This window comes from Myxine glutinosa, chromosome 4 (genome assembly GCF_964187855.1).
Source record: "Myxine glutinosa chromosome 4, kmMyxGlut1.1, whole genome shotgun sequence".
Lineage (NCBI taxonomy): Eukaryota > Metazoa > Chordata > Myxini > Myxiniformes > Myxinidae > Myxine > Myxine glutinosa.
The window spans coordinates 51,400,203-51,544,381 of NC_136264.1; the positions used below are offsets into that span (position 1 = coordinate 51,400,203).

A 144,179-nucleotide genomic window follows, 5' to 3' on the forward strand; every position below is an offset into this window, starting at 1 on the left:
TAACGCCGCGCTTTGCTTTAATATCACCTTTATCTATCAATATTGTTGAAATGAAGATCAAATAGCTGTATGTAGAAATATGTTGAAAAAGTCAAAACTTTACATGGGGTGTACTTACTTACACCAAGTATGTAAGCCCCCCCCCCCCCCCCCCCGTTCTCTATGCAATATCAGTTTTCAGCGGCATCGTCGGGCGCCAGAGGTGCCGTGTCAGCATTTCAAAAATATATTTTCTCGGCAACCGTTGGTCAGATTGACATGAAATTTTCACCATAGGAGGGCCTCCTCCTCTATAATATTTTCGTGAATATTATGACATCACAGGTATTGATGACATCACATCACAAGTATTCTTGAGGTCAACATAGGCCAAAAGGTCAACATAGGCTAAATTACTAAAATCCTCCATTTTCATCTGATTAACTTGAAATTTGAAGAGGACTTGCATATCGGGTCACTGAATTCAACCACCAAGTATTTTTGAGGTCAACATAGGCCAAATTTGAAAAATCCTCAATTTTCATCCGATTAACTTGAAATTTGAAGAGGACTTGCATATCGGGTCACTGAATTCAACCACCAAGTATTTTTGAGGTCAACATAGGCCACATTTCTAAAATCCTCAATTTTCATCCGATTAACTTGAAATTTGAAGAGGACTTGCATATCGGGTCACTGAATTCAACCACCAAGTATTTTTGAGGTCAACATAGGCTAAATTACTAAAATCCTCAATTTTCATCTGATTAACTTGAAATTTGAAGAGGACTTGCAACTTGCATATCTGGTCACTGAATTCAACCACCAAGTATGTTTGAGGTCAACATAGGCCAAATTTGAAAAATCCTCAATTTTCATCCGATTGAATTGAAAATTGAACAGCATTTGCACATTGAGTCACTAAATAGGGAAACTACTATTTTTGAGGTCAAAAGGTCAAAGGTCAACTCAAGGCCAACCTTCCAAAATCATCATTTTTCATCTGAAAAATCGTCACTTTTCTTCCTATTGGCCCGAGCTTTGATCAAGATTGTCAATTTTAATCTCGATGAAATGGACAATTTGCTGTATCAATGGAATTGTGGGGGGCGGATAGTGGGGGGTGGATTTTGCAAGTATCCTCCGCATGACGTCTTCTTGTTTATTAATTTGGCATGGGGGTGGTGTAACTTGAGTGTACTTATGCTTCTTTTTATTTTTACCTGTACTTGACCTATTTCGTTAGCCCCCCCCCCCCCCCCCCGTTCTCTATGCAATATCAGTTTTCAGCGGCATCGTCGGGCGCCAGAGGTGCACGGCCATGCCGCCCTGGAAGTTGTTTATCACACCTGGAGGTTTGGTGCTTTCGACGTCACACCTTAAACCGTTATCTGTGTGAGCAGAAAGATCGGGAACTGCAGCTGGACACTATTCCAGCAAGTCTGACTGAACATGATGTGAAGCTGCCAGATGTAAACAACCATGCTGATGACATTAATGAAGAGAAGAGAAAGTCCGCGCTTCGCAAAGAGTAAGCGTGCATCTTTCGCTACCAAGAAATTCGACAATCCTTCCTTACACCAAACAGCATTGTTCAAATTGGGACAAAATTTTCTTCAATTTTGCAAGAAAGTTTGATAAGAGATTGTAATGTTGTTTCTCAGACTTTTTTTGCATTTCAGGTTCATCATGGCAGAGCTGCTGCAGACAGAGAAAACATACGTTCACAATTTGAATGAATGCCTGGAAGTAAGAGAACCACACTGGCACGTGCCCTTTGGCCAACTAAAGTGAAGAATGTTTATCGTTTATTATTTTCACGTTTTTGCACCAAGCATGAAACCTCAAGTGAAGGATCAAAGCTCGTGTGGTGGACATTTTAAATGCAGAACATGTAAAAATCAATAGCCGCTGGTGGGCTGACGGTCATCTCTTGAGGTTGTTGTTCAGACCTCTGCTGATTTGGGGGAACTCCTCGTGGGAGCTCCCTGATCCGAAATCGAAAAATTTAAGACCGTGTGATCCTGTGGACCATCCAGTGCAATGGCTGCATTGGGTTTCAGAGCAATCGGTTGGGAAATAATGGACGAGTAGGGATCCAAAGTTTCAGGGGGTAACCCCGACTGGGAGCCTCCATTATCCAAAACCAAAAATGGAAGCCTGAGCGATTGTGTGGGCCATCGATTTGAGGGGCTGTATCGGGTTTCAGAGCAATCGGTTGGTCAATAATGGACGAGCATGGATCCAAAGTTTGGGGGTTAACCCCTCTGGGAGCCCCAATGATCCAAAATCGAAAAGCCCAAAAACGAAAAATCTAAGACCGAGTGACTCTGCAGGACCATCGAGTAGAAGGACTGTATCGGGTTTCAAAGCAACCGGTTGATAAGTAAGGGACAAGTAGGGATTCGAAGTTTCAGAGGGTAGCGCCCCCACCCCGTAGCCAAGAGCCTCCATGATCCCAAGTCCAAAAATCGAAGCCCGAACGAATGTGTGGAATATTGTTTTGTATTCATGTGTCAAGTTTATGGGAGCGAGACATGGGTAATGAACGTAGAGCAGCAACGAAGGCTGGAAAGGGTGGAAATGCGAATGGTTCGGTGGATGTGCGGAGTATCGTTGAGAGAGAGGAAGACAAATGATGAATTGCGAAAGATGATGGGAATAGAGCCTGTGATTGATGCTGTGAAGAGGAACAGGTTGAGATGGTTTGGTCATGTGTTGAGGAAGGATGGAAGTGAGTGGTTGAGAAGAGTGATGGAAATGAATGTAGAAGGAAGTAGAGGACGGGGAAGACCAAGAAAGACTTGGCTAAAGGTGGTGGAAGTAGAAATGCGGGCAAGGGGGTTAACAAGGGGAGATGCAGAAAATAGGGCAAAATGGAGAAGATTGTCATGGGGACCGCAAGGCTAACCCCCGCTCTAGCAGGGAAAATGGCCTTAAAATGCCTGTTGTTGTTGTGTTGTGTATTAATGTGTCAAGTTTCAGAATAATCAGCCAGGTAACAATGGAGGAGTAGCAAAAATAGCAAAAGGTTAACGGACGGACGGATGGATGGATGACCTGATGGACAGACATTCGGACATAACAACCCAATTCATAAATTAATCTCTTTGAGAATCGAGATGAGATGACCTCATAATATTTCGGTGCTGAAATATTGTGCAATGACATTGTGTACTCTGTGCATTCACAAAGACCTCTGACTATATTCACTCAAGCAAACGTTGTGTTGAATGGCTAATTTGAGAGAATTGTCGGATTGACTGTCATTGCAGAAGAAATTGATGTCATTGTTGGAAATGTGTAAACAATCATTCATTGTCCTTTCAATTTGAAGAAGGCAATAATGCAAAATGGTTACCAAAGGATCTCACATTTGAGCAAATGGCAACTGACGTAGCCATTACAAAATAGCTCCCGGAACGCTACCAGAGGGAAGGAGATGATTTATTGAAGAAGATTCTGACAGGCGAAGACAGCTGGATCTATCTTTTCACATCAAAGTTAAAAAGAGCCTGCAGAACGAGCGAAAGCAATTTTTATCTGTTTGTTTGTTTGTGAACAAGATATCCCAAACGTTGTGGATGGATTCGAACAAAATTTGGTGAAGACGTTGGGTGTGTGACACGGATGAAATGATTCGATTTTGGTGAAGATCCGGATCCGAGAATTTTTAAAAGTCATTCGTTACCATTTAGTGTTCGGGCTAAAATCAGCAATTTGTGATTTGTTCAGTTCGCTGGCGATAGTTCACATACTCTTCGCTTCGCTGGAATCTTTAACGTGCGCCAACTAATGTCGGCAGACAGGGCGCCGTGTAACGTCCATCCAAGAGAGGGCACACACATTGATTATTCACCCAGACTGTGAAACTCCAGGATGACAGTTTATAGCTGGGTCGGGATTTAAACCCAGGTGAGGCAGCTTTGAGGCGAGTGTGCTTACCTCTCGGCCATCCTGCCATCCCCAGGAGAGAACACACCTTTTATTCTTATTGGCATCCCAAAACATCACCTCATCATGTCCCAGAGTTAATTTTTTGTTTCGGAAAGAACAGAAGGTGACCCTTCTTCCGCATATTTAGCAATTGGGAATTTACGTTAATTTTGAGCATGTAATCAAGCCCATCCATGAGAAGGATATTTATTAATTTTTTTGTTTGTTTGTTTTTGTATACTGAATCGAGGCTCGTGAAAGAGCTGACAACCACGAGGGAAAGACAGCACAGGGGGACCACGAGGGAAAGACAGCACAGGGGGACCACGAGGGAAAGACAGCACAGGGGGACCACGAGGGAAAGACAGCACAGGGGGACCACGACGGAAAGACAGCACAGGGGGACCACGAGGGAAAGACAGCACAGGGGGACCACGAGGGAAAGACAGCACAGGGGGACCGCGAGGGAAAGACAGCACAGGGGGACCGCGAGGGAAAGACAGCACAGGGGGACCGCGAGGGAAAGACAGCACAGGGGGGCCGCGAGGGAAAGACAGCACAGGGGGACCGCGAGGGAAAGACAGCACAGGGGGACCGCGAGGGAAAGACAGCACAGGGGGACCGCGAGGGAAAGACAGCACAGGGGGGCCGCGAGGGAAAGACAGCACAGGGGGGCCACGAGGGAAAGACAGCACAGGGGGACCACGAGGGAAAGACAGCACAGGGGGGCCATGAGGGAAAGACAGCACAGGGGGGCCGCGAAGTAAAGACAGCACAGGGGGACCACGAGGGAAAGACAGCACAGGGGGGCCGTGAGGGAAAGACAGCACAGGGGGACCACGAGGGAAAGACAGCACAGGGGGACCGCGAGGGAAAGACAGCACAGGGGGGCCGCGAGGGAAAGACAGCACAGGGGGGCCACGAGGGAAAGACTGCACAGGGGGACCGCGAGGAAAAGACAGCACATGGGGGCCGCGAGGGAAACACAGTACAGGGGGACCATGAGGGAAAGACAGTACAGGGGGACCATGAGGGAAAGACAGCACAGGGGGACCGCGAGGGAAAGACAGCACAGGGGGACCACGAGGGAAAGACAGCACAGGGGGGCCGCGAGGGAAAGACAGCACAGGGGAACCACAAGGGAAAGACAGTGCAGTGGGACCGCGAGGGAAAGACAGCACAGGGGGACCGCGAGGGAAAGACAGTACAGGGGGACCGCGAGGGAGACAGCACAGGGGGACCACGAGGGAAAGACAGCACAGGGGGACCGCGAGGGAAAGACAGCACAGGGGGACCGTGAGGGAAAGACAGCACAGGGGGACCATGAGGGAAAGACAGCACAGGGGGACCACGACGGAAAGACAGTACAGGGGGACCACGACGGAAAGACAGTACAGGGGGACCACGATGGAAAGACAGCACAGGGGGACACGAGGGAAAGACAGCACAGGGGGACCACGACGGAAAGACAGTACAGGGGGACCACAACGGAAAGACAGCACAGGGGGACCACGAGGGAAAGACAGCACAGGGGGACCACGAGGGAAAGAGAGCACAGGGGGACCATGAGGGAAAGACAGCACAGGGGGACCACGAGGGAAAGACAGCACAAGGGGACCACGAGGGAAAGACAGCACAGGGGGACCACGAGGGAAAGACAGCACAGGGGGACCACGACGGAAAGACAGCACAGGGGGACCACGAGGGAAAGACAGCACAGGGGGACCACGACGGAAAGACAGCACAGGGGGACCACGAGGGAAAGACAGTACAGGGGGACCGCGAGGGAAAGACAGTACAGGGGGACCACGAGGGAAAGACAGGACAGGGGGACCGCAAGGGAAAGACAGTACAGGGGGACCGCGAGGGAAAGACAGCACAGGGGGACCGCGAGGGAAAGACAGTACGGGGGACCGCGAGGGAAAGACAGTACAGGGGGACCGCGAGGGAAAGACAGCACAGGGGGACCACGAGGAAAAGACAGTACAGGGGGACCGTGAGGGAAAGACAGCATAGGGGGACCGCGAGGGAAAGACAGTACAGGGGGACCGCGAGGGAAAGACAGCACAGGGGGGCCGCAAGGGAAAGACAGTACAGGGGGACCGCGAGGGAAAGACAGTACAGGGGGACCGCGAGGGAAAGACAGTACAGGGGGACCGCGAGGTAAAGACAGTACAGGGGGACCGCGAGGGAAAGACAGTACAGGGGGACCGCGAGGGAAAGACAGCACAGGGGGGCCGCAAGGGAAAGACAGTACAGGGGGACCGCGAGGGAAAGACAGTACAGGGGGACCGCGAGGGAAAGACAGTACAGGGGGACCGCGAGGTAAAGACAGTACAGGGGGACCGCGAGGGAAAGACAGTACAGGGGGACCGCGAGGGAAAGACAGCCTAGATGTGTATCTAGGGACACAAATGTTCGGCTATTTGTGATTAATATTGATTTGCGTGTGGGTGTTTCGAATTGAAGATGATACGTTCAGGTGCATACTCGTATTTAGAAGATTTAAAAAAAAATTCACATCTTTTTTGTCCCAACACGAGCGACTCATTTGATGACGTGGATGTGTCTCTGTGGCGAAACCTCTTTGCAGATTTATTTATGGGAAATGTCAAGCGGCGTTGAGGAAATTCCGCCTGGTATTTTCAAAAAGGAAGAAATTGTGTTTGGCAACATGAAGGAGCTGCACGAGTTCCACAACAAGTACGTGGTGAATCCGCTCTACCCGGGATTGCATTGCACGTTCTCCGTGAACCGCAGCACTCGAGCCTTTGGGAATGGTTGAGGAGAATTGATGAATCGGATTGTTGTGTTTTTAGCCACAATCTTACTCTGATGAGCACATTTGATATCCGTGTTTGATCCATGCGCAGGATCTTCTTGAAAGAGCTGGAGAAGTACGAGCATCTGCCTGAGGATGTTGGACATTGCTTTGTGACCTGGGTGAGTGCGGTCTTTGGGTTAGTCAGTGCGGCTGTGGCATTGGTTACCATTGTGGTACACTTGTTTACTTCACATAAGACAAATGATGATCTTCATTTGAGTTACCATGGTAACATGAGCAGACTACAAACAAATCAGGATAAAATTTGGGATTTCAGCTTGGAATCTCGGTATCCAAAGGAATCGACCAGATAGATGTGCCTAACGGTACAACTATTGTAAAATCTAGTCCCATCCTTCATTTCATATAAAATCTGTATCTGCAAACATTTTATATTATTTTATGGCTGAAGATCTCTTCCTTATTAACCCGTTTCCTCTACCGACCCCCCGCCCTGTCCCCCTTATCCCCCCACAACGTTTTGCAGGCTCACAAGTTTCAGATGTACGTTTCTTACTGCACGAACATGCCGGACTCTTTGCAGCTCTTCATGGATCACGGTCGGACCTTCTTTGAAGTGAGAGAATAAAACCACCTTTAGAGGCCATTTTTCCCCGCAAAGCGGGGGTTGGCCTTTTTCGGGAACCATGGTTGTTGTTGTTTTTTGGGCCCCTTTTTGAAGCAATGTTTTACGGCCGGATGCCCTTCCTGACGCCAACCCTTTTTGCCGCCTTTAACGACAAACAGGGAATTACCAGTTTGAAGTGAGAGAATGTTGTTCCAAAATGGCCAATCTGTGTGCTATATTGTATCTCTGTTTATGATGCTCAACTTCAGCTCTTCTATCACCCAAACCTCCTCCCTCAAACTTCTGCTCCACCTCGTGTGAGCTTTTTTGAGCCCACTTCGTTTCCATTTCCTTTATACCTCCACAGCCGAAGGCTCCGGCACCGTTGTGTTTTCACGTCGTCCGTCCTTCACTTCGTGCGTGTCGTATTTTTCTTACCGTGATAACTTGTGAACCACTCAAGGGATTCCAACCAAACTTGGGAAAAGTATGAACTGTAACACAAAGACGAACTGATTGGATTTTGGGTTCAACAGGTCAAAGGTCATGTGACCTTTGAACACCATTTTCTAGATCATAACCCAAGTTAGAAGCATCTAATGTCTCTCTCCTACTTATCTCTCTTTTCTCTCTCACACTGTTTCTAATGTGACCTTCGATTTTTTTCATGCGACCTTTAATTGATATCAAACGTAACGGTGGCGTTGGCATGTAACGCGGGCAGAGGCATATCTAGTGACGCGTTCACGTCAAATTACATGTTCTAGTCGGAATGCTTCAACATGGCGGCGAGGTTTGCGGAGCGGCCGCATAATGGCGTTAATTTGCAGGTGGTCAAGTTGTTCAGGGAATCTTTTAACCATAAGTTTTTCTGTTCCTCCCAGGAGACCCGGCTGAGGCACGGCTTGCGTCACTGCATTTCATCCTACCTCATTACACCTCTACAGAGGCTCACAAAGTACCAGCTTCTTCTCAAGGTATCCGTGACTGTCCCCTTTTGAGTCCATTTTTGCATTGCTTGGTTTCCTCAACGAATGCAAGAACCACAAATATAACTCACACAATGTTGTTTTTTAAACACCAAAGGCTTCAATTTCTCAGATTTTTGTTGTGGTGGAAACATTTTTCCAAGGCTATATGGACAGAATGATCCCTTTCTGCATCTGTATTTTCTAATAAAATAAAAAAAACACCTTTAGAGGCCATTTTTCCCCGCAAAGCGGGGGTTGGCCTTTTTCGGGCACCGTGGTTGTTGTTGTTTTTTGGTCCCCTTTTTGAAGCAATGTTTTACGGCCGGATGCCCTTCCTGCCACCAACCCTGTTTGTCGCCTTTTTACGACACACAGGGAATTACCAGTGAACTGGTACTCAATTAGCCGACCTCAGAAGGATGACAGGCTGAGTCAACCCCCCTGGCGTTAATTCAGCGATCGACCGGGATTCGAACCCAGGATCCTAGGATCCTAAGCTGGCACCCTAGCCGCGAGCCCAACACCAGGCTTGTATTTTCTAATAGCAATGTCTTTTCTTTTTTTTGTTAATACTGTTCATGTGGTTATTATCCCCGCACTTTTTGAAAAAATAAAAATACAAAAAAAACGGGGGCATATTGTAACCAGCTCCGTCCGTCCGTCTCTGTCCGTCCATCCGTCACGCTGTCTCTTCCTGAACGGTTAAACAGACCTTCACCAAACTTGGTGGTTATGATCATCACATGGTGCAAGTAGGTGAAAGAGCAGTGTAATATTTGGCCCCGCCCTTTTTTTTTTTGGTATACAAGATCGAGGCTCGTGTAAGAGCTAACATCAATCACAAAAAAACAAACGGACACACAAAACATACAATAAAGGGAGCGGGAGACAAGATGGGGAGAGAGAGGGAAGCACACAAGTACAACAGCAGTGAACAAGGACAACAGAAAATCTGTGGAAGGGAGAGGGCTTGGGGGGGGGGGGGTGGGACAGGTATAAAACGCATGGGCACTGTAAATTTTTAAATGAAACTTTGTATATGATCCACCACACGGTAACCCGGGTTGACCCGTGATTTTTAATCATTTTACATAATTAATTAATCTATTTTAGGGGGAGTGTAACCCGGGTTCGTGTGATCGGAAAATCCTTTGTGTCCCATACGATAGTCTGTACGACAGACCAAAATATGGAGTAATACCATAACAGGGATTTCCTTGATGTTTTGTGCCTAATTGTCTTTACCCGGTAGGATCTTCTGACCTGCTGTCAAGACGGCACTGGGGAGTTGAAGGAGGCTCTTGCGGTGATGCTGAGTGCCCAAAAGAGAGTCAATGATGCGATGCATCTCAGCGTGCTGGACGGTAGGCCACAGTTTCTGATTAATTTCAACAAAAACGTTTTCTCTCTGCTACAACACATTATCATGCTGATAAATTCTGATTTACTGAGGTTCATTAACTTGATAGCAGCGTGCGCGTCTTCGCGAATACACTTGGAAATTACTTGTCGTCTGTGTTGATTTTTTTTACATTGCAGTATTGTTAAAATCGAGTAAAATACTTCACAGTGAAGTTTATTTTGCAAGGCAAAGTGATCCTGATTCCCGATAAAGTGATCCTTGTTCAGTGTAATATCCAGTTGATTGTTTTCTGGGTGTTTTTTTTTCTGGCCCTCACTGAGTTTCCAAGAAACCAAATGTTATCCTTCTCACCAGGCCATAAAAAAGTGTCCATTTGGGCTAGATACTTGGTGCGCATGGAGGAAGAGAGAATGGCAAAAGAGAGTGGATATGTTGTGGGAGTGAAGGAGGAAAAGAGGTCGACCGCAGCTGAGAAAGGAAGATTGTGTGAGGAGGGCCGTCAACATGGTGGGGCTGGTTTGGAGAGTGGAGAAATATCATGGTCAAGGCAGGATAGAAAATCGGTACCATTGGACCTCGCCCCTCAAGAGAAGAAGAAGAAGCTTTCCTTATAAGGATAGCCCTGGTGTGTGTGTGTGTTTTCTTCAAAAGAAAGATTGACAAGGACGACGTCATAACTGTATATTAAATGCACGTCTGTTTGTGGTGAGACCCTTAATCTTCTCATGTTATTTATCATAAGTGTGTGGATTAACTTATTCAGGGGAATGCATGCGTATTGGAGCAGGATGCAGTTATGAATGCAGTCTGCTTGTTGCATCATTTCTGTGGCATGGTGGTGCCACTGACGCAATGCTGCTGCGTATTTGGGAAGCAGTTGGGCCAGGGTATCGACATACAATGGCGTACCTTTTCATTACGGACTGTGGGATCTTTCACGTCCACCAGCGAATGCTAGCACACAGCACACCCAGATGAACGTCCCTCCAGATGACGGTACACTCATTGACGCAACAACCTGCCTCGAGTTACCACCAGGAAGACCGTTCATCGTCGCATCGAGGATCAAATCCAGACCCGACAGGTCAAACACAAGTACGCTTCACCCAGGTCATCCCTTGAACTTACTTTTACTTTATCATTACCGACGGATACCTTTTCCTCCTTAGACTTTCAGTGTTTGTGTATTGGGTATTGTGGACTTTATTTTGCAAATTCACAAGTTTGATGCAAAATTTGCAAGTTCAAAAGAAAACCACAAACCGTAGTGGATTTACTTAGTCGTCTGTTCAACAGGATTTGACGAGAACTTGGATGCCCAGGGCGAGCTCATCCTGCGAGAGTCATTCCAAGTGTGGGACCCCAAGACTCTCATTCGAAAAGGGCGAAAACGGCGCTTGTTCCTCTTCGAAATGTCCCTCATTTTCAGCAAAGAGATTGAAGACTCCTCTGGCAACAGCAAATACCTGTACAAGAACAAGCTATTGGTGAGGCAAATAGTCACTACACCTTCATGTACACCTTATTATTACGGTTCAGAAGAGAGGCATTAAGTTTAGTATGGTGCTTGTGATATCCCGCTTTTAGAAAAAAAAACTTTCTCAAAAATAAATCTTTTTCTTTTTTCTTTGAAGAATTCAAATATTTCTTATTTTAATTGTATTTTTTTATTTAAATTCTTTTGTTACCAACTATTTATCATTTTACTTTTTTCTTTTTCAAATATTTAATTTTTAAAATATATTTTATTTATTTTTTCTTTTTTTTTAAATTTTCAATTTTTTCATTTTCCAATTACGTATTTCATTTTCAGTTTTCAATTATTTACAAACTTGTAACTGATTAGAGAAAGCTAACTACTTTTGAGGATTGTTTTGCAGCTGTACTGTAATATTGGTATTGTGAGTTGGTTTCTGGCTTTGATTTTGTTCTTTGGAGATCGGTATGTTTTCAGGATCAGCCTCGTTCTATGTAGGTATTCTCTGGTAATTGTTTTGCACATTTGTTGATGACATATTTGGTGGCTCTCTTTTACTCCGAGGTGCTTGTACGATGCTTCGTTTTCTAGACTTCTCTTCCTCCAATAAATCGTTATTATGACAACCAGAGTTTGCCACGACCATCATAGGTTGTCGCACTACCAAATCCAAAGACATCCAAGTATCCTGAGGGCCTTTGTCGAGAAGGGGGGGGGGGGGGTGGGAGGGTTGGAGATAGAAAAAAGCGTTCAGAGTTAAAATGTTGGAGTTTTCTTTCTTTCACATTCTTCACATCATGGACCACAATGTCTCCCTTCTGACAGACCTCAGAACTGAGTGTATCAGACCACGTGGAAGGTGACCCTTGCAAGTTCACTCTGTGGGTGGGACGCACACCAACATCTGATAATAAGCTTGTGCTTAAGGTGGGCCTATGTGTTTGTGAACTCTCTGGGAATCCATGTTGTATGTTGTTGTTGCGTGTTGACTGTTGAAGACAGACAAAATGATGTAGCATGATACAAAACTTCCGCTACTTCAATATATAGAAGATATATTTTATATAGAAGATATATTTTAACCTCTAGTAACTTTGCAGTCAGTACGAAGGGATTCGTGTTGCGATTACATTTATTATAATACTAGCAGAATACCCGGTGTTGCCGGGCGGGGGAGGGGACGGGAGGAGGTGGGCGGGGAGGCGAGGGGGTGGAGGGGGGAGGGAGGAGAGAAAGGGGCAGGGAGAGGGGGAAGGGGGGGCACGGGGGGAAGGGGAGGGGAGGGGTGGAAGGTTAAGTGTGTTGCCGATCAGGAAGAAGAAGCCGTACTACCAACTTCGTACACTTCCGGAATTGTTTCATTTATTTGTATTCAAATGTTTGGTGATTGTTTTGTATTTATTTATGCGAATGTGTACTTTTGTATAACTGTCATTAATTTAAAAAGGCTTCGGCACTATCGAGCCTTTTTTTTTTTTTTTTTTTTTTTTACTCCAAAAAAACGAACTTTTTTTTTCAATTTTTTTTTGTTTTGCCTAAAACACTCCCAGGCACTCACTGACGAACCTCTGAAAGTTTGATGAAGATCCGTTCAGCCATCTCTGAATAAAACGCGGACAAACACACACATCTCCCCTTCCTGTTCAAGCTGGAGTTCCTCGAGGCAGTGTTCTGGGCCCTGTGCTTTTTCTGGTCTTCATCAATGATCTCTCTGACTCTCTTGAAAATCCTCTCTATCTCTTGGCTGATGACTCCACACTCTGCCGCTCCATTCCTCATATCTCAGATCGGCAGTCTGTAGCCTCCTCACTCTCTGCAGACCTGAACAAAATCACAGACTGGTCAAACAAGTGCAACATGTCTTTCAATCCTGACAAATCTCACACTCTTACTATGTCTCTCAGAAAAGACCGACTGGACAACCCTCCCATCTACTTTCTGAACAATCCTCTCCAATAAGTTCTGTCACTCAATCTTTTAAGTCTCACTATTTGCCATGATCTTTCTTGGGAAAACCACATTTCCAATCTGGCCTCCAAAGCCAGTCGCCGACTGGGCATCTTCCACCTTGCAAGGTCCTTCCTTTCTACACCTGAGCTCCTCACCATAAACAAGGCTTTCATCCACAGCTCAATGGAATACTGTTCTCCCCTCTGAGCTGGTGCTCCTGCCTCACACCTTGCTCGGCTTCACGCTGTTGAAACCAAAGCTTTCAGAACCATTGGAATCTCCCGCGATGAAGCTAACTCTGAGGGCCTTTCACTACTCACCACAGGCGGGTAGGTGGTCTTTCTGTCTTCTACCGACTCCTATCCGGCCTAGATCGCCCAGCTCTATCTGTGCTCTGTCCCCCAAATATTCTTACAGGTTGCACAAGATCTGCCAGTGACCCTCTCCTGGTGAAATTGCAAAAAATCAAGACTCTCTGCTCACCTTCATTCCTCTTTACTCCTGCCTCTGTAACAAACTCCCTCACTCTCTTCAATCCCACTCCTCCCTCCAGGTCTTTTAAACGGCTGTTAGCACCATGTCTTATCTTCCCCCATCCAAAACCTTGATCTCCTCTTCTCCCGTTAATTCACCCCAAATCCATCTTTTTTTGAAATACCGACTTTTTTCTTTCCTGGAAGTTCCAGCAGTGTCCATGTGTTTTATACATTCCCCCCCCACCCACCTTCCCATGCCTCCTCCCCCCAAGCCCTCTCCCTCCCACGGATCTTCCGTTGTCCCGGTTCTCTACTGTTGTACTTGTGTGCTTCCCGCTCCCTTTTTTGTGTTTTGTGTGTCCATTCGTTGTTGTTTTTTGTGATTGATGCTAGCTCTTACACGAGCCTCGATCTTGTGTACAAAAAAAAAAAAAGAAGAAAAAAAAAGACAACTCGCGTTTATCTATCTATAATTCCATTAATCTCTGTGTGTATGTGTGTATGTGTGTATGTGTGTATGTGTGTTTGTATGTTTGTCTGTGACCGCTGTTTCTCGACAACCACGGGTCCGATATACTTGCAACTTGCCAGGTATATTGCTGGGGACCCGAGGATGTGCCTTTTCAAGGTTTGAAATTAATCGGACAAGTACTTACCGAGCTATGGCGATTTAGCCGTTCGCCGTTCGCTTTGGCGTTGCGAATGGACCAAACCATTGCATGTAAATAGAGGGGGGGGGTTCTGTGGTCGTTGCGAATGGACCAAACCATTCATGTAAATAGAGGGGGGGGGGTTCTGTGGTCGTTACTGCCACGTGGTTTCAAAGTTTTTTTTTGTTGTTGTTGTTTGCACGCATGTTTTTTTGCACCCACGTACGGGCACGCCCTAGGATGTTTACACACACACACCCCTACACAAATTTTTTTTTTTTTTTTTTTTTTGGCAAGGAACGGGCACCCACGTACGGGCACGTCCTAGCTTATATATAGTACGGGCATGCCCTAGTCTATCTATAATTCCAGTAATCTCTGTATGTGTGTTTGTTTGTTTGTCTGTGACCGCTGTTTCTCGACAACCACGGGTCCGATATACTTTAAACTTGCCAGGTATATTGCTGGGGACCCGAGGATGTGCCTTTTCAAGGTTTCATATTAATCGGACAAGTACTTACCGAGCTATGTCCAAAAAATGATTCAACCAATCAGAGAGCAGCGAGCTATCGCGTGTGCCGAACGTGGCGAACACACTCTGCCTCGGACGGCACATTTGAGAGCGTATTCATTTATTTCACGTTGGCAAACTATGTTGCCGCTATGTTGGCGTTAAACTATGTTTTAAAACTAATTAAAACCATTTCATGTAAATAGAGGGGGGGGATTGTCACTGTACTCGCAAGCCGTTCGCCGTTCGCTTTGGCGTTGCGAATGGACCAAAACATTTCATGGACCAAACCATTTCATGTAAAGCGTTCGCCGTTCGCTTTGGCGTTGCGAATGGACCAAAACATTTCATGGACCAAACCATTTCATGTAAATAGAGGGGGGGGATTGTCACCGTACTCGCACCCACGTACCCACGTACCCACGTACGGGCATTGCACCCACGTACGGGCATGCCCTAGTTTATATAAATTAACGTTACATTATCATTATTACGAAAATGATATTACTATAAAAAAAAACCGAGGCTTATTCCTTACTTCCTAATTCCTTACTTCAGGGGGTATTGTCATCGGCTCCCTCTCTGTCTGTCTGTCCATCCGTCACGCTATCTCTTCCTAAACGGTTTGGCAGAACTTCACCAATCTCAGTAGTTATGATCACCAAATGGCAAGGAGGTGCGGTAGCAGCATCACTTTTGGTCCTGCTCACTGTGGTGGGATTAAAAGGTCAAACACCAAAAAATGCAATTACAGGTACATTTTTCAACATTTTAAATGAGACTTGTCTACTTAGTGTATCACAACCAAAGTGTCCACTTAGTATATTGCAATCTTACTGAGACCAATTATTCTGCTTGACAGGCCTCCAGCATTCAAACCAAACAGGACTGGATCAAGCACATCCGTGAGGTGATCCAGGAGCGGACGATTCATCTGAAGGGCGCATTGAAGGAACCCATCCATTTGCCCAAACCCACGGGTGTCAAACAGAAAGGATCTTCCAAACGGTGAGGAATGCATGTGTACACACACCCACGGTCTGTGCAGCTGTACCTTCTGGTGTGTTATAATAAGCTAATATCGCTTTCATAAACATGTACACATATTGAATGTAATCTTTCGCAATCTCTACTGTGTCATGTCTACCCTTATTTGGGCTTCATTACATAACGATCTTCCTGAAGAACAAAACAGATTTGCACCATTTTGTTATTAGTCCCCTACCGGTGTACACTGGAGGAGACTATAGGTTTGCACGCCGTCCCTCCGTCCGTCAGTCCGTCAGTCCGTCAGTCCGTCACGCAAAGAACAGTTTTCTGGACTTTTTTCCTAAACGCTTAATGCTAATGATTTCAAACTTGGCAGATGGTTTCCTCATGATACGTTACAGATCAAGTTCGAACTTCACGACGTTTCGATCATTTTTGACAAAGTTATGGCACTTTGAACTTTGGGAATTCTGATAATTGTGATGCTCCTTAACTCAGTGCCATTTTAAGTTTTAATTTCCTTTAAAAACCTATTTCTCTGCAATAATAGGACCGATTGAGATCAAATTTTCACCATAGGAGGGACTCGGTCTGTAGAATATTTTAATGGTAATTATGACGTCACAGGTCACGTTACCACCCTATTTGTTTTTCGTGAAAACACGAAAACCCCTTTTTCTCTGCAACGGCTGAACAGATCGAGGCCAAACTTTGCAGGCAGAATCGCATACCTATGACGAACAAAAAAGTCAGTGAGCATGACGTCATGCGTCACATGGTTTCAGAGTTATGATGTATTTAAGCATGAACCTTTAAAACCGAGCTCCTCATTCATTTTTGATCCAATCGAGGGGAAACTTCACAGATCTGTTCGGCATGTCAATCTACTAAAATGACCTTTTGGAATTTGCGATAGGGCACGTGGTTTGGCAGATATCGTTAAATAAATGAAAATAAAAAAATTTAAAAAAGGATATCTCTTGTTTATTCTAGAGTTCTCCTCAAGCCGCACCGCACGCCCTCGGCCTCGTCTGCGAACGTCAACAGCGCGACAGAGAGGGGCGGAGCCAAGCCGAGCAACATATATATATACACATCGATCATTGATCGTGAACCGGAAAATATAATAAATTACTGATATTTAGCGACTCGAAAGGTTCTTTATCAACAACTTATTTTCTGGTGCTTCTGCTGACCTGTCTGCAAGGTGTATAAATCGAAGTCCCGAGTGCGAATCACAGGTGACCCTGTCCTGAGGTAATTAGCGATTGGGAACGATTCAGAACCTGTGGATAAATAACCCTTGGTAATTTCCCCAACAGTTTTCCGGACGACAGACTGCCGGTAGTGGACATGTGTTGCAGCGCAATATTCAGAATGCTTGTTCTCACTATTTTATTACTTCATTTTGGGAGAGAGAGGGGTGTATTCAAATATAAATCCTACATTGGTGTGTGTGTGTGTGTGTGTGTGTGTGTGTGTGTGTGTGTGTGTGTGTGTGTGTGTGTGTGTTGATTGTTGTTGTATAGCCCGAGACAGTTCTCTTGAATAAGCTCGTGGCACAGAGATAGCTGATTGATCTCCCAGGAGAAATCCAGAGATCCCCCACATCTAGGATGGTGTACCTTCCCCTCCGCCCCTCCTCCCCCCACGACAGAGTTAGAGGCCGAGAGAGAGGAGAGAGAGACAAGAGGGAAAGGGCCGGTCCATGGTGACTGATCAGCACTCTGACCGTGACCGCACTGCCTTGACGAATCCGGGCAGCAGGGAAGAATGGGGAAATTTGCGTCCCCGACTTGTGTTTTGTGTTGCGGGAAGGGGGGGGGGGGGGGGGGAGGTGTAACCACTGTGAAGAGGCATACCCGATAGTTGCTGTCGTTGGTTGTCTTCTCCATATGCATGTTTCAGAGGGTGGAACGGGGGCTCTCCTAGGTCTCTTAGCGGTTAGGGTGCCGGCTTGGGATCCTCGGATCCTGGGTTCGAATCTTGGCGGTTAGGGTGCCGGCTTGGGATCCTAGGATCCTGAGTTTGAATGCTGGTCGATCACTGAATTAACGCCAGGGGGGGGTTGACTCAGTCTGTCATCATTCCGAGGTCGGCAAATTGAGCACCAGCTCACTGGTAATTCCCTGTGTGTCGCAAGAGGCGACCAACAGGGTTGACGACCAACAGGTTTGGCGGCAGGAAGGGCATCCGGCCATAAAACATTGCTTCAAAAAAGGGGACCACGGTGCCCAAAAAAGGCCAACCCCTGCTCTGCGGGGGAAAATGGCCTCTAAATGTGGTTCTCAAGTAAGTAAGTAAATAACTTAGTAATTTCAGTTATTTTTGTGAATTGTGAGAGAAAGGACTCATTATTTTGACTCAATTGTGAGACTCATTATTATGATGTCTATTTTTTTCTCTTAGATATCATATTCCGTATTGTTGTTTCAACATAGTTTGTACATGACATATTCATGACATTGCCAATTAGGTTTAGACTATTAAATTTAGATTTACCATTTAGTGGCTAAATATACATGTTTGAGACTGACTGAGCTGTCCTGCAATAGGGACAGTGGCGGTGAGGACGGAGACAGCCAGGGTGATGGCAGCATTCAGCTGGACACAATTTCCATAACGTTACGAACCTCACAGAATACGTTGGACAGTGACAAGGTAAGGCGTGCCATGCATTCCAGTTAAAAACTGAATATCTGGGATCACAAAGCGATTGCCTCGGGTAAGCAAACCCCAGCGCACACCAGCCAATGATGGGCATATGATTGTCTGACCACCATGTGACCTTGATCTTCAACATTTAGTAATGGAGTGTAAGTTAAGAAAATGTGTCCCCATCTACAACCCATCCAGAACACCTAACATCATGAAAACCAGAAGAAGATTATTCAAGTCATGATCAAAAAGGTGTTTTTTGTTAATTAGGTCAATTCGAAAAAGTAGGTCAAGGACCCAAATCATATATCAGGTGAACAACGTCGGTGCAGGAACACTATTATTTTGCAAGAACATCTTAGAAGGCCAAGTGGTCTTTGAGATTCCGCACTAGCAAAATTGGGTGATGACAAAAAACGTCGTGTTTTTAAGCGGTGAAGCCACTTCAATATGTCACCGTACGTCCGTCAAAAATGAAGAAGAAGATCCTTTATAACCCACTGAAGCGCGGTGCTATGCACGCTACTTGCTTACCAAGGAGGAAGCGGACAACGCGGTGAATTAAAAGAGTCTTTTTGAAAGAGCCCTACTGTAGCACTGCCGTGCTCGGGGCTGTATGCCCCGTGTATATCCCGAGGCCACGTCTACCCCTCGGGCGTGACCGCCGCCCACTTGGTGCGCGGAATGATGCCATCACACCAGTGAGCTTTCGTGTCCGCCACACGCGCCCCCCCAGAATTCCCGCGCACCTGGAGGGTCAGTTTGCCGGGCAAACGGATGACCCGGCCGAAGCGCCCTCTGGCGACTGGCGGCGTCCGGGGTGCAGCGATGCCCGCTGGAATGCCTCCGGCTGCACCCGGGATGGGTGCGGGGCCGGGGGGCGGCGTGCCGGCGGGGCCGAGCCACCGGCGGTGGGTGGTCCACGTCGAGGTGGGCCGGCTTGAGGCGGTCCACGGAGACGCGGTCGGGAGTACCGCCGATGTCCAAGGTGAAATGTTTCACCCCGGTCTCCAGCACGCGGAAAGGCCTGTCGTACGGGGGCCGCAGTGGTGCCCAGTGGGCGTCGTGCCGGACGAAGACGTACTCCGCGGTGCGATGCTCCGGGGCGACGTGCATAGGTGGGTGCCCGTGGTGCGTCGTCGGCACCGGGGCGAACCTCCGGGCGGTCTCCTGCAGCGCGGAGCGCTCCTGCGCCGCGGACCATGGTGCCGCGGGGTCGGGGAGGAACTCGCCCGGCACCCGCAGCGGTTGTCCGAAGACCAACTCCGCCGCGGATGCGCGCAGGTCATCCTTGGGTGCCGTCCGGAGGCCCAGCAGGACCCAGTGGAGCCTGTCGACCCAGCCGTCGTCGCGGAGTGTGGCCCGGAGCGCGGTCTTCAACGAGCGGTGGAACCGCTCGCACAGGCCGTTGGCCTGGGGGTGGTAGGCCGTGATTCGGTGCAGCTGGACCCCGAGCCCCCGCGCGACCGCCCCCCAGAGCTCCGAGGTGAACTGGGGGCCGCGGTCGGACGAGATGTCCGAGGGGGCGCCGAACCGGGCGACCCAGGTGGCGATGAACGCCTGCGCGACGTCCGCCGCCGTCGTCGCCACCAAAGGCACGGCCTCCTGCCACCGGGTGGTGCGGTCCACCGTTGTGAGGACATGGGTGAAACCCCGCGAGGGGGGCAGAGGTCCCACCAGGTCCACGTGAACGTGGTCGAACCTACGTTCCGGCACCGTAAACGGGGCCAATGGGGCCCGGGTGTGTCGGTGCACCTTCGCGCGCTGGCATGCGAGGCACGTCCTGGTCCAACCGCGGACGGCCTTCCGGAGGCCATGCCAGACAAACTTGTCGGCGACCAACCTCTGGGAGGCCTTCGTGCCCGGGTGGGACAGGCCGTGGATGGCGTCAAAAACCTGGCGCTCCCAGCCCGCGGGCACGATGGGGCGAGGCCGCCCGAGGGAGACGTCGCACAAGAGGGCCGTGCCCGCGCCGTCGAACGGCATCTCGGCGACGCGGAGGCCCGTGACGGCGGTCCGCAAGGCTTGGACGCTGGGGTCGGCGGCCTGGTCCGCCGCCATCCGGGCATAGTTGATGCCGAGGTGGACTGCGTGGGCGACGGACCGGGAAAGGCAATCCGCCACCGGGTTGTCCTTCCCCGCGACGTGCCGGATGTCCGTCGTATATTCAGACACGGCCGAGAGGTGACGCTGCTGCCGAGCCGACCACGGCTCGGTGACCTTGCCCATCGCGAAGACCAGTGGCTTGTGGTCGACGAAGACCGTGAACGCACGGCCCTCGAGCAGATGGCGGAAGTGCCTGACCGCCAGGTGAAGCCCGAGCAACTCGCGGTCGAAGGTACTATAACGGCGTTCAGGCGGGCGAAGCTGCCGGCTGAAGAACGCCAGCGGTTGCCAGGCACCACGCACCCATTGCTCGTGCACCGCGCCCACCGCGTAGTCCGAGGCGTCGGTGGTGAGGGCGATCGGTGCATTGGGCGCCGGGTGCGTGAGCATGGTGGCGTTAGCCAAGGCGAGCTTCGCGCCCGCGAACGCCGCGTCCATCTGCTCGGTCCAGGTAACGTCACCTTTGCCCGGCTTCCCTCGGAGGGCCTCGTGCAGGGGGCGCAGGAGCTGGGCGATGCGGGGCAGGAACCGATGGTAAAAGTTTACCATGCCCAGGAACTCCTGGAGCCCCTTGATCGTGCGGGGGCGCAGAACCCCTTCACCGCCTCCACCTTGGCCGGCAGGGGGATGGCCCCGTGCCTGGTGACGCGGTGCCCCAAAAAGTCGATGTCGGCGACGCCGAACCGGCACTTGGCGGGGTTCACGATGAGGCCATGCTGGCCCAGGCTTTCGAAGAGCGTGCGGAGATGGTGGAGGTGCTCTTCGCGGGACGCGCTGGCGACGAGGATGTCGTCCAGGTAGACGTACACAAAATCCAAGTCGTGCAAGACGCTGTCCATTAGTCGCTGGAACGCCTGAGCCGCATTTTTCAACCCGAAGGGCATCCGAAGAAATTCGAAAAGTCCGAATGGCGTGATGACGGCCTTCTTCGGGATGTCCTCCGGCCTGACGGGGACCTGATGGTAGCCACGTATGAGGTCCACTTTTGAAAAGAAGGACATGCCCGCCAACCGGACATGCCCAACAGTCTGCTTCTGCTGTCCTAACAATGGATGGAGGTCCTCAATGCCAAACAGGAAATCAGAGCTGTCTCCCTTGACATATCACGTGCCTTCGATACAGTCTGGCACCCCGCTCTGCCCACCAAACTCTCCTCATGGTATCCATGGAAATCTCCACGCATGGCTTGCAGACTTCCTCTCTGGTCGTAGTCAAAGTGTGACCTTGAATGGATTTCTCTCATCTCCCCTTCATGTTCAGGTAGTGTTCTGGAGTTTCCCAAGGTAGTGTTCTGGGCCTTGTGCTTTTTCTGGTCTTCATCAATGATCTCTCCGACTCTCTGGAAAATCCTCTCTGTCCCTTTCCTGATGACTCCACTCTCTGCCGCTCCATTCCTCATCCCTTCATATTGGCAGTCTGCAGCCTCCTCACTCTCTGCAGACCTGTACAAAATCACAGACTGGTCAAACAAGTGGAACATGTCTTTCAATCCGGACAAATCTCACACTCTTACGATGTCTCTCCGAAAAGACCGACTCGACAACCCTCCCATCTACTTTCTCAACAATCCTCTCCAAGAAGTTATGTTGCTCAGGCTTTTGGGTCTCACTATCTGCCATGATCTCTCACTATCTGCACACCTGAGCTCCTCACGACATACAAGGCTTTCATCCGCAGCTCAATGGAATACTGCTCTCCCCTCTGGGCTGGTGCTCCTGCCTCACACCTAGCTCGTCTTCACGCTGTTGAAACCAAAGCGTTCAGAATTATTGGAATCTCCCGCGATGAAGCGAACTCCGAGGGCCTTTCACTCACTCGCCGCAGGCAGGTTGGTGGTCTTTCCGTCTTCTACCGACTCCTCTCCGGCCTTGCCCCCCCCAGCTCTCTCTGGGCTCTGTCCCCCAAATATTCCTACAGGTCGCACAAAATCTGCCAGCAACCCTCTTATGGTTAAACTGCCAAAATCAAGACTCTCTGCTCACCTTCACTCCTTCATTCCTCTTTTCTCCCACCTCTGGAACAAACTCCCTCACTCCCTTCAATCCCACTCCTCCCTCCAGGTCTTTAAAACAGCTGTTCACCACCATCTCTTATCTTCCCCGATCCAAAACCTTGATCTTTTCTACCCCCGCTAATTTCACCCCAAATCCACTTTTTTGAAATACCAACCTCTGCCCTGGAAGCCCCTTGGTGTCCTTGTGTTTTATACTTCTCCCACCCCCCCCCCCCCACCTCCCCACCCCCAAGCCCTCTCCCTTCCACACATCTCCCGATGTCCCTGCTCTCAAATGTTTGTGTGCTTCCCCATCTTGTCTACCGCTCCCTCTTTTTATATATTTTGTTTGTGTGATAAATGTTAGCTCTTTCACGAGCCTTGATTCTGTATACATAAAAATAAAAATAAAAAGTGACTGGGATGGAAATGAAAATGATGAAAAGACTGCAGGAAAAGAGGAAAAACAATATTGCCAGAAGTGATGGATTCGAGAGCTTTGCTTACATTTTTGTGGGAGATGCAAGCACACCTGTCTGTATGTCAGATGATTTGTTTTTGCACCCTTCTTCTGGATAGCAGTGATATTTGCTGACTATCGTGGAGAGGAGAGGTGTAAAAAGGAGAAAGACAGATTGAACATGGGCACGGATGCCATCTTGTCTGCTGTCAAGGCTGGACATAGTTTTCTCAAATTTCTCGGATGAGGACACTTCCAAGAGTCCAGTAGACAGAGGGTACAGTGTCGTCGAATGGGGACAGAGCTGGTGAGATTGGATGCATGAGATTTGGAGGCAAATACTGAGCACCGAGTGGAGTCATTCTGCATTAGCTTCAGCAGAATCTCTGGTGATGTATTTTGAGGTGAGGTGGAGGAGAGTTTAAGGTGGCGCCATCACGACTTTGAGAAAGTAGACTGCTTGTTGAGTTCAGCCGTGAGATTTTACATTTACGTTTTCTGGCTTGCCGAAGGATCAACACAGTCTTACAGAATGATCTAACATTCCTCTCAGTCTGATTTGCCTTCTATGTTGAGAAACCGAGTTGTGTCCCCACAATCTTTCCCTCACGCAGGCTGCAGTAACATCCCTCTCTGACGATATTTATAAAACAAGTACATTGTCACCTGTCTGTGAACATTCATCTTGAGGCAGGAATGGCATAACTGTCACCTCGTGCTGCTGTAATGTTGAGCTGTCAAGCCCCAAATTTATTTCTGTGGCCATCCAATCAGAGATGTTGTCTCTGGAGCTCCTGGGTCTCACCGTCAGTTATGAGTGGTGTTGGGAAGATCATATCTCAAAGCACACCTCCAAAGTCACCATCTGCCTCTGAAATCTCGACAGGTTCAATTCCTCTTCCGACTGTCTTTATAGCTTATCATGATGTTTAATTCCTTCACCTGAATACTGCCTCATCTCCCTCTCACGACTCCCCCACTCTCTCACCATCTCGCTCTTGCCTCTCTCCCTCTCTCTGCCCCGCCTCTCCCCCTCTCTCTGCCCCGCCTCTCCCCCTCTCTCTGCCCCGCCTCTCCCCTCTCTCTGCCCCGCCTCTCCCCCTCTCTCTGCCCCGCCTCTCCCCCTCTCACTGCCCCGCCTCTCCCCCTCTCTCTGCCCCGCCTATCCCCCTCTCTCTGCCCCGCCTCTCCCCCTCTCCCCTCTTTCTGCCCCGCCTCTCCCCCTCTCTCTGCCCCGCCTCCCCTCCTCTCTCTGCCCCGCCTCCCCTCCTCTCTCTGCCCCGCCTCCCCCTCTCTCTGCCCCGCCTCTCCCCCTCTCTCTGCCCTGCCTCTCCCTGCCCCGCCTCTCCCCCTCTCTCTGCCCCGCCTCTGCCCCGCCTCTCCCCCTCTCCCCTCTCTCTGCCCCCCCTCTCCCCTCTCTCTGCCACGCCTCTCCCCCTCTCTCTGCCCCGCCTCTCCCCTCTCTCTGCCCCGCCTCTCCCCTCTCTCTGCCCCGCCTCTCCCCCTCTCTCTGCCCCACCTCTCCCCCTCTCTCTGCCCCGCCTCTCCCCCTCTCTCTGCCCCGCCTCTCCCCCTCTCTCTGCCCCGCCTCTCCCCCTCTCTCTGCCCCGCCTCTCCCCCTCTCTCTGCCCCGCCTCTCTCTCTCTGCCCCGCCTCTTCCCCTCTCTCAGCCCCGCCTCTTCCCCTCTCTCAGCCCCTCTTCCCCTCTCTCAGCCCCGCCTCTTCCCCTCTCTCAGCCCCGCCTCTCTCCCTCTCTCTGCCCCGCCTCTTTCCCTCTCTCCCTCTATCTGCCCCACCTCCCAATTATCTGAAGCCACCTGTCTGCATCATGGCTGCTTTTGGACACGTAGGTCCTTAATTTGGCCCCGCCTATCTCTTTTTTTTCTTTTTTTTTTTTTTTTTGTTGTATACAAGATCGAGGCTCGTGAAAGAGCGAACATTAATCACACAGAAAGACAAACAGACACACAAAACAAATAACATCGGGAGCGGTAGACAAGATGGGGAGAGAGAGGGGGAAGGACACAAACACAACATTTGAGAGCAGGGACCGAGAGACATGGAGACATCGAGAGAACTGTGGGAGGGAGAGGGCTTTGGGGGGGAGGCATGGGAAGGGTGGGGGGGGGGGTGGGAGAGGTATAAAACATATGGACACTGCCAAGACCTCCAGGAAAGAAGTTGGAATTTCAAACAAGGTGGATCTGGGGTGAATTAGTGGGGGTAGAAAAGATCAAGGTTTTGGATGGGGGAAGATAAGAGATGGTGGTGAACAGCTGTTTTGAAGACCTGGAGGGAGGAGTGTGATTGAAGTGAGTGTGGGAGTTTGTTCCAGAGGCGGGAGAAAAGAGGAATGAAAGAGTGAAGGTGAGCAGAGAGCCGAGATTTCGGCAGTTTAACCATCAGAGGGTGGCTGGCAGATCTTGTGCGACCTGTAGGAATATTTGGGGGGACAGAGCACAGAGAGAGCTGGGGGAGCAAGGCCGGAGAGGAGTCGGTAGAAGACAGAAAGACCACCTACCTGCCTGCGGTGAGTGAGTGAAAGGCCCTCAGAGATAGCTTCATCGCGGGAGATTCCAATGATTCTGAAAGCTTTGGATTCAACAGCGTGAAGCCGAGCCAGGTGAGAGGCAGGAGCACCAGCCCATAGGGGAGAACAGTATTCCATTGAGCTGCGGATGAAAGCCTTGTATGTGGTGAGGAGCTCAGGTGTGCCTAGGAAGGACTTCGCACGACGGAGGATGCCCAGTCGGCGACTGGCTTTGGAGGCCAGCTTGGAAATGTGGTTTTCCCAAGAAAGATCATGGCAGATGGTGAGACCCAAAAGCTTGAGCGACAGAACTTCTTGGAGAGGATTGTTGAGAAAGTAGATGGGAGGGTTGTCCAGTCGATCTTTTCGGAGAGACATAGTAAGAGTGTGAGATTTGTCAGGATTGAAAGACATGTTCCACATGTTTGACCAGTCTGTGATTTTGTCCAGGTCTTCAGAGAGTGAGGAGGCTGCAGACTGCCGATCTGAGGAAAGAGGAATGGAGCGGCAGAGAGTGGAGTCATCAGCAAAGAGATACAGAGGATTTTCCAGAGAGTCGGAGAGATCATTGATAAAGACCAGAAAAAGCACAGGGCCCAGCACACTGCCTTGGGGAACTCCAGCCTGAACGGGAAGGGGAGATGAGAGAAATCCATTCAGGGCCACACGTTGACTACGACCAGAGAGGAAGTCCGCAAGCCATGCATGGAGATTTCCATGGATACCATAGGAAGAGAGTTTGGTGAGCAGAGCTGGGTGCCAGACCGTATCGAAGGCACGTGATATGTCAAGGGAGACAGCTCTGATTTCCTGTTTGGCATTGAGGACCTCCATCCATTGTTGAGACAGCAGAAGCAGCATGTCCAGAGTAGAGTGACCTGGTCTGAAACCAAATTGATGATCAGAGATCAAGCCATTGGAGAAGAGGAAAGATTTCATATCCGAAGCAATGATGGATTCCATGACTTTGCTGATAATTGGGAGCAGGCTGATTGGTCTGTAGTTGCAAGGATCTGTTTTTGCACCTTTTTTGTGTAAAGCGGTAATGTTTGCTGATTTCCAGGATGCTGGCAGATGACCTTGAGCAAAAGATAGGGTGAAAAGAACAGAGAGAGGGTGAGATAGAGCGGCAGAGCAGGATTTTAGGACCCGTGGGCTGATGCCATCTGGTCCAGTTGCAGAATCAGAGTCGAGGTTTGACAAAAACTCCTCCACCTTGTCAGGAGAGAAGGTCACAGAGTCCAGGAGCAGTTTGGTTCGACTGGGAAAGGTGGGAACAGAGAGAGATGGGTTTGGGACTAAGGATTTTGAGGCAAACACAGAGTTGAGGCATTCGGCTTTGTCACGTGCGATGTCAACTGTGTGGCCATTTGAGGTAAGGGAGGGGATGGAGGGGGAACAAACACCAGAAACGGATTTGACCAGACGCCACCAGGATTTGGAGGAAGGAGACAGGTTTGAGAGTTCATTCTTGAGTGAGGAGAGATAGTGCTTCCTGGCACTCCTGAGGGTAGACACACACTTGTTCCGAGCTTGGTGGAAAGAACTGAGATTTCCTTCAGTTGGATTAGCCTTCCAAGAGGCAAAGGCAAGTTGTTTCAGGGCAACTGCCTCACCACAAGATTCAGTGTACCATGGACGGGAGGAAGGGTAAGACAACTGAAGGCGAGATGGGATAAATCTGTGCATGAGAGAGATCAGTTTGCTTTGGAAGAATTCCCAGGAAGAATTGATGTCAGAGGCAGTGGAGATGGGAGACCAATCCAGACGATTGATGGCTGCTTGAAGACCGTCCCAGTCGGCCTGAGTGAAATGCCAGACTCGTCGACGCTGAGGAGGCTCTCTGAGAATGGCCAGAGAGATGTCCACTTTGACAAGCACATGATCAGAAGAACCGATTGGAGCAGAAGAAGAGCAGCAGACATTAGCAGGGAAGTTAGTCATAACCAAGTCTAGAAGAGAAGATACTCCATTGGCTGAGATCCGGGTCGGGAAATTGACAGATTGTGTCAATCCCAGTGAGTCACAGAAGTCCTTTGCTGAGGTGCCATGACTGGTGAGAGAGGAACCCACACCCAACCAGGTGGCATGATGACAATTGAAGTCACCACATATGAGGAAGAGAGAGTTGGGATGAGTGGATAGAAGTTGGTCCATGTTGTCGGACAGTGAAATGTAGATGGAGTCATCACTGTTTGGGGGACGGTACAGAACACATATGAACAAAAGGTGGGAGCGGAGAGGAAGCCGTAGCCAGAGGTACTCCTGGGGGTGAGGAGGAGAGAGGGCAGTGCAAGGAGAGTGAGGAAGAGAGTTTTTGATAAAGATAGCCACCCCACCACCAGGCCGAGGCTCAGGTCTATCATACCGGAGGAGGGAGTAACCAGGAAGAGATATTAAGGAATCAGAGACATCTTGAAGGAGGAAAGTCTCTGTTAAGCAGATCAAGTCTGGATTGTCAGAAGCAACCTGTATGGAGAGATCAGTCAGGTTTGAGCGAAGGCCCCGGATGTTTGAGGTCCATACCGTTAATGAAGAGAGAGGGGGAGCATCGGGTACAGGACAGGGGAGGGGAGGAGTAGGGTAAGATGAAGGATGAGAGGGGGAGGTAGGGAGAGCAGTTGTTAGTGTGTCAGCGATTGCAGAAGAGTTCCAAGAAAGGGAAGGATGAGGAGGATGAAAGGTTTGAAGGTGAAGGGATGAGGCACAGTGAGGGGTTGTTTGAGGGGGGGCAGAGGAAAGAAGAAGGTTGGGGGGGTGGAGGTATGAGATAGAAGGGAGACGAAGTGGGGAGGAGGCAGCTTTGAGGAGGGGGGAGGAGGGAGAATCGGAGAGGAATGGTATGGGGGGAGATTTGAATGAGAGGGGTTGGGGGAGAGTTTTGAAGGGGAGGAGTGAGGGGGGAGTTTAGGAGGGGAAGGGCAAGGGGCGAGTTCAGGAGTGGAAGGGCAAGGGGGGAGTTCAGGAGTGGAGGGGCAGGGGGGGAGTTTAAGAGTGGCGGGGCAAGGGGGGAGTTTAGGAGTGTAGGTGCAAGGGGAGGGATTTGGATGGGAGGGGCAAGAGGGGAGTTTAGAAAGTGGATGATTAATGAAAGACGAACATTGAAAACAAATTGGGTTTGTTGTGATTTTCAAGTTAGCAATCCGGTTCAGAATGATGGAGGAGGGATGGAATGAATGTGAATTTAGACCATGTAGTGAGGGAGACGTATAAGATATTGAATTTCTTTTTTTTGAGGTGGAATGAGTTGGAGAGGAAATTGAGAAAAGCCTTTTAAATAGGAAGAAAAACAGCGTGTTGTAAAATACCACTGAGTAAAACACTGAAGGGGAAAGGTTATACATATTTAAATAATATTTAAACAGAACCGTGAACAATCTTATGTGCACAAAAATACCAACGGGGGGAGAGCCGAGAGGGACCACCACGAGTCACGTGAAGGGCAAACGGTGGATGGCAAGGAGTTAATGGGGGCGGGGCGAACAGCACACCGCTGAGAGAAAAACAAAGCCTCAAGGTTGTACAGTGTTCACTGTACAACTACAAGGCCTCAAAACACGGTCACCATGTTCGGTGACCTCAGGTCCGGTAGCCCAGGAGAAACCGAGACTCCCCTTCAAATCTCTTCCCAAATATCTGTCAATGTTTCTCTACTTGTGGTGCTCTTCCTCTGCTCTTTTCCGGATATATATCTGAGGCCCCCTACTTGCATCATGGCGGCCTTGCGATAAATATCTCTTCTACCGACTCCTCTCCGGCCTTGCACCCCTGCTCTGTCCCCCAATATTCAAGCTGGATGCACAAGATCTGGCAGCAACTTCTGGTGAAACAGCCAAAACCAACTCACTACTCACCTTCACTCTTTATTTCTTTTTTCCCCTTAGGTCTTAAAATGAACACACACACACCCACACACAGAAACACATACACACACACACCCATATATGCAGACACACACACACACACACCCATATGCACAAACATATATATATATATATATATATATATACATACATACATACATACATACATACATACATACATACATACATACACACACACACACACACACACACACACACATACACACATACATACATACATACATACATACATACACACACACACACACACACACACACACACACACACACACACACACACACACATACATACATACATACATACATACATACATACACACACACACACACAGACAGACATACATACATACACACACACACACAGACATATATATACATCCACACACACACACCCATCCACACACATATGCACATACACACATTCAGGCATATGCACACATTCAGGCATATGCACAAACATATATATACACACACACACACACACACACACACACACACACACACACACACACACACACACACACACACACACAACATGAAAAACATACTTCGAGAACAGCATGCGACAGCAGCAGCAGGCAACGAGAGAACAGCATACAAGGCAACAGCAGTTGGATGCTATGGAAAGAGCAAAGAAAAGCAGAGCTTGAACTGCTGAATGGCTTTGAATGAATGAATTGTACAATATGCTATCCTCACCCTTGTCCTTGTAAAATAAACCCCCTTTAATAAATTGTTCTTTCAGATTTGCTCGTCGTCTCTTTTCTTTCTTTTATCTAACACAGTCCGCATGTATTGCGAGCCGGGGAGGTTTTGTATTCCCACCAATTGGCTTCAGTCTAACTGGTGTGCACTGGCAGTTTCGCTCTGCTACATCCATTTAAAACAGAAGATATGATCAGTGCATGTCGGCGGAGCGAAACCCAGTTGGAAAACCACGTCACCCACAGGTAAACGGTAGTCGAATGGAGGATCCCAGGGAACCTGGTCCACTAATTGGCATTCACGGTTGATTAGCAACCCGCCAGGAGTTATCCATGTTCGGTGACCTCAGGTCCGGTAGCCCAGGAGAAACCGAGACTCCCCTTCAAAGTAGACCTCAAAACCCAAGACTGCAACAGTATCAATGAAGAAATGAAACCTGTCCAGTGTGATATGTTTAATGTTGTTCAGAAATACAGAACGTTCGCTCATATCACATGTGGGCGCTGCTGAAACTGACGGCAGATTGAGAAGCAAGAAAGATGATGGTGGACACGATTCCATGAGGTTGACAAATCGATTGATTTACAGCTGAGTTGTCAATTTTTTTTTGAAAAGTTGAAACACAGAGCATGTCCAAAATGAGGAATACTCGTTTCATTATCCATCAACAGCATGCAATCGTGCAACATACCATGGACGCATAGATCATCAGTAGCAAGATGGAAGAAGCATGTTATCATGTCGAAGGTAACAACTTCTGACTGGGTTCTTGGGAAAGCTCGTATAAATCATAACAAAATCACAAAAAGGTCATCTACATATCAAAAAGAGGGGTGAAGGAGGGATGTGGGGTATGGAGGGGCATGAGATAAGTAAATTGAGAAAATGGAGGGGAGGAGCAACAAAAGTTGGGGAGGAAGTGGGATAAACAGAAAGAGTGGTGGGAGATGCATTGCATAAGAGAAATGGAAGTGTACGGGGGGAGGGGGGAGGGCGAAGGGCGGGGGAGGACTTCCATTTCACATTTAAAAGTAGATGGCCCCTTCATGTCATCACGATCGTGACTCTCAAAGTTCGCCTCAAAATTTGTGAAGTGACAAGAAAGGCATTGAAGCGAAAGGCAAAAAATACTTGCCTGCGATACTCAACTACAAAGCAGTTGCTGTTACACACCCATCGACCTGGCAAAGGCAAAACAAAGATGCAGCTTAAATCCCATAGAAGTGGACGAATGGAACTACGAGCAATACGTTTTGACATTACTTCCACATGGAAAAAGCACACAGATTATCAAAGAAAACTTTCTCAAAATTACCACTTCATAAAGAACCATTTAATATCGACATAGAACAGGGTTTGTTGAGACTTTTAAACTACACATTACACGTAAACATGCATTTGCGATACGCTCGAAAAACAAACACTACATTACCGGACAGAGTACAATAGTCCAAGAAATAAGCCGATATGTACGAAATGCCCGTACTGGCAGATTGCTTTTTCCTACAGAATCGGACATGGAGCAAAACGATCCATGTACAGGTTAATTTCTTTTCCCTTCAACACATGGAAAAGAAACGGGCAAAAAATAAAATAATATCACACCGACAACAGGCACCGCAAATGCGGAGAGCCTCGACAAAGTCGATGGTAAAGCGAACAAGCGGGAAAGCCCCACTGAAGTTCAGATGGAGTTCTACTCGTACTTGGAGGCCAGAAGGACAAGCGGACAAAATGTCATATTCATAAAGTGTCGGGACTTGGAAAGAGGAGGATCAAGGTAATCCGACTCAGAGATTTTGGCAGCATTGGAGGCGGTTGGTTTTGCGGTTCTCAGCGGTTGGTGGGACAGTGATATCCACAACATTGTTGCTGGGAGAGTCACCGTGCGCAGCTCTGTCTGCAATCTGCTTCTGTGAAACGATGCGGTAGATCTCTGCAGTGAAAAAAGATGCCAAGAGGCCACCTACAACACTACAAAGATGCCCTCTCCCGCGCCCGCTCCGCCTACTACTCTCAAATTAAACGGGGCTTACTGTCTGCTGGCATTAGTTGGTGGATGTTCGAACCCACAGTTTCTCTGCGAAGAGTAGATGAGCTTTCACCGGCACCATGAGCAAATTCCAAATTGCAGCCCTAACCTTAGTCGAATGTCAGGCCAGGCCATCCATAAACTAATTATTCATAAACTAATTGAATCAATCCCAAGTGGAGTCTAGGAAGTTCTTAATGCAAAATGGGGTCGCACTGTTTATTGATTATAAGTATCTAGATAGATAACCTCATCTCCATCGCATCTGCTCCATCATTTGAACACCTGGCTTTTAAACTCTCTGATCACACACAGTCAGTCATGGCTGTTGTCTACCGCCCTCCCAAACCACACCCGTCATTCCTGTCTGACTTCTACTTTCTGACTCAGCTATGTTCCCTCTCCCCCTCAATCCTCCTCCTTGGTGATTTCAATATCCACATGGACTCCACTGACTCCACGATAACCACTGACTTCACTGATTTACTCACCTGCTTTAACCTCACTCAACATGTCAACTTTCCTACCCATAACCGTGGTCACATTTTGGACCTTGTCTGCTCTACTGGATTAATCTTGCACCATCTCTCTGGCTCCGACCTCACCCTCTCTGACCACTTAGCCATCACTATGACCATCAACATCCCCGCCCCAACACCAAGGCATTATCGCACTATCAACTTCCGTAAGCTAAACGCTCTTTCACCTACCTCATTCTCATCCACCCTCTCTGAAAAAATGTCCACTTCTCCCTTCGTTGACCTCCACAACCCTTCTGATCTCACTGACGACTACAACCACACTCTCTCCTCCTGCCTTGACCAACTTGCGCCTATAAAAACCAAAACAGTTTCTTTCACCCATTCTGCTCCCTGGTTTACCCCTGAACTCCGCCTGATGAAAACTCGTGCTCGCCAACTTGAAAGACTCCGCAATAAAACAGGTCTCACAATTCACTCCCAAGCCGATAAGGACCACCTACAACACTACAAAGATGCCCGCTCCGCCTACTACTCTCAAATTATCCACTCTGGCTCTGGAAACCCAAAAGCACTCTTCTCTACAAAAAACAAACTCCTCAGCCCACTGGACACCACCACCCAGTCATTCACAGTAGACAACTGCATCTCCTTCCTTTCATTCTTCCAAAGCAAAATTGACAACATCTACAGCAGCTTAACCACCACCGCACCTGCTCCCCCTCAAACCACCTGCCCGCCCTTATCCTGCCATCCCCTGTCTCAGTTCTCCCCAGTCTCCCCTACTGACCTCTCTGAACTCCTCATAGGAATGAAAACTGCCACCTGCACTCTTGACCCCATTCCCTCCAGCTTTGTCAAGGCCTCCCTTCCTGCTCTCTCTCCACTTATCACTGCAACAATAAACTCCTCCCTGTCTACAGGCATCGTCCTACCATCCCTCAAAATTGCTGCTGTTACCCCCATTCTGAAAAAACCTGGACTCAACCCTGACACCCTAAACAACTTCAGACCCATCTCCAACCTACCCTTTCTGTCAAAAGTTTTGGAACGCGCTGTAGCCACTCAACTCAAACATCACCTCTCTGCCAATAACCTGTATGAAACATTCCAATCCGGATTCCGCTCAAACCACAGTACTGAAACTGCTCTCCTCAAAATCACCAACGACCTTCTCCTCTCCTCTGACGCTGGCAACCTCAACATTCTCATCCTCGACCTCAGCGCCGCCTTTGACACCATCAATCACACCATCCTCCTCACCCGACTTGAAACCACCTTTAACATTACCGGCACTGCCCTCTCTTGGATCAAATCATACCTCTCTGACAGACACCAGTTCATCTCCATCAATAACTGCAAATCCCCCACTGCTCCCATCCCCCAAGGTGTCCCCCAAGGTTCAGTTCTTGGCCCCCTCCTCTTCATCCTGTACCTGTCCCCCCTTGGTCACTTAATCCACCGTCATGGTCTCCAATTCCACTGCTTCGCCGATGACATCCAGCTTTTCATCTCCACCAAGTCCATCTCCACCGCCACCCACTCTATCCTGACAAACTGCATCACTGAAATAAAATCCTGGCTTCAAATCAACTTCCTCAAACTTAACTATGATAAATCTGAAATAATCATCATTGGCCCAAAAACGCTCACCAAATCCACCCATAACTTTGCCCTCAACATCGACGATTTCCCAGTATCCACCTCCCCTCACATCCGGAATCTTGGCATCATCTTTGACCAAACCCTCTCCTTCGACAAATACACTAAACAGATCACAAAGACAGCCTTCTTTCACCTGAAAAACATCGCCCGTCTCCATCCATCCCTCTCTTCCACAGCTGCAGAAACCCTCATCCACGCCTTCATCACCTCCCGTCTTGACTACTGCAACAGCCTCCTCTTTGGTTCGCCCTCAATAATCACCAATAAACTCCAATACATTCAGAACTCCGCTGCCCGTCTACTCACCCATTCCCGGACCCGTGACCACATCACCCCCATCCTTTACAAGCTTCACTGGCTCCCCATCCCCCAGATAATCCAGTACAAAATCCTCCTCTTGACCTACAAAGCCCTCCATAACCTGGCCCCATCCTACCTTACTGACCTCCTCTCCAGACACACTCCCACCCACAACCTCCGCTCTGCTGGTACCAACCTCCTAACCCCCCCCCCCATGCGGACCAAATTCAGATCCTGGGGGGACAGGGCCTTCTCCATTGCTGCTCCCACCCTCTGGAACTCACTACCTCACACCATCAGAGACTCCTCCTCACTCACCACATTCAAAACATCACTCAAGACCCACCTGTTCAACACTGCATTCAACATTTAACCCACAGCATTTAACCCCTGACTATCTTTTCTCCTTCTCCTTCCTTTTGCTTTGATTATTTACCTATTGATTTTTGTCTTTTTGCACTTGTTTTTTTGTACTCTGTCAAAGCGCCTTTGGGCTTCTTGAAAAGCGCTATATAAAATAAATGTATTATTATTATTATTATTATTATTATGAGGACACCTAAAAGTACATCCTGGAATTGCAATGATTGACGATAAGCTTATTGAAATATGCTTTTTCATTTAAAATAAATAAATAAACAAGAAATATGTCGTGCATAGCATGATACTTGCGAAATCCCAAAAATAAGTTGTTGGCCTATGATGACCTCAAAAATAATTTATGTTCGAATTCAGTGACCTGGTATGCAAATCCTCTTCAAATTTCAAGTCAATCAGATGAAAATTGAGGATTTTAGAAACTTGAAAAAAGGTGGTTGACTTTTGGCCTATGTTGACCTTTTGGCCAATGCTGATTTCAAAAATAGTTGGTGATTGAATTCAGTTAGCCGATATGTAAATCCAATTCAAATATCAAGTCAATCGGAGGAAAATTGAGGTTTTTTTAGATTTAAAAATGACCTGTGATGTCATCATTAACATATTTTATTCCCCATGGAGAGTTCTTTACAATGAGCCATGTCTCAATTTTTTCTATTCAGCACTTTCGGAGATATAGAGGTGCAAAGTTTTTCGGTTTTTCCAAGATGGCGGCCGAACCACGTGACTGATGACGTCATCATTAACATATTTTATTCCCCAGGGAGAGTTCTTTACAATGAGCCATGTCTCAATTTTTTCTGTTCAGCACTTTCGGAGATATAGAGGTGGAAAGTTTTTTGGTTTTTCCAAGATGGCGGCCGAACCACGTGACCGATGACGTCATCAATTGGGCACAGTCTATTCCAGGGCAAGACAAATAAGTCTGCAAAGTTTGGTGATTCTACGTGCAACGGTGTAGACGCAGTGCTGCAAACAGGCAGACAAACAAACAGACAGATGAAAAATCGGTCAGAGACCGAGGACTTGCCGGAATTTACTTTTTTATCGGCCATTTAGGACAAATATGGCGGCTGAACCACCTGACCGATGACATCATCATTAACATTTTATTCCCCACGGAGAGTTCTTTACAATGAGCCGTCTCAATTTTTTCTGTTCAGCACTTTCGGAGATAGAGGTGCAACGTTTTTCGGATTTTCCAAGATGGCGGCCGAACCACGTGACCGATGACGTCATCATTAACCTATTTTATTCCCCCTGGAGAGTTCTTTCCAATGAGCCATGTCCCAATTTTTTCTATTCAGCACTTTCGGAGATATGGAGGTGCAAATTTTTTCCGTTTTTCCAAGATGGCGGCCGCACCACCTGACCGATGACGTCATCATTAACATGTTTTATTCCCCATGGAGAGTTCTTTACAATGAGCCATGTCTCAATTTTTTCTGTTCAGCACCTTTGGAGATATAGTGGAGCAAAGTTTTGCCGTTTTTCCAAGATGGCGGCCGACCACGTGACATATGACGTCATCATTAACATATTTTATTCCCCATGGAGAGTTCTTTACAATGAGCCATGTCTCAATTTTTTCAATTCAGCACTTTCAGAGATATGGAGGTGCAAAGTTTTTCGGTTTTTCCAAGATGGCGGCCGAACCACGTGACTGGTGACGTCATCATTAACATATTTTATTCCCCATGGAGAGTTCTTTCCAATGAGCCATGTCTCAATTTTTTCTATTCAGCACTTCCGGATATATGGAGGTGCAAAGTTTTTCGGTTTTTCCAAGATGGCGGCCGAAACACGTGACTGATGACGTCATAAATTGGGCACAGTCTATTCCAGGGCAAGACCAATAAGTCTGCAAAGTTTGGTGATTCTATGTGCAACGGTGTAGACGCAGTGCTGCAAACAGGCAGACAGACAAACAGACAGATGAAAAATCGGTCAGAGACCGAGGACTTGCCGGAATGTACTTTTTTATTGGCCATTTAGGACAAATATGGCGGCCGAACCACGTGACTGATGACGTCATCATTAACATATTTTATTCCCCATGGAGAGTTCTTTACATTGAGCCACGTCCCAAGTTTTTCTATTCAGGACTTTCGGAGATATGGAGGTGTAACGTTTTCCGGTTTTTCCAAGATGGCGGCCGAACTACGTGACATATGACGTCATCATTAACATATTTTATTCCCCATGGAGAGTTCTTTACAATGAGCCATGTCTCAATTTTTTCTGTTCAGCACTTTTGGAGATATAGTGGTGCAAAGTTTTGCCGTTTTTCCAAGATGGCGGCCGACCACGTGACTGATGACGTCATCATTAACATGTTTTATTCCCCATGGAGAGTTCTTTACAATGAGCCATGTCTCAATTTTTTCTGTTCAGTACTTTCGGAGATATAGTGGTGCAAAGTTTGCCCGTTTTTCCAAGATGGCGGCCGAACCACGTGACTGATGACGTCATCATTAACATATTTTGTTCCCCATGGAGAGTTCTTTACAATGAGCCATGTCTCAATTTTTTCTGTTCAGCACTTTTGGAGATATATTGGTGCAAAGTTTTGCCGTTTTTCCAAGATGGCGGCCGACGACGTGACTGATGACGTCATCATTAACATGTTTTATTCCCCATGGAGAGTTCTTCACAATGAGCCATGTCTCAATTTTTTCTGTTCAGCACTTTGAGATATCGAGGTGCAAAAATTTTCGGTTTTTCCAAGATGGCGGCCGAACCACGTGACTGATGACGTCATCATTTGGGCACAGTACATTAGAGGGCAAGACCAATATGTGTGCCAAGTTTGGCGATTCTACGTGCAACGGTGTAGACGTAGTGCTGCAAACAGACAAACAGACAGACAGACAAACAGATGAAAAATCGGTCAGAGACCGAGGACTTGCCGGAATGTACTTTTTTATCGGCCATTTAGGACAAATATGGCGGCTGAACCACGTGACCGATGACGTCATCATTAACATATTTTATTCCCCATGGAGAGTTCTTTACAATGAGCCATGTCTCAATTTTTTCTGTTCAGCACTTTTGGAAATATAGTGGTGCAAAGTTTTGCCGTTTTTCCAAGATGGCGGCCGACCACGTGACTGATGACGTCATCATTAACATATTTTATTCCCCATGGAGAGTTCTTTACAATGAGCCATGTCTCAATTTTTTCTGTTCAGCACTTTTGGAGATATAGTGGTGCAAAGTTTTGCTGTTTTTCCAAGATGGTGGCCGACCACGTGACTGATGACGTCATCATTAACATATTTTATTCCCCATGGAGAGTTCTTTACAATGAGCCATGTCTCAATTTTTTCTGTTCAGTACTTTCGGAGATATAGAGGTGCAAAGTTTTTCGGTTTTTCCAAGATGGCGGCCGAACCACGTCACCGATGACGTCATCAATTGGGCACAGTCTATTCCAGCGCAAGACCAATATGTGTGCAAAGTTTGGCGATTCTATGTGCAACGGTGTAGACGCAGTGCTGCAAACAGACAGACAGACAAACAGATGAAAAATCGGTCAGAGACCGAGGACTTGCCGGAATGTACTTTTTTATTGGCCATTGAGGACAAATATGGTGGCCGAACCACGTGACCGATGACGTCATCATTAACATATTTTATTCCCCATGGAGAGTTCTTTACAATGAGGCATGTCTCAATTTTTTCCATTCAGCACTTTTGGACACATAGAGGTGCTAAGTCTTCCGGTTTTTCCAAGATGGCGGCCGAACCACGTGACATATGACGTCATCATTAACAAATTTTATTCCCCATGGAGAGTTCTTTACAATGAGCCATGTCTCAATTTTTTCTGTTCAGCACTTTTGAAGATATAGTGGTGCAAAGTTTTGCCGTTTTTCCAAGATGGCGGCCGACCACGTGACATATGACATCATCATTAACATATTTTATTCTCCATGGAGAGTTCTTTACAATGAGCCATGTCTCAATTTTTTCTGTTCAGCACTTTTGGAGATTTCGTGGTGCAAAGTTTTGCCGTTTTTCCAAGATGGCGGCCGACCACGTGACTGATGACGTCATCATTAACATATTTTATTCCCCATGGAGAGTTCTTTACAATGAGCCATGTCTCAATTTTTTCTGTTCAGCACTTTTGGAGATATAGTGGTGCAAAGTTTTGCCGTTTTTCCAAGATGGCGGCCGACCACGTGACATATGACGTCATCATTAACATATTTTATTACCCATGGAGAGTTCTTTACAATGAGCCATGTCTCAGTTTTTTCTGTTCAGCACTTTTGGAGATATAGTGGCGCAACGTTTTGCCGTTTTTCCAAGATGGCGACCGAACCACGTGACTGATGACGTCATCATTTACATATTTTATTCCCCATGGAGAGTTCTTTACAATGAGCCATGTCTCAATTTTTTCTGTTCAGTACTTTCGGAGATATAGAGGTGCAAATTTTTTCGGTTTTCCAAGATGGCGGCCGAACCACGTCACCGATGACGTCATCAATTGGGCACAGTCTATTCCAGGGCAAGACCAATATGTGTGCAAAGTTTGGCGATTCTACGTGCAACGGTGTAGACGCAGTGTTGCAAACAGACAGACAGACAAACAGACAGACAAACAGATGAAAAATCGGTCAGAGACCGAGGACTTGCCGGAATGTACTTTTTATCGGCCATTTAGGACAAATATGGCGGCCGAACCACGTGACTGATGACGTCATCATTAACATATTTTATTCCCCATGGAGAGTTCTTTACAATGAGCCATGTCTCAATTTTTTCCATTCTGCACTTTTGGAGATATAGTGGTGCAAAGTTTTTGCCGTTTTTCCAAGATGGCGGCCGAACCACATGACCGATGGCATCATCATTAACATATTTTATTCCCCATGGAGAGTTCTTTACAATGAGCCATGTCTCAATTTTTTCTATTCAGCACTTTTGGAGATATAGTGGTGCAAAAGTTTTCGGTTTTTCCAAGATGGCGGCCGACCACGTGACATATGACGTCATCATTAACATATTTTATTGCCCATGGAGAGTTCTTTACAATGAGCCATGTCTGATTTTTTTCTGTTCAGCACTTTTGGAGATATAGTGGTGCAAAGTTTTGCAGTTTTTCCAAGATGGCGGCCGACCACGTGACATATGACATCATCATTAACATATTTTATTCCCCATGGAGAGTTCTTTACAATGAGCCATGTCTCAATTTTTTATGTTCAGCACTTTTGGAGATATAGTGGTGCAAAGTTTTGCCGTTTTTCCAAGATGGCGGCCGACCACGTGACATATGACGTCATCATTAACATATTTTATTCCCCATGGAGAGTTCTTTACAATGAGCCATGTCTCAATTTTTTCTGTTCAGCACATTTGGAGATATAGTGGTGCAAATTTTTGCCGTTTTTCCAAGATGGCGGCCGACCACGTGACATATGACGTCATCATTAACATATTTTATTCCCCAAGGAGAGTTCTTTACAATGAGCCATGTCTCAATTTTTTCTGTTCAGCACTTTTGGAGATATAGTGGCGCAACGTTTTGCCGTTTTTCCAAGATGGCGCCCGAACCACGTGACTGATGACGTCATCATTTACATATTTTATTCCCCATGGAGAGTTCTTTACAATGAGCCATGTCTCAATTTTTTCTGTTCAGTACTTTCGGAGATATAGAGGTGCAAAGTTTTTCGGTTTTTCCAAGATGGCGGCCGACCACGTGACTGATGATGTCATCATTAACATATTTTATTCCCCATGGAGAGTTCTTTACAATGAGCCATGTCTCAATTTTTTCTGTTCAGTACTTTCGGAGATATAGAAGTGCAAAGTTTTTCGGTTTTTCCAAGATGGCGGCCGAACCACGTCACCGATGACGTCATCAATTGGGCACAGTCTATTCCAGGGCAAGACCAATATGTGTGCAAAGTTTGGCGATTCTCCGTGGAACGGTGTAGACGCAGTGCTGCAAACAGACAAACAGACAGACAAACAGACAAACAAACGAACAGATCAACATACTTGCCGGAATCTTTTCCGGCAAGTAATGAAAAATCGGTCAGAGACCGAGGACTTGCCGGAATGTACTTTTTTATCGGCCATTTAGGACAAATATGGCGGCCGAACCACCTGACCGATGACGTCATCATTAACATATTTTATTCCCCATTGAGAGTTCTTTACAATGAGCCATACCTCAATTTTTTCTATTCAGGACTTTTGGAGATGTGGAGGTGCAGAGTTTTTCGGTTTTTCCAAGATGGCGGCCGAACCACGTGACCGATGACATCATCATTAACATATTTTATTCCCCATGGAGAGTTCTTTACAATGAGCCATGTCTCAATTTTTTCTATTCAGCACTTTCGGAGATATGGAGGTGCTAAGTTTTTCGGTTTTTCCAAGATGGTGGCCAAACACGTGACTGATGACGTCATCATTAACATATTTTATTCCCCATGGAGAGTTCTTTACAATGAGCCATGTCTCAATTTTTTCTGTTCAGCACTTTTGGAGATATAGTGGTGCAAATTTTTGCCGTTTTTCCAAGATGGCGGCCGACCACGTGACATATGACGTCATCATTAACATATTTTATTCCCCATGGAGAGTTCTTTACAATGAGCCATGTCTCAATTTTTTCTGTTCAGCACTTTTGGAGATATAGTGGCGCAACGTTTTGCCGTTTTTCCAAGATGGCGCCCGAACCACGTGACTGATGACGTCATCATTTACATATTTTATTCCCCATGGAGAGTTCTTTACAATGAGCCATGTCTCAATTTTTTCTGTACAGTACTTTCGGAGATATAGAGGTGCAAAGTTTTTCGGTTTTTCCAAGATGGTGGCCGAACCACGTCACCGATGACGTCATCAATTGGGCACAGTCTATTCCAGGGCAAGACCAATATGTGTGCAAAGTTTGGCGATTCTCTGTGCAACGGTGTAGACGCAGTGCTGCAAACAGACAGACAGACAGACAGACAAACAGATGAAAAATCGGTCAGAGACCGAGGACTTGCCGGAATTTACTTTTTTATCGGCCATTTAGGACAAATATGGCGGCTGAACCACCTGACCGATGACATCATCATTAACATATTTTATTCCCCACGGAGAGTTCTTTACAATGAGCCATGTCTCAATTTTTTCTGTTCAGCACTTTTGGAGATAGAGGTGCAACGTTTTTCGGATTTTCCAAGATGGCGGCCGAACCACGTGACCGATGACGACATCATTAACATATTTTATTCCCCCTGGAGAGTTCTTTCCAATGAGCCATGTCTCAATTTTTTCTGTTCAGCACTTTTGGAGATAGAGGTGCAACGTTTTTCGGATTTTCCAAGATGGCGGCCGAACCACGTGACCGATGACGTCATCATTAACTTATTTTATTCCCCCTGGAGAGTTCTTTCCAATGAGCCATGTCTCAATTTTTTCTATTCAGCACTTTCGGAGATATGGAGGTGTATTTTTTTCCCGTTTTTCCAAGATGGCGGCCGCACCACGTGACCGATGACGTCATCATTAACATATTTTATTCCACATGGAGAGTTCTTGACAATGAGCCATGTCTCAATTTTTTCTATTCAGCACTTTCGGAGATATGGAGGTGCTAGGTTTTTCGGTTTTTCCAAGATGGCGGCCGACCACGCGACTGATGACGTCATCATTAACATATTTTATTCCCCATGGAGAGTTCTTTACAATGAGCCATGTCTCAATTTTTTCTGTTCAGCACTTTTGGAGATATAGTGGTGCAAAGTTTTGCCGTTTTTCCAAGATGGCGGCCGACCACGTGACATATGACGTCATCATTAACATATTTTATTCCCCATGGAGAGTTCTTTACAATGAGCCATGTCTCAATTTTTTCTGTTCAGCACTTTTGGAGATATAGTGGCGCAACGTTTTGCCGTTTTTCCAAGATGGCGACCGAACCACGTGACTGATGACGTCATCATTTACATATTTTATTCCCCATGGAGAGTTCTTTACAATGAGCCATGTCTCAATTTTTTCTGTTCAGTACTTTCGGAGATATAGAGGTGCAAGGTTTTTCAGTTTTTCCAAGATGGCGGCCGAACCACGTCACCGATGACGTCATCAATTGGGCACAGTCTATTCCAGGGCAAGACCAATATGTGTGCAAAGTTTGGCGATTCGCCGTGCAACGGTGTAGACGCAGTGCTGCAAACAGACAGACAGACAGACAGACAGACAGACAGACAGACAAACAGACAGACAAACGAACAGATCAACATACTTGCCGGAAAAATTTTTCCGGCAAGTAACAAACGAACAGATCAACATACTTGTTGATACATACTTGTTGTTGATACATACAACATACTTGTTGAACAGATACAGATCAACAACATACTTGCACCAACATACTTGCCGGAAAAATTTTTCCGGCAAGTAACAAACAAACGAACAGATCAACATACTTGCCGGAAAATTTTTCCGGCAAGTAACGAACAGATCAACATACTTGCCGGAAAATTTTTTCCGGCAAGTAACAAACGAACAGATCAACATACTTGCCGAAATCTTTTCCGGCAAGTAACAAACGAACAGATCAACATACTTGCCGGAATCTTTTCCGGCAAGTAACAAACAGACAGACAGATGAAAAATCGTTCAGAGACCGAGGACTTGCCGGAATGTACTTTTTTAATTGGCCATTTTGGATCAAGTTTTTCGAAGATGGCGGCCGAACCACACGACCGATGACGTCATCATTATTATTTTTTTCTCCACCAGTTTATGCCGACATGGCGCTCAAGAAATTTCATCTTGATCCGATGAAGTTTTGTACTTGTCGAATTATGACATCATCATTAATCCTATGAAATCCTATGACATCATCATTAACATATGTTATTCCCCATGGAGAGTTCTTTACAATGAGCCATGTCTCAATTTTTTCTATTCTGGACTTTCGGAGTTATAGAGGTGCAAAGTTTTTCGGTTTTTCCAAAATGGCGGCCGAACCACGTGACCGATGACGTCATCATTAACATATTTTATTCCCCATGGAGAGTTCTTTACAATGAGCCATGTCTCAATTTTTTCTATTCAGCACTTTCGGAGATGTGGAGGTGCAAATTTTTCCGGTTTTTCCAAGTTTTATATTCGTAAGACAATACAGAATACCGTATCATCCTTCAAACTTAAACTCCGAGCCTTCAACTCAAACTCGAGGATTCAAACTTAAACATTTTTAATGAAACAGTAATTATGAGCTTCGTGTGCTTAAAATATTATGTACTGGGAACATAACCCCATTTTCCCATCGAAATATTGCTCTGACATTCACGGATTCGACATTTGCGGCAATTTCCACGAACACAAACCCCGCAAATGTCAGGGTTCTACAGCACAGCATGATATTTCAAAACGTTGTGAACGGATGATGAGAAAACTTGGTGAATGAAGTGGGTCGGTGACAAGAACAAGCTGATTAGATTTTGGATGAAGTCCGGATGCAGATCCAGTCTATCAGTGAGATAGAAAACGTAAACTCGAGGCTGAAGTGTCCCGTAGCAGTGTTCTGGGCCCAATCCTATTCCTGGTCTTCATCAGTGATCTTTTTGACTCTTTGGAAAATCCTGTTTTATATTTGCTGACGACTCCATCCTTTGCTGTAACATCCCTCATCCTTCAGACAGGCAAGCTCTGCAGCCTCTTCCCTCTCTTCAGACCTTGAAAAAAAAATCAAAAAAATCACAGGCTGGTCAAAAATGTGGAAATATGTCTTTCAATCGTAAAAAAAATCTCACCCCCTCTCTCCGAAAAGACCATCTGGCAAACCCTCATATCTGCTTACTCAACAATCCTCTTGAAGAAGTTCCGTCATTTAAACTCATGGGTCTCACTATCAGCTATGATCTTTCTTGGACAAACCACTTTTCAAACTTTGCCTCCAAAAGCAGTCGCCAACTGGGCATTTTCCGTCGTACAAAGTCCTTCCTTGGCACACCTGAATTCCTATCCACTTACAAGGCTTTCATCCACAGCTGGATGGAGTACTGCTCTCCCCCTCTGGGCTGGTGCCCCTGCCTCACATCTTTCTCAGCTTGTCGTCATGGGAATGAAGGCCTTTAAGATTATCGGAATCTCCCATGATGCTCAGTCTATGGGCTTGTCACTTCGCCACTGCAGACAGACCTCTGTGGTCTCTGTCTTCTACCGCCTCCTTTCTGGGCTTGCACTCTCAGCTCTTTACGTGCTTTTCCCCCTCAATCCCTAAGTTTCTGCAGGGCTCACAGTGTCCACCATCAACTCCTTTTCTGGTGAAAGCACCTCAATCCAGGACCACTGCTCTCATGCACTCATTCATTCTAAGTCCTCTTCAATCTCATTCTTCCATCCATGTCTTCAAGACAGCTGTTCATCACCATCTCCTATCATCCCCAATTCAAAACCATGATATTTTCTACCCATGTTAACCCCACCCAAATCCCCCTCCTTACAATTTTCCAGTTTTCCCTCTTTCCCTCTGAAGGTGGTTATTATTATTTTTTTTTTATCCATCCTTCCCACTCCATGCATGCCACCTAAACGGTGGTTTTTCTTCCCACTCCATGCATGCGTATTTTGCATCCTGTTTTTTGTTTGCTGCATCCTCATCCATTCAGTGTATTAGCTCTTTCATGAGCCTTGACTTTATGTATACAAAACAAACTGTTCAGCCTGGCGGAGCTGTGCGATCTACCGAGTGCCATTCTCATTCTTTATATAACCAACATGGCCAAATCGCTCACAAAGGAAGAGCATCCGTCTTGAAATCGAATGATCAGGCCATCATAATAAAAGGGGGAAAAACAATTTCCAGATGCACTTGAGAATGTGTACAACTGTTTTCGGTATTCTCTCAGTAGCATGCCGAAGTATGTATATTGTGGCAGCACATTAAAATAATTAATACTTAGTCAAACGCAATCAAACTCCAAATGTCCAACAGTCTTCTGCCATACTTAACCATAACTAGGATTTTTTTTTCCAAGTGTCTTTTTAACCAGCTTGCCTTGAGCAGTGCTTTATTGAATATCGAATGAATCCAGAGCTTGACCTTGTGTCAACTTTCCATGGCTTCCTGAGTAGTTGATGCCATCATGTTCAAGAGATATGTTCCTGAATGGCAAAAATGCTTTAAACCCCCCCCCCCAAAAAACCCGGTGTTAATTAATGATTCATAACATTGGAAAAGATGCTTTTGAATAACCATCCCAATGTTCTTTTCAGATTTGTACTGGCAGCTACCTCATTTTGGTGGAAGTGATTCCTGGGCTTATTGAGACTTGACCAAAATATATCCATGCATTTGTGTGAAAGGTTTGTGCTCCTTTGTACAGTGACATGATGGGTGTCTTTGCTCAAGCAAGATTATTAGCAGTTGTCACAGACGTTATTAATTATACTGCTGCCGAACAACATATTTGTCGAGTCCAACAACAAAATACTTTTGGAAATGCAAATTTTCTTTAAATTTTTTTAACCATATCCACCTTAAGTATGAATTGGCTGCCATTTGGGAACTAAATTATCCCTGCTCTAGTACTTTATACAGCATCTCTAACTGTGGATGAGAACAAGTAACATGGGTACCATATCTCTGCAGTAGGTATTCGTCCACTGAACTCCAATGTTCAGGCTATCGATGGACTTCCAGTGTCACAAACCTCATCAGCACTTGCCTTGTTTCTCGGTGCAACAAAGTTCTACCTCAAGTTTGTAGAAAACTATGCTGATGTGGCTGAACCACTTTCTGTGCGTAAATACGTCACATTGGAATGGTCCAACGAACAAACGCAAGCCTTTCAGAGTTTGAAAAGAAAGATTACAAGTGCCCCGATCCTTCCACACTTTGACCCCAACACACCGATTGTCATCTCTGACACTTCAGGAATTGCCTTGGGTGCTGTACTTTCTTAAGTGTCAAATGGAGTGGACTGATGTCCAGCATGTGACAGGTTCCAAAAATCAAGTTGCTGATATGCTCAGTAAACTTCTTGAAGACAGTAACCGGATGTACTGACAACGACTGAGGACTCAAATATCATGGAGATACATTTAGAAAATTTTGTGACAGCAGCCGAGTTGCAGAAAGCTTCAACAGGGGACCCTACTCTGAAGAAAGTCTGCCATTTCATCCAATGAAAGCCTGAATCATACATCAGACTCTAGGATAAACTTTCTGCATTCATCGGCTGTTGCGTGTCCTGAGGGTCATCTGCTGTCGTTCTCGATACTCTTCAGAGGAACGTTTTGAACATGGCTCACAAAGGTCACTGAGGCATCATGTGACAAATTGACGTAGAGATTTGGTGTGGTGGCCAGGTGTTGACCGATGTATTGAAGAGCACCATCAGGGACTGTGAAGCATGTGCAGTGAGAAATCTTCGACACCAATGCAAGTTAAACCGTGTGATCAAGGAAGATCTCGCCGCTCATTTAACAGACGGAAAGACATTCACAGATGCAGTTCACACCATTCTCCAGACTTACCGCTCAACACCACACACTCTAACACAGCGTGCCCCAGCTGGAATAATGATAGGCCGCAAACTTCGATATCTGTTGGAAGCTCTGAAACCAATCCAGACATCAACAGCTGACACATGATTAGGAAGTGCTTTTCAAGAAAAGCAGCAACGGGTAAAAAAAAAAAAAGAGAATGCAGACTGACGTTGCAGATGCAGACATTCTACCTTGGACCAAGGTGAATTGGTCCGAACTAATCGACCAATTTGTAAGCACAAATTGGCATCATCTCTATCACAGCCACAATGTTCGCAAAGCCGGTCCAAATACTTTTGTGCTCAAAAAGGGTTCTCTTTGGAATTCTCGACGATGTGTTAGGTCCTGCCAGGCACGTCAACCCCATTTGAATTCGGATGAAAACTTTGACAATGTTAATCTTCCGGATATTCCTACTCCTCATCCGGTTCTAACCAGAGCAACCACCTCAATGTTCGATACACAATCAATGTCCTCCAGGATACCTATCTGACTTTTTAACAAACCGAGTGATATTAAGTCGATTTGATGGGATCCTGGACAGGTTCAAACACCAATTCATGGACATCGTTGATCATATTTTGGTTTATTGGTTGCAAAGCTAAATAGTCACCGAGACCCTTATTACAAAGACTAACGTTTAACCTTTGGGAAAGAGGGGGAAATATTATGTCGGTGGGGTAGAGATGACTTTGGACCAGGTAGATTTGTGTAGGTAGCATGCTCCGACTGTCGTGGAGAAGAAGAACCACCACCATGTAATAAGTGGAGGACCTGATTATCCTGAATGTCGGATGAAGTTGTATTTTTGTCCCCATCACGATGGGGCGGAGCATGTTATTTAGCTTAGGGAATACGGATAAATTATCTCTTATACGTCGTTCCCCATGTGATTTATCCTTTATCTCCCAGCCTTCTCCCAATTATCACCAAAGTCATGGAATCCATCATTGCTTCAGATATGAAATCTTTCCTCTTCTCCAATGGCTTGATCTCTGATCATCAATTTGGTTTCAGACCTGGTCACTCTACTCTGGACATGCTGCTTCTGCTTTCTCAACAATGGATGGAGGTCCTCAACGCCAAACAGGAAATTAGAGCTGTCTCCCTTGACATTTCACGTGCCTTCGATACGGTCTGGCACCCTGCTCTGCTCACCAAACTCTCCTCCTTTGGTATCCATGGAAATCTCCACGCATGGCTGGCGGACTTCCTCTCTGGTCGTAGTCAACGTGTGGCCCTGAATGGGTTTCTCTCATCTCCTCTTCCTGTTCAGGCTGGAGTTCCCCAAGGTAGTGTTCTGGGCCCTGTGCTTTTTCTGGTCTTCATCAATGATCTCTCTGACTCTCTTGAAAATCCTCTCCATCTCTTTGCTGACGACTCTACTCTCTGTCGCTCCATACCTCATCCCTCAGATCGGCAGTCTGCAGCCTCCTCACTCTCTGCAGACCTGGACAAAATCACAGACTGGGCAAACAAATGGAACATGTCTTTCAATCCTGATAAATCTCACACTCTTACGATGTCTCTCCGAAAAGACCGACTGGAAAACCCTCCCATCCACTTTCTGAATAATCCTCTCCAAGAAGTTCTGTCACTCAAGCTTTTGGGTCTCACTATTTGCCATGATCTTTCCTGGGAAAACCACATTTCAAATCTGGCCTCCAAAGCCAGTCGCCGACTGGGCATCCTCCGTCGTGCGAAGTCCTTCCTTGGCACACCTGAGCTCCTCACCACATACAAGGCTTTCATCCGCAGCTCTATGGAATACTGCTCTCCCCTCTGGTCTGGTGCTCCTGCCTCACACCTAGCCCGTCTTCACGCTGTTGAAACCAAAGCATTCAGAATCATTGGAATCTCCCGCGATGAAGCTAACTCCAAGGGCCTTTCACTCACTCACCGCAGGCAGGTTTGGTGGTCTTTCCGTCTTCTACCGACTCCTCTCTGGCCTTGCCCCCCCAGCCCTCTCTGGGCTCTGTCCCCCAAATATTCCTACAGGTCGCACAAGATCTGCCTGCAACCCTCTTATGGTTAAACTGCCAAAATCAAGACTTTCTGCTCACCTTCACTCCTTCGTTCCTCTTTTCTCCCACCTCTGGAACAAACTCCCTCACTCTCTTCAATCCCACTGCACCCTCCAGGTCTTTAAAACAGCTGTTCACCACCATCTCTTATCCTCCCCCATCCAAAACCTTGATCTTTTCTACCCCCGCTAATTTCGGTCCCCTTGTGTTTTATACCTCTCCCCCCCGCCCTCCCCCTCCTCCTGCCCCCAAGCCCTCTCCCTCCCACACTTCTCCCTGCTCTCAAATGTTGTGGTTGTGTGCTTCCCCTTCTCTCCCCATCTTGTCTTCCGCTCCCTCTTTTTGTGTGTTTTGTTTGTCTGGTTGATTTGTTTGTGAAATAAATGTTAGCTCTTTCACGAGCCTCGATTCAGTATACAAAAAAAAAAAAAAATCTCTTTTGGCATCGCACCATAGACAGTAGCGCCGGAAATGCCCATTAACGACACTTAACGACGACGACATAAAACCAACCGGAAGCCAGTTCTGAGCACTGCTGATGGACACCACCAGCTACACCACCACGAAGGTTGAGTAGGCTGAGAGCCACGCTGAGAAGGACAGTGGTTGGGCGGGAGTTGATCAACGGGAAGGCCGGGGTAGGAAGGGACTCGCTGATTGGTGAAGGAAGGTCAAGGAGGAAGCAGCGCGCTGATTGGCAAGGTATGACCGATGACGTCAGAAGCGGACTGCGTGTGGATTGGTGGAGAGCTGAACATGCAGCGGTGGCCTGCGGGCATTGGAGGAGAAAGCATGGATGGCGTCACGACTCGACGAATAAAAGCATGACTCGGACCGACATTTTCTCTCTTCCTCTTGCCCCTCGCGCTCTTCCTCTTGCCCCTCACCCCTTCCTCTTGCCCTCACCCCTTCCTCTTGCCCTCATCTCTCGCTTCTTGGTTTTATTATTGGCTCTTTGCTCTGACGGTGGTCTTTTGTTCATGGGGAAGGCTTCATCGAGGCCAGGAGTTTGATGCGCCAGGATGACGAAGACAGGCGCGGCTGGAAGAGCGAGTCGCACGCCTGCTCGTTCGCTTCGCGCACCAGGCCTGGAGTGAGCAGACCGTGCAGTGAGGCCTGGCTTTGTGCGCGCGCACCCAAAGACGTGCAGGTTTTCTCGCCAACGGCCGGAGACGATTCCTGAGGAGAAATACCCCAGCCGAAGGAGTTAAGTCCTCCAAATTAAATTCACACATAATATAATTTCAAGTTCTTTTTATATTCCCCTTTGTCCGTGTTTTAAGTCTGGTGTGGAGGATCCCATAGGATTTTAGTTTTATCGTTGCGTTTTTCCTGTCACGGGTATTTATTGCAATAAATCGTTTTGTTATTTTTCCCTGTACATTTTAAATCTGTTTTTTTGTTTGAGTTATTATATTTGCAGGTTTTGGGACTGCGGGCGGGTTCAACAGGTAAGACCCTTCCTTCATCCCTCTCCCATCTCTTTATTCCTCCCGCATATAATAAAATCCGCTGTTTGAACATTGCCTCCGAGTAAAGTTCGCTATTGCCTATTCGTGACTCTCCCGGTGTTAACTGAGAGCAGTCACACGACAATATGTTGTTTGTGTGGTCACATGATACACAAGCGGATCGAAGGTTATGTGACCTGCCTCACAGGTATTGAGTTTCCGCCATGTTGGCTGAAATACACAAGTCGTGTTAACTCTGGTCCCGTGTATTCGTGTGGTTTATCCGTCACGATATAACACACCACATTCAAGTATGGAAGGTCACCGGGTTGGCTTGTACTGTTCCCTACGGTACTGTTGGTACGGTACTGTTGTCATCGGAATCTCCTGTCTCAGGTAGGGAACACAGGTCCTATATCATATTTTTAAAAATTGCTTACTAATGTCCTAATAAATGTACAAGTACAATGACATCTACTCCTGTCTTTGTGTTATACGAGATGAATGTAAAGCTCCTCCAAGATCCTTCGATAAAAGTAAAAAAAGACTTGTAGAGATTGCAAACCATTTTGAGATTCGAATCGAAATGGGAATAATTTCTGAAAGATTGGGGGAAAGAAAACTCCATATAGCAAACAAAAAGCTTCATCCTTTACTTGCATCATTTCACCACATCGGGCCAAATGTTGCTGTTTTGATATCATGAGGCAATTAAGACTTGCATAACGGCTGTTTAGATCATGTCTGTACCATTTTACACTCCACCAAACTGCAGCTTCATTCATCCATAGATTGGAGTTCAGATGTACTTGTAAATTGGTTTATGTTCCACAATCTGTAGTTCTAGTTTCACTGGACATTTATACAAATATGAAAGCAGTGTCTCGGTGTATGTTGCAAGAAAGTGATATTTGAATGGTGGAATTCTCCTGATGAGGATGGCACAGATGATCAGAATGTTTGCTCGACGTTTTATCACCGGTGGTGTGGCCATGCACCCGTGAAACGTGCCGTACATAAAACGGCGAATAAATACGTCTTCCAAGGTACGCTTGGCAGCTCCCTCTTCTCCATCCAGATTGCCTGGAAAGACACAAAGTAGAGTATATGGAGGAGTGAGCTTTCTTTCTGAAGTAATAGTTAATATTGGTTAAGTTTGTTTACATTCATCTCATACAACAAAGATAGGAGTAGATGTCATTGTACTTGAACATTTATTAGGACATTAGTAAGCAATGAAAGAAAACATGATATAGGACCTGTGTTCCCTACCTGAGACAGGAGATTCCGATGACAACAGTACCGTGAACAGTACAAGCCAGCCCGGTGACCTTCCATACTTGAATGTGGTGTGTTATATCGTGACGGATAAACCACACGAATACACGGGACCAGAGTCAACGCGACTCATGTATTTCAGCCAACATGGCGGAAACTCAATACCTGTGAGGCAGTAAATTGGTTAAGTAATAGTTAATGGCCTTAAAACCATCATTCATTCATTCATTCAATCAATAACGGCCCAAATAATGTCGAACTTGAAGACAAATGCATATGGAAATATACTCAAATGAAATAATACTATAAAAATAAACAGGAACAAATACACTAAGCATTTCAGCACCTAGTGAACAACTCGACTAATTCAGAACTTTCCTTTCCTGGCTTCAAAGCTGCGAACTTGTGAATCACTTCATCGAAATCAATGCCTTTTGCCAACTCACTTTCAATTGATAATATCGCAAGATCGGAAAGCCTTGACTGTCCCATGGCAGATCGCAAATAGTTCTTTATAAGTTTCAGCTTTGAAAAGCTCCTCTCACATGAAGCCACAGACACACAGATCGTCAGAAATAATTTTAGGCTTCGTGAAAGGGTTGGGAGAGATTCTACAAAGTCCCATTCAGCCATGAATGTCAAAACGTCTAATGTTTCCCAATCTTTGGCTTCTTCCAGATCAATCTCTGCTGCTTTCAGGTGCCTTCTCAGCCTTGGTATTTCTATTAAAAGCTCACTCTCGGATACCTCATCATAGAAAGTGGTCAATTTTGGAATGGACAGTGGACACCTTTAACTCTTCTTCAGTGGCAGATATGAGACTCTTCACTTGAACAGCCTCAAACATGGCTGCTACTTCCTTGATGGCTCTTGATCTGATCTGGAGTTCGGAATGAAAGCGATCAATGCACTCAAGCATCGCCCTCTTATTTTCTTCTTGCAGAGTGCGTCCAGCATCGCTTGCCTGCTCCCCTGCCATCCTCTTCTTGAACCTGCCTCTTCTCTCTTCTGCAATTCTATATTCGTCTGATTTTAAAAGCGCCTGTTCCATTGCATGCTCCACTAGGTAACTGCGCTCCTCGCGCAGGAAAAGTCTTAGCGCCTCTAGCTTTGTCACCACCTTGTCGAGAGTTAAGCCCTTCGTCTGCAGGGACTGCTGTGTAAGATTAACTTCCTGAAGTACATCACACCAGAAGTACAGGTAGCACAGAAAAGTGAAATCACAGACAGCAGTCAAAAGACCTTGTGCTGCTCCTCTTGTGTCCAAATTTTCATGTGGATCACAAAGAGCTTCAATCGCAGCCACAAACTTACCAATCTTTTTTTTGACTGGCTTAACTGCATCATGATGAGCACTCCAGCATGTTGTTGATAGCCTTTTCAATGACACTCCAGTATGGTCAATTAACACATCCCATCGACTGGTGGAAGCAGCAAAGAAATAAAACATCTCTCAAGAGTTCCAAAAAACGTCACACACGATGCATTTTCAGGAAAAGAGTGCTGACCGCAAAAGTTCAGCGAATGGTCCACACATCCATTAAAAATAGCTTTCTTGTTCTTTCCCTTGAGAATGGCTTGTACACCTCCATGGATTCCAGCCATCGTGGCAGCATTATCGTAACCTCGAGCGCTGCACATCATTATGTCCAATCCATCACTTTCCAGTTTTTTAAAGAATGTCAGAACTGAGGTCAGCAGCTTTTTCCCCTTTGAAGGAAAAAATCCTAGAAATACTTCTTTCACTTCAACTTTCCTATTGTTGATTTTTACATATCTGATCACTTCGGACATCTGGTCAGTATGTGATATGTCAGGTGTGCTGTCGAACATGATCCCAAAGTCCTTCGCAGACTTTATGTCCATGACAAGCTTCTCCTTCACATGATTTGCCAGGGTACTTATAAACTTATTCTGAGTTTTTGGTAAAATATAAGAGACTGATACTTTAAGTTTACATGTGCTGCGCTTTAATCTCATTGGGTGCTCTTTCAGCACTGGATCATATTTTGAAAGCATCTCAAGAAAGTTCCCTTTATTCAATGAAGATTCATCTTCCTTGTGGCCACGGAATGCCAATTCTGCTTGGCAAGAAACAATGTGATATCAAGCAATCTGTCCAAGATGTCCCTCCACTTTTTCTTCTCCATTTCCATCAAAACAATAGTTTCAGCGTCAATGGTTTTGTGCAGCCTCAGTCCTGCTGCCAATGTTTTCCACTTTTCAAGGCAACGTCCGTGCTCTTCGGATGTCTCATTGTCTCATGGTTATGTACTTTCGGGCTCAGTTTCCACCACTTCTGAAACCCAGTCACAAATTTGGATGTCGTATCTGTGGCACTAACGGCAAACAGTCGGCAGCAAAAACAGTATAAACTCTCGCTGACGAGTGAGTAAACCATCCATGACCGCAGAATTTTCTCACCATTTGGCATCACCTTGTAAAACCACTCTTTTGAAAGCTGGCGCACATCTCCCTTTGCTTTTGCATCTTGCCTTGCCGCAACACTGAAAGGCCCATCTTTGTTCTGGAAAGAAGCACTTCCCCTTTTGATGATTTCAACCCGAAAATGATCTGGAACTGGTATCTCCCAGAAAGAAACATCACATAAAATTTGCAAATCTTTCTCCTCAACGTCACTCATCTCATTTACAGTATCATGGCTGGAGTCACTTTCAGCACTCTCTTCTCCTTCAAATTCTGCCATTTCCACTCCTTGCTCTTCTGCAGAATGCATGCTAGCATCAGAAGAATCAGCTTTATCAATTGGAGACTGACGAGCAGTGTCTTTTGATGAACCCTGGCCTTTGATGAACCCGTTTATTCGTTGGCTCCGTGAAACTACAACATGAGAAACGAGCATGAAATTACCGACAGATCTCATTACAAGGTACAAAAATTGCAATTCACAATTTCGGCTTCGATACAAACAATTACACTTCTAGTTCTTGTCGTTCTGCACGAGAAAACAGCAAAGGCAATGTGATAAACGTTTTATGTATCAAGGAAACGAATGAGCTAACTGATTACATACCAACTATGGATCCGTAATTAATCTCTCGCAAGACATCAGTGTTCATTCACTCTCAGCACGATGTTCTCCGGTTCGTAGACCAAACATGGCCGCAGGCCGCTACAAATCGCGTCACCACATGGCACATGATCGCGCTCCAGATCGTGAAACTTATAAAGACTTCACTAATTAAAAGATGGAAATAGCTGTGGGGCCTAATGTTGCCGGTATACGTCACAAAAATCAATATGTAAAGTGCTGTTAAGAAAAAGAAGGTGTGAATCACCGTTAAAACCTCATTCCCACAGCTGCTACACCGTCATAACCTTTGGCATGGCAAAAATGAAATGAAAGGTTTGCTTGGTTATGAAAACTCATGTGGTTGGCAGTCATTACAGTCATATTTCTTAGATAAATTAATACTAACAACAAAATTGTTTTGTAAAATCTTTTTACCTTGAATTACAACATTATTAGTTACAACATTATGAGTAACTGCGCGGAAGCCTATTATATTTTTTCCTTCTTTTTATTTAATTACTACTTCATTCTCAAAAAAGTTATTGATATAGGTTCACAAATACTAATTACCACAACATTGTAGATAAAACACCAGAAAATTTGACAGAAGCAGCGACGATAAATACACCAGCGGCAACGAAAACAGCGCGTTTTTGGAGCGCGTGCAGATGAACCACGTGATTCGAAGCGTCATTGTAATTGGGTAATAATGACCGCTCTGACCGGAGCACATTAGAAGGTTCAAAAAGTAAATTAGCATGGAGTTTTAGCCTTGTAGGTATATTGATACATGTAAGCTGGGCTTACGGAAAATGTTTTTATTGTTTTAAATAACCACAGGGATATTTTAAAAAAAAATTAATACATTTCTGCTGAAACACTGCAAAAATTTGGTGTCATCCCCTCTGAAAGTGTCACCCGGTGCGGTCCACACCCCCTGCAGCCCCCTCGTGACGCCAGTGACGTGAGCTGCATCTTTGTATTTACATTAGTTAAAATAGGAGTTCAAATGACAAGTGACAAGACAACACAACACAACACAGGACATACGCTGTACAGATATATATATAGATGTATATATGCGTGTGTGTGTGTGTGTGTGTGTGTGTGTGTGTGTATGTGTCTGTGCGTGTGTGTGTGTGTGTGTGTGTGTGTGTGTGTGTGTGTGTGTGTGTGTGTGTGTCTGTGCGTGTGTCTCTGTGCGTGTGTCTCTGTGCGTGTGTCTCTGTGCGTGTGTCTCTGTGCGTGTGTCTGTCCCCCTTCATAAGGCTAGGTTTCAGGTTTTAAAGGATTTGAGTAGTGCTTTAGGAGGAATTTGAGTGGGGGTGTCTAAGGGGCAATCTTTGTGTCAACACACGACTGTGTCAACCGGTTAAAAGACCTAAAATACCCCAAAGACGCAGATGACCCAATGGACCCCAAACACCCAAAATACCCCATCAACTGTTGAAGACACAAAAGACCATGAAGACCTCAAGGATTCTGAAGACCCAAAATACCCCAAAGACCCTGAGGATCGAAAAGACCTAAACAACCCCAAGGACCCAAATGACAGAGGACCAAAAAGACACCAAGGACTCAGAAGACCCCCAACTACTCTGAAGATCCAAAATACCCCAAAGACCCAAAAGACTAAAAAGTCCACGAAGACCAAATAGGTCTTCTTTGGTCCGAAGACCAAAGAAATAGGGCTTTTCCATGTTGTGGTGAGTACCAAGATGGTAATTGTTCTTCCATTGTGATGTCATCGACGCAATGTTACTGTTGCTAGGTTATATTTGATCGGTGGGCATTGTGATAGTTGTTTCTTCACGAATCCAACGGATTTCAGAGCAGCTGGTTGTGTTTATAAGAGTCTTTGCGATATTCCTGAAGTTTGTTCTCTTTTCCTTCGACATGGGAAATAACCAAACAAGGCAGGGGAAGCCGGAGCGTTCCGTGTGGAGGAATTTCCGCAGGAGGTTCCGAACAAACCAGGTGCAGTAACATTCATCTTTCTTCACATTTTGCTGATATTTGTGATGAAGTAACCGTGACGGTAATGAATATAGAAATAGGCGATGAAAGCTGGGTTATTGTTGTGAAGACTCCCAAAATGCAATGAATGATTATATAATAACATGTATATCGATTATCTTACTATAATTCACCAAATGTCCGTCCGTTTGTCCGTCCATGTATGTGCCGAGGCCACGCCTAGTCCCCGGGCGTGGCCGATCGGTCGAAGGGCGGGGCATGCGCTTTCGCTCCCCGCCTGGGCGCTCGCGCCACCCACTGGTGCGCGGAATTATTGCCCCTTGTGCCCGCCACACTATATCGTTTTTACAATTTTTCCAAGTTTTCCAAACACGATGGAATAAAATTTACCGATATGAGCAGTGATGCGGCTTTTATTGAAATGTTACAAATACTGTTTAGATTTTGATGAGCACTACGAACCTGCAGCGAACCCGGAAATGGACAGATGGCGGCAATGCGCGGGTTTGATAATATCCAAATACAACCCACATTCATTCGTAATGTTAAATCGTTAAACGTTAATCGTGTTGATCGTTTTGTTAAAGTATCAATTGATGATTGGAATCGAGTGAATACAATTGCGATTTTGAATTCGTGATGGCGTTCACACAACCGTACGGAACTTCACACCTGTAATGGCCTCACGCCAGTTGTGTGGAACCGGAAGTGCTTGCTCGCGTTGTTGAGAACGAAGAGGAGCTCCGGCCAGGGGGCAGGCGGTGTGTGCACGGGGTCGTCGACATGGACCTCGTTCCGGGTGCTGCAACAAATGATTGTTCTCTTTGATCATCGCCTCGTGATCTATTCTACATCAGAACTTTACATGGTGATTGGTGGCAGCGGTTTTCGAGCTCATCGAGGTACAAAGCCGGTGTTTCCCGTCCCTCTTGTAATCGGTTCATTCCTCGCTGACCTCGCACCCCCGTTCACAATGGCGGACCTGGCGGGAGCTCCGTGCATGGATTGGACCGCGCCTAACACAGCGGCGGCTTCTTTAAGATGTTTAGGCAGCGATTGGAGCTCAACTTTCAAGTTCGAGACATTACAGGTAATGGTCGCTGGAACCCCCGGACGTCACATGCTCGTGTTCATCTTCACGGCATAGACCAAGAAGGTACACCGGACCCTCGAGTTCCACGACACACCCATGCGTAAGGTATTCGCGGTTTCCTCACACTCAGTGTTCACTATGCCAGAACTTACTTTTTCCACATGCGAAATTTGCATTCATGTTTATTTAAATTATACAAATTTTTTTTTTTTTTTTTTTTTTTTTTTTTTGTATACAAGATCGAGGCTCGTGAAAGAGCGAACATTAATCACACAGAAAGACAAACCGACACATAAAACATATAACATCGGGAGCGGTAGACAAGATGGGGAGAGAGGGGGAAGGACACAAACACAACATTTGAGAGCAGGGACCGAGAGACATGGAGACATCGAGAGATCTGAGAGAGGGCGAGGGCTTTGGGGGGGGGGGGGGCATGGGAAGGGGGCGGTGGGAGAGGTATAAAACATATGGACACTGCCAGGACTTCCAGGAAAGAAGTTGGAATTTCAAACAAGGTGGATCTGGGGTGAATTAGCGGGGGTAGAAAAGATCAAGGTTTTGGATGGGGGAAGATAAGAGATGGTGGTGAACAGCTGTTTTAAAGACCTGGAGGGAGGAGTGGGATTGAAGGGAGTGAGGGAGTTTGTTCCAGAGGCGGGAGAAAAGAGGAATGAAAGAGTGAAGGTGAGCAGAGAGCCGAGATTTCGGCAGTTTAACCATCAGAGGGTTGCTGGCAGATCTTGTGCGACCTGTAGGAATATTTGGGGGACAGAGCACAGAGAGAGCTGGGGGTGCAAGGCCGGAGAGGAGTCGGTAGAAGACAGAAAGACCACCTACCTGCCTGCGGTGAGTGAGTGAAAGGCCCTCAGAGATAGCTTCATCGCGGGAGATTCCAATAATTCTGAAAGCTTTGGTTTCAACAGCGTGAAGCCGAGCTAGGTGTGAGGCAGGAGCACCGGCCCATAGGGGAGAACAGTATTCCATTGAGCTGCGGATGAAAGCCTTGTATGTGGTGAGGAGCTCAGGTGTGCCGAGGAAGGACTTCGCACGACGGAGGATGCCCAGTCGGCGACTGGCTTTGGAGGCCAGCTTGGAAATGTGGTTTTCCCAAGAAAGATCATGGCAGATAGTGAGACCCAAAATCTTGAGCGACAGAACTTCTTGGAGAGGATTGTTGAGAAAGTAGATGGGAGGGTTGTCCAGTCGATCTTTTCGGAGAGACATAGTAAGAGTGTGAGATTTGTCAGGATTGAAAGACATGTTCCACTTGTTTGACCAGTCTGTGATTTTGTCCAGGTCTTCAGAGAGTGAGGAGGCAGCAGACTGCCGATCTGAGGGAAGAGGAATGGAGCGGCAGAGAGTGGAGTCATCAGCAAAGAGATAGAGAGGATTTTCGAGAGAGTCAGAGAGATCATTGATGAAGACCAGAAAAAGCACGGGGCCCAGAACACTGCCTTGGGGAACTCCAGCCTGAACAGGAAGAGGAGATGAGAGAAACCCATTCAGGGCCACACGTTGACGACGACTAGAGAGGAAGTCCGCCAGCCATGCGTGGAGATTTCCATGGATACCAAAGGAGGAGAGTTTGGTGAGCAGAGCGGGGTGCCAGACCATGTCGAAGGCACGTGATATGTCGAGGGAGACAGCTCTAATTTCCTGTTTGGCATTGAGGACCTCCATCCATTGTTGAGACAGCAGAAGCAGCATATCCAGAGTAGAGTGACCTGGTCTGAAACCAAATTGATGATCAGAGATCAAGCCATTGGAGAAGAGGAAAGATTTCATATCCGAAGCAATGATGGATTCCATGACTTTGCTGATAATTGGGAGAAGGCTGATTGGTCTGTAGTTGCTAGGTTCTGTTTTTGCACCTTTTTTGTGCAAAGCGGTGATGTTGGCTGATTTCCAAGCAGATGGCAGTTGACCTTGAGCAAAAGAGAGGGTGAAGAGAACAGAGAGAGGGTGAGATAGAGCAGCAGAGCAGGATTTTAGGACCCGTGGGCTGATGCCGTCGGGTCCAGTTGCAGAATCAGAGTCGAGGGTTGACAGAAACTTTTCCACCTTGTCAGGAGGAAAGGACACGGAGTCCAGGAGCAGCAGGGTACGACTGGGTATGGTGGGTACAGAGAGGGATGGGTTTGGGACACAAGATTTAGAGGCAAACACAGAGTTGAGGCATTCAGCTTTTTCACGTGCGGAGTCAGCTGTGTAGCCGTTTGAGGTAAGGGAGGGGATGGAGGGGGAACAAACACCAGAAACGGATTTGACCAGACGCCACCAGGATTTGGAAGAGGGAGACAGATAAGAGAGTTCGGTCTTGAGAACGGAGAGATATTGTTTCCTGGCTCTCCTGAGGGTGGACACACACTTGTTTCGGGCTTTGCGGAAAGGAAATGAGATTTCCTTCCGTTGGATTTGCTTTCCAGGAGACGAAGGCAAGTTGTTTCTGGGCAACAGCCTCACCACAAGATTCCGTGTACCATGGACGGGAGGAAGGGTATGACAACTGAAGACGAGATGGGATAAATCTGTGCATGAGAGAGAGCAATTTACTTTGGAAGAATTCCCAGGATGAGTTGATGTCAGAGGTGGTAGAGATGGGAGACCAGTCCAGATGATTGATGGCTGCTTGAAGACCGTGCCAGTTGGCCTGAGTGAAATGCCAGACTCGTCGACGCTGAGCAGGCTCCCTGAGGATGGTCAGAGAGATGTCCACTTTAACAAGGACATGATCAGATGATCCGATCGGAGCAGAAGAAGAGCAGCAGACATTTTCAGGGAAGTTAGTCATAACCAAGTCCAGAAGAGAAGATGTTCCGTTGACTGAGACCGTTTGGTCGGGAAATTGACAGATTGTGTCAGTCCCAGTGAGTCGCAGAAGTCCTTTGCTGAGGAGCCATGGCTGGTGAGAGAGGTACCCACACCCAGCCAACTGGCATGATGACAGTTGAAATCACCACATATGAGGAAGAGAGAGTTGGGATGAGTAGATAGAAGTTGGTCCATATCATCAGACAGCGAGATGTAGATGGAGTCATCACTGTTTGGTGGACGGTACAACACACATATGAACAAGAGGTGGGAGCGAAGGGGAAGCCGTAGCCAGAGGTATTCCTGGGGGTGAGGTGGAGAGAGTGCAGTGCAGGGCGAGAGAGGAAGAGAGTTTTTGATAAAGATAGCAACCCCGCCTCCAGGACGAGGCTCAGGTCTATCATACCGGAGGAGGGAGTAGCCCGGGAGAGATACTATGGAATCGGAGACATCATAAAGGAGGAAAGTTTCTGTTAAGCAGATCACGTCTGGTTTGACAGAAGCATCCTGTATGGAGAGATCAGTTAAGTTTGAACGAAGGCCCCGGATGTTTGAGGTCCATACCGTTAATGAAGAGGAAGGGGGAGCATCAGATACAGAACAGGGGGGAGGAGGGGTAGGGTAAGATGTGGAAGAGGTGGAAGAGGTAGGGAGAGCTGTTGAAGGTGTGTCAGAGATTTCAGAATAGCTCGGAGAAAGGGAAGGATGGGGCGGACAAAAGGTTTGATGGTGATTGGGTGAGCCACAATGAGGTGTTATTTGAGGAGGGGGAAGAGCGAGGCAGAAGGTTGGGGGAGATGGAGGTGAGAGTTTGAAGGGGGAAGAAGCGGGGAGGACGCTTTGAGGAGGGGGAGTGAGAGGGGGGAAATTGAGAAGCAATGAGGGTGGGGAGATTTGAAGGGGAGGGGTGAGGGGGGAGTTTGGGAGGGAAGGGACAAGGGGAGGGATTTGAAAGGGATGGGATATGGGGGAGATTTGGAGGGGAGGGGTGAGGCAGGAGTCTAGGAGGGGAGGGGCGAGGGGGCGTCTTGGCGGGGAGGGGTGAGGGGGTAGTTTAGGAGGGAGGGGGCAAGGGGGGAGATTTGAAAGGGATGGGTGATGGGGAAGATTTGGAGGGGAGGGGTGATGGGGAAGATTTGGAGGGGAGGGGTTATGGGGAAGATTTGGAGGGGAGGGGTGAGATTGGATTTTTGAAAGTGTACGATTTATGGGAAACGAACATTTATTGCAAAATGAGTTTCTTGTGACCTTTGAGTTAAAAATACGTTTAAGGACGCTGGATGGAGGATGGAGTGCAGGAGAGTTTAGGGAATGTAGAAAAAAGGCACTATAGGAGATGGATATTTTTTTTGGGATGAATTGATTTGGTGAGCAAGTCGAAAGCAGCCTTTTAAAGAAGAAGAAGAAAAAGGTGTTATAAAATATGATGGAATACATAACTTGAGGGGAAAGTGTAAACATTGAAGGTTAATGAGTGAAAACTATCTGGGGAAATGGGGGAGAAACACGTGGTCGAAGAACGAACGAACGAATCCGAACGAATAAGAATGAAAAAACGAATGAGAACAGTGAAGGAAATGTTTTTTTTTTTTGTTTTTTTTGAGTTGAGATTTACACGAGGAAGTAGGCTATGGGTGAAAAGACTGGGAATACAGAGAACGAAAGTTATTGGATCACAAACGACGGACCGCTGAGAGAAAAACAAAGCCTCAAGGTTGTACAGTGCACACTGTACAAGGCCTCAAGACACGACACGAATTAACACGATTTTCAATACAGGTATGAAAGATTTGCACCGAAAATCACCGATTTGCACCGATTAACAATGGACTACAAAATGTAAATGTTTCATGATATTTGTTATATTATATCACCTTTATCTATCAATATTGTTGAAATGAAGATCAAATAGCTGTATGTAGAAATATGTTGAAAAAGTCAAAACTTTACATGGGGTGTACTTACTTTTTCACGTGACTGTACGTGTCTGCATTTCAGTAAAGTAATGTGTGTGCCGTGTCAGCATTTCAAAAATTTATTTTCTCGGCAACCGTTGGTCAGATTGACATGAAATTTTCACCATAGGAGGGCCTCCTCCTCTATAATATTTTCGTGAATATTATGACATCACAGGTATTGATGACATCACATCACAAGTATTCTTGAGGTCAACATAGGCCAAAAGGTCAACATAGGCTAAATTACTAAAATCCTCAATTTTCATCTGATTAACTTGAAATTTGAAGAGGACTTGCATATCGGGTCACTGAATTCAACCACCAAGTATTTTTGAGGTCAACATAGGCCAAATTTGAAAAATCCTCAATTTTCATCCGATTAACTTGAAATTTGAAGAGGACTTGCATATCGGGTCACTGAATTCAACTACCAAGTATTTTTGAGGTCAACACAGGCTAAATTTGAAAAATCCTCAATTTTCATCCGATTAACTTGAAATTTGAAGAGGACTTGCATATCGGGTCACTGAATTCAACCACCAAGTATTTTTGAGGTCAACATAGGCTAAATTACTAAAATCCTCAATTTTCATCTGATTAACTTGAAATTTGAAGAGGACTTGCATATCTGGTCACTGAATTCAACCACCAAGTATTTTTGAGGTCAACATAGGCTAAATTACTAAAATCCTCAATTTTCATCTGATTAACTTGAAATTTGAAGAGGACTTGCATATCTGGTCACTGAATTCAACCACCAAGTATGTTTGAGGTCAACATAGGCCAAATTTGAAAAATCCTCAATTTTCATCCGATTGAATTGAAAATTGAACAGCATTTGCACATTGAGTCACTAAATAGGGAAACTACTATTTTTGAGGTCAAAAGGTCAAAGGTCAACTCAAGGCCAACCTTCCAAAATCATCATTTTTCATCTGAAAAATCGTCACTTTTCTTCCTATTGGCCCGAGCTTTGATCAAGATTGTCAATTTTAATCTCGATGAAGTGGACAATTTGCTGTATCAATGGAATTGTGGGGGGCGGATAGTGGGGGGTGGATTTTGCAAGTATCCTCCGCATGACGTCTTCTTTTTTATTAATTTGGCATGGGGGTGGTGTAACTTGAGTGTACTTATGCTTATTTTTATTTTTACCTGTACTTGACCTATTTCGTTAGCCCCCCCCCCCCCCCGTTCTCGATGCAATATCAGTTTTCAGCGGCATCGTCGGGCGCCAGAGGTGCACGGCCATGCCGCCCTGGAAGTTGTTTATCACACCTGGAGGTTTGGTGCTTTCGACGTCACACCTTAAACCGTTATCTGTGTGAGCAGAAAGATCGGAAACTGCAGCTGGACACTATTCCAGCAAGTCTGACTGAACATGATGTGAAGCTGCCAGATGTAAACAACCATGCTGATGACATTAATGAAGAGAAGAGAAAGTCCGCGCTTCGCAAAGAGTAAGCGTGCATCTTTCGCTACCAAGAAATTCGACAATCCTTCCTTACACCAAACAGCATTGTTCAAATTGGGACAAAATTTTCTTCAATTTTGCAAGAAAGTTTGATAAGAGATTGTAATGTTGTTTCTCAGACTTTTTTTGCATTTCAGGTTCATCATGGCAGAGCTGCTGCAGACAGAGAAAACATACTGTTGCGAATATGGAATTTGGCCTCCATATCCGCTTGTAAATATTCCCCTATTTCCCCAATATTCCCCAACTATCCCCAATCCCCCATTCCCTAGTCCCATTGTCTGTAAACAACAATCAGTAGAGCCGACCTTCCCCTTTTTCCCCCATTAAATGTCGTGCCCAGGTCCACCGCATCACACGTAGACAACTTTCGGACATCTTGCTAGTTATTCTTAGTCTATGTCAGTTAAGGACTCGTTTCCATTAATTATGACTCTTCGTTGCACCAGAATGTGATTATATGGCACCAGTAGTGAGTTTAGGACCTTTCCCATACCTCCTCCCATCTTCTTCCCCAAACAACAACAACAACAACAACAGAGGGGCACGGCGCTGCGCGGGGGGGAGTGTGCGTCCTGACACCGGCTCGGTTAGCCGCCATTGACAATGCGCTCCAGACCATGCGCTCCACGGGGTTACCACAAAGGGGCTGGCTGTCAGCTCCTCGTCAAGGGCGGAGCCTGGTAAACCCCCCGCACACACCCAATGAGAAGCAACGTGCCGATTCCACGAGGCGGAGCTAACGAGCCGAGGGCGTGTCACTCCCCGCCGGATATACGCGGCCACGTAGCGGACGTGACGTCAGATGCGCCCCGAGCTTGAGCTTTGAGAAGCCAAGAGAGCCACCTCCGAGCGCTGAGAGACCTCCTGCATCTTTTGGACCGAGTCGATCCTGCCCTGAGCCCAGGTGCACCTGGAGCCATCGATACCCGCTTTCCTGCCATCAATCCCCGTGTGAGTCAGCCTTGTCCCGTTTACCTGTCGTCTGTTGGGGTTAATATAAGGTTGTGTCTAAGTGCCTATCTTCCTTTGCTGTCCCTCTCGTCCCTGTAATCTGACCTTCCATAACGAATATAATCTCCTCCGGAGGTCTTGAGAACTGAACCCTTGGAGTCGTGTCATTTGAAACCCAGCCGTGTGTCCTTTTCCTTTATTGCCCTAGCGTAGCGCGACTAGTCAACGTTCGAGTATAATCTTGTGCAGACGTGGTCATACCAAAACCGCTCGGTAAATAACATCCAAGCCACGTCGGTAACAATTGGTGTCGAGGAGTGGAATTCGAACCCGGGACTAAATTTATTAGGCCCAAATTTGTAACAAGTAGAATCGATTCGGAGCGCGTTTCCCGCGCGAAATTATAACGGCGAAATTTGAATTTGTTTTACGAAAAAAAAAAAAAAAAAAAACGAATTTTGAAAGTCGCGCTATGGCGGATCAAGACAGCTGGGGTCCGGTAAAGGAGAGTGAGGTAGGGTCGATCCAGGACCAAATTGAGGGACAAGAGGAGAGCGAAGCAGTGAGGGCGGCAGGTTCGCAAAATAGCGCCGTCACGCACGAAGTAGCGGGCGCGCAAAATGGCGCCTCGCAAGAGCGCGTGGTAGCCGAGGCCGCTGTATCAACGGGCTTTAACATGCAGCCGATTGACATGCAGGCCCTCATTGCGCAGTTACAGGCAGCTGTACAGATGAGTATGGAGAGCCAAATTGAGCGATTGGGTGAGCGGTTGGGGAACCGGATGGATGCTCAGGGTGAGCGATTGGAGGGCAAAATAGGGGTAATGAGGGACGAAGCGAGGGGTACCAGTGAGGGATTAGACAATAATTTTAAGGGATTAGACATGAAATTTGGGAAATTAGACGATAGATTAGGGGAAATACAGGAGGGGTTAACGGGGGTAGAAAACAGAATGGCCGCTCAAGAGAATCAAATGGAAGGGATGCAAAAAGGGTTAGAGGGGTTAGAAAACACCATGGAAGGCAAATTGAGGGACATGAGGGACCAAGCGGAAAGGGAAGTTAACCAAATGGGGCAGCAGATAGAGGGGGTCAGAATGGGGGTAGAAACCAAACTGGATGCTCACAGGAAGGAAATGGAGCAGATGAGGGTGGCATCTGGGCAGGAGATGCAAGTGATGGGGGAGGAGATCAGAAGAGGTGTGAGTGAGGAGGTCGGAGGAGTGCGCGAGGAGGTGAGGCACTGTAAGGAGCACATGGAGAAGGAGGTGAGAAAGGGGACTGTAAAGTTACAAGGGGGCATAGAGGCCCTGACGCAGGAGGTGGAACAGCTGACGGAGGGACAAAAAGAAGTAAAGGAGCAGGTTCAAAGGAACACTGCGGTATTAGGAGGATTAAAAGCGACACAGAAAGAACTAAAAGACGACTTGATAGCGACGAAGAGGGAATGTCAGATGGTACGTGAGGGACTGACAACGAGGTTGGACGAGGTGATAGAGGTAATGGAGACGAAGGACCGGCAGGTGAGGACGCACCTGGAAACGGTCAAGGTAGCCTTAGAGGATGAGCTTGAGGAGACGTACCGGGGAATAAAAGAGGTGAAGCACAAATTAGAAGAAGTGGAAGAAGGGATGAGCGAAATTAAGAAGCGACGGAGAGGGGATAAGAAAGAGATAAAAGAGGAGATAAAAGAATTGGTCCAAAGTCTGTGTTTGGATCGTGATGATGTGCTCATTAACCGGATGAGGGATTCGCAGGTGATGGAGGAGAAGCGAAGAGGAAGAGGACCTGGTGTAAGTGGTGACCAATATGGTCGTGCGTATGATGCGCCAGGGGATTTAAGGAGCTTGGGGGTCGAGATGGACCCGGGTGTTCGTGAGAGGCCGTGGGTGAAGTGTGCGACAGGTCTGGTGTGCGAAAAAGGAGGTGTGCGAGGAAGTCCGGCTCTGGGGTGTGTGAGGAAAAAGTGCGTGCCAAGGAGTGAGGGTGCTGGCGAGAGTGAGTCGGTCGTAGCGCGTGTGCGAGGGGGCACATGGAAGCGCGGTGTGGTGAGTGTTACAGAGGGTGTAACGGGAGAGTGTGCGCGAGAAAGGTGTGTGACGGACAGGTGCATGGGGAAAGAGTGTGCTGTCAAGAGTAAGGGTGAGTGCGTGGTCAAGAGTGGAGGTGAGAGTATTGAGAGTGACAAGGAGAGTGAGTTGGTTGTGACAGGTGAGCGAGGATGTACACCTGGGATGGAAGGATGCACACCTGGAATGGTAGAGCGTGAGTGGGAATGCACGCTGGAGTTGGTGGTGAGGCACGTGGTTGGGTGTGCGAATGAGGGCACACCTGTGATTGTCACAGAGGAGGTGACTGAGGAGGGGGCGCGAAGAGGTGTTTTGGTGAGGTGTGCGACCAACGAATGTGTGCCAAAGTGTTCGGTGGTCAGGTGTGTGACCAAGGCTGTGAGTGGAATGGGTGTACCGAGGTGTGTAAGGAAAGGTATGAGGAGCATGGAAACGGCTGGATGTGTGAGCAAGGAACGGGCTGCGGGGTGTAAGCGTCCAGGTGAAGCATCGACGTTAGACGGGGTAGAGTTTAGAACGACTTATAGCCGAATCGGGCCCTCGGTGCGTGCTGGGCCTCGCTTTGAACGGCCGCGTCCGTGCTCCACTAGGCGGAGCTGGCAGCCCGATAGAAAGGGTCGTCATGGCGACCACTTTTTGGTGAGGCATTCCGGCAGGCCGAGATCGAGCCATGGGATGGCTCCGTGCCGAGATGGTGCGTGGGATCTCGGCCCGGGTAAACCTCCTTCCCTGCACCGAATGCGGGATGTATCCAGCCGCTGGCACAAAACAACCAGCATTCATTGTTTGGCTTTACGAAGCCGGGCTTTGGACAGGAATTGGCGCACCGAGAGGTATTAGTGAGTAGACTGGGTGATGAGGTTAGTGTTTTGGACCCAAAATTAGAGAAAAACAAAATTTGATGATTGGCAAGGGATTGGCAGTAGTGATTGGCAGATGATGGGCAGTGATTGGCAAATTTTTAATTTGTTGAAATTTGATGTGCAAAATTGGTAGTGAGAGACCCCCGATGTGGTGGGATGGCAAATCCACCATCCCTTCCCGGGGGGCAAAGGAGCACTAGCTTATGGGGTGTATGGCAGTGAAAACTAGCCCGGGTGGGTTAGGTTATATGGATAGGGCCCTAGAAGATGACATTAGGTGACGTTAAGGTTAGTTAGTGACTGATACCTGTAGTGGGGACGCAGGTAGTTTAGTGTGGATGATAATGACGAGGGAGCGCAATAGTTTAAAGGGACGACTGGGAAGCGCAAGTTTCAGAAGGGCGTAGTTAGCTGAGATGATGCTGTGTGTGTGAGAATTGAACAGGTGTGATTGCACAGGTGTGCAACTGAACAGGTGTGATTGCACAGGTGTGCAACTGGACAGGTGTGATTGCACAGGTGTGCATCTGGACAGGTGTGTGGAGCAGTGTATGAGTAGTGAGTGTTGTGGATCAGCGCGAATGCGCTTGGGGAGAGAAGGGTGCGGGTGGCACCAGGTGTGAGAGCACAGGTGTGCAGGTACAGGTGTGTGGAGAGAGTTGGAGTAAGTGGTACGGAGTGGTGTGCATGGTGCGAAGGTGTGGATGGGGGAAGAGTGGACCCCTTTCACGAGTACCCGGGGCGGGTAGTGTAAGTGTTAGGTAGAGGGAACTACATTGCGTGCCACACTAAAGTAGGTAAAAATTTATCGGGTCGGGACGCCCCGAGGGTAGAGAAGGGTGCAATGTTGCGAATATGGAATTTGGCCTCCATATCCGCTTGTAAATATTCCCCTATTTCCCCAATATTCCCCAACTATCCCCAATCCCCCATTCCCTAGTCCCATTGTCTGTAAACAACAATCAGTAGAGCCGACCTTCCCCTTTTTCCCCCATTAAATGTCGTGCCCAGGTCCACCGCATCACACGTAGACAACTTTCGGACATCTTGCTAGTTATTCTTAGTCTATGTCAGTTAAGGACTCGTTTCCATTAATTATGACTCTTCGTTGCACCAGAATGTGATTATATGGCACCAGTAGTGAGTTTAGGACCTTTCCCATACCTCCTCCCATCTTCTTCCCCAAACAACAACAACAACAACAGAGGGGCACGGCGCTGCGCGGGGGGGAGTGTGCGTCCTGACACCGGCTCGGTTAGCCGCCATTGACAATGCGCTCCAGACCATGCGCTCCACGGGGTTACCACAAAGGGGCTGGCTGTCAGCTCCTCGTCAAGGGCGGAGCCTGGTAAACCCCCCGCACGCACCCAATGAGAAGCAACGTGCCGATTCCACGAGGCGGAGCTAACGAGCCGAGGGCGTGTCACTCCCCGCCGGATATACGCGGCCACGTAGCGGACGTGACGTCAGATGCGCCCCGAGCTTGAGCTTTGAGAAGCCAAGAGAGCCACCTCCGAGCGCTGAGAGACCTCCTGCATCTTTTGGACCGAGTCGATCCTGCCCTGAGCCCAGGTGCACCTGGAGCCATCGATACCCGCTTTCCTGCCATCAATCCCCGTGTGAGTCAGCCTTGTCCCGTTTACCTGTCGTCTGTTGGGGTTAATATAAGGTTGTGTCTAAGTGCCTATCTTCCTTTGCTGTCCCTCTCGTCCCTGTAATCTGACCTTCCATAACGAATATAATCTCCTCCGGAGGTCTTGAGAACTGAACCCTTGGAGTCGTGTCATTTGAAACCCAGCCGTGTGTCCTTTTCCTTTATTGCCCTAGCGTAGCGCGACTAGTCAACGTTCGAGTATAATCTTGTGCAGACGTGGTCATACCAAAACCGCTCGGTAAATAACATCCAAGCCACGTCTGTAACAATACGTTCACAATTTGAATGAATGCCTGGAAGTAAGAGAACCACACTGGCACGTGCCCTTTGGCCAACTAAAGTGAAGAATGTTTATCGTTTATTATTTTCACGTTTTTGCACCAAGCATGAAACCTCAAGTGAAGGATCAAAGCTCGTGTGGTGGACATTTTAAATGCAGAACATGTAAAAATCAATAGCCGCTGGTGGGCTGACGGTCATCTCTTGAGGTTGTTGTTCAGACCTCTGCTGATTTGGGGGAACTCCTTGTGGGAGCTCCCTGATCCAAAATCGAAAAATTTAAGACCGTGTGATCCTGTGGAGCATCCAGTGCAATGGCTGCATTGGGTTTCAGAGCAATCGGTTGGGAAATAATGGACGAGTAGGGATCCAAAGTTTCAGGGGGTAACCCCGACTGGGAGCCTCCATTATCCAAAACCAAAAATGGAAGCCTGAGCGATTGTGTGGGCCATCGATTTGAGGGGCTGTATCGGGTTTCAGAGCAATCGGTTGGTCAATAATGGACGAGCATGGATCCAAAGTTTGGGGGTTAACCCCTCTGGGACCCCCAATGATCCAAAATCGAAAAGCCCAAAAACGAAAAATCTAAGACCGAGTGACTCTGCAGGACCATCGAGTAGAAGGACTGTATCGGGTTTCAAAGCAACCTGTTGATAAGTAAGGGACAAGTAGGGATTCGAAGTTTCAGAGGGTAGCGCCCCCACCCCGTAGCCAAGAGCCTCCATGATCCCAAGTCCAAAAATCGAAGCCCGAACGAATGTGTGGAATATTGTTTTGTATTCATGTGTCAAGTTTTGATCTCTCCACGGCATCAAAGTTTGAGTGTTTTCCCGTTCCTTTCTTTGTCAAATTTCCGCTGCGTATTTTGTTGTGTATGTGTTATTGTGTGTTTCTATTTGGTTTTGGTTTTGTAGTTGTTGAAAATTTGTGTGTAATTAGTCGTTTCTTTGTCCGCGCCTCGTGCGGCCTGGTGTCTCGTGCGGCCTCCTCGTCTCGACTTGTGCCCCGCCCCCTATATTCTCGTTTGTTCTTTCACCTCTGCTCCTGCTTTCTCAAATCCACGTTCTCACTTAGAGACTTTTCCCAGATTGTTTTCATGGTTTTGTTTAAATATTTATTTAAATATGTTTAAACCGCAGCGGTGATCCCCCCCCCCCCCCCCCCCCCCCCAGGATTTCCATGTTTTAAACGTTTCCCAGTGTGTACCCTGGATAAGAATAGGTACGCCGTATCCCTGCGTGTCGTAGGAGGCGACTAAGAGGGTTGGCGTCAGGAAGGGCATCCGGCCATAAAAAACATTGCCTCAAAAAGAGAACCATGACAATTACAACTACATGTGGGCAGGGTACAGCCCGAAGTGGAGATCGGTTTCTGAGGTTTGGGACATGGAATGTAGGGACAATGACAGGGAGATCAGGAGAAGTGGTGGAAGTATTGGTCAGAAGAAGAGTGGACATATGTTGTGTGCAAGAGGCGAGATGGAAGGGAAGTGGTGTGAGAATGGTGAAGGGTAGGCAGGGACAGAAATACAAGTTTGTGTGGCAAGGGTGCCTGGAGGGCGTGAATGGTGTTGGTGTCCTGTTTTCTGAGGAGTTTGTAGACAGTGTGGTGAGTGTGCCTAGAGTGAGTGATAGGTTGATGATGGTGAAAATGATGATTGGAAAGCTCTTGGTGAACGTCATCTCGGGATATGCTCCGCAGGTTGGTCGGAGCGATGAAGAGAAGGACAAGTTCTGGTGTGCGATAGAGCAGCTGATGGAAAACGTGAAAGATGAGGAAGTTGTTGTGGTAGGAGGAGACCTAAATGGACATGTGGGAAGGAGTATGGATGGTTTTGACGGAGTTCATGGGGGTTACGGATATGGTGTGAGAAATGGAGAAGGTGAAAGGATTTTGGAGTTTGCTGATGGAGCTGATTTGTTGATTTGTAATATGTACTCAGTTCCAGAAAGAGGATAATAAGCTTGTTACATACACGTCAGGTGGATCGACGACAACCGTTGACTACCTGATGGTGCGTAGGCGAGATAGGGGGCACCTCCGAGACACAAAGGTAATCCCGGGGGAGGAGGCTGTTTCACAGCACCACTTGGTTGTCTGCGACGTAAGGGTGAAAGGTGCGAGGAGAGCTCGGCGGGTGAAGTACCAACCGAGAATGAAGGTGTGGAGGTTGAAAGAGGTGACAGTAAGGGAGGCATTAAAAGAGAGGCTGAGTAGGGTCGAGGATGATGTGGTTGAGCTTGAAAGTGGTTGGATGTCAATGAAAGCTAGTCTGTTGGGAGCCGTTGGTGAGGTATGTGGATGGACAAAAGGACCACCGAGGCACTCGGAAACATGGTGGTGGGATGATGAAGTTGGAAAGAGGATTGACGAGAAGAGGAAGAAGTTCAAGGAGTGGCAGAAGGCGAAGGGTACGGGCGCAGAAACAGCAGAGCATGAAAGTTATAAGGCAGCCAGGAAGGCTGCAAAGAAAGAGGCAGCAAAGGCGCAGGAGGCATGTAGGAAAATGTTCGGAGAACGCTTGGATTCGGAAGAGGGTCAGAGAGCGGTATTCAGGATTGCAAAGCAGATAGCGAAAGAGAGGTGTGATGTGATGGGGGTGAGCTGCTTGAAGGATGAAGTGGGACAAATCGTTGTCGACCCAGATGGAATTAAAGGAAGATGGAAAAGATATATGGAAATGCTGTTGAATACTGAGAATGAATGGGATGGCAACATCGAGAGTAATCCAGTTTTAGGACCGGCAGAGAAGATAACTGAGAAGGAAGTTGAGGAAGCGATAAAAGCAATGAAGGGTAGAAAAGCGGGAGGGCCGACGGGAGTTGTGGGAGATATGTTGAAGGCAGCAGGAAGTTGGGGTGTGAAGAGAATGACAGAGATCTGTAATCTGGTGGTGAAAGAAGGCCGCATTCCAGTGGATTGGGAACTGAGTACCCTCGTCCCTCTATACAAGGGGAAAGGTGACCCTCTGGAGTGTGGCTTGTACCGAGCGATAAAGTTATTGGAGCATGGAATGAAGGTATTGGAAAGGGTGTTGGAGAGGAGGATAAGGAAGAAAGTGAAGATCGACGAAATGCAGTTTGGATTTATGCCAGGAAGAGGAACGACAGACGCGCTTTTCATTGTGAGGCAGTTGCAGGAGAAGTACATGGAGAAGAGGAAGAAGTTGTTTCTTGGGTTTGTTGATCTGGAGAAAGCATTCGATCAGGTTCCACGCAAAGTATTGACATGGGCATTGAGGAAGTTAGGAGTGGAGGAATGGTTGATCAGAGTAGTGATGGCAATGTACAACAGAGCGCGCACAGCTGTAAGGACGAAGGACGGGAACAGTGGTGAGTTTGAGGTGAAGGTGGGAGTGCATCAGGGGTCGGTACTAAGTCCACTACTATTTGTAGCTGTGATGGAGGTGCTGGCTCAGAAAGTAAAGGAGGGTTTACCGTGGGAGTTGTTGTATGCAGATGATCTGGTGTTGATTGCGGAAAGTATGGATGGACTGAAGGAAAAGATGAACACGTGGAAGGAATGTATGGAGACAAAAGGTCTGAAGGTGAATATCGGAAAGACGAAGGTGATGGCAAGTGGTAAAGCATGTGGTGAGGTGGAAAGAACTGGGAAGTGGCCCTGTGCTGTGTGTAGAAAGGGTGTCGGAGTGAACTCCATTCAGTGTACAATGTGCGCTGAGTGGGTTCATCAAAAATGTAGTGGTCTGAGAGGGTCATTAACCAGTGTGGCAGCTACATTCAAATGTAAGGTGTGCACAGAGGGAGCTGCAGATGGAGGAAATGTTGAGTTGGATCTTGGAGATGGTGTGAAGCTGGAAGGTGTGAAAACATTTTGCTACCTCGGAGACATGCTGAATGGAGAAGGTGGATCAGACTCGGCAACGGTTGCTCGAGTGAGATGTGCATGGAAGAAGTTTCGGGAATTGAGTGGCGTGCTGATGATGAGGGGAGTGTCGTTGAAGCTGAAGGGAAAGGTGTATGCTGCATGTGTGAGAAGTGTTATGATTTATGGGAGCGAGACATGGGTAATGAACGTAGAGCAGCAACGAAGGTTGGAAAGGGTGGAAATGCGAATGGTTCGGTGGATGTGCGGAGTGTCTTTGAGAGAGAGGTAGACAAATGATGAATTGCGAAAGATGATGGGAATAGAGCCTGTGATTGATGCTGTGAAGAGGAACAGGTTGAGATGGTTTGGTCATGTGTTGAGGAAGGATGAAAGTGACTGGTTGAGAAGAGTGATGGAAATGAATGTAGAAGGAAGTAGAAGACGGGGAAGACCGAGAAAGACTTGGCTAAAGATGGTGGAAGAAGAAATGCGGGCAAGGGGGTTAACAAGGAGAGATGCAGAAAACAGGGCAAAATGGAGAAGATTGTCATGGGGACCGCAAGGCTAACCCCCGCTCTAGCAGGGAAAATGGCCTTTAAAATGCATGTTGTTGTTGTTGTATTCATGTGTCAAGTTTATGGGAGCGAGACATGGGTAATGAACGTAGAGCAGCAACGAAGGCTGGAAAGGGTGGAAATGCGAATGGTTCGGTGGATGTGCGGAGTATCGTTGAGAGAGAGGAAGACAAATGATGAATTGTAAAAGATGATGGGAATAGAGCCTGTGATTGATGCTGTGAAGAGGAACAGGTTGAGATGGTTTGGTCATGTGTTGAGGAAGGATGAAAGTGAGTGGTTGAGAAGAGTGATGGAAATGAATGTAGAAGGAAGTAGAGGACGGGGAAGACCAAGAAAGACTTGGCTAAAGGTGGTGGAAGTAGAAATGCGGGCAAGGGGGTTAACAAGGAGAGATGCAGAAAATAGGGCAAAATGGAGAACATTGTCATGGGGACCGCAAGGCTAACCCCCGCTCTAGCAGGGAAAATGGCCTTAAAATGCCTGTTGTTGTTGTGTTGTGTATTAATGTGTCAAGTTTCAGAACAATCAGCCGGGTAACAATGGAGGAGTAGCAAAAATAGCAAAAAGTTAACGGACGGACGGATGTATGGATGACCTGATGGACAGACATTCGGACATAACAACCCAATTCATAAATTAATCTCTTTGAGAATCGAGATGAGATGACCTCATAATATTTCGGTGCTGAAATATTGTGCAATGACATTGTGTACTCTGTGCATTCACAAAGACCTCTGACTATATTCACTCAAGCAAACGTTGTGTTGAATGGCTAATTTGAGAGAATTGTCGGATTGACTGTCATTGCAGAAGAAATTGATGTCATTGTTGGAAATGTGTAAACAATCATTCATTGTCCTTTCAATTTGAAGAAGGCAATAATGCAAAATGGTTACCAAAGGATCTCACATTTGAGCAAATGGCAACTGACGTAGCCATTACAAAATAGCTCCCGGAACGCTACCAGAGGGAAGGAGATGATTTATTGAAGAAGATTCTGACAGGCGAAGACAGCTGGATCTATCTTTTCACATCAAAGTTAAAAAGAGCCTGCAGAACGAGCGAAAGCAATTTTTATCTGTTTGTTTGTTTGTGAACAAGATATCCCAAACGTTGTGGATGGATTCGAACAAAATTTGGTGAAGACGTTGGGTGTGTGACACGGATGAAATGATTCGATTTTGGTGAAGATCCGGATCCGAGAATTTTTAAAAGTCATTCGTCACCATTTAGTGTTCGGGCTAAAATCAGCAATTTGTGATTTGTTCAGTTCGCTGGCGATAGTTCACATACTCTTCGCTTCGCTGGAATCTTTAACGTGCGCCAACTAATGTCGGCAGACAGGGCGCCGTGTAACGTCCATCCAAGAGAGGGCACACACATTGATTATTCACCCAGCCTGTGAAACTCCAGGATGACAGTTTATAGCTGGGTCGGGATTTAAACCCAGGTGAGGCAGCTTTGAGGCGAGTGTGCTTACCTCTCGGCCATCCTGCCATCCCCAGGAGAGAACACACCTTTTATTCTTATTGGCATCCCAAAACATCACCTCATCATGTCCCAGAGTTAATTTTTTGTTTCGGAAAGAACAGAAGGTGACCCTTCTTCCGCATATTTAGCAATTGGGAATTTACGTTAATTTTGAGCATGTAATCAAGCCCATCCATGAGAAGGATATATTTTTTATTTTTTTATTTTTTTGTTTGTTTGTTTTTGTATACTGAATCGAGGCTCGTGGAAGAGCTGACAACCACGAGGGAAAGACCACAGGGGGACCACGAGGGAAAGACAGCACAGGGGGACCACGAGGGAAAGACAGCACAGGGGGACCACGAGGGAAAGACAGCACAGGGGGACCACGAGGGAAAGACAGCACAGGGGGACCACAAGGGAAAGACCACAGGGGGACAACGAGGGAAAGACAGCACAGGGGGACCACGAGGGAAAGACAGCACAGGGGGACCACGAGGGAAAGACAGCACAGGGGGACCACGAGGGAAAGACAGCACAGGGGGACCACAAGGGAAAGACAGCACAGGGGGACCGTGAGGGAAAGACAGCACAGGGGGGCCGCGAGGGAAAGACAGCACAGGGGGACCGCGAGGGAAAGACAGCACAGGGGGGCCGCGAGGGAAAGACAGCACAGGGGGACCACGAGGGAAAGACAGCACAGGGGGACCGCGAGGGAAAGACAGCACAGGGGGACCGCGAGGGAAAGACAGCACAGGGGGACCACGAGGGAAAGACAGCACAGGGGGACCGCGAGGGAAAGACAGCACAGGGGGACCGCGAGGGAAAGACAGCACAGGGGGGCTGCAAGGGAAAGACAGCACAGGGGGGCCACGAGGGAAAGACTGCACAGGGGGACCGCGAGGAAAAGACAGCACATGGGGGCCGCGAGGGAAAGACAGTACAGGGGGACCATGAGGGAAAGACAGTACAGGGGACCATGAGGGAAAGACAGTGCAGGGGGACCATGAGGGAAAGACAGCACAGGGGGACCGCGAGGGAAAGACAGCACAGGGGGACCGCGAGGGAAAGACAGCACAGGGGGGCCGCGAGGGAAAGACAGCACAGGGGGACCGCGAGCAAAAGACAGCACAGGGGGGCCATGAGGGAAAGACAGCACAGGGGGGCCGCGAGGGAAAGACAGCACAGGGGGACCACGAGGGAAAGACAGCACAGGGGGACCGTGAGGGAAAGACAGCACAGGGGGACCGCGAGGGAAAGACAGCACAGGGGGACCGCGAGGGAAAGACAGCACAGGGGGACCGTGAGGGAAAGACAGCACAGGGGGACCACGAGGGAAAGACAGCACAGGGGGACCACGACGGAAAGACAGCACAGGGGGACCACGACGGAAAGACAGTACAGGGGGACCACGACGGAAAGACAGCACAGGGGGACCACGACGGAAAGACAGTACAGGGGGACCACGACGGAAAGACAGCACAGGGGGACCACGAGGGAAAGACAGCACAGGGGGACCACGAGGGAAAGACAGCACAGGGGGACCACGAGGGAAAGACAGCACAGGGGGACCACGAGGGAAAGACAGCACAGGGGGACCACGATGGAAAGACAGCACAGGGGGACCACGAGGGAAAGACAGCGCAGGGGGACCACGAGGGAAAGACAGCACAGGGGGACCACGAGGGAAAGACAGCACAGGGGGACCACGAGGGAAAGACAGTACAGGGGGACCGCGAGGGAAAGACAGTACAGGGGGACCGCGAGGGAAAGACAGCACAGGGGGGCCGCGAGGGAAAGACAGTACAGGGGGACCGCGAGGGAAAGACAGTACAGGGGGACCGCGAGGGAAAGACAGTACAGGGGGACCGCGAGGTAAAGACAGTACAGGGGGACCACGAGGGAAAGACAGCACAGGGGGACCACGAGGGAAAGACAGTACAGGGGGACCGCGAGGGAAAGACAGTACAGGGGGACCGCGAGGGAAAGACAGCACAGGGGGGCCGCGAGGGAAAGACAGTACAGGGGGACCGCGAGGGAAAGACAGTACAGGGGGACCACGAGGGAAAGACAGCACAGGGGGACCACGAGGGAAAGACAGCACAGGGGGACCACGACGGAAAGACAGTCCAGGGGGACCGCGAGGGAAAGACAGTACAGGGGGACCGCGAGGGAAAGACAGCACAGGGGGACCACGAGGGAAAGACAGCACAGGGGGACCACGAGGGAAAGACAGCACAGGGGGACCACGACGGAAAGACAGCACAGGGGGACCACGAGGGAAAGACAGCGCAGGGGGACCACGAGGGAAAGACAGCACAGGGGGACCACGAGGGAAAGACAGCACAGGGGGACCACGAGGGAAAGACAGTACAGGGGGACCGCGAGGGAAAGACAGTACAGGGGGACCGCAAGGGAAAGACAGCACAGGGGGACCGCGAGGGAAAGACAGTACAGGGGGACCGCGAGGGAAAGACAGTACAGGGGGACCACGAGGGAAAGACAGTACAGGGGGACCGCGAGGGAAAGACAGCACAGGGGGACCACGAGGGAAAGACAGCACAGGGGGGCCACGAGGGAAAGACAGTACAGGGGGACCGCGAGGGAAAGACAGTACAGGGGGACCGCGAGGGAAAGACAGCACAGGGGGGCCGCGAGGGAAAGACAGTACAGGGGGACCGCGAGGGAAAGACAGTACAGGGGGACCGCGAGGGAAAGACAGTACAGGGGGACCGCGAGGTAAAGACAGTACAGGGGGACCGCGAGGGAAAGACAGTACAGGGGGACCGCGAGGGAAAGACAGTACAGGGGGACCGCGAGGGAAAGACAGCCTAGATGTGTATCTAGGGACACAAATGTTCGGCTATTTGTGATTAATATTGATTTGCGTGTGGGTGTTTCGAATTGAAGATGATACGTTCAGGTGCATACTCGTATTTAGAAGATTTAAAAAAAAATTCACATCTTTTTTGTCCCAACACGAGCGACTCATTTGATGACGTGGATGCGTCTCTGTGGCGAAACCTCTTTGCAGATTTATTTATGGGAAATGTCAAGCGGCGTTGAGGAAATTCCGCCTGGTATTTTCAAAAAGGAAGAAATTGTGTTTGGCAACATGAAGGAGCTGCACGAGTTCCACAACAAGTACGTGGTGAATCCGCTCTACCCGGGATTGCATTGCACGTTCTCCGTGAACCGCAGCACTCGAGCCTTTGGGAATGGTTGAGGAGAATTGATGAATCGGATTGTTGTGTTTTTAGCCACAATCTTACTCTGATGAGCACATTTGATATCCGTGTTTGATCCATGCGCAGGATCTTCTTGAAAGAGCTGGAGAAGTACGAGCATCTGCCTGAGGATGTTGGACATTGCTTTGTGACCTGGGTGAGTGCGGTCTTTGGGTTAGTCAGTGCGGCTGTGGCATTGGTTACCATTGTGGTACACTTGTTTACTTCACATAAGACAAATGATGATCTTCATTTGAGTTACCATGGTAACATGAGCAGACTACAAACAAATCAGGATAAAATTTGGGATTTCAGCTTGGAATCTCGGTATCCAAAGGAATCGACCAGATAGATGTGCCTAACGGTACAACTATTGTAAAATCTAGTCCCATCCTTCATTTCATATAAAATCTGTATCTGCAAACATTTTATATTATTTTATGGCTGAAGATCTCTTCCTTATTAACCCGTTTCCTCTACCGACCCCCCGCCCTGTCCCCCTTATCCCCCCACAACGTTTTGCAGGCTCACAAGTTTCAGATGTACGTTTCTTACTGCACGAACATGCCGGACTCTTTGCAGCTCTTCATGGATCACGGTCGGACCTTCTTTGAAGTGAGAGAATAAAACCACCTTTAGAGGCCATTTTTCCCCGCAAAGCGGGGGTTGGCCTTTTTCGGGAACCATGGTTGTTGTTGTTTTTTGGTCCCCTTTTTGAAGCAATGTTTTACGGCCGGATGCCCTTCCTGACGCCAACCCTTTTTGCCGCCTTTAACGACAAACAGGGAATTACCAGTTTGAAGTGAGAGAATGTTGTTCCAAAATGGCCAATCTGTCTGCTATATTGTATCTCTGTTTATGATGCTCAACTTCAGCTCTTCTATCACCCAAACCTCCTCCCTCAAACTTCTGCTCCACCTCGTGTGAGCTTTTTTGAGCCCACTTCGTTTCCATTTCCTTTGTACCTCCACAGCCGAAGGCTCCGGCACCGTTGTGTTTTCACGTCGTCCGTCCTTCACTTCGTGCGTGTCGTATTTTTCTTACCGTGATAACTTGTGAACCACTCAAGGGATTCCAACCAAACTTGGGAAAAGTATGAACTGTAACACAAAGACGAACTGATTGGATTTTGGGTTCAACAGGTCAAAGGTCATGTGACCTTTGAACACCATTTTCTAGATCATAACCCAAGTTAGAAGCATCTAATGTCTCTCTCCTACTTATCTCTCTTTTCTCTCTCACACTGTTTCTAATGTGACCTTTGATTTTTATCATGCGACCTTTAATCTATCTATAATTCCACTAATCTCTGTGTGTATGTTTGTTTGTATGTTTGTATGTTTGTATGTTTGTCTGTGACCGCTGTTTCTCGACAACTACCGGTCCGATATACTTGAAACTTGCCAGGTATATTGCTGGGGACCCGAGGATGTGCCTTTTCAAGGTTTTAAATTAATCGCAGAAGTAGTTACCGAGCTATGTCTAAAAAACGATTCAACCAATCAGAGAGCAGCGAGCTATCACGTGTGCCGAACGTGGCGAACAGACTCTGCCTCAGATGGCACATTTGAGAGCGTATTCATTTATTTCCCGTCGGCAAACTATGTTGGCGCTATGTTGGCGTTAAACGATGTTTTAAAACTAATTAAAACTAATTTGCGATTCTTTCGCTTTCCTGCGATATGCGACCTTCCGGACAGTCAAATGAGGACGTCACTTCCGGACTTACGTAGCGGCGAGCGGGCGCCATTTGGAGGAGCTGGGAGGACTCAGGCGTGATAGAGTGAGCCTGAGTGAGTATATCAAGACAAGAACAAGATCTAGAAGGAGGTATGTACGGTGCGATTCATATAATATATTGTTTAGTTATCGTCGATGAGGAATTTGGGGGCCCGATTAACTGCAGCGCCATCCGAGCTGCGGCGTCGGGACGATACATTCATTGTACGGTAACATCACGCACTTACGGGCACGTCCTATATATATAGTACGGGCATGCCCTAGTTGATATCAAACGTAACAGTGGCGTTGGCATGTAACGCGGGCAGAGGCATATCTAGTGACGCGTTCACGTCAAATTACATGTTCTAGTCGGAATGCTTCAACATGTCGGCGAGGTTTGCGGAGCGGCCGCATAATGGCGTTAATTTGCAGGTGGTCAAGTTGTTCAGGGAATCTTTTAACCATAAGTTTTTCTGTTCCTCCCAGGAGACCCGGCTGAGGCACGGCTTGCGTCACTGCATTTCATCCTACCTCATTACACCTCTACAGAGGCTCACAAAGTACCAGCTTCTTCTCAAGGTATCCGTGACTGTCCCCTTTTGAGTCCATTTTTGCATTGCTTGGTTTCCTCAACGAATGCAAGAACCACAAATATAACTCACACAATGTTGTTTTTTAAACACCAAAGGCTTCAATTTCTCAGATTTTTGTTGTGGTGGAAACATTTTTCCAAGGCTATATGGACAGAATGATCCCTTTCTGCATCTGTATTTTCTAATAAAATAAAAAAAACACCTTTAGAGGCCATTTTTCCCCGCAAAGCGGGGGTTGGCCTTTTTCGGGCACCGTGGTTGTTGTTGTTTTTTGGTCCCCTTTTTGAAGCAATGTTTTACGGCCGGATGCCCTTCCTGCCACCAACCCTGTTTGTCGCCTTTTTACGACACACAGGGAATTACCAGTGAACTGGTACTCAATTAGCCGACCTCGGAAGGATGACAGGCTGAGTCAACCCCCCTGGCGTTAATTCAGCGATCGACCGGGATTCGAACCCAGGATCCTAGGATCCTAAGCTGGCACCCTAGCCGCGAGCCCAACACCAGGCTTGTATTTTCTAATAGCAATGTCTTTTCTTTTTTTTGTTAATACTGTTCATGTGGTTATTATCCCCGCACTTTTTGAAAAAATAAAAATACAAAAAAAACGGGGGCATATTGTAACCAGCTCCGTCCGTCCGTCTGTCTGTCTCTGTCTGTCCATCCGTCACGCTGTCTCTTCCTGAACGGTTAAACAGACCTTCACCAAACTTGGTGGTTATGATCATCACATGGTGCAAGTAGGTGAAAGAGCAGTGTAATATTTGGCCCCGCCCTTTTTTTTTTTGGTATACAAGATCGAGGCTCGTGTAAGAGCTAACATCAATCACAAAAAAACAAACGGACACACAAAACATACAATAAAGGGAGCGGGAGACAAGATGGGGAGAGAGAGGGAAGCACACAAGTACAACAGCAGTGAACAAGGACAACAGAAAATCTGTGGAAGGGAGAGGGCTTGGGGGGAAGGAGGCATGGGAAGGCTGTGGGGGGGGGGGGGGGGGGGGAACAGGTATAAAACGCATGGGCACTGTAAATTTTTAAATGAAACTTTGTATATGATCCACCACACGGTAACCCGGGTTGACCCGTGATTTTTAATCATTTTACATAATTAATTAATCTATTTTAGGGGGAGTGTAACCCGGGTTCGTGTGATAGGAAAATCCTTTGTGTCCCATACGATAGTCTGTACGACAGACCAAAATATGGAGTAATACCATAACAGGGATTTCCTTGATGTTTTGTGCCTAATTGTCTTTACCCGGTAGGATCTTCTGACCTGCTGTCAAGACGGCACTGGGGAGTTGAAGGAGGCTCTTGCGGTGATGCTGAGTGCCCAAAAGAGAGTCAATGATGCGATGCATCTCAGCGTGCTGGACGGTAGGCCACAGTTTCTGATTAATTTCAACAAAAACGTTTTCTCTCTGCTACAACACATTATCATGCTGATAAATTCTGATTTACTGAGGTTCATTAACTTGATAGCAGCGTGCGCGTCTTCGCGAATACACTTGGAAGTTACTTGTCGTCTGTGTTGATTTTTTTTACATTGCAGTATTGTTAAAATCGAGTAAAATACTTCACAGTGAAGTTTATTTTGCAAGGCAAAGTGATCCTGATTCCTGATAAAGTGATCCTTGTTCAGTGTAATATCCAGTTGATTGTTTTCTGGGTGTTTTTTTTCTGGCCCTCACTGAGTTTCCAAGAAACCAAATGTTATCCTTCTCACCAGGCCATAAAAAAGTGTCCATTTGGGCTAGATACTTGGTGCGCATGGAGGAAGAGAGAATGGCAAAAGAGAGTGGATATGTTGTGGGAGTGAAGGAGGAAAAGAGGTCGACCGCAGCTGAGAAAGGAAGATTGTGTGAGGAGGGCTGTCAACATGGTGGGGCTGGTTTGGAGAGTGGAGAAATATCATGGTCAAGGCAGGATAGAAAATCGGTACCATTGGACCTCGCCCCTCAAGAGAAGAAGAAGAAGCTTTCCTTATAAGGATAGCCCTGGTGTGTGTGCGTGTGCGTGTGTGTGTGTGTTTTCTTCAAAAGAAAGATTGACAAGGACGACGTCATAAAAAAAAAAAAACCACCTTTAGAGGCCATTTTTCCCCGCAAGCGGGGGTTGGCCTTTTTCGGGAACTGTGGTTGTTGTTGTTTTTCGGTCCCCTTTTTGAAGCAATGTTTTACGGCCGGATGCCCTTCCTGACGCCAACCCTTTTTGCCGCCTTTAACGACAAACAGGGAATTACCAGTGAACTGGTACTCAAGGACGACTCAAGGACAAGGACGACGTCATAACTGTATATTAAATGCACGTCTGTTTGTGGTGAGACCCTTGATCTTCTCATGTTATTTATCATAAGTGTGTGGATTAACTTATTCAGGGGAATGCATGCGTATTGGAGCAGGACGCAGTTATGAATGCAGTCTGCTTGTTGCATCATTTCTGTGGCATGGTGGTGCCACTGACGCAATGCTGCTGCGTATTTGGGAAGCAGTTGGGCCAGGGTATCGACATACAATGGCGTACCTTTTCATTACGGACTGTGGGATCTTTCACGTCCACCAGCGAATGCTAGCACACAGGACACCCAGATGAACGTCCCTCCAGATGACGGTACACTCATTGACGCAACAACCTGCCTCAAGTTACCACCAGGAAGACCGTTCATCGTCGCATCGAGGATCAAATCCAGACCCGACAGGTCAAACACAAGTACGCTTCACCCAAGTCATCCCTTGAACTTACTTTTACTTTATCATTACCGACGGATACCTTTTCCTCCTTAGACTTTCAGTGTTTGTGTATTGGGTATTGTGGACTTTATTTTGCAAATTCACAAGTTTGATGCAAAATTTGCAAGTTCAAAAGAAAACCACAAACCGTAGTGGATTTACTTAGTCGTCTGTTCAACAGGATTTGACGAGAACTTGGATGCCCAGGGCGAGCTCATCCTGCGAGAGTCATTCCAAGTGTGGGACCCCAAGACTCTCATTTGAAAAGGGCGAAAACGCCGCTTGTTCCTCTTCGAAATGTCCCTCATTTTCAGCAAAGAGATTGAAGACTCCTCTGGCAACAGCAAATACCTGTACAAGAACAAGCTATTGGTGAGGCAAATAGTCACTACACCTTCATGTACACCTTATTATTACGGTTCAGAAGAGAGGCATTAAGTTTAGTATGGTGCTTGTGATATCCCGCTTTTAGAAAAAAAAACTTTCTCAAAAATAAATCTTTTTCTTTTTTCTTTGAAGAATTCAAATATTTCTTATTTTAATTGTATTTTTTTATTTAAATTCTTTTGTTACCAACTATTTATCATTTTACTTTTTTCTTTTTCAAATATTTAATTTTTAAAATATATTTTATTTATTTTTTCTTTTTTTTTTAATTTTCAATTTTTTCATTTTCCAATTACGTATTTCATTTTCAGTTTTCAATTATTTACAAACTTGTAACTGATTAGAGAAAGCTAACTACTTTTGAGGATTGTTTTTCAGCTGTACTGTAATATTGGTATTGTGAGTTGGTTTCTGGCTTTGATTTTGTTCCTTGGAGATCGGTATGTTTTCAGGATCGGCTGATCCTGAAAACATACCGATCTCCAAGGAACAAAATCAAAGCCAGAAACCAACTCACAATACCAATATTACAGTACAGCTGCAAAACCGATCTCCAAGGAACAAAATCAAAGCCAGAAACCAACTCACAATACCAATATTACAGTCGTTCTATGTAGGTATTCTCTGGTAATTGTTTTGCACATTTGTTGATGACATATTTGGTGGCTCTCTTTTACTCCGAGGTGCTTGTACGATGCTTCGTTTTCTAGACTTCTCTTCCTCCAATAAATCGTTATTATGACAACCAGAGTTTGCCACGACCATCATAGGTTGTCGCACTACCAAATCCAAAGACATCCAAGTATCCTTGGAGATAGAAAAAAGGGTTCAGAGTTAAACTGTTGGAGTTTTCTTTCTTTCACATTCTTCACATCATGGACCACAATGTCTCCCTTCTGACAGACCTCAGAACTGAGTGTATCAGACCACGTGGAAGGTGACCCTTGCAAGTTCACTCTGTGGGTGGGACGCACACCAACATCTGATAATAAGCTTGTGCTTAAGGTGGGCCTATGTGTTTGTGAACTCTCTGGGAATCCATGTTGTATGTTGTTGTTGCGTGTTGACTGTTGAAGACAGATAAAATGATGTAGCATGATACAAAACTTCTGCTACTTCAATATATAGAAGATATATTTTATATAGAAGATATATTTTAACCTCTAGTAACTTTGCAGTCAGTACGACGGGATTCGTGTTGCGATTACATTTATTATAATACTAGCAGAATACCCGGTGTTGCCGGGCGGGGGAGGGTACGGGAGGAGGTGGGCGGGGAGGCGAGGGGGTGGAGGGGGGAGGGAGGAGAGAAAGGGGCAGGGAGAGGGGCAAGGGGGGGCACGGGGGGAAGGGGAGGGGAGGGGTGGAAGGTTAAGTGTGTTGCCGATCAGGAAGAAGAAGCCGTACTACCAACTTCGTACACTTCCGGAATTGTTTCATTTATTTGTAGTCAAATGTTTGGTGATTGTTTTGTATTTATTTATGCGAATGTGTACTTTTGTATAACTGTCATTAATTTAAAAAGGCTTCGGCACTATCGAGCCTTTTTTTTTTTTTTTTTTTTTTTTTTAACTCCAAAAAAACGAACTTTTTTTTTCAATTTTTTTTTGTTTTGCCTAAAACACTCCCAGGCACTCACTGACGAACCTCTGAAAGTTTGATGAAGATCCGTTCAGCCATCTCTGAATAAAACGCGGACAAACACACACATCTCCCCTTCCTGTTCAAGCTGGAGTTCCTCGAGGCAGTGTTCTGGGCCTTGTGCTTTTTCTGGTCTTCATCAATGATCTCTCTGACTCTCTTGAAAATCCTCTCTATCTCTTGGCTGATGACTCCACACTCTGCCGCTCCATTCCTCATATCTCAGATCGGCAGTCTGTAGCCTCCTCACTCTCTGCAGACCTGAACAAAATCACAGACTGGTCAAACAAGTGCAACATGTCTTTCAATCCTGACAAATCTCACACTCTTACTATGTCTCTGAGAAAAGACCGACTGGACAACCCTCCCATCTACTTTCTGAACAATCCTCTCCAATAAGTTCTGTCACTCAATCTTTTAAGTCTCACTATTTGCCATGATCTTTCTTGGGAAAACCACATTTCCAATCTGGCCTCCAAAGCCAGTCGCCGACTGGGCATCTTCCACCTTGCGAGGTCCTTCCTTTCCACACCTGAGCTCCTCACCATAAACAAGGCTTTCATCCACAGCTCAATGGAATACTGTTCTCCCCTCTGAGCTGGTGCTCCTGCCTCACACCTTGCTCGGCTTCACGCTGTTGAAACCAAAGCTTTCAGAACCATTGGAATCTCCCGCGATGAAGCTAACTCTGAGGGCCTTTCACTACTCACCGCAGGCGGGTAGGTGGTCTTTCTCTCTTCTACCGACTCCTATCCGGCCTAGATCGCCCAGCTCTATCTGTGCTCTGTCCCCCAAATATTCTTACAGGTTGCACAAGATCTGCCAGTGACCCTCTCCTGGTGAAATTGCAAAAAATCAAGACTCTCTGCTCACCTTCATTCCTCTTTACTCCCGCCTCTGGAACAAACTCCCTCACTCTCTTCAATCCCACTCCTCCCTCCAGGTCTTTTAAACGGCTGTTAGCACCATGTCTTATCTTCCCCCATCCAAAACCTTGATCTCCTCTTCTCCCGTTAATTCACCCCAAATCCATCTTTTTTTGAAATACCGACTTTTTTCTTTCCTGTCTTGGAGAATTATTAACAATTTCTGGTGTTATGTTACTAAAACTTCAAGAGACTCGGTTTAGCAAAATCAATGTTTTATTCACTTTTCAGAATTTGTTGTATACTTGAGAATTGTTGTATACTAAGCCGAGATCTTTAATGAGTCTTTGTTCGTCTTTGTTGAAGCTCGTTTGGTAGGTCTTGGTTGAAGCTCGGTCTGTAGGTCTTTTGAAGCTCGTTCAGTTGCTGACCAGTCTTCAGTTGTTCCCCGTCCACTCTGCTAGTCCACTGCTTCTCCATCACTCTCCCAGTTCTCTCTGCTTCCAATGCAACTTTCTCTTGGTTTTAAAGCCCCAAAACCCTTTGATGTTACAGAGCATGCAGGGTGTCTCTTATCCCAAAACCTTATTTGGCTCTCTTGGCTAGCTTGTACTTATTTCTGTTCAAGTGGTCAAATACTCTGACCTGCTGAGGAAGAATTTGCAGCCTGTGTTCCATCTATGGAACACAGGCTAAATTGATAGACACAGATGGCAGTCCCAGTGCATTACACATTCTGTTTCCTTAAATTAACTCTCTTGCCCACCTGTTAGTTCTATGCACTTTACTCATTCGTAAAGTAAAACATATCCACTTTAAACAAGATTACATTGATATATATATATTCTAGCAATATTGTCAATATGAATATTTATTCCCTGACAATCCCCAGTTTTTCATTTATGTTTATATTAACCATTAATCTAAACATTACCACATTTAAATATTCATAACACTAATCTGGTAATTCAATTTCCTAAGGCATACACCGTCATTCTGGAAGAATTTTGATCACAATACATTTCCTTGTTCATTTACTCTTTCTATGTTGATAATTCAATTCAACTCATTTGCATAAAGGTCACAAAACATTTCACCTTCACCAAAACGCAATAATTTCAGTTCATCATTAAAATAATAAAGCATCTGCAACATTTGGCAAAATATTTGCCTTTAATCAAATATTGACTTTCTTTGTTTGAAAAAAGGGGCGGATCACTTGTGTTTGGAATTTCAGCATAAAACAATTTTCTCCTGTTGTCTTCATCACACCTTCACTATTTGCATAGGATTTTCCGCTGTTGTGATAGCTGGGCAGAGTCAAAGACTGACCCTGCTCTCCATGCAGCATCCTTGCCACTTTTGCTGTGAGCCATAGTAGATTTGAACAAGGCCTCCATCCAGTTGTAGTCGACTTGCCTCCTCACTAACCGTGAGCATGGAGCAAGTATTGATGTGATGTTGATTTGTCAACAAGATGTGGAGCAGGGATGCCGGATGCATCCGCAATGATGATGTTGGGACCATGGTACTCAGTTGTCCATGGTCCATACCAGGAGCACACAGCAGAATCGTGCACAGCTGTTGTGAAGGAAAAGCAGTCGTTCGCTTGCAGCTCCATGCTGGCTCCCCGGAAGTTGGTGAAGTAATGACACACGCCACCGTATCCCGTAAACGTTGCAGGTAAAATATCGTCGTCCTGCAATTGCTGATGTGATGAATGTTCGAGGTATTTGAACACAAGTAAGTGATCGCCCTTTTCCATATGTTGCAGTGTGACCCAGACAAATGGTCACATAATTTTCCCTTGGTGAAGGTAAACATCCATCTTCCAAAGGAGCATTTCTTCATCATTCTTTGAGAAAGAGGGTGTATGCCAAGATTAACTTCATTTTCACAAATTTTCCTTTTTCAAACTTCTTCCCAGATGTCGTTATCACTCCATTTGGGATGTGGTCTTGTCTTTCCTTTACTTAGCCACATTTATATCTGCTCTCCACACAGATTGAATCAGATGGGGTACATTGTAACATGAAATCACTATCTTTTATAACAACTTCACACGAATAATATTCAAATCAGACATGTGTTTTTCACTACTAAAACTAAGAATAGCATCCACAATTGCTTTCAGGTTCATATAATTCAAAAATTAAACACATGCAGGTGTTGTAACTCAACTCAAAGAAAATAAATGCATTAATAATGATTATATATGATTTAAATCACAAACAGGAATATCTAATTCCCAACAATTCTTGCAAACAAGCAAACTATGCCTAATGTGTTATTAGCATAGTCCTCCCCGCTTTTTGTTTTTTTCTTTAACAGTGTTACTTGTGGTGATATGAGTTCATCGATCGTGTAAAACAGACATAGTTCACAACAAGTTGTTATGCCCTCATTTATGTCAATGACATTTAACATTATATACCAAACTAACAAACTTCTTAAAATGTGACTAAAGAAAAATCCCTTAATCTATAACATAAATCTGATTATTTGCCTTATCCTGATGCCCCTATCTCCCGGGGTCCATATTTATTTCTATTGTTATCAACTTCCTATGATCTGTGAATTCGTTCCAAAATACCACAACCATAGGTTTTAACAAAGCTCTACCATACTATTTCCAAGTTGAACTCAAAATACTAGTAAAACAATCAATTTCAAAGAATTAACTTCAAAGGGTCAGCAAATTCATTCTATAACCAGATCTAATTTTCCCATCCAATAGTTTGCCTTGACACATGTCATATTATAACATTTTAATAAACCTTCAGAAATGTTTCCCATCGCAACAACGTCCCTTTTACAAATAGCCATGTGTAAATTACGTATTGAACGACAATTTTCTCTCAATGTGTTTAGCCTAAATGGCCGCAAAAGTGGCTGCCAACATGCAGTACCATTTTTTATCTACCAAGTAAGTGCTCATCGACATAAGACGTCTACCAAATGTTGTTTGTAAAAACAAATCTGGGATTTCTAATTACATGGATGCACACTCTCAGGACATTGCAGGCTGCTGTTAACAATCCATTACGATAAAATAATTTATTTACCCACAATCAAATAAGTAACACAAATTGAGGATACCATCCCTATCACATTCATTTATAGATTCATTAGGTTCTAATTCACTCTTTTCCCACTGCTATAAGGAAGAACAGTAGCTCTTATAAGTCTTTGTAATATCTCATTAAATTTACCCAGCATTGAAGAATTTATTTACTATCCATTTCCCTTCTGTTTACCAGTAACTTTGTTTAAACTGCATAACTTAATTTGATAAATCCCATGTGTACAGCTACTACTTATTGAAACCCCTACTTTTGTAGAAAATATCCAAATACGTGGTTGTATACTCCCTTAAAAGTTGCTCCTCCATTTCTATGCAACTTAGTGAATACTACTGACACCAGTATGCCCATATAGGTGTGGCAGATTAACAAAATATGTTGCAGGTACACGTAACATCGTGTTCTGAGTGTAAAAAACATAACAGCGCGTTCACGTCTGCCCCTTGGTTTTAAGATTCACAATGCATTTCGTTTTAAAACTCACAATAGTTCAATTCAACAAAATTGTCTTTACTATCTGCCCATATCGTCTATGCCTAAGACACATCCATACATACAGCACAATTTATATGCTGATAAAGGTCAAGTTTATATATGTAAAAATCCATGAGCAGAGTACTCTGGAAAGTCAGTGTAAGACCACTTCCAAATTTGGCTAATTTTGTACTCATTTTGTTTATGAAGCTCCTATCCATAAATAGCTGTTATTCTCATATAAATTCTATCAAAAATGGAATCCCAAAATTACTCACAATTTTACTATTAATTAATGGCTGCTCATAACCTACCACATCCCATCCGTATATTCCATCGCCCTTGACAAAAGAGATAATGATCATAATCAAATTATATTCCTATTTTATTTTACGAATTTTCTGGATATTCTTGTAAGATTGACACACAAAACCAAAAAAAACACAAACATTGACGCACAAACATACACAAACCCAAGCATTATGTAAATTTGTTTGCATTTGAACCATCATTAACAGATCAAGATGGGTGTCAATTGTCATTTCAATTTCGTAAAATTTATCTTTTAATGTTAGAAACGCTAATACACAAATAGACAAAAAGTTTTTTATTTTTTTATTTTTAGAAAACCCCTATAATGTCCCATTGAAATTACCCTTTTTGGTCCTACAATAATTTATCCAAATTGTACAAATTTACAAATTGTACAAATTTTACAACACCTCTATTTACATGTCAGTCGACCACTGACCTATGAGCATGCAAAAAATAGTCCAAAATGCCCACCTGCTGATCATGTGACGCTCGTCACTTGGTTTCCAAAAAATTTTGCAAAGCAATGTTCCACACTTTGGTAATTGTTTTGTTGTAAAAAATTGTTTCGCCCAAAATACTCCCTAAAACGACATTTATAATTGGCAAATATGAGGCTTCCAGAATGAACTCTAATTCTGGATCTTTTAATTCATGTTCCAAAAAATCCAATTTTGGCATTTAATCAATTAATTATTAATTCGCTAATAAGCAAAAGTAAAATTCATTCTTGCTCCGAAAAATTTTTTGAGACAAGAAGCAGGAACAATTATTCATGTTGGTCTGTTGGCATTTGGGATCTGCAGGAATGAAGGCCTAATCGTTATCTGAGGTACCGGTAAGCACTGGTACCCTTGATCTTGGTTCGTCCTATGAACTAGTCTTCCTATTTGAATATGGACAACATCGTTTCCAGTGTCCAATATTTCCACAATTAAAACATCGATGTCTGTCATTGGCTGGTTTGTCCACCTGTTCACTTGTATCGCTGGGCTGCCTCTCCAGATCCCTGAGTTGCCACCCCACTCCCTGGTTATCTCCTACTGCATTGTTGCGTTGTTGCCCAGAAAACCTATTGCGTTGATTCGTAGTCAACAGGGCTTGAGTCTGTAATTGCATCAATTTCTCGGCATTTACAGCACTATTTCTGGCTTGAATCCGCTGATGATGCAAGGCGTAATTCAATATTTCTTGCATTGGCTTGCCTTCCCAAGCAATACATTGTCTTTCCACTTCACTCTTCAATTTGGGCAATAGACCATTGATAAAAAGGGGTTTTAAGGCATTGTCAATTTGTGCCCGGTCTATGCCTGAATATAGTCGGAAAACATCTCGCAATCTGTCCAAATAATCGCTAGCATCTTCGCCTGTTTTCTGCTTGCATGTAACCACTTTGTTCTAATCCGTCACTGGTGGCAATTTTTTTTATGGCCTCTATCAATTCTATTGATCTGTGCCGTTCTAGCCTCCGTGGGCATGTCAACCTGTCCATCTTCCGTATTTACCCAGTTGGCCTCACGCATTAAGTTCCTCAAAGTGGTGGTATTAGGAATTAACCATTTTAAAAGTATTTCCATGTCTCTTGCAGTGGGCAACTGAGTTTCCACAATTAACCGCAGTTCCTCCGCAAATTGAAGTGGATCTGTTTTGATAGATGGCATACTACTCTGCAATGCCTTCAATTGATGTACCTGCCATGGTCTATACATCAGATCTGGTTGTTGCTGATTTGCCCCTGGAAATTGCCGCTGAGGAAAATTCATAACACCACATTGCTCAAACCCTCCTTGTGAGAGAGTCAACTTTTGATCATTCATTAGCCAATCACATTGATCGTTAGATTGATTGGCATTTATCACACGACCCTTACTCCTTGTATGGTGAAATGGAGAGCATGATAAAGGTATAGCAGCTGGTTGCATCGTTTGCCCACTTTGAGTCGGTTCCTGTGCCCCAATTGCACCCTCTTGGGTAGTTACCTCAAATGGGTCACGTCTTTCACCTGTCCTCTGTTGACTAGAACCAATCGCTGCACTCTGTTCTGGTCTTTCGGCAGGTACAGGTACAGGCACTACCTGTGGCTGATATACAATATTTCTCCGATAAGGTGGAGGAGTTTCGTCTTCCAGTTCATTTGTCTCATATGATCTGGCTTCTGGATACAGTTTGGGTTGGGATTGCTCTCCATTGCTGACTCGAAGAGGCATCTGATTTGTTACCTTACACAACCTATGCTGTATCTGTTTCACCTCTTTCTTCAAGCCCCCCATCTTTGCTTTGGTCTCCCTGTCCCTAGATTCAGCGTCCCAGTAATAGAATGGTTGCCAATCCACTTTGAACTTCTGTCGCCCTCTTGCTTCCAATTCTTTTCTGAGTGTTGCCAATACGTTTCTACCAAAAGTGCCATCCTGTGGGAATTCCCTTATTCGTCCTTTTCTCCATTCATGCCAGGATTCCACATCTTTAAGTGATTCTGCCCCATATTTCTGATACATGGAGCTGATACAAGCACCTCTTTGACTCAAATCCAATTGACCTTGTTTAATCTTGCAGAATCCACTTCCCATTTTGCCTGTGTGTGAGTACCTCTTTATACTCACTCAATATATCAAATAACTACAAGGACTACACATCGGACTACACCTGTATCCACTATCAACTGTGTGTACTGCAAAAATCGCAGAAGTTTGTTCCACCTTATACAAAGTAGCGTTGAATGCGTTGTTGTCTAGCTTATTCCGATAAGCTCTACTCTGTGGTCTTCCAGGAAGTATCTCTCCACCTGTCCACTTGATGACTTCAGGTGATTTCCAGAGAGTCCCCCTGCCCTGTGGCTTTCCCACACCCCAATCTCACTGATCAGTGTTGCAGATGAGTCTGGATCAGTAAGTCCTGTTAAGGGGGGGTCAAACAAAAATAACCACATAATATAACAAATAACCACTAGACTCACCACCTCGCTCATCGTCCCAGGTTGTCTGCACATTGATGTTTTGCAAATGTCTCAAAGCTTCGTTCTTGAGACCGCACTTTTTATTCATCCATCAATTGACTTGTTTAAATTAAATTTAAATAAAATCAGATCAGATTAAATTAATCAGATCAAAATCAATCAGATCAATCGGATCAGAATCAGAATCAATTCAATTATGCAATTTCAATCAATTTATCAATATTCATCAATAAAATTCTAATAATAATATATAATAAAATAATATAAATGATAATATCCAAATTCACATTTATCAGTCTGATACCGAATTGAAACCAATGTCTGATACTGAACTATGATATGGGATCAACATTACTTTATACCTAAACCTTTTCCCAATATTGCCAAAACAGTTCCATCCACTGACGGGGAATATGAGCATCGGTCGTCACTGTTTGACCCATATCTGCCGTCAGTTGACAAATCACCGTTCTGCCTCTGGATCATATCTGACATATTTTTTCAATCCTGTGTGGTCATCATATCACAAATTAAAGTTTAACAATCACTGAAGGCAACTCAACCCTTCATTTGTGAGACAATCAACCAAATTGATCAGACAGATATGAACCAGTTCATTGGGCAATGTCGCACATGTCACGTGCCACATGTCACACGTGTCACACGTCATGTGATGTCACATGTCATGTCATGTGTCACCCACCATGTCTCACTTTGAAAGACACTCAAAGTTCTTGACAATTAAAATGGTGTAAGATTCCTGAAATGTGTACCAGTGAATAGAAATTCATAAACATACCATAATCATCCATTGCAGAAGACAAGCATTACCTGTATCAATACATCCACGTGGTATAATCAACAACGAAACAGTTATCATTAACAAAATTTGAGAATGAACATCAATAATCAAAATATGACCAACATGAATCTCATCAACATCATCAACAATGAGAGAAAACAATGAGAACTATGAAAAGGGAAACAGGTAAAAGTGAAACAAAAGAGGAGGAAAGGAGGAGGAAAGAGGGGAGGAAAAGGGTGGGGAAGGGAGGAGGAGAAGTGGCAGAATGCCAAGGGAGGAATGAGGCTGGGGGAGGGGTGGGGCTTAAGGGTATCAATACTATGCGAAATACGACACTCATTGTATTTGTCTAAAAATAACTGTGTATGATTGGCTGCACTTATTCTCCCTTACAAGGCTGTGAAAGGTTATATGATGGATACTATTGTCCCTCTCGACCTTCGGTGCAAATCATACACTCATCTGTGTATTATTTTAACCATTCCAACTGTGTCGTATCATGGCACTCATCACTTTAACACTATGGGGCCATATTTTTTAGGGAGAGGGAGAAATTTAAAATGAGAATGAAAAACACATACCCACACACACAAAAACACATAAAGCCACATAATGAGGTGATATGCTAAATCAACATGGGATCCATATGGGATATGCAATCCCATTCAATCCCATACAATCAACGATCCTATACATGCCTCATACAATCAGTAATATAATATGATTTGGAGGGGGTGGATAATGGTAGAATGAAGTTAGGGTTAGGATTGGGTTGGGGTCAACAAATTCATGTACATGTAAATTCATTCATGTATAACCAGATCACAATATATTTCATCATTGGTTTCCCTCCATTTAATTGCCTTGTCAAATGTCATAGTATCTTATATCAATAAATTCCCTTTGTAAAATCTTAAAAGACAGATGAAATATAAAATGATCAAAGGTACATTCGATGGTTCTATTTTTTTTTTTAGAGATTACGGATCACAGTAGCATGGGATTGGCTCTCATTAAATTTCATCTTGATTGAAGGATTTTTAGCTGTGGTCCAAGATGGCCGCCGCCATAAAAAATCCTAAAAATATATATATATTTTTTTACTCAGGATGTAAATATACAGGTAAAAGTAAGTTTGGAGAGAAAAAAGGAAGGGGGGAAGGGATACAGAAGGGAAGAAAAAAATGGGGGGTTTGGATAGGGGGGGGGGCGGAAGGAGGGAGGGGGAAAGGGCAAGGGAAGGTTGGGGGGTGTAGGGCAAGAAAAGGTGAAAGAGGTTACATCTTAAAAAATCGCTTCTGATCCCATATGTAGAAGTGTGGGCTGGGGCCCAGAACACAACACCAAACGGTTGCCATGGGCAACCTGCCTGCACGCATTCCACTGGCAGGATACAATTACTGGCATCAGTGTGTGCAAGTCTTACGTGGAGATGACACGGAAACTTTATTTTTTTTAAATTACGTTGCATTACAAACATTACATTAGAAATTAAAAATTACATTACTGTCCTACATGGGAAAAATGAATTGATGGTGCACTTCATCAAGTCATCCCTGTCAGAACATCATAATTCATAAGATTACAATTTCTTGTGTTCATAAGAGCACATTTGGCCAATCACACACATAAATGTGCATAAAATGCAGACGTGCGTCCAAACCGCTTTGAATTAACTCTTATGAAGGTACAAAAACCCATATTTGTGCCACAATGGAATTTTTTATGACTTAAAATCGAGCCAGTCGATTTTACCATTATTTGGCTTACTGTACAGATGCTGTATAAAATCGCTTTTTACTGTAAAATCGCTTTAAAAAATCGCTTTTAATCGCATTAAAATCGCTTGAAAAACGCTGTTCCACTCGTGCGAGAGCATATCGACTCGTCCCTCGTGACCACATCAAAAATGAGGCTCACCACAGGAAAAATATTATATAAGTCTCAACCGTAGGAACCCAGCAAATTTGAATCATCATACAAAAGGAATGAGGAGATATGTAACACAGACCATTGAACTGAAATAACGCATAAAATCAAATGAATACACAAAATATTTTCATGACTGGACGAATGCAGCACCCTTTGCGCTAACGTCCCGGGATACGTTAGTGGCTCTTTGCACTCGTAGAATGTACCGAAAAAAATAAAAAATTTATTATTATTTAAAAATTTTTTTTTTTTCGTCATGACTTCTGAAATTAAAAAATCGTACAATAATTACAGTATATACCATATCAGTGGTCCTTCATGAAAGCACAGCACCTTTTCTAAAGACAAAAGGCTTTAGTGGATATTTGTGACAGTCCATGGCACCATTCCTAAAAAATGCGTATACATAAAAAAAGAGAAGAAAAAAAATTGGCATGATTTCTGAAACCTGTTAAAGGCCTCATGTTTTTTCCTTCCACACATCAACAAACATACACAAAACTCAAACACTGAACTATTTGCGCAGATTAACATCAGACTACACAGATAACAAACAAAAGCTTACCTTGTTTACCTGGGCAGTTGAATCCCTACGGGCCACCACTTCTTGGAGAATTATTAACAATTTCTGGTGTTATGTTACTAAAACTTCAAGAGACTCGGTTTAGCAAAATCAATGTTTTATTCACTTTTCAGAATTTGTTGTGTACTTGAGAATTGTTGTATACTAAGCCGAGATCTTTAATGAGTCTTTGTTCGTCTTTGTTGAAGCTCGTTTGGTAGGTCTTGGTTGAAGCTCGGTCTGTAGGTCTTTTGAAGCTCGTTCAGTTGCTGACCAGTCTTCAGTTGTTCCCCGTCCACTCTGCTAGTCCACTGCTTCTCCATCACTCTCCCAGTTCTCTCTGCTTCCAATGCAACTTTCTCTTGGTTTTAAAGCCCCAAAACCCTTTGATGTTACAGAGCATGCAGGGTGTCTCTTATCCCAAAACCTTATTTGGCTCTCTTGGCTAGCTTGTACTTATTTCTGTTCAAGAGGTCAAATACTCTGACCTGCTGAGGAAGAATTTGCAGCCTGTGTTCCATCTATGGAACACAGGCTAAATTGATAGACACAGATGGCAGTCCCAGTGCATTACACATTCTGTTTCCTTAAATTAACTCTCTTGCCCACCTGTTAGTTCTATGCACTTTACTCATTCGTAAAGTAAAACATATCCACTTTAAACAAGATTACATTGATATATATATATTCTAGCAATATTGTCAATATGAATATTTATTCCCTGACACCTGGAAGTTCCAGCAGTGTCCATGTGTTTTATACATTCCCCCCCCACCCCCCCCCCCACCCACCCACCTTCCCATGCCTCCTCCCCCCAAGCCCTCTCCCTCCCACGGATCTTCCGTTGTCCCGGTTCTCTACTGTTGTACTTGTGTGCTTCCCGCTCCCTTTTTTGTGTTTTGTGTGTCCATTCGTTGTTGTTTTTTGTGATTGATGCTAGCTAGCTCTTACACGAGCCTCGATCTTGTGTACAAAAAAAAAAAGAAGAAAAAAAAAGACAACTCGCGTTTATCTATCTATAATTCCAGTAATCTCTGTGTGTGTGTGTGTGTGTGTGTGTGTGTGTGTGTGTGTGTGTGTGTGTGTGTGTGTGTGTGTGTGTGTGTGTGTGTGTTTGTCTGTGACCGCTGTTTCTCGACAACCACGGGTCCGATATACTTGAAACTTGCCAGGTATATTGCTGGGGACCCGAGGATGTGCCTTTTCAAGGTTTCATATTAATCGGAGTAGTTACCGAGCAATGGCGATTTCTTTACCAAACTCCGCAAGCCGTTCGCTTTGGACCAAACCATTTCATGTAAATAGAGGGGGGAGATTGTCACCGTACTCGCAAGCCGTTCGCTTTGGACCAAACCATTTCATGTAAATAGAGGGGGGAGATTGTCACCGTACTCGCAAGCCGTTCGCTTTGGCTTTGCGAATGGACCAAACCATTTCATGTAAATAGAGGGGGGGGGATATAATTTTAGATATATATATAGTACGGGCATGCCCTAGTCTATCTATAATTCCAGTAATCTCTGTGTGTGTGTGTGTGTTTGTCTGTGTGTTTGTCTGTGTGTCTGTGACCGCTGTTTCTCGACAACCACGGGTCCGATATACTTTAAACTTGCCAGGTATATTGCTGGGGACCCGAGGATGTGCCTTTTCAAGGTTTCATATTAATCGGACAAGTAGTTACCGAGCTATGGCGATTTCTTTACCAAACTCCGCAAGCCGTTCGCTTTGGACCAAACCATTTCATGTAAATAGAGGGGGGGGGGGATTGTCACCGTACCCGCAAGCCGTTCGCTTTGGACCAAACCATTTCATGTAAATAGAGGGGGGGGGGATATAATTTTAGATATATATATATAGTACGGGCATGCCCTAGTTTATATAAATTAACGTTACATTATCATTATTACGAAAATGATATTACTATAAAAAAAAACCGAGGCTTATTCCTTACTTCCTAATTCCTTACTTCAGGGGGTATTGTCATCGGCTCCCTCTCTGTCTGTCTGTCCATCCGTCACGCTATCTCTTCCTAAACGGTTTGGCAGAACTTCACCAATCTCAGTAGTTATGATCACCAAATGGCAAGGAGGTGCGGTAGCAGCATCACTTTTGGTCCTGCTCACTGTGGTGGGATTAAAAGGTCAAACACCAAAAAATGCAATTACAGGTACATTTTTCAACATTTTAAATGAGACTTGTCTACTTAGTGTATCACAACCAAAGTGTCCACTTAGTATATTGCAATCTTACTGAGACCAATTATTCTGCTTGACAGGCCTCCAGCATTCAAACCAAACAGGACTGGATCAAGCACATCCGTGAGGTGATCCAGGAGCGGACGATTCATCTGAAGGGCGCATTGAAGGAACCCATCCATTTGCCCAAACCCACGGGTGTCAAACAGAAAGGATCTTCCAAACGGTGAGGAATGCATGTGTACACACACCCACGGTCTGTGCAGCTGTACCTTCTGGTGTGTTATAATAAGCTAATATCGCTTTCATAAACATGTACACATATTGAATGTAATCTTTCGCAATCTCTACTGTGTCATGTCTACCCTTATTTGGGCTTCATTACATAACGATCTTCCTGAAGAACAAAACAGATTTGCACCATTTTGTTATTAGTCCCCTACCGGTGTACACTGGAGGAGACTATAGGTTTGCACGCCGTCCCTCCGTCCGTCAGTCTGTCAGTCCGTCAGTCCGTCAGTCCGTCACGCAAAGAACAGTTTTCTGGACTTTTTTCCTAAACGCTTAATGCTAATGATTTCAAACTTGGCAGATGGTTTCCTCATGATACGTTACAGATCAAGTTCGAACTTCACGACGTTTCGATCATTTTTGACAAAGTTATGGCACTTTGAACTTTGGGAATTCTGATAATTGTGATGCTCCTTAACTCAGTGCCATTTTAAGTTTTAATTTCCTTTAAAAACCTATTTCTCTGCAATAATAGGACCGATTGAGATCAAATTTTCACCATAGGAGGGACTCGGTCTGTAGAATATTTTAATGGTAATTATGACGTCACAGGTCACGTTACCACCCTATTTGTTTTTCGTGAAAACACGAAAACCCCTTTTTCTCTGCAACGGCTGAACAGATCGAGGCCAAACTTTGCAGGCAGAATCGCATACGTATGACGAACAAAAAAGTCAGTGAGCATGACGTCATGCGTCACATGGTTTCAGAGTTATGATGTATTTAAGCATGAACCTTTAAAACCGAGCTCCTCATTCATTTTTGATCCAATCGAGGGGAAACTTCACAGATCTGTTCGGCATGTCAGTCTACTAAAATGACCTTTTGGAATTTGCGATAGGGCACGTGGTTTGGCAGATATCGTTAAATAAATGAAAATAAAATTTTTTTAAAAAGGATATCTCTTGTTTATTCTAGAGTTCTCCTCAAGCCGCACCGCACGCCCTCAGCCTCGTCTGCGAACGTCAACAGCGCGACAGAGAGGGGCGGAGCCAAGCCGAGCAACATATATATATACACATCGATCATTGATCGTGAACCGGAAAATATAATAAATTACTGATATTTAGCGACTCGAAAGGTTCTTTATCAACAACTTATTTTCTGGTGCTTCTGCTGACCTGTCTGCAAGGTGTATAAATCGAAGTCCCGAGTGCGAATCACAGGTGACCCTGTCCTGAGGTAATTAGCGATTGGGAACGATTCAGAACCTGTGGATAAATAACCCTTGGTAATTTCCCCAACAGTTTTCCGGACGACAGACTGCCGGTAGTGGACATGTGTTGCAGCGCAATACTCAGAATGCTTGTTCTCACTATTTTATTACTTCATTTTGGGAGAGAGAGGGGTGTATTCAAATATAAATCCTACATTGTGTGTGTGTGTGTGTGTGTGTGTGTGTGTGTGTGTGTGTGTGTGTGTGTGTGTGTGTGTGTGTGTGTGTGTGTGTGTGTGTGTGTGTGTGTGTGTGTGTGTGTGTGTGTGTGTGTGTGTGTGTGTGTGTGTGTTGATTGTTGTTGTATAGCCCGAGACAGTTCTCTTGAATAAGCTCGTGGCACAGAGATAGCTGATTGATCTCCCAGGAGAAATCCAGAGATCCCCCACATCTAGGATGGTGTACCTTCCCCTCCGCCCCTCCTCCCCCCACGACAGAGTTAGAGGCCGAGAGAGAGGAGAGAGAGACAAGAGGGAAAGGGCCGGTCCATGGTGACTGATCAGCACTCTGACCGTGACCGCACTGCCTTGACGAATCCGGGCAGCAGGGAAGAATGGGGAAATTTGCGTCCCCAACTTGTGTTTTGTGTTGCGGGAAGGGGGGGGGGGGAGGTGTAACCACTGTGAAGAGGCATACCCGATAGTTGCTGTCGTTGGTTGTCTTCTCCATATGCATGTTTCAGAGGGTGGAACGGGGGCTCTCCTAGGTCTCTTAGCGGTTTGGGTGCCGGCTTGGGATCCTCGGATCCTGGGTTCGAATCTTGGCGGTTAGGGTGCCGGCTTGGGATCCTAGGATCCTGAGTTTGAATGCTGGTCGATCACTGAATTAACGCCAGGGGGGGTTGACTCAGTCTGTCATCATTCCGAGGTCGGCAAATTGAGCACCAGCTCACTGGTAATTCCCTGTGTGTCGCAAGAGGCGACCAACAGGGTTGACGACCAACAGGTTTGGCGGCAGGAAGGGCATCCGGCCATAAAACATTGCTTCAAAAAAGGGGACCACGGTGCCCAAAAAAGGCCAACCCCTGCTCTGTGGGGGAAAATGGCCTCTAAATGTGGTTCTCAAGTAAGTAAGTAAATAACTTAGTAATTTCAGTTATTTTTGTGAATTGTGAGAGAAAGGACTCATTATTTTGACTCAATTGTGACTCATTATTATGATGTCTATTTTTTTCTCTTAGATATCATATTCCGTATTGTTGTTTCAACATAGTTTGTACATGACATATTCATGACATTGCCAATTAGGTTTAGACTATTAAATTTAGATTTACCATTTAGTGGCTAAATATACATGTTTGAGACTGACTGAGCTGTCCTGCAATAGGGACAGTGGCGGTGAGGACGGAGACAGCCAGGGTGATGGCAGCATTCAGCTGGACACCATTTCCATAACGTTACGAACCTCACAGAATACGTTGGACAGTGACAAGGTAAGGCGTGCCATGCATTCCAGTTAAAAACTGAATATCTGGGATCACAAAGCGATTGCCTCGGGTAAGCAAACCCCAGCGCACACCAGCCAATGATGGGCATATGATTGTCTGACCACCATGTGACCTTGATCTTCAACATTTAGTAATGGAGTGTAAGTTAAGAAAATGTGTCCCCATCTACAACCCATCCAGAACACCTAACATCATGAAAACCAGAAGAAGATTATTCAAGTCATGATCAAAAAGGTGTTTTTTGTTAATTAGGTCAATTCGAAAAAGTAGGTCAAGGACCCAAATCATATATCAGGTGAACAACGTCGGTGCAGGAACACTATTATTTTGCAAGAACATCTTAGAAGGCCAAGTGGTCTTTGAGATTCCGCACTAGCAAAATTGGGTGATGACAAAAAACGTCGTGTTTTTAAGCGGTGAAGCCACTTCAATATGTCACCGTACGTCCGTCAAAAATGAAGAAGAAGATCCTTTATAACCCACTGAAGCGCGGTGCTACGCACGCTACTTGCTTACCAAGGAGGAAGCGGACAACGCGGTGAATTAAAAGTCTTTATTGAAAGAGCCCTACTGTAGCACTGCCGTGCTCGGGGCTGTGTGCCCCGTGTATATCCCGAGGCCACGTCTACCCCTCGGGCGTGACCGCCGCCCACTTGGTGCGCGGAATGATGCCATCACGCCAGTGAGCTTTCGTGTCCGCCACACGCGCCCCCCCAGAATTCCCGCGCACCTGGAGGGTCAGTTTGCCGGGCAAACGGATGACCCGGCCGAAGCGCCCTCTGGCGACTGGCGGCGTCTGGGGTGCAGGGATGCCCGCTGGAATGCCTCCGGCTGCACCCGGGATGGGTGCGGGGCCGGGGGGCGGCGTGCCGGCGGGGCCGGGCGGTGCCGGGGGTCCGCCCGCAGGGGGGCGGCCCCGACGCGGGGGCCGAGCCACCGGCGGTGGGTGGTCCACGTCGAGGTGGGCCGGCTTGAGGCGGTCCACGGAGACGCGGTCGGGAGTACCGCCGATGTCCAAGGTGAAATGTTTCACCCCGGTCTCCAGCACGCGGAAAGGCCTGTCGTACGGGGGCCGCAGTGGTGTCCAGTGGGCGTCGTGCCGGACGAAGACGTACTCCGCGGTGCGAAGCTCCGGGGCGACGTGCGTAGGTGGGTGCCCGTGGTGCGTCGTCGGCACCGGGGCGAACCTCCAGGCGGTCTCCTGTAGCGCGGAGCGCTCCTGCGCCGCGGACCATGGTGCCGTGGGGTCGGGGAGGAACTCGCCCGGCACCCGCAGCGGTTGTCCGAAGACCAACTCCGCCGCGGATGCGCGCAGGTCGTCCTTGGGCGCCGTCCGGAGGCCCAGCAGGACCCAGTGGAGCCTGTCGACCCAGCCGTCGTCGCGGAGGGTGGCCCGGAGCGCGGTCTTCAACGAGCGGTGGAACCGCTCGCACAGGCCGTTGGCCTGGGGGTGGTAGGCCGTGATTCGGTGCAGCTGGACCCCGAGCCCCCGCGCGACCGCCCCCCAGAGCTCCGAGGTGAACTGGGGGCCGCGGTCGGACGAGATGTCCGAGGGGGCGCCGAACCGGGCGACCCAGGTGGCGATGAACGCCTGCGCGACGTCCGCCGCCGTCGTCGCCGCCAAAGGCACGGCCTCTGGCCACCGGGTGGTGCGGTCCACCGTTGTGAGGACATGGGTGAAACCCCGCGAGGGGGGCAGAGGTCCCACCAGGTCCACATGAACGTGGTCGAACCTACGTTCCGGCACCGTAAACGGGGCCAATGGGGCCGGGGTGTGTCGGTGCACCTTCGCGCGCTGGCACGCGAGGCACGTCCTGGTCCAACCGCGGACGGCCTTCCGGAGGCCATGCCAGACACACTTGTCGGCGACCAACCTCTGGGAGGCCTTCGTGCCCGGGTGGGACAGGCCGTGGATGGCGTCAAAAACCTCGCGCTGCCAGCCCGCGGGCACGATGGGGCGAGGCCGCCCGAGGGACACGTCGCACAAGAGGGCCGTGCCCGCGCCGTCGAACGGCACCTCGGCGACGCGGAGGCCCGTGACGGCGGTCCGCAAGGCTTGGACGCCGGGGTCGGCGGCCTGGTCCGCCGCCATCCGGGCATAGTTGATGCCGAGGTGGACTGCGTGGGCGACGGACCGGGAAAGGCAATCCGCCACCGGGTTGTCCTTCCCCGCGACGTGCCGGATGTCCGTCGTATATTCAGACACGGCCGAGAGGTGACGCTGCTGCCGGGCCGACCACGGCTCGGTGACCTTGCCCATCGCGAAGACCAGTGGCTTGTGGTCGACGAAGACCGTGAACGCACGGCCCTCGAGCAGATGGCGGAAGTGCCTGACCGCCAGGTGAAGCCCGAGCAACTCGCGGTCGAAGGTACTATAACGGCGTTCAGGCGGGCGAAGCTGCTGGCTGAAGAACGCCAGCGGTTGCCAGGCACCACGCACCCATTGCTCGTGCACCGCGCCCACCGCGTAGTCCGAGGCGTCGGTGGTGAGGGCGATCGGTGCATTGGGCGCCGGGTGCGTGAGCATGGTGGCGTTAGCCAAGGCGAGCTTCGCGCCCGTGAACGCCGCGTCCATCTGCTCGGTCCAGGTAACGTCACCTTTGCCCGGCTTCCCTCGGAGGGCCTCGTGCAGGGGGCGCAGGAGCTGGGCGATGCGGGGCAGGAACCGATGGTAAAAGTTTACCATGCCCAGGAACTCCTGGAGCCCCTTGATCGTGCGGGGGCGCGGAACCCCTTCACCGCCTCCACCTTGGCTGGCAGGGGGACGGCCCCGTGCCTGGTGACGCGGTGCCCCAAAAAGTCGATGTCGGCAACGCCGAACCGGCACTTGGCGGGGTTCACGATGAGGCCATGCTGGCCCAGGCTTTCGAAGAGCGTGCGGAGATGGTGGAGGTGCTCTTCGCGGGATGCGCTGGCGACGAGGATGTCGTCCAGGTAGACGTACACAAAATCCAAGTCGCGCAAGACGCTGTCCATTAGTCGCTGGAACGCCTGAGCCGCATTTTTCAACCCGAAGGGCATCCGAAGAAATTCGAAAAGTCCGAATGGCGTGATGACGGCCTTCTTCGGGATGTCCTCCGGCCTGATGGGGACCTGATGGCAGCCACGTATGAGGTCCACTTTTGAAAAGAAGGACATGCCCGCCAACCGGACATGCCCAACAGTCTGCTTCTGCTGTCCCAACAATGGATGGAGGTCCTCAATGCCAAACAGGAAATCAGACCTGTCTCCCTTGACATATCACGTGCCTTCGATACAGTCTGGCACCCCGCTCTGCCCACCAAACTCTCCTCATGGTATCCATGGAAATCTCCACGCATGGCTTGCGGACTTCCTCTCTGGTCGTAGTCAAAGTGTGACCCTGAATGGATTTATCTCATCTCCCCTTCATGTTCAGGTAGTGTTCTGGAGTTTCCCAAGGTAGTGTTCTGGGCCTTGTGCTTTTTCTGGTCTTCATCAATGATCTCTCCGACTCTCTGGAAAATCCTCTCTGTCCCTTTCCTGATGACTCCACTCTCTGCCGCTCCATTCCTCATCCCTTCATATTGGCAGTCTGCAGCCTCCTCACTCTCTGCAGACCTGTACAAAATCACAGACTGGTCAAACAAGTGGAACATGTCTTTCAATCCGGACAAATCTCACACTCTTACGATGTCTCTCCGAAAAGACCGACTCGACAACCCTCCCATCTACTTTCTCAACAATCCTCTCCAAGAAGTTATGTCGCTCAAAAACTTTTGGGTCTCACTATCTGCCATGATCTCTCACTATCTGCACACCTGAGCTCCTCACGACATACAAGGCTTTCATCCGCAGCTCAATGGAATACTGCTCTCCCCTCTGGGCTCTCCCCTCCTGCCTCACACCTAGCTCGTCTTCACGCTGTTGAAACCAAAGCGTTCAGAATTATTGGAATCTCCCGCGATGAAGCGAACTCCGAGGGCCTTTCACTCACTCGCCGCAGGCAGGTTGGTGGTCTTTCCGTCTTCTACCGACTCCTCTCCGGCCTTGCCCCCCCAGCTCTCTCTGGGCTCTGTCCCCCAAATATTCCTACAGGTCGCACAAAATCTGCCAGCAACACTCTTATGGTTAAACTGCCAAAATCAAGACTCTCTGCTCACCTTCACTCCTTCATTCCTCTTTTCTCCCACCTCTGGAACAAACTCCCTCACTCCCTTCAATCCCACTCCTCCCTCCAGGTCTTTAAAACAGCTGTTCACCACCATCTCTTATCTTCCCCGATCCAAAACCTTGATCTTTTCTACCCCCGTTAATTTCACCCCAAATCCACTTTTTTGAAATACCAACCTCTGCCCTGGAAGTCCTTGGTGTCGTTGTGTTTTATACTTCTCCCACCCCCCCCCCCCCCACCTCCCCACCCCCAAGCCCTCTCCCTTCCACACATCTCCCGATGTCCCTGCTCTCAAATGTTGTTTGTGTGCTTCCCCATCTTGTCTACCGCTCCCTCTTTTTATATATTTTGTTTGTGTGATAAATGTTAGCTCTTTCACGAGCCTTGATTCTGTATACATAAAAATAAAAATAAAAAGTGACTGGGATGGAAATGAAAATGATGAAAAGACTGCAGGAAAAGAGGAAAAACAATATTGCCAGAAGTGATGGATTCGAGAGCTTTGCTTACATTTTTGTGGGAGATGCAAGCACACCTGTCTGTATGTCAGATGATTTGTTTTTGCACCCTTCTTCTGGATAGCAGTGATATTTGCTGACTATCGTGGAGAGGAGAGGTGTAAAAAGGAGAAAGACAGATTGAACATGGGCACGGATGCCATCTTGTCTGCTGTCAAGGCTGGACATAGTTTTCTCAAATTTCTCGGATGAGGACACTTCCAAGAGTCCAGTAGACAGAGGGTACAGTGTCGTCGAATGGGGACAGAGCTGGTGAGATTGGATGCATGAGATTTGGAGGCAAATACTGAGCACCGAGTGGAGTCATTCTGCATTAGCTTCAGCAGAATCTCTGGTGATGTATTTTGAGGTGAGGTGGAGGAGAGTTTAAGGTGGCGCCATCACGACTTTGAGAAAGTAGACTGCTTGTTGAGTTCAGCCGTGAGATTTTACATTTACGTTTTCTGGCTTGCCGAAGGATCAACACAGTCTTACAGAATGATCTAACATTCCTCTCAGTCTGATTTGCCTTCCATGTTGAGAAACCGAGTTGTGTCCCCACAATCTTTCCCTCACGCAGGCTGCAGTAACATCCCTCTCTGACGATATTTATAAAACAAGTACATTGTCACCTGTCTGTGAACATTCATCTTGAGGCAGGAATGGCATAACTGTCACCTCGTGCTGCTGTAATGTTGAGCTGTCAAGCCCCAAATTTATTTCTGTGGCCATCCAATCAGAGATGTCGTCTCTGGAGCTCCTAGGTCTCACCGTCAGTTATGAGTGGTGTTGGGAAGATCATATCTCAAAGCACACCTCCAAAGTCACCATCTGCCTCTGAAATCTCGACAGGTTCAATTCCTCTTCCGACTGTCTTTATAGCTTATCATGATGTTTAATTCCTTCACCTGAATACTGCCTCATCTCCCTCTCACGACTCCCCCACTCTCTCACCATCTCACTCTTGCCTCTCTCCCTCTCTCTGCCCCGCCTCTCCCCCTCTCTCTGCCCCACCTCTCCCCCTCTCTCTGCCCCGCCTCTCCCCTCTCTCTGCCCCGCCTCTCCCCCTCTCTCTGCCCCGCCTCTCCCCCTCTCTCTGCCCCGCCTATCCCCCTCTCTCTGCCCCGCCTCTCCCCGCCCCGCCTCTCCCCTCTTTCTGCCCCGCCTCTCCCCCTCTCTCTGCCCCACCTCTCCCCCTCTCTCTGCCCCGCCTCTCCCCCTCTCTCTGCCCCGCCTCTCCCCCTCTCTCTGCCCCGCCTCTCCCCCTCTCTCTGCCCCGCCTCTCCCCCTCTCTCTGCCCCGCCTCTCCCCCTCTCTCTGCCCCGCCTCTCCCCCTCTCTCTGCCCCGCCTCCCCCTCTCTCTGCCCCGCCTCTCCCCCTCTCTCTGCCCTGCCTCTCCCTGCCCCGCCTCTCCCCCTCTCTCTGCCCCGCCTCTCCCCCTCTCTCTGCCCCGCCTCTCCCCCTCTCTCTGCCCCACCTCTCCCCCTCTCTCTGCCCCGCCTCTCCCCCTCTCTCTGCCCCGCCTCTCCCCCTCTCTCTGCCCCGCCTCTCCCCCTCTCTCTGCCCCGCCTCTCCCCCTCTCTCTGCCCCGCCTCTCCCCCTCTCTCTGCCCCGCCTCTCCCGCTCTCTCTGCCCCGCCTCTCCCCCTCTCTCTGCCCCGCCTCTCCCCCTCTCCCCCTCTCCGCCCCGCCTCTCCCCCCTCTCTCTGCCCCGCCTCTTCCCCTCTCTCTGCCCCGCCTCTCCCCCTCTCTCTGCCCCGCCTCTCCCCCTCTCTCTGCCCCGCCTCTCCCCCTCTCTCTGCCCCGCCTCTCCCCCTCTCTCTGCCCCGCCTCTCCCCCTCTCTCTGCCCCGCCTCTCCCCCTCTCTCTGCCCCGCCTCTCCCCCTCTCTCTGCCCCGCCTCTCCCCCTCTCTCTGCCCCACCTCTTCCACTCTCTCAGCCCCGCCTCTTCCCCTCTCTCAGCCCCTCTTCCCCTCTCTCAGCCCTGCCTCTTCCCCTCTCTCAGCCCCGCCTCTCTCCCTCTCTCTGCCCCGCCTCTTTCCCTCTCTCCCTCTATCTGCCCCACCTCCCAATTATCTGAAGCCACCTGTCTGCATCATGGCTGCTTTTGGACACGTAGGTCCTTAATTTGGCCCCACCTATCTCTTCCCAAATATCTGTCAATGTTTCTCTACTTGTGGTGCTCTTCCTCTGCTCTTTTCCGGATATATATCTGAGGCCCCCTACTTGCATCATGGCGGCCTTGCGATAAATATCTCTTCTACCGACTCCTCTCCGGCCTTGCACCCCTGCTCTGTCCCCCAATATTCAAGCTGGATGCACAAGATCTGGCAGCAACTTCTGGTGAAACAGCCAAAACCAACTCACTACTCACCTTCACTCTTTATTTCTTTTTTCCCCTTAGGTCTTAAAATGAACACACACACACCCACACACAGAAACACATACACACACACACCCATATATGCAGACACACACACACACCCATATGCACAAACATATATATATATATATATATATATATATATATATATATATATATATATATATATATATATATATATATATATATATACATACATACATACATACATACATACATACATACATACACACATACACACACACACACACAGACATATATACATCCACACACACACACCCATCCACACACATATGCACATACACACATTCAGGCATATGCACACACACACACACACACACACACACACACACACACACACACACACACACACACCATGAAAAACATACTTCGAGAACAGCATGCGACAGCAGCAGCATGCAACGAGAGGACAGCATGCAACGAGAGAACAGCAGGCAACGAGAGAACAGCATGCAAGGCAACAGCAGTTGGATGCGATGGAAAGAGCAAAGAAAAGCAGAGCTTGAACTGCTGAATGGCTTTGAATGAATGAATTGTACAATATGCTATCCTCACCCTTGTCCTTGTAAAATAAACCCCCTTTAATAAATTGTTCTTTCAGATTTGCTCGTCGTCTCTTTTCTTTCTTTTATCTAACACAGTCCGCATGTATTGCGAGCCGGGGAGGTTTTGTATTCCCACCAATTGGCTTCAGTCTAACTGGTGTGCACTGGCAGTTTCGCTCTGCTACATCCATTTAAAACAGAAGATATGATCAGTGCATGTCGGCGGAGCGAAACCCAGTTGGAAAACCACGTCACCCACAGGTAAACGGTAGTCGAATGGAGGATCCCAGGGAACCTGGTCCACTAATTGGCATTCACGGTTGATTAGCAACCCGCCAGGAGTTATCCATGTTCGGTGACCTCAGGTCCGGTAGCCCAGGAGAAACCGAGACTCCCCTTCAAAGTAGACCTCAAAACCCAAGACTGCAACAGTATCAATGAAGAAATGAAACCTGTCCAGTGTGATATGTTTAATGTTGTTCAGAAATACAGAACGTTCGCTCATATCACATGTGGGCGCTGCTGAAACTGACGGCAGATTGAGAAGCAAGAAAGATGATGGTGGACACGATTCCATGAGGTTGACAAATCGATTGATTTACAGCTGAGTTGTCAATTTTTTTTTGAAAAGTTGAAACACAGAGCATATCCAAAATGAGGAATACTCGTTTCATTATCCATCAACAGCATGCAATCGTGCAACATACCATGGACGCATAGATCATCAGTAGCAAGATGGAAGAAGCATGTTATCATGTCGAAGGTAACAACTTCTGACTGGGTTCTTGGGAAAGCTCGTATAAATCATAACAAAATCACAAAAAGGTCATCTACATATCAAAAAGAGGGGTGAAGGAGGGATATGGGGTATGGAGGGGCATGAGATAAGTAAATTGAGAAAATGGAGGGGAGGAGCAACAAAAGTTGGGGAGGAAGTGGGATAAACAGAAAGAGTGGTGGGAGATGCATTGCATAAGAGAAATGGAAGTGTACGGGGGGAGGGGGGAGGGCGAAGGGCGGGGGAGGACTTCCATTTCACATTTAAAAGTAGATGGCCCCTTCATGTCATCACGATCGTGACTCTCAAAGTTCGCCTCAAAATTTGTGAAGTGACAAGAAAGGCATTGAAGCGAAAGGCAAAAAATACTTGCCTGCGATACTCAACTACAAAGCAGTTGCTGTTACACACCCATCGACCTGGCAAAAGCAAAACAAAGATGCAGCTTAAATCCCATAGAAGTGGACGAATGGAACTACGAGCAATACGTTTTGACATTACTTCCACATGGAAAAAGCACACAGATTATCAAAGAAAACTTTCTCAAAATTACCACTTCATAAAGAACCATTTAATATCGACATAGAACAGGGTTTGTTGAGACTTTTAAACTACACATTACACGTAAACATGCATTTGCGATACGCTCGAAAAACAAACACTACATTACCGGACAACAGAGTACAATAGTCCAAGAAATAAGCCGATATGTACGAAATGCCCGTACTGGCAGATTGCTTTTTCCTACAGAATCGGACATGGAGCAAAACGATCCATGTACAGGTTAATTTCTTTTCCCTTCAACACATGGAAAAGAAACGGGCAAAAAATAAAATAATATCACACCGACAACAGGCACCGCAAATGCGGAGAGCCTCGACAAAGTCGATGGTAAAGCGAACAAGCGGGAAAGCCCCACTGAAGTTCAGATGGAGTTATACTCGTACTTGGAGGCCAGAAGGACAAGCGGACAAAATGTCATATTCATAAAGTGTCGGGACTTGGAAAGAGGAGGATCAAGGTAATCCGACTCAGAGATTTTGGCAGCATTGGAGGCGGTTGGGTTTGCGGTTCTCAGCGGTTGGTGGGACAGTGATATCCACAACATTGTTGCTGGGAGAGTCACCGTGCGCAGCTCTGTCTGCAATCTGCTTCTGTGAAACGATGCGGTAGATCTCTGCAGTGAAAAAAGATGCCAAGAGGCCACCTACAACACTACAAAGATGCCCTCTCCCGCGCCCGCTCCGCCTACTACTCTCAAATTATCCACTCTGGCTCTGGAAACCCAAAAGCACTCTTCTCTACAAAAAACAAACTCCTCAGCCCCCTGGACACCACCACCCAGTCATTCACAGTAGACAACTGCATCTCCTTCCTTTCATTCTTCCAAAGCAAAATTGACAACATCTACAGCAGCTTAACCACCACCGCACCTGCTCCCCCTCAAACCACCTGCCCCCCCTTATCCTGCCAACCCCTGTCTCAGTTCTCCCCAGTCTCCCCTACTGACCTCTCTGAACTCCTCATAGGAATGAAAACTGCCACCTGCACTCTTTACCCCATTCCCTCCAGCTTTGTCAAGGCCTCCCTTCCTGCTCTCTCTCCACTTATCACTGCAACAATAAACTCCTCCCTGTCTACAGGCATCGTCCTACCATCCCCCAAAATTGCTGCTGTTACCCCCATTCTGAAAAAACCTGGACTCAACCCTGACACCCTAAACAACTTCAGACCCATCTCCAACCTACCCTTTCTGTCAAAAGTTTTGGAACGCGCTGTAGCCACTCAACTCAAACATCACCTCTCTGCCAATAACCTGTATGAAACATTCCAATCCGGATTCCGCTCAAACCACAGTACTGAAACTGCTCTCCTCAAAATCACCAACGACCTTCTCCTCTCCTCTGACGCTGGCAACCTCAACATTCTCATCCTCCTCGACCTCAGCGCCGCCTTTGACACCATCAATCACACCATCCTCCTCACCCGACTTGATACCACCTTTAACATTACCGGCACTGCCCTCTCTTGGATCAAATCATACCTCTCTGACAGACACCAGTTCATCTCCATCAATAACTGCAAATCCCCCAAGGTGTCCCCCAAGGTTCAGTTCTTGGCCCCCTCCTCTTCATCCTGTACCTGTCCCCCCTTGGTCACTTAATCCACCGTCATGGTCTCCAATTCCACTGCTTCGCCGATGACATCCAGCTTTTCATCTCCACCAAGTCCATCTCCACCGCCACCCACTCTATCCTGACAAACTGCATCACTGAAATAAAATCCTGGCTTCAAATCAACTTCCTCAAACTTAACTATGATAAATCTGAAATAATCATCATTGGCCCAAAAACGCTCACCAAATCCACCCATAACTTTGCCCTCAACATCGACGATTTCCCAGTATCCACCTCCCCTCACATCCGGAATCTTGGCATCATCTTTGACCAAACCCTCTCCTTCAACAAATACACTAAACAGATCACAAAGACAGCCTTCTTTCACCTGAAAAACATCGCCCGTCTCCATCCATCCCTCTCTTCCACAGCTGCAGAAACCCTCATCCACGCCTTCATCACCTCCCGTCTTGACTACTGCAACAGCCTCCTCTTTGGTTCGCCCTCAATAATCACCAATAAACTCCAATACATTCAGAACTCCGCTGCCCGTCTACTCACCCATTCCCGGACCCGTGACCACATCACCCCCGTCCTTTACAAGCTTCACTGGCTCCCCATCCCCCAGATAATCCAGTACAAAATCCTCCTCTTGACCTACAAAGCCCTCCATAACCTGGCCCCATCCTACCTTACTGACCTCCTCTCCAGACACACTCCCACCCGCAACCTCCGCTCTGCTGGTACCAACCTCCTGACCCCCCCCCCCCCCCCCCCCCATGCGGACCAAATTCAGATCCTGGGGGGACAGGGCCTTCTCCATTGCTGCTCCCACCCTCTGGAAATCACTACCGCACACCATCAGAGACTCCTCCTCACTCACCACATTCAAAACATCACTCAAGACCCACCTGTTCAACACTGCATTCAACATTTAACCCACAGCATTTAACCCCTGACTATCTCTTCTCCTTCCTTTTGCTTTGATTATTTACCTATTGATTTTTGTCTTTTTGCACTTGTTTTTTTGTACTCTGTCAAAGCGCCTTTGGGCTTCTTGAAAAGCGCTATATAAAATAAATGTATTATTATTATTATTATTATTATGAGGACACCTAAAAGTACATCCTGGAATTGCAATGATTGACGATAAGCCTATTGAAATATGCTTTTTCATTTAAAATAAATAAATAAACAAGAAATATGTCGTGCATAGCATACTTGCGAAATCCCAAAAATAAGTTGTTGGCCTATGATGACCTCAAAAATAATTTATGTTCGAATTCAGTGACCTGGTATGCAAATCCTCTTCAAATTTCAAGTCAATCAGATGAAAATTGAGGATTTTAGAAACTTGAAAAAAGGTGGTTGACTTTTGGCCTATGTTGACCTTTTGGCCAATGCTGATTTCAAAAATAGTTGGTGATTGAATTCAGTTAGCCGATATGAAAATCCAATTCAAATATCAAGTCAATCGGAGGAAAATTGAGGTTTTTTTAGATTTAAAAATGACCTGTGATGTCATCATTAACATATTTTATTCCCCATGGAGAGTTCTTTACAATGAGCCGTCTCAATTTTTTCTATTCAGCACTTTCGGAGATATAGAGGTGCAAAGTTTTTCGGTTTTTCCAAGATGGCGGCCGAACCACGTGACCGATGACGTCATCAATTGGGCAAGACAATTCTTTCTGTCTATTCTGTCTATTCTATTCTATTCCAGGGCAAGACCTGGCAAAAAGTCTGTCTATTCCAGGGCAAGACAAATAAGTCTGCAAAGTTTGGTGATTCTACGTGCAACGGTGTAGACGCAGTGCTGCAAACAGGCAGACAGACAAACAGACAGACAAACAGACAGACAAACAGACAGACAAACGAACAGATCAACATACTTGCCGGAATCTTTTCCGGCAAGTAACAAACAGACAGACAGATGAAAAATCGTTCAGAGACCGAGGACTTGCCGGAATGTACTTTTTTAATTGGCCATTTTGGATCAAGTTTTTCGAAGATGGCGGCCGAACCACACGACCGATGACGTCATCATTATTATTTTTTTCTCCACCAGTTTATGCCGACATGGCGCTCAAGAAATTGCATCTTGATCCGATGAAGTTTTGTACTTGTCGAATTATGACATCATCATTAATCCTATGAAATCCTATGACATCATCATTAACATAGTATGTTATTCCCCATGGAGAGTTCTTTACAATGAGCCATGTCTCAATTTTTTCTATTCTGGACTTTCGGAGTTATAGAGGTGCAAATTTTTCCGGTTTTTCCAAGTTTTATATTCGTAAGACAATACAGAATACCGTATCATCCTTCAAACTTAAACTCCGAGCCTTCAACTCAAACTCGAGGATTCAAACTTAAACATTTTTAATGAAACAGTAATTATGAGCTTCGTGTGCTTAAAATATTATGTACTGGGAACATAACCCCATTTTCCCATCGAAATATTGCTCTGACATTCACGGATTCGACATTTGCGGCAATTTCCACGAACACAAACCCCGCAAATGTCAGGGTTCTACAGCACAGCATGATATTTCAAAACGTTGTGAACGGATGATGAGAAAACTTGGTGAATGAAGTGGGTCGGTGACAAGAACAAGCTGATTAGATTTTGGATGAAGTCCGGATGCAGATCCAGTCTATCAGTGAGATAGAAAACGTAAACTCGAGGCTGAAGTGTCCCGTAGCAGTGTTCTGGGCCCAATCCTATTCCTGGTCTTCATCAGTGATCTTTTTGACTCTTTGGAGTTTAGGGTGCCGGCTAGGGTGCCGGCTTAGGATCCTAGGATCCTGGGTTTGAATCCCAGTAGATCGCTGAATTCACGCCAGGGGGTTGACTCAGCCTGTCATCCTTCCGAGGTCGGCTAATTGAGTACCAGTTCACTGGTAATTCCCTGGTTGTCGTTAAAGGCGGCAAAAAGGGTTGGCGTCAGGAAGGGCATCCGGCCGTAAAACATTGCTTCAAAAAGGGGACCCAAAAAACAACAACAACCACGGTTCCCGAAAAAGGCCAACCCCCGCTTTGCGGGGAAAAATGGCCTCTGAAGGTGGTTATTATTATTTATTTTTTATCCATCCTTCCCACTCCATGCATGCGTATTTTGCATCCTGTTTTTTGTTTGCTGCATCCTCATCCGTTCAGTGTATTAGCTCTTTCATGAGCCTCGACTTTATGTATACAAAACAAACTGTTCAGCCTGGCGGAGCTGTGCGATCTACCGAGTGCCATTCTCATTCTTTATATAACCAACATGGCCAAATCGCTCACAAAGGAAGAGCATCCGTCTTGAAATCGAATGATCAGGCCATCATAATAAAAGGGGGAAAAACAATTTCCAGATGCACTTGAGAATGTGTACAACTGTTTTCGGTATTCTCTCAGTTGCATGCCGAAGTATGTATATTGTGGCAGCACATTAAAATAATTAATACTTAGTCAAACGCAATCAAACTCCAAATGTCCAACAGTCTTCTGCCATACTTAACCATAACTAGGATTTTTTTTTCCAAGTGTCTTTTTAACCAGCTTGCCTTGAGCAGTGCTTTATTGAATATCGAATGAATCCAGAGCTTGACCTTGTGTCAACTTTCCATGGCTTCCTGAGTAGTTGATGCCATCATGTTCAAGAGATATGTTCCTGAATGGCAAAAATGCTTTAAAAACCCCCCCCCAAAAAACCCGGTGTTAATTAATGATTCATAACATTGGAAAAGATGCTTTTGAATAACCATCCCAATGTTCTTTTCAGATTTGTACTGGCAGCTACCTCATTTTGGTGGAAGTGATTCCTGGGCTTATTGAGACTTGACCAAAATATATCCATGCATTTGTGTGAAAGGTTTTTTTTTTTTTTTTTTTTTTTTTTTTTTTGTATACAAGATCGAGGCTCGTGAAAGAGCGAAAATTAATCACACAGAAAGACAAACAGACACATAAAACAAATAACATCGGGAGCGGTAGACAAGATGGGGAGAGAGGGGGAAGGACACAAACACAACATTTGAGAGCAGGGACCGAGAGACATGGAGACATCGAGAGATCTGTGGGAGGGAGAGGGCTTTGGGGGGGAGGCATGTGAAGGGGGGAGGCATGTGAAGGGGGGGAGGCATGTGAAGGGGGGGGGGGGGGGTGGGAGAGGTATAAACATATGGACACTGCCAGGATTTCCAGGAAATAAGTTGGAATTTCAAACAAGGTGGATCTGGGGTGAATTAGTGGGGGTAGAAAAGATCAAGGTTATGGATGGGGGAAGATAAGAGATGGTGGTGAACAGCTGTTTTAAAGACCTGGAGGGAGGAGAGGGATTGAAGGGAGTGTGGGAGTTTGTTCCACAGGCGGGAGAAAAGAGGAATGAAAGAGTGAAGGTGAGCAGAGAGCCGAGATTTCGGCAGTTTAACCATCAGAGGGTTGCTGGCAGATCTTGTGCGACCTGTAGGAATATTTGGGGGACAGAGCACGGAGAGAGCTGGGGGAGCAAGGCCGGAGAGGAGTCGGTAGAAGACAGAAAGACCACCTACCTGCCTGCGGTGAGTGAGTGAAAGGTCCTCAGAGATAGCTTCATCGCGGGAGATTCCAATGATTTTGAAAGCTTTGGATTCAACAGCGTGAAGCCGAGCCAGGTGTGAGGCAGGAGCACCAGCCCATAGGGGAGAACAGTATTCCATTGAGCTGCGGATGAAAGCCTTGTATGTGGTGAGGAGCTCAGGTGTGCCGAGGAAGGACTTCGCACGACGGAGGATGCCCAGTCGGCGACTGGCTTTGGAGGCCAGCTTGGAAATGTGGTTTTCCCAAGAAAGATCATGGCAGATAGTGAGACCCAAAAGCTTGAGTGACAGAACTTCTTGGAGAGGATTGTTGAGAAAGTAGATGGGAGGGTTGTCCAGTCGATCTTTCCGGAGAGACATAGTAAGAGAGTGAGATTTGGCAGGATTGAAAGACATGTTCCACTTGTTTGACCAGTCAGTGATTTTGTCCAGGTCTTCAGAGAGTGAGGAGGCTGCAGACTGCCTATCTGAGGGAAGAGGAATGGAGCGGCAGAGAGTGGAGTCATCAGCAAAGAGATAGAGAGGATTTTCCAGAGAGTCAGAGAGATCATTGATAAAGACCAGAAAAAGCACAGGGCCCAGCACACTTCCTTGGGGAACTCCAGCCTGAACAGGAAGGGGAGATGAGAGAAATCCATTCAGGGCCACACGTTGACTACGACCAGAGAGGAAGTCCGCAAGCCATGCATGGAGATTTCCATGGATACCATAGCAGGAGAGTTTGGTGAGCAGAGCTGGGTGCCAGACCGTATCAAAGGCCCTTGATATGTCAAGGGAGACAGCTCTGATTTCCTGTTTGGCATTCAGGACCTCCATCCATTGTTGAGACAGCAGAAGCAGCATGTCCAGAGTAGAGTGACCTGGTCTGAAACCAAACCTGGTTTGTGCTCCTTTGTACAGTGACATGATGGGTGTCTTTGCTCAAGCAAGATTATTAGCAGTTGTCACAGACGTTATTAATTATACTGCTGCCGAACAACATATTTGTCGAGTCCAACAAAAAATACTTTTGGAAATGCAAATTTTCTTTAAATTTTTTTAACCATATCCACCTTAAGTATGAATTGGCTGCCATTTGGGAACTAAATTATCCCTGCTCTAGTAATTTATACAGCATCTCTAACTGTGGATGAGAACAAGTAACATGGGTACCATATCTCTGCAGTAGGTATTCGTCCACTGAACTCCAATGTTCAGGCTATCGATGGACTTCCAGTGTCACAAACCTCATCAGCACTTGCCTTGTTTCTCGGTGCAACAAAGTTCTACCTCAAGTTTGTAGAAAACTATGCTGATGTGGCTGAACCACTGCGTGTGCGTAAATACGTCCCATTGGAATGGTCCAACGAACAAACGCAAGCCTTTCAGAGTTTGAAAAGAAAGATTACAAGTGCCCCGATCCTTCCACACTTTGACCCCAACACACCGATTGTCATCTCTGACACTTCAGGAATTGCCTTGGGTGCTGTACTTTCTTAAGTGTCAAATGGAGTGGACTGATGTCCAGTATGTGACAGGTTCCAAAAATCAAGTTGCTGATATGCTCAGTAAACTTCTTGAAGACAGTAACCGGATGTACTGACTACTGAGGACTCAAATATCATGGAGATACATTTAGAAAATTTTGTGACAGCAGCCGAGTTGCAGAAAGCTTCAACAGGGGACCCTACTCTGAAGAAAGTCTGCCATTTCATCCAATGAAACCCTCAACCATACATCAGACTCTAGGATGAGCTTTCTGCATTCATCGGCTGTTGCGTGTCCCGAGGGTCATCTGCTGTCGTTCTCGATACTCTTCAGAGGAACGTTTTGAACATGGCTCACAAAGGTCACCCAGGCATCATGTGACAAATTGACGTAGAGATTTGGTGTGGTGGCCAGGTGTTGACCGATGTATTGAAGAGCACCATCAGGGACTGTGAAGCATGTGCAGTGAGAAATCTTTGACACCAATGCAAGTTAAACCGTGTGATCAAGGAAGATCTCGCCGCTCATTTAACAGACGGAAAGACATTCACAGATGCAGTTCACACCATTCTCCAGACTTACCGCTCAACACCACATGCTCTAACACAGCGTACCCCAGCTGGAATAATGATAGGCCGCAAACTTCGATATCTGTTGAAAGCTCTGAAACTAATCCAGACATCAACAGCTGACACAGGATTAGGAAGTGCTTTTCAAGAAAAGCAGCAACGGGTAAAAAAAAAAGAAGAGAATACAGACTGACGTTGCAGATGCAGACATTCTACCTTGGACCAAGGTGAATTGGTCCGAACTAATCGACCAATTTGTAAGCACAAATTGGCATCATCTCTATCATAGCCACAATGTTCGCAAAGCCGGTCCAAATACTTTTGTGCTCAAAAAGGGTTCTCTTTGGAATTCTCGACGATGTGTTAGGTCCTGTCAGGCACGTCAACCCCATGTGAATTCAGATGAAAACTTTGACAATGTTAATCTTGAGGATATTCCTACTCCTCATCCGGTTCTAACCAGAGCAACCACCTCAATGTTCGATGCACAATCAACGTCCTCCAGGATACCTATCTGACTTTGTAACAAACCGAGTGATATTAAGTCGATTTGATGGGATCCTGGACAGGTTCAAACACCAATTCATGGACATCGTTGATCATATTTTGGTTTATTGGTTGCAAAGTTCAATAGTCACCGAGACCCTTATTACAAAGACTAATGTTTAACCTTTTGGAAAGAGGGGGAAATATTATGTCGGTGGGGTAGAGATGACTTTAGACCAGGTAGATTTGTGTAGGTAGCATGCTCCGACTGTCGTGGAGAAGAAGAACCACCACCATGTAATAAGTGGAGGACCTGATTATCCCAAATGTCGGGTGAAGTTGTATTTTTGTCCCCATCACGAGGGGGCGGAGCATGTTATTTAGCTTAGGGAATAAGGATAAATTATCTCTTATACGTCGTTCCCGATGTGATTTATCCTTTATCTCTTTTGGCATCGCACCATAGACAGTAGCGCAGGAAATGCCCATTAACGACACTAAATAACAATAAAACCAACCGGAAGCCAGTTCTGAGCACTGCCGATGGACACCACCACGAAGGTTGAGTAGGCCGAGAGCCACGCTGAGAAGGACAGTGGTTGGGCGGGAGTTGACCAACGGGAAGGCCGGGGTAGGAAGGGACTCGCTGATTGGTGAAGGAAGGCCAAGGAGGAAGCAGCGCGCTGATTGGCAAGGTATGACCGATGACGTCAGAAGCGGACTGCGTGAGGATTGGTGGAGAGCTGAACATGCAGCGGTGGCCTGCAGGCATTGGAAGAGAAAGCACGGATGGCGTCACGACTCGACAAATAAAAGAAGACTCGGACCGACATTTTCTCTTCCTCTTGCCCCTCGTGCTTCCTCTTGCCCCTCAACCCTTCCTCTTGCCCTCATCTCTCTCGCTTCTTGGTTTTATTATTGGCTCTTTGCTCTGACGGTGGTCTTTTGTTCATGGGGAAGGCTTCATCGAGGCCAGGAGTTTGACGCGCCAGGACGACCAAGACAGGCGCGGCTGGAAGAGCGAGTCGCATGCCTGCTCGTTCGCTTCGCGCACCAGGCCTGGAGTGAGCAGACCGTGCAGTGAGGCCTGGCTTTGTGCGCGCGCACCCAAAGACGTGCAGGTTTTCTCACCAACGGCCGGAGACGATTCCTGAGGAGAAATACCCCAGCCGATGGAGTTGTCCTACAAATTAAATTCACACATAATTTAATTTCAAGTTCTTTTTATATTCCCCTTTGTCCGTGTTTTAAGTCTGGTGTGGAGGATCCCATAGGATTTTAGTTTTATCGTCGCGTTTTTCCTGTCACGGGTATTTATTGCAATAAATCGTTTTGTTATTTTTCACTGTACATTTTAAACCTGTTTTTTCGTTTGAGTTATTATATTTGCAGGTTTTGGGACTGCGGGCGGGTTCAACAGGTAAGACCCTTCATCCCTTGGCCTTCTCTTTATTCCTCCCGCATATAATAAAATCCGCTGTTTGAACATCGCGTCTGAGTAAAGTCCGCTATTGGCTATTCGTGACTCTCCCGGTGTTAACTGAGAGCAGTCACACGACAATATGTTGTTTGTGTGGTCACATGATACACGAGCGGATCGAAGGTTATGTGACCTGCCTCACAGGTGTTGAGTTTCCGCCATGTTGGCTGAAATACACGAGTCACGTTAACTCTGGTCCCGTGTATTCGTGTGGTTTATCCGTCACGATATAACACACCACATTCAAGTATGGAAGGTCACCGGGTTGGCTTGTACTGTTACCTACAGTACTGTTGGTACGGTACTGTTGTCATCGGAATCTCCTGTCTCAGGTAGGGAACACAGGTCCTATATCATGTTTTTTTCATTGCCTACTAATGTCCTAATAAATGTTCAAGTACAATGACATCTACTCCTGTCTTTGTGTTGTACGAGATGAATGTAAAGCTCCTCCAGGATCCTTCGATAAAAGTAAAAAAAGACTTGTAGAGATTGCAAACCATTTTAAGATTAGAATCGAAATGGGAATAATTTCTGAAAGATTGGGGGAAAGAAAACTCCATATAGCAAACAAAAAGCTTCATCCTTTACTTGCATCATTTCACCACATCGGGCCAAGTGTTGCTGTTTTGATATCATGAGGCAATTAAGACTTGCATAACGGCTGTTTAGATCATGTCTGTACCATTTTACACTCCACCGAACTGCAGCTTCATTCATCCATAGATTGGAGTTCAGATGTACTTGTAAATTGGTTTATGTTCCACAATCTGTAGTTCTAGTTTCACTGGACATTTGTACAAATATGAAAGCAGTGTCTCGGTGTATGTTGCAAGAAAGTGATATTTGAATGGTGGAATTCTCCTGATGAGGATGGCACAGATGATCAGAATGTTTGCTCGACGTTTTATCACCGGTCGTGTGGCCATGCACCCGTGAAACGTGCCGTACATAAAACAGCGAATAAATACGTCTTCCAAGGTACGCTTGGCAGCTCCCTCTTCTCCATCCAGATTGCCTGGAAAGACACAAAGTAGAGTATATGAAGGAGTGAGCTTTCTTTCTGAAGTAATAGTTAATATTGGTTAAGTTTCTTTACATTCATCTCACACAACAAAGATAGGAGTAGATGTCATTGTACTTGAACATTTATTAGGACATTAGTAAGCAATGAAAAAAAACATGATATAGGACCTGTGTTCCCTACCTGAGACAGGAGATTCCGATGACAACAGTACCGTGAACAGTACAAGCCAGCCCGGTGACCTTCCATACTTGAATGTGGTGTGTTATATCGTGACGGATAAACCACACGAATACACGGGACCAGAGTCAACGCGACTCGTGTATTTCAGCCAACATGGCGGAAACTCAATACCTGTGAGGCAGTAAATTGGTTAAGTAATAGTTAATGGCCTTAAAACCATCATTCATTCATTCATTCAATCAATAACGGCCCAAATAATGTCGAACTTGAAGACAAATGCATATGGAAATATACTCATAAATGAAATAATACTATAAAAATAAACAGGAACAAATACACTAAGCATTTCAGCACTTAGTGAACAACTCGACTAATTCAGAACTTTCCTTTCCTGGCTTCAAAGCTGCGAACTTGTGAATCACTTCATCGAAATCAATGCCTTTTGCCAACTCACTTTCAATTGATAATATCGCAAGATCGGAAAGCCTTGACTGTCCCATGGCAGATCGCAAATAGTTCTTTATAAGTTTCAGCTTTGAAAAGCTCCTCTCACATGAAGCCACAGACACACAGATTGTCAGAAATAATTTTAGGCTTCGTGAAAGGGTTGGGAGAGATTCTACAAAGTCCCATTCAGCCATGAATGTCAAAACGTCTAATGTTTCCCAATCTTTGGCTTCTTCCAGATCAATCTCTGCTGCTTTCAGGTGCCTTCTCAGCCTTGGTATTTCTATTAAAAGCTCACTCTCGGATACCTCATCATAGAAAGTGGTCAATTTTGGAATGGACAGTGGACACCTTTAACTCTTCTTCAGTGGCAGATATGAGACTCTTCACTTGAACAGCCTCAAACATGGCTGCTACTTCCTTGATGGCTCTTGATCTGATCTGGAGTTCGGAATGAAAGCGATCAATGCACTCAAGCATCGCCCTCTTATTTTCTTCTTGCAGAGTGCGTCCAGCATCGCTTGCCTGCTCCCCTGCCATCCTCTTCTTGAACCTGGCTCTTCTCTCTTCTGCAATTCTATATTCGTCTGATTTTAAAAGCGCCTGTTCCATTGCATGCTCCACTAGGTAACTGCGCTCCTCGCGCAAGAAAAGTCTTAGCGCCTCTAGCTTTGTCACCACCTTGTCGAGAGTTAAGCCCTTCGTCTGCAGGGACTGCTGTGTAAGATTAACTTCCTGAAGTACATCACACCAGAAGTACAGGTAGCACAGAAAAGTGAAATCACAGACAGCAGTCAAAAGACCTTGTGCTGCTCCTCTTGTGTCCAAATTTTCATGTGGATCACAAAGAGCTTCAATCGCAGCCACAAACTTACCAATCTTGTTTTTGACTGGCTTAACTGCATCATGATGAGCACTCCAGCATGTTGTTGATAGCCTTTTCAATGACACTCCAGTATGGTCAATTAACACATCCCATCGACTGGTGGAAGCAGCAAAGAAATAAAACATCTCTCAAGAGTTCCAAAAAACGTCACACACGATGCATTTTCAGGAAAAGAGTGCTGACTGCACAAGTTCAGCGAATGGTCCACACATCCATTAAAAATAGCTTTCTTGTTCTTTCCCTTGAGAATGGCTTGTACACCTCCATGGATTCCAGCCATCGTGGCAGCATTATCGTAACCTCGAGCGCTGCACATCATTATGTCCAATCCATCACTTTCCAGTTTTTTAAAGAATGTCAGAACTGAGGTCAGCAGCTTTTTCCCCTTTGAAGGAAAAAATCCTAGAAATACTTCTTTCACTTCAACTTTCTTATTGTTGATTTTTACATATCTGATCACTTCGGACATCTGGTCAGTATGTGATATGTCAGGTGTGCTGTCGAACATGATCCCAAAGTCCTTCGCAGACTTTATGTCCATGACAAGCTTCTCCTTCACATGATTTGCCAGGGTACTTATAAACTTATTCTGAGTTTTTGGTAAAAGATAAGAGACTGATACTTTAAGTTTACATGTGCTGCGCTTTAATCTCATTGGGTGCTCTTTCAGCACTGGATCATATTTTGAAAGCATCTCAAGAAAGTTCCCTTTATTCAATGAAGATTCATCTTCCTTGTGGCCACGGAATGCCAGATTCTGCTTGGCAAGAAACAATGTGATATCAAGCAATCTGTGCAAGATGTCCCTCCACTTTTTCTTCTCCATTTCCATCAAAACAATAGTTTCAGCGTCAATGGTTTTGTGCAGCCTCAGTCCTGCTGCCAATGTTTTCCACTTTTCAAGGCAACGTCCGTTCTCTTCGGATGTCTCATTGTCTCATGGTTATGTACTTTCGGGCTCAGTTTCCACCACTTCTGAAACCCAGTCACAAATTTGGATGTCGTATCTGTGGCACTAACGGCAAACAGTCGGCAGCAAAAACAGTATAAACTCTCACTGACGAGTGAGTAAACCATCCATGACCGCAGAATTTTCTCACCATTTGGCATCACCTTGTAAAACCACTCTTTTGAAAGCTGGCGCACATCTCCCTTTGCTTTTGCATCTTGCCTTGCCGCAACACTGAAAGGCCCATCTTTGTTCTGGAAAGAAGCACTTCCCCTTTTGATGATTTCAACCCGAAAATGATCTGGAACTGGTATCTCCCAGAAAGAAACATCACATAAAATTTGCAAATCTTTCTCCTCAACGTCACTCATCTCATTTACAGTATCATGGCTGGAGTCACTTTCAGCACTCTCTTCTGCTTCAAATTCTGCCATTTCCACTCCTTGCTCTTCTGCAGAATGCATGCTAGCATCAGAAGAATCAGCTTGATCAATTGGAGACTGACGAGCAGTGTCTTTTGATGAACCCTGGCCTTTGATGAACCCGTTTATTCGTTGGCTCCGTGAAACTACAACATGAGAAACGAGCATGAAATTACCGACATATCTCATTACAAGGTACAAAAATTGCAATTCACAATTTCGGCTTCGATACAAACAATTACACTTCTAGTTCTTGTCGTTCTGCACGAGAAAACAGCAAAGGCAATGTGATAAACGTTTTATGTATCAAGGAAACGAATGAGCTAACTGATTACATACCAACTATGGATCCGTAATTAATCTCTCGCAAGACATCAGTGTTCATTCACTCTCAGCACGATGTTCTCCGGTTCGTAGACCAAACATGGCCGCTACAAATCGCGTCACCACATGGCACATGATCGCGCTCCAGATCGTGAAACTTATAAAGACTTCACTAATTAAAAGATGGAAATAGCTGTGGGGCCTAATGTTGCCGGTATACGTCACAAAAATCAATATGTAAAGTGTTGTTAAGAAAAAGAAGGTGTGAAACACCCAAAATACCCCATCAACTGTTGAAGACACAAAAGACCATGAAGACCTCAAGGATTCTGAAGACCCAAAATACCCCAAAGACCCGGAGGATCGAAAAGACCTAAACAACCCCAAGGACCCAAATGACAGAGGACCAAAAAGACACCAAGGACTCAGAAGACCCCCAACTACTCTGAAGATCCAAAATACCCCAAAGACCCAAAAGACTAAAAAGTCCACGAAGACCAAATAGGTCTTCTTTGGTCCGAAGACCAAAGAAATAGGGCTTTTCCATGTTGTGGTGAGTACCAAGATGGTAATTGTTCTTCCATTGTGATGTCATCGACGCAATGTTACTGTTGCTAGGTTATATTTGATCGGTGGGCATTGTGATAGTTGTTTCTTCACGAATCCAACGGATTTCAGAGCAGCTGGTTGTGTTTATAAGAGTCTTTGCGATATTCCTGAAGTTTGTTCTCTTTTCCTTCGACATGGGAAATAACCAAACAAGGCAGGGGAAGCCGGAGCGTTCCGTGTGGAGGAATTTCCGCAGGAGGTTCCGAACAAACCGGGTGCAGTAACATTCATCTTTCTTCACATTTTGCTGATATTTGTGATGAAGTAACCGTGACGGTAATGAATATAGAAATAGGCGATGAAAGCTGGGTTATTGTTGTGAAGACTCCCAAAATGCAATGAATGATTATATAATAACATATCGATTATCTTACTATAATTCACCAAATGTCCGTCCGTTTGTCCGTCCATGTATGTGCCGAGGCCACGCCTAGTCCACGGGCGTGGCCGATCGGTCGAAGGGCGGGGCATGCGCTTTCGCTCCCCGCCTGGGCGCTCGCGCCACCCACTGGTGCGCGGAATTATTGCCCCTTGTGCCCGCCACACTATATCGTTTTTACAATTTTTCCAAGTTTTCCAAACACGATGGAATAAAATTTACCGATATGAGCAGTGATGCGGCTTTTATTGAAATGTTACAAATACTGTTTAGATTTTGATGAGCACTACGAACCTGCAGCGAACCCGGAAGTGGACAGATGACGGCAATGCGCCGGTTTGATAATATCCAAATACAACCCACATTCATTCGTAATGTTAAATCGTTAAACGTTAATCGTGTTGATCGTTTTGTTAAAGTATCAATTGATGATTGGAATCGAGTGAATACAATTGCGATTTTGAATTCGTGATGGCGTTCACACAACCGTACGGAACTTCACACCTGTAATGGCCTCACGCCAGTTGTGTGGAACCGGAAGTGCTTGCTCGCGTTGTTGAGAACGAAGAGGAGCTCCGGCCAGGGGGCAGGCGGTGTGTGCACGGGGTCGTCGACATGGACCTCGTTCCGGGTGCTGCAACAAATGATTGTTCTCTTTGATCATCGCCTCGTGATCTATTCTACATCAGAACTTTACATGGTGATTGGTGGCAGCGCTTTTCGAGCTCATCGAGGTACAAAGCCGGTGTTTCCCGTCCCTCTTGTAATCGGTTCATTCCTCGCTGACCTCGCACCCCCGTTCACAATGGCGGACCTGGCGGGAGCTCCGTGCATGGATTGGACCGCGCCTAACACAGCGGCGGCTTCTTTAAGATGTTTAGGCAGCGATTGGAGCTCAACTTTCAAGTTCGAGACATTACAGGTAATGGTCGCTGGAACCCCCGGACGTCACATGCTCGTGTTGATCTTCACGGCATAGACCAAGAAGGTACACCGGACCCTCGAGTTCCACGACACACCCATGCGTAAGGTATTCGCGGTTTCCTCACACTCGGTGTTCACTATGCCAGAACTTACTTTTTCCACATGCGAAATTTGCATTCATGTTTATTTAAATTATACAATGGACTACAAAATGTAAATGTTTCATGATATTTGTTGTATTATATCACCTTTATCTATCCATATCGTTGAAATGAAGATCAAATAGCTGTATGTAGAAATATGTTGAAAAAGTCAAAACTTTACATGGGGTGTACTTACTTTTTCACGTGACTGTACGTGTCTGCATTTCAGTAAAGTAATGTGTGTGCCGTGTCAGCATTTCAAAAATTTATTTTCTCGGCAACCGTTGGTCAGATTGACATGAAATTTTCACCATAGGAGGGCCTCCTCCTCTATAATATTTTCGTGAATATTATGACATCACAGGTATTGATGACATCACATCACAAGTATTCTTGAGGTCAACATAGGCCAAAAGGTCAACATAGGCCAAATTTCTAAAATCCTCAATTTCCAACCAATTGACTTTTTTTTTTTTTTTTTTTTTTTTTTTTTGTATACAAGATCGAGGCTCGTGAAAGAGCGAACATTAATCACACAGAAAGACAAACAGACACACAAAACAAATAACATCGGGAGCGGTAGACAAGATGGGGAGAGAGGGGGAAGGACACAAACACAACATTTGAGAGCAGGGACCGAGAGACATGGAGACATCGAGAGAACTGTGGGAGGGAGAGGGCTTTGGGGGGGAGGCATGGGAAGGGGGGGGGGTGGGAGAGGTATAAAACATATGGACACTGCCAAGACTTCCAGGAAAGAAGTTGGAATTTCAAACAAGGTGGATCTGGGGTGAATGAGTGGGGGTAGAAAAGATCAAGGTTTTAGATGGGGGAAGATAAGAGATGGTGGTGAACAGCTGTTTTGAAGACCTGGAGGGAGGAGTGTGATTGAAGTGAGTGTGGGAGTTTGTTCCAGAGGTGGGAGAAAAGAGGAATGAAAGAGTGAAGGTGAGCAGAGAGCCGAGATTTCGGCAGTTTAACCATCAGAGGGTGGCTGGCAGATCTTGTGCGACCTGTAGGAATATTTGGGGGACAGAGCACAGAGAGAGCTGGGGGAGCAAGGCCGGAGAGGAGTCGGTAGAAGACAGAAAGACCACCTACCTACCTGCCTGCGGTGAGTGAGTGAAAGGCCCTCAGAGATAGCTTCATCGCGGGAGATTCCAATGATTCTGAAAGCTTTGGATTCAACAGCGTGAAGCCGAGCCAGGTGTGAGGCAGGAGCACCAGCCCATAGGGGAGAACAGTATTCCATTGAGCTGCGGATGAAAGCCTTGTCTGTGGTGAGGAGCTCAGGTGTGCCTAGGAAGGACTTCGCACGACGGAGGATGCCCAGTCGGCGACTGGCTTTGGAGGCCAGCTTGGAAATGTGGTTTTCCCAAGAAAGATCATGGCAGATGGTGAGACCCAAAAGCTTGAGCGACAGAACTTCTTGGAGAGGATTGTTGAGAAAGTAGATGGGAGGGTTGTCCAGTCGATCTTTTCGGAGAGACATAGTAAGAGTGTGAGATTTGTCAGGATTGAAAGACATGTTCCACATGTTTGACCAGTCTGTGATTTTGTCCAGGTCTTCAGAGAGTGAGGAGGCTGCAGACTGCCGATCTGAGGGAAGAGGAATGGAGCGGCAGAGAGTGGAGTCATCAGCAAAGAGATACAGAGGATTTTCCAGAGAGTCGGAGAGATCATTGATAAAGACCAGAAAAAGCACAGGGCCCAGCACACTGCCTTGGGGAACTCCAGCCTGAACGGGAAGGGGAGATGAGAGAAATCCATTCAGGGCCACACGTTGACTACGACCAGAGAGGAAGTCCGCAAGCCATGCATGGAGATTTCCATGGATACCATAGGAGGAGAGTTTGGTGAGCAGAGCTGGGTGCCAGACCGTATCGAAGGCACGTGATATGTCAAGGGAGACAGCTCTGATTTCCTGTTTGGCATTGAGGACCTCCATCCATTGTTGAGACAGCAGAAGCAGCATGTCCAGAGTAGAGTGACCTGGTCTGAAACCAAATTGATGATCAGAGATCAAGCCATTGGAGAAGAGGAAAGATTTCATATCTGAAGCAATGATGGATTCCATGACTTTGCTGATAATTGGGAGCAGGCTGATTGGTCTGTAGTTGCAAGGATCTGTTTTTGCACCTTTTTTGTGTAAAGCGGTAATGTTTGCTGATTTCCAGGATGCTGGCAGATGACCTTGAGCAAAAGATAGGGTGAAAAGAACAGAGAGAGGGTGAGATAGAGCGGCAGAGCAGGATTTTAGGACCCGTGGGCTGATGCCATCTGGTCCAGTTGCAGAATCAGAGTCGAGGTTTGACAAAAACTCCTCCACCTTGTCAGGAGAGAAGGTCACAGAGTCCAGGAGCAGTTTGGTTCGACTGGGAAAGGTGGGAACAGAGAGAGATGGGTTTGGGACTAAGGATTTTGAGGCAAACACAGAGTTGAGGCATTCGGCTTTGTCACGTGCGATGTCAACTGTGTGGCCATTTGAGGTAAGGGAGGGGATGGAGGGGGAACAAACACCAGAAACGGATTTGACCAGACGCCACCAGGATTTGGAGGAAGGAGACAGGTTTGAGAGTTCATTCTTGAGTGAGGAGATATAGTGCTTCCTGGCACTCCTGAGGGTAGACACACACTTGTTCCGAGCTTGGTGGAAGGAACTGAGATTTCCTTCAGTTGGATTAGCCTTCCAAGAGGCAAAGGCAAGTTGTTTCAGGGCAACTGCCTCACCACAAGATTCAGTGTACCATGGACGGGAGGAAGGGTAAGACGACTGAAGGCGAGATGGGATAAATCTGTGCATGAGAGAGATCAGTTTGCTTTGGAAGAATTCCCAGGAAGAATTGATGTCAGAGGCAGTGGAGATGGGAGACCAATCCAGACGATTGATGGCTGCTTGAAGACCGTCCCAGTCGGCCTGAGTGAAATGCCAGACTCGTCGACGCTGAGGAGGCTCTCTGAGAATGGCCAGAGAGACTTGAAATTTGAAGAGGACTTGCATATCTGGTCACTGAATTCAAACACCAAGTATTTTTGAGGTCAACATACGCCACATTTCTAAAATCCTCAATTTTCATCCGATTGACTTGAAATTTGAAGAGGACTTGCATATCTGGTCACTGAATTCAAACACCAAGTATTTTTGAGGTCAACATACGCCGCATTTCTAAAATCCTCAATTTCCAACCAATTGACTTGAAATTTGAAGAGGACTTGCATATCTGGTCACTGAATTCAACCACCAAGTATTTTTGAGGTCAACGTAGGCCAAATTTGAAAAATCCTCAATTTTTATCCGATTGAATTGAAAATTGAACAGCATTTGCACATTGAGTCACTAAATAGGGAAACTACTATTTTTGAGGTCAAAAGGTCAAAGGTCAACTCAAGGCCAACCTTCCAAAATCATCATTTTTCATCTGAAAAATCGTCACTTTTCTTCCTATTGGCCCGAGCTTTGATCAAGATTGTCAATTTTAATCTCGATGAAATGGACAATTTGCTGTATCGATGGAATTGTGGGGGGCGGATAGTGGGGGGTGGATTTTGCAAGTATCCTCCGCATGACGTCTTCTTGTTTATTAATTTGGCATGGGGGTGGTGTAACTTGAGTGTACTTATGCTTATTTTTATTTTTACCTGTACTTGACCTATTTCGTTAGCCCCCCCCCCCCCCCCCCCTGTTCTCTATGCAATATCAGTTTTCAGCGGCATCGTCGGGCGCCAGAGGTGCACGGCCATGCCGCCCTGGAAGTTGTTTATCACACCTGGAGGTTTGGTGCTTTTGACGTCACACCTTAAACCGTTATCTGTGTGAGCAGAAAGATCGGGAACTGCAGCTGGACACTCTTCCAGCAAGTCTGACTGAACATGATGTGAAGCTGCCAGATGTAAACAACCATGCTGATGACATTAATGAAGAGAAGAGAAAGTCCGCTCTTCGCAAAGAGTAAGCGTGCATCTTTCGCTACCAAGAAATTCGACAATCCTTCCTTACACCAAACAGCATTGTTCAAATTTGGACAAAATTTTCTTCAATTTTGCAAGAAAGTTTGATAAGAGATTGTAATGTTGTTTCTCAGACTTTTTTTGCATTTCAGGTTCATCATGGCAGAGCTGCTGCAGACAGAGAAAACATACGTTCACAATTTGAATGAATGCCTGGAAGTAAGAGAACCACACTGGCACGTGCCCTTTGGCCAACTAAAGTGAAGAATGTTTATCGTTTATTATTTTCACGTTTTTGCACCAAGCATGAAACCTCAAGTGAAGGATCAAAGCTCGTGTGGTGGACATTTTAAATGCAGAACATGTAAAAATCAATAGCCGCTGGTGGGCTGACGGTCATCTCTTGAGGTTGTTGTTCAGACCTCTGCTGATTTGGGGGAACTCCTTGTGGGAGCTCCCTGATCCGAAATCGAAAAATTTAAGACCGTGTGATCCTGTGGACCATCCAGTGCAATGGCTGCATTGGGTTTCAGAGCAATCGGTTGGGAAATAATGGACGAGTAGGGATCCAAAGTTTCAGGGGGTAACCCCCACTGGGAGCCTCCATTATCCAAAACCAAAAATGGAAGCCTGAGCGATTGTGTGGGCCATCGATTTGAGGGGCTGTATCGGGTTTCAGAGCAATCGGTTGGTCAATAATGGACGAGCATGGATCCAAAGTTTGGGGGTTAACCCCCACTGGGAGCCTCCATTATCCAAAACCAAAAATGGAAGCCTGAGCGATTGTGTGGGCCATCGATTTGAGGGGCTGTATCGGGTTTCAGAGCAATCGGTTGGTCAATAATGGACGAGCATGGATCCAACGTTTGGGGGTTAACCCCTCTGGGAGCCCCAATGATCCAAAATCGAAAAGCCCAAAAACGAAAAATCTAAGACCGAGTGACTCTGCAGGACCATCGAGTAGAAGGACTGTATTGGGTTTCAAAGCAACCGGTTGATAAGTAAGGGACAAGTAGGGATTCGAAGTTTCAGAGGGTAGCGCCCCCACCCCGTAGCCAAGAGCCTCCATGATCCCAAGTCCAAAAATCGAAGCCCGAACGAATGTGTGGAATATTGTTTTGTATTCATGTGTCAAGTTTATGGGAGCGAGACATGGGTAATGAACGTAGAGCAGCCACGAAGGCTGGAAAGGGTGGAAATGCGAATGGTTCGGTGGATGTGCGGAGTATCGTTGAGAGAGAGGAAGACAAATGATGGGAATAGAGCCTGTGATTGATGCTGTGAAGAGGAACAGGTTGAGATGGTTTGGTCATGTGTTGAGGAAGGATGAAAGTGAGTGGTTGAGAAGAGTGATGGAAATGAATGTAGAAGGAAGTAGAGGACGGGGAAGACCAAGAAAGACTTGGCTAAAGATGGTGGAAGAAGAAATGCGGGCAAGGGGGTTAACAAGGGGAGATGCAGAAAATAGGGCAAAATGGAGAAGATTGTCATGGGGCCCGCAAGGCTAACCCCCGCTCTAGCAGGGAAAATGGCCTTAAAATGCCTGTTGTTGTTGTGTTGTGTATTAATGTGTCAAGTTTCAGAACAATCAGCCGGGTAACAATGGAGGAGTAGCAAAAATAGCAAAAGGTTAACGGACGGACGGATGTATGGATGACCTGATGGACAGACATTCGGACATAACAACCCAATTCATAAATTAATCTCTTTGAGAATCGAGATGAGATGACCTCATAATATTTCGGTGCTGAAATATTGTGCAATGACATTGTGTACTCTGTGCATTCACAAAGACCTCTGACTATATTCACTCAAGCAAACGTTGTGTTGAATGGCTAATTTGAGAGAATTGTCGGATTGACTGTCATTGCAGAAGAAATTGATGTCATTGTTGGAAATGTGTAAACAATCATTCATTGTCCTTTCAATTTGAAGAAGGCAATAATGCAAAATGGTTACCAAAGGATCTCACATTTGAGCAAATGGCAACTGACGTAGCCATTACAAAATAGCTCCCGGAACGCTACCAGAGGGAAGGAGATGATTTATTGAAGAAGATTCTGACAGGCGAAGACAGCTGGATCTATCTTTTCACATCAAAGTTAAAAAGAGCCTGCAGAACGAGCGAAAGCAATTTTTATCTGTTTGTTTGTTTGTGAACAAGATATCCCAAACGTTGTGGATGGATTCGAACAAAATTTGGTGAAGACGTTGGGTGTGTGACACGGATGAAATGATTCGATTTTGGTGAAGATCCGGATCCGAGAATTTTTAAAAGTCATTCGTCACCATTTAGTGTTCGGGCTAAAATCAGCAATTTGTGATTTATTCAGTTCGCTGGCGATAGTTCACATACTCTTCGCTTCGCTGGAATCTTTAACGTGCGCCAACTAATGTCGGCAGACAGGGCGCCGTGTAACGTCCATCCAAGAGAGGGCACACACATTGATTATTCACCCAGCCTGTGAAACTCCAGGATGACAGTTTATAGCTGGGTCGGGATTTAAACCCAGGTGAGGCAGCTTTGAGGCGAGTGTGCTTACCTCTCCGCCATCCTGCCATCCACAGGAGAGAACACACCTTTTATTCTTATTGGCATCCCAAAACATCACCTCATCATGTCCCAGAGTTAATTTTTTGTTTCGGAAAGAACAGAAGGTGACCCTTCTTCCGCATATTTAGCAATTGGGAATTTACGTTAATTTTGAGCATGTAATCAAGCCCATCCATGAGAAGGATATTTATTTATTTTTATATATATATTTTTTGTTTGTTTTTGTATACTGAATCGAGGCTCGTGAAAGAGCTCACAACCACGAGGGAAAGACCACAGGGGGACCACGAGGGAAAGACAGCACAGGGGGACCGCGAGGGAAAGACAGCACAGGGGGGCCGCGAGGGAAAGACAGCACAGGGGGGCCGTGAGGGAAAGACAGCACAGGGGGACCGCGAGGGAAAGACAGCACAGGGGGGCCGCGAGGGAAAGACAGCACAGGGGGACCACGAGGGAAAGACAGCACAGGGGGACCACGACGGAAAGACAGCACATGGGGACCACGAGGGAAAGACAGCACAGGGAGACCACGAGGGAAAGACAGCACAGGGGGACCACGAGGGAAAGACAGCACAGGGGGACCACGAGGGAAAGACAGCACAGGGGGACCACGAGGGAAAGACAGCACAGGGGGACCACGAGGGAAAGACAGCACAGGGGGACCGTGAGGGAAAGACAGCACAGGGGGACCACGAGGGAAAGACAGCACATGGGGACCACGACGGAAGGACAGTACAGCGGGACCACGACGGAAAGACAGCACAGGGGGACCACGAGGGAAAGACAGCACAGGGGGACCACGACGGAAAGACAGTACAGGGGGACCACGACGGAAAGACAGCACAGGGGGACCACGAGGGAAAGACAGCACAGGGGTACCACGAGGGAAAGACAGCACAGGGGGACCGCGAGGGAAAGACAGCACAGGGGGACCATGAGGGAAAGACAGCACAGGGGGACCACGAGGGAAAGACAGCACAGGGGGACCATGAGGGAAAGACAGCACAGGGGGACCGCGAGGGAAAGACAGCACAGGGGGACCGCGAGGGAAAGACAGCACAGGGGGACCGCGAGGGAAAGACAGCACAGGGGGGCCACGAGGGAAAGACAGCACAGGGGAACCACGAGGGAAAGACAGTACAGGGGGACCGCGAGGGAAAGACAGCACAGGGGGACCGCGAGGGAAAGACAGTACAGGGGGACCGCGAGGGAGACAGCACAGGGGGACCACGAGGGAAAGACAGCACAGGGGGACCGCGAGGGAAAGACAGCACAGGGGGACCACGAGGGAAAGACAGCACAGGGGGACCACGACGGAAAGACAGCACAGGGGGACCACGAGGGAAAGACAGCACAGGGGGACCACGACGGAAAGACAGTACAGGGGGACCACGATGGAAAGACAGCACAGGGGGACCACGAGGGAAAGACAGCACAGGGGTACCACGAGGGAAAGACAGCACAGGGGGACCGCGAGGGAAAGACAGCACAGGGGGACCACGAGGGAAAGACAGCACAGGGGGACCACGAGGGAAAGACAGCACAGGGGGACCACGAGGGAAAGACAGCACAGGGGGACCACGAGGGAAAGACAGCACAGGGGGACCTCGACGGAAAGACAGCACAGGGGGACCGCGAGGGAAAGACAGTACAGGGGGACCGCGAGGTAAAGACAGTACAGGGGGACCGTGAGGGAAAGATAGTACAGGGGGACCGCGAGGTAAAGACAGTACAGGGGGACCGCGAGGGAAAGACAGTACAGGGGGACCGCAAGGGAAAGACAGCCTAGATGTGTATCTACGGACACAAATGTTCGGCTATTTGTGATTAATATTGATTTGCGTGTGGGTGTTTCGAATTGAAGATGATACGTTCAGGTGCATACTCGTATTTAGAAGATTTTAAAAAAAATTCACATATTTTTTGTCCCAACACGAGCGACTCATTTGATGATGTGGATGCGTCTCTGTGGCGAAACCTCTTTGCAGATTTATTTATGGGAAATGTCAAGCGGCGTTGAGGAAATTCCGCCTGGTATTTTCAAAAAGGAAGAAATTGTGTTTGGCAACATGAAGGAGCTGCACGAGTTCCACAAGTACGTGGTGAATCCGCTCTACCCGAGATTGCATTGCACGTTCTCCGTGAACCGCAGCACTCGAGCCTTTGGGAATGGTTGAGGAGAATTGATGAATCGGATTGTTGTGTTTTTAGCCACAATCTTACTCTGATGAGCACATTTGATATCCGTGTTTGATCCATGCGCAGGATCTTCTTGAAAGAGCTGGAGAAGTACGAGCATCTGCCTGAGGATGTTGGACATTGCTTTGTGACCTGGGTGAGTGCGGTCTTTGGGTTAGTCAGTGCGGCTGTGGCATTGGTTACCATTGTGGTACACTTGTTTACTTCACATAAGACAAATGATGATCTTCATTTGAGTTACCATGGTAACATGAGCAGACTACAAACAAATCAGGATAAAATTTGGGATTTCAGCTTGGAATCTCGGTATCCAAAGGAATCGACCAGATAGATGTGCCTAACGGTACAACTATTGTAAAATCTAGTCCCATCCTTCATTTCATATAAAATCTGTATCTGCAAACATTTTATATTATTTTATGGCTGAAGATCTCTTCCTTATTAACCCGTTTCCTCTACCGACCCCCCGCCCTGTCCCCCTTATCCCCCCACAACGTTTTGCAGGCTCACAAGTTTCAGATGTACGTTTCTTACTGCACGAACATGCCAGACTCTTTGCAGCTCTTCATGGATCACGGTCGGACCTTCTTTGAAGTGAGAGAATAAAACCACCTTTAGAGGCCATTTTTCCCCGCAAAGCGGGGGTTGGCCTTTTTCGGGAACCATGGTTGTTGTTGTTTTTTGGTCCCCTTTTTGAAGCAATGTTTTACGGCCGGATGCCCTTCCTGACGCCAACCCTTTTTGCCGCCTTTAACGACAAACAGGGAATTACCAGTTTGAAGTGAGAGAATGTTGTTCCAAAATGGCCAATCTGTCTGCTATATTGTATCTCTGTTTATGATGCTCAACTTCAGCTCTTCTATCACCCAAACCTCCTCCCTCAAACTTCTGCTCCACCTCGTGTGAGCTTTTTTGAGCCCACTTCGTTTCCATTTCCTTTATACCTCCACAGCCGAAGGCTCCGGCACCGTTGTGTGTTCACGTCGTCCGTCCTTCACTTCATGCGTGTCGTATTTTTCTTACCGTGATAACTTGTGAACCACTCAAGGGATTCCAACCAAACTTGGGAAAAGTATGAACTGTAACACAAAGACGAACCGATTGGATTTTGGGTTCAACAGGTCAAAGGTCATGTGACCTTTGAACACCATTTTCTAGATCATAACCCAAGTTAGAAGCATCTAATGTCTCTCTCCTACTTATCTCTCTTTTCTCTCTCACACTGTTTCTAATGTGACCTTTGATTTTTTTTCATGCGACCTTTAATTGATATCAAACGTAACAGTGGCGTTGGCATGTAACGCGGGCAGAGGCATATCTAGTGACGCGTTCACGTCAAATTACATGTTCTAGTCGGAATGCTTCAACATGTCGGCGAGGTTTGCGGAGCGGCCGCATAATGGCGTTAATTTGCAGGTGGTCAAGTTGTTCAGGGAATCTTTTAACCATAAGTTTTTCTGTTCCTCCCAGGAGACCCGGCTGAGGCACGGCTTGCGTCACTGCATTTCATCCTACCTCATTACACCTCTACAGAGGCTCACAAAGTACCAGCTTCTTCTCAAGGTATCCGTGACTGTCCCCTTTTGAGTCCATTTTTGCATTGCTTGGTTTCCTCAACGAATGCAAGAACCACAAATATAACTCACACAATGTTGTTTTTTAAACACCAAAGGCTTCAATTTCTCAGATTTTTGTTGTGGTGGAAACATTTTTCCAAGGCTATATGGACAGAATGATCCCTTTCTGCATCTGTATTTTCTAATAAAATTAAAAAAACACCTTTAGAGGCCATTTTTCCCCGCAAAGCGGGGGTTGGCCTTTTTCGGGCACCGTGGTTGTTGTTGTTTTTTGGTCCCCTTTTTGAAGCAATGTTTTACGGCCGGATGCCCTTCCTGCCACCAACCCTGTTTGTCGCCTTTTTACGACACACAGGGAATTACCAGTGAACTGGTACTCAATTAGCCGACCTCAGAAGGATGACAGGCTGAGTCAACCCCCCTGGCGTTAATTCAGCGATCGACCGGGATTCGAACCCAGGATCCTAGGATCCTAAGCTGGCACCCTAGCCGCGAGCCCAACACCAGGCTTGTATTTTCTAATAGCAATGTCTTTTCTTTTTTTTGTTAATACTGTTCATGTGGTTATTATCCCCGCACTTTTTGAAAAAATAAAAATACAAAAAAAACGGGGGCATATTGTAACCAGCTCCGTCCGTCCGTCTCTGTCCGTCCATCCGTCACGCTGTCTCTTCCTGAACGGTTAAACAGACCTTCACCAAACTTGGTGGTTATGATCATCACATGGTGCAAGTAGGTGAAAGAGCAGTGTAATATTTGGCCCCGCCCTTTTTTTTTTTGGTATACAAGATCGAGGCTCGTGTAAGAGCTAACATCAATCACAAAAAAACAAACGGACACACAAAACATACAATAAAGGGAGCGGGAGACAAGATGGGGAGAGAGAGGGAAGCACACAAGTACAACAGCAGTGAACAAGGACAACAGAAAATCTGTGGAAGGGAGAGGGCTTGGGGGGGGGGGGGGGGGGTGGCACAGGTATAAAACGCATGGGCACTGTAAATTTTTAAATGAAACTTTGTATATGATCCAACACACGGTAACCCGGGTTGACCCGTGATTTTAAATCATTTTACATAATTAATTAATCTATTTTATGGGGAGTGTAACCCGGGTTCGTGTGATAGGAAAATCCTTTGTGTCCCATACGATAGTCTGTACGACAGACCAAAATATGGAGTAATACCATAACAGGGATTTCCTTGATGTTTTGTGCCTAATTGTCTTTACCCGGTAGGATCTTCTGACCTGCTGTCAAGACGGCACTGGGGAGTTGAAGGAGGCTCTTGCGGTGATGCTGAGTGCCCAAAAGAGTCAATGATGCGATGCATCTCAGCGTGCTGGACGGTAGGCCACAGTTTCTGATTAATTTCAACAAAAACGTTTTCTCTCTGCTACAACACATTATCATGCTGATAAAGTCTGATTTACTGAGGTTCATTAACTTGATAGCAGCGTGCGCGTCTTCGCGAATACACTTGGAAGTTACTTGTCGTCTGTGTTGATTTTTTTTACATTGCAGTATTGTTAAAATCGAGTAAAATACTTCACAGTGAAGTTTATTTTGCAAGGCAAAGTGATCCTGATTCCCGATAAAGTGATCCTTGTTCAGTGTAATATCCAGTTGATTGTTTTCTGGCTGTTTTTTTTTCTGGCCCTCACTGAGTTTCCAAGAAACCAAATGTTATCCTTCTCACCAGGCCATAAAAAAGTGTCCATTTGGGCTAGATACTTGGTGCGCATGGAGGAAGAGAGAATGGCAAAAGAGAGTGGATATGTTGTGGGAGTGAAGGAGGAAAAGAGGTCGACCGCAGCTGAGAAAGGAAGATTGTGTGAGGAGGGCCGTCAACATGGTGGGGCTGGTTTGGAGAGTGGAGAAATATCATGGTCAAGGCAGGATAGAAAATCGGTACCATTGGACCTCGCCCCTCAAGAGAAGAAGAAGAAACTTTCCTTATAAGGATAGCCCTGGTGTGTGTGTGTGTGCGTGTGTGTGTGTTTTCTTCAAAAGAAAGATTGACAAGGACGACGTCATAACTGTATATTAAATGCACGTCTGTTTGTGGTGAGACCCTTAATCTTCTCATGTTATTTATCATAAGTGTGTGGATTAACTTATTCAGGGGAATGCATGCGTATTGGAGCAGGACGCAGTTATGAATGCAGTCTGCTTGTTGCATCATTTCTGTGGCATGGTGGTGCCACTGACGCAATGCTGCTGCGTATTTGGGAAGCAGTTGGGCCAGGGTATCGACATACAATGGCGTACCTTTTCATTACGGACTGTGGGATCTTTCACGTCCACCAGCGAATGCTAGCACACAGCACACCCAGATGAACGTCCCTCCAGATGACGGTACACTCATTGACGCAACAACCTGCCTCGAGTTACCACCAGGAAGACCGTTCATCGTCGCATCGAGGATCAAATCCAGACCCGACAGGTCAAACACAAGTACGCTTCACCCAAGTCATCCCTTGAACTTACTTTTACTTTGTCATTACCGACGGATACCTTTTCCTCCTTAGACTTTCAGTGTTTGTGTATTGGGTATTGTGGACTTTATTTTGCAAATTCACAAGTTTGATGCAAAATTTGCAAGTTCAAAAGAAAACCACAAACCGTAGTGGATTTACTTAGTCGTCTGTTCAACAGGATTTGACGAGAACTTGGATGCCCAGGGCGAGCTCATCCTGCGAGAGTCATTCCAAGTGTGGGACCCCAAGACTCTCATTCGAAAAGGGCGAAAACGCCGCTTGTTCCTCTTCGAAATGTCCCTCATTTTCAGCAAAGAGATTGAAGACTCCTCTGGCAACAGCAAATACCTGTACAAGAACAAGCTATTGGTGAGGCAAATAGTCACTACACCTTCATGTACACCTTATTATTACGGTTCAGAAGAGAGGCATTAAGTTTAGTATGGCGCTTGTGATATCCCGCTTTTAGAAAAAAAAACTTTCTCAAAAATAAATCTTTTTCTTTTTTCTTTGAAGAATTCAAATATTTCTTATTTTAATTGTATTTTTTAATTTAAATTCTTTTGTTACCAACTATTTATCATTTTACTTTTTTCTTTTTCAAATATTTAATTTTTAAAATATATTTTATTTATTTATTCTTTTTTTTTTAATTTTCAATTTTTTCATTTTCCAATTACGTATTTCATTTTCAGTTTTCAATTATTTACAAACTTGTAACTGATTAGAGAAAGCTAACTACTTTTGAGGATTGTTTTGCAGCTGTACTGTAATATTGGTATTGTGAGTTGGTTTCTGGCTTTGATTTTGTTCCTTGGAGATCGGTATGTTTTCAGGATCAGCCTCGTTCTATGTAGGTATTCTCTGGTAATTGTTTTGCACATTTGTTGATGACATATTTGGTGGCTCTCTTTTACTCCGAGGTGCTTGTACGATGCTTCGTTTTCTAGACTTCTCTTCCTCCAATAAATCGTTATTATGACAACCAGAGTTTGCCACGACCATCATAGGTTGTCGCACTACCAAATCCAAAGACATCCAAGTATCCTGAGGGCCTTTGTCGAGAAGGGGAGGGGGGGGGGGGGGGGAGGGTTGGAGATAGAAAAAAGGGTTCAGAGTTAAACTGTTGGAGTTTTCTTTCTTTCACATTCTTCACATCATGGACCACAATGTCTCCCTTCTGACAGACCTCAGAACTGAGTGTATCAGACCACGTGGAAGGTGACCCTTGCAAGTTCACTCTGTGGGTGGGACGCACACCAACATCTGATAATAAGCTTGTGCTTAAGGTGGGCCTATGTGTTTGTGAACTCTCTGGGAATCCATGTTGTATGTTGTTGTTGCGTGTTGACTGTTGAAGACAGACAAAATGATGTAGCATGATACAAAACTTCTGCTACTTCAATATATAGAAGATATATTTTATATAGAAGATATATTTTAACCTCTAGTAACTTTGCAGTCAGTACGAAGGGATTCGTGTTGCGATTACATTTATTATAATACTAGCAGAATACCCGGTGTTGCCGGGCGGGGGAGGGGACGGGAGGAGGTGGGCGGGGAGGCGAGGGGGTGGAGGGGGGAGGGAGGAGAGAAAGGGGCAGGGAGAGGGGAGAGGGGGGGCACAGGGGGAAGGGGAGGGGAGGGGTGGAAGGTTAAGTGTGTTGCCGATCAGGAAGAAGAAGCCGTACTACCAACTTCGTACACTTCCGGAATTGTTTCATTTATTTGTATTCAAATGTTTGGTGATTGTTTTGTATTTATTTATGCGAATGTGTACTTTTGTATAACTGTCATTAATTTAAAAAGGCTTCGGCACTATCGAGCCTTTTTTTTTTTTTTTTTTTTTTTTTAACTCCAAAAAAACGAACTTTTTTTTTCAATTTTTTTTTGTTTTGCCTAAAACACTCCCAGGCACTCACTGACGAACCTCTGAAAGTTTGATGAAGATCCGTTCAGCCATCTCTGAATAAAACGCGGACAAACACACACATCTCCCCTTCCTGTTCAAGCTGGAGTTCCTTGAGGCAGTGTTCTGGGCCCTGTGCTTTTTCTGGTCTTCATCAATGATCTCTCTGACTCTCTTGAAAATCCTCTCTATCTCTTGGCTGATGACTCCACACTCTGCCGCTCCATTCCTCATATCTCAGATCGGCAGTCTGTAGCCTCCTCACTCTCTGCAGACCTGAACAAAATCACAGACTGGTCAAACAAGTGCAACATGTCTTTCAATCCTGACAAATCTCACACTCTTACTATGTCTCTCAGAAAAGACCGACTGGACAACCCTCCCATCTACTTTCTGAACAATCCTCTCCAATAAGTTCTGTCACTCAATCTTTTAAGTCTCACTATTTGCCATGATCTTTCTTGGGAAAACCACATTTCCAATCTGGCCTCCAAAGCCAGTCGCCGACTGGGCATCTTCCACCTTGCGAGGTCCTTCCTTTCCACACCTGAGCTCCTCACCATAAACAAGGCTTTCATCCACAGCTCAATGGAATACTGTTCTCGCCTCTGAGCTGGTGCTCCTGCCTCACACCTTGCTCGGCTTCACGCTGTTGAAACCAAAGCTTTCAGAACCATTGGAATCTCCCGCGATGAAGCTAACTCTGAGGGCCTTTCACTACTCACCGCAGGCGGGTAGGTGGTCTTTCTGTCTTCTACCGACTCCTATCCGGCCTAGATCGCCCAGCTCTATCTGTGCTCTGTCCCCCAAATATTCTTACAGGTTGCACAAGATCTGCCAGTGACCCTCTCCTGGTGAAATTGCAAAAAATCAAGACTCTCTGCTCACCTTCATTCCTCTTTACTCCTGCCTCTGGAACAAACTCCCTCACTCTCTTCAATCCCACTCCTCCCTCCAGGTCTTTTAAACGGCTGTTAGCACCATGTCTTATCTTCCCCCATCCAAAACCTTGATCTCCTCTTCTCCCGTTAATTCACCCCAAATCCATCTTTTTTTGAAATACCGACTTTTTTCTTTCCTGGAAGTTCCAGCAGTGTCCATGTGTTTTATACATTCCCCCCCCACCCCCCCCCCCCCACCCACCCACCTTCCCATGCCTCCTCCCCCCAAGCCCTCTCCCTCCCACGGATCTTCCGTTGTCCCGGTTCTCTACTGTTGTACTTGTGTGCTTCCCGCTCCCTTTTTGTGTTTTGTGTGTCCATTCGTTGTTGTTTTTTGTGATTGATGCTAGCTCTTACACGAGCCTCGATCTTGTGTACAAAAAAAAAAAAAGAAGAAAAAAAAAGACAACTCGCGTTTATTTATATAAATTAACGTTACATTATCATTATTACGAAAATGATATTACTATAAAAAAAAACCGAGGCTTATTCCTTACTTCCTAATTCCTTACTTCAGGGGGTATTGTCATCGGCTCCCTCTCTGTCTGTCTGTCCATCCGTCACGCTATCTCTTCCTAAACGGTTTGGCAGAACTTCA

General features: G+C 46.4%; 2 protein-coding genes, 5 long non-coding RNA genes and 1 pseudogene across 10 annotated transcripts in view; 3 read left to right on the forward strand and 5 right to left on the reverse strand.

The window, feature by feature from the left end:
- The first annotated feature begins 366 nt into the window (after positions 1 to 366).
- On the forward strand, positions 367 to 29,431 carry LOC137411381 (kalirin-like). The gene is made up of 12 exons (XM_078775696.1): positions 367 to 1,510; positions 1,662 to 1,728; positions 6,509 to 6,618; positions 6,789 to 6,858; positions 7,227 to 7,316; positions 8,192 to 8,284; positions 9,531 to 9,642; positions 10,938 to 11,128; positions 11,944 to 12,045; positions 15,568 to 15,713; positions 18,251 to 18,356; positions 29,327 to 29,431. The coding sequence occupies exons 1-12, from the start codon at positions 1,251 to 1,253 to the stop codon at positions 29,336 to 29,338; spliced, it is 1,359 nt and encodes a 452-aa protein (XP_078631822.1). The 5' UTR covers positions 367 to 1,250; the 3' UTR covers positions 29,339 to 29,431.
- Positions 10,979 to 31,675, reverse strand: LOC144891707 (uncharacterized). The gene is made up of 4 exons (XR_013623053.1): positions 31,347 to 31,675; positions 31,167 to 31,212; positions 15,259 to 15,414; positions 10,979 to 11,107 (listed from the first exon to the last, which is right to left on the reverse strand). It is a non-coding gene; the product is annotated as an uncharacterized LOC144891707 (long non-coding RNA).
- A 19,844-nt stretch (positions 31,676 to 51,519) lies between these two features.
- LOC144891516 (uncharacterized) lies at positions 51,520 to 58,271 on the reverse strand. Of its 2 annotated transcripts, none has more exons than XR_013622964.1 (3): positions 57,844 to 58,271; positions 52,155 to 52,325; positions 51,520 to 51,965 (listed from the first exon to the last, which is right to left on the reverse strand). It is a non-coding gene; the product is annotated as an uncharacterized LOC144891516 (long non-coding RNA). The 2 variants fall into 2 exon arrangements; XR_013622963.1 differs by lacking the exon at positions 57,844 to 58,271 and adding an exon at positions 55,195 to 55,311.
- Positions 58,272 to 70,318: 12,047 nt separating this feature from the next.
- On the forward strand, positions 70,319 to 109,761 carry LOC144891598 (triple functional domain protein-like; annotated as a pseudogene).
- A 916-nt stretch (positions 109,762 to 110,677) lies between these two features.
- LOC144891708 (uncharacterized) lies at positions 110,678 to 111,662 on the reverse strand. The gene is made up of 2 exons (XR_013623054.1): positions 111,554 to 111,662; positions 110,678 to 111,419 (listed from the first exon to the last, which is right to left on the reverse strand). It is a non-coding gene; the product is annotated as an uncharacterized LOC144891708 (long non-coding RNA).
- Positions 111,663 to 122,258: 10,596 nt separating this feature from the next.
- On the reverse strand, positions 122,259 to 126,128 carry LOC144891517 (uncharacterized). The gene is made up of 3 exons (XR_013622965.1): positions 125,936 to 126,128; positions 122,893 to 123,063; positions 122,259 to 122,703 (listed from the first exon to the last, which is right to left on the reverse strand). It is a non-coding gene; the product is annotated as an uncharacterized LOC144891517 (long non-coding RNA).
- A 13,828-nt stretch (positions 126,129 to 139,956) lies between these two features.
- Positions 139,957 to 144,179, forward strand: part of LOC137411379 (triple functional domain protein-like) — a 15,671-nt gene continuing 11,448 nt past the window's right edge. Inside the window, exons 1-3 of one of the 2 annotated variants that reach the window (XM_078775134.1) lie at positions 139,957 to 140,723; positions 140,910 to 141,100; positions 141,919 to 142,020. In XM_078775134.1, coding sequence (XP_078631260.1) covers positions 140,588 to 140,723; positions 140,910 to 141,100; positions 141,919 to 142,020 — 429 coding nt within the window. In that variant the 5' untranslated portion in view covers positions 139,957 to 140,587. The remainder of the gene's footprint in view (positions 140,724 to 140,909; positions 141,101 to 141,918; positions 142,021 to 144,179) is intronic. The other variant, XM_078775135.1, reaches the window with a different exon arrangement.
- Positions 140,973 to 144,179, reverse strand: part of LOC137424635 (uncharacterized) — a 17,492-nt gene continuing 14,285 nt past the window's right edge. For both annotated transcript variants that reach the window (XR_013622967.1, XR_013622966.1), the window contains 2 exons: positions 144,094 to 144,179; positions 140,973 to 141,079 (listed from right to left, as the gene is read on the reverse strand). The exon at positions 144,094 to 144,179 is cut by the window's right edge and continues 70 nt beyond it. This is a non-coding gene — a long non-coding RNA (uncharacterized LOC137424635). The remainder of the gene's footprint in view (positions 141,080 to 144,093) is intronic.

Excerpts from the sequence above, each read along its gene's own strand:
- LOC137411381 (XM_078775696.1), top strand. The coding sequence starts at position 1,251 with ATGCAATATCAGTTTTCAGCGGCATCGTCGGGCGCCAGAGGTGCACGG. Across the intron at positions 1,511-1,661 it reads AAGTCCGCGCTTCGCAAAGA|GTTCATCATGGCAGAGCTGC; the intron begins GTAAGCGTGCAT and ends TTTGCATTTCAG. Across the intron at positions 11,129-11,943 it reads TGTACAAGAACAAGCTATTG|ACCTCAGAACTGAGTGTATC; the intron begins GTGAGGCAAATA and ends CCCTTCTGACAG.